At 41.6% G+C, this 107,626-nt stretch overlaps 1 pseudogene; it reads right to left on the minus strand.

Moving 5' to 3' along the window:
• Positions 1 to 51,605: 51,605 nt before the first annotated feature.
• Positions 51,606 to 106,021, minus strand: LOC126474578 (para-nitrobenzyl esterase-like; annotated as a pseudogene).
• Positions 106,022 to 107,626: the final 1,605 nt, after the last annotated feature.

Consider the following 107,626-nt stretch of genomic DNA (forward strand, 5'->3'; position numbering starts at 1 on the left):
TATCGTGGTTAGTCTGCGCTTGACCGCGCGAGAGTTGCGAGCAGCACTCTGTCGGTAGCAGTAGCTCAGTTCAGTTGTGTGTGAGGAGTCGGCGGGCGTCGACACGGCATTCTGGTCAAGATTCATGATGAGGTATATTATTTTTAAATGCGCTCAGCTAATAATGCAAATCAACTGTAACTAATTTGTGCAATAATCGCCCCAATAATAATTTTGATTTCAAAGCAATTTTTTTACAAAAAACCATTTAATTGAACCAATGATTTCCTTCCATTTCCCTTAAAGTAAAGTTTCAGTTATATTTCAAAAAAAAAAGAAATATTATTTGCAATGCATTTCCTCCAAGCCGTGGCCAACAATGAGAGCAGAAATTTGACATGCAGTTTCAATGAGGTAAGAAATTAATTCTGATTTTTGCACAGGGCCAAAGACCAATATTTCGGTTTAATTGAATTTTCATTGTCACTGAAGTTTCATTAGCACTAAATTGTTTTTCATTATTTTCGTGAGAGTTTACACCTTGAGTCAGATTGTGATTCTCATTTTTTATTGTCATTAAATTTCATTGCAGGGAGGTTACGTTTGGGTCCATTTCTATTAAATATTGTCTTTTAAATTTCGGTGGGGAGGTTACAGCATTAATATTGAAATGATGAGGAATTTCATCTCCAAATTATCACATGAAGTAGTTTAACGAAACGTTTAGACTAAGTAACATGAAATCATCAAAAAATAACGAACAATAGGAAAATATTGCAATGTCGTTTCGAAAAAGGCACAGTTATTTTTAGTACGAAGTTACTGTTACTGTTGGTGTTACTTCATTGAACTACATCTCTGGTGAACCAGATGTATTATCTGGCCTGCAAATAGATATGTAGTAATAGAATAACTAGTAAAAATTCCTATGAGGTATGAAATTTCTTTCTGCTATGTGATAGGCGAATTATGTGACAATGAAATGTTTCATCGTTGGAGTAAAGAGTACAGGTACGCTACCAGATCACCTTTTTCTGCAATGCATAGATTTTTAAATTTTATTTCCGGTTTGTCAAATTTGTAGTTGGGATTATTCTTAGATTTACGAACGCATCTTTCCAACATTGATTTTGGTACGTTAAACTCCTTGGACGCTTTTAAAACTCTCACTTCAGAACATGAAACAGCTGAAACTGTCATTTCCATTGACTTAATACCTTATTCCTGTCTATCACTGTTTGTAATATAAGTACCCGCCATCCGGAAAGGCAAGGAAAAAAATATACAGCTGATATTTACTTGCATCAAAAAATGACAGGTCAGAACGGGACACTATCCCATTCTGCGACCATATTATGTAACTGGAACAGTATTGCACAAATGCTGAATAGGGCACTTAGTAGTCATTAGATGCTGACTGAATTTATAATCTGATGACGTTTTACTTTGTGACCTATTCAGCACTTGTGCAGTACAGTGTCAAATATAGTTGTACGTCACTACAGCTCTGTCCAATTTAGAAAACAGCAGTCCCGGTGTGTACCTCAATCACATTTTGCATCGACTTCCCCTACCAGGACCGCCTACAGACAGATATAATTATGTAAATTTATTTTTCAGAGATGACAATTAAAATGTTATTACCGTTTTTAAATTCCATTATTTATGAATTAAGTTTTTTTGCGTTCTGAAACTGTGGTCACGTGATATCTTCAGTATCCTTGTAAAAGCTACTACAACTACTATGTTCCAGCCGCGCGGAGTGGCTGCACGTTTTAGGGCGCCGTCACGGATTACGCGGCCCCTCCCGCAGGAGCTTCGAGTGCTCCCTCGGGCATGGATGTGCGTGATGTCCTTAGCATAAGTTAGTTTAAGTGGTAAGTCTAGGGACAGATGAGATAAAGTGATTAGAACTTGTTTTATGTAATTTTTGGGAACGTACGGTTACCTTAAGTGGACTTGAAAGAACAGAAAGCTACTGGAAATTGATAGTCAATCAGAGTACACTTCACCAACAGAGTGAAAGGTTTATTTGCTGCTGCAGAAAAAAAGTGCATCAGTTACCGTCAGATACTTTAAAAATACGCAGTCATTATAAGCTGACATGACGTCACAGACTGCTGACATTTCTCGTGGTAAGCTCGTAGATCCCCTCTGTTGTTGTTGTGGTCTTCAGTCCTGAGACTGGTTTGATGCAGTTCTCCATGCTACTCTATCCTGTGCAAGGTTCTTCATCTCCCAGTACTTACTGCAACCTACATCCTTCTGAATCTGCTTAATGTATTCATCTCTTGGTCTCCCTCTACGATTTTTACCCTCCACACTGCCCTCCAATGCTAAATTTGTGATCCCCTGATGCCTCAGAACATGTCCTACCAACCGGTCCCTACTTCTTGTCAAGTTGTGCCACAAACTCCTCTTCTCCCCAATTCTATTCAATACCTCCTCATTAGGTATGTGATCTACCCATCTAATCTTCAGCATTCGTCTGAAGCACAACATTTCGAAATCTTCTATTCTCTTCTTGTCTAAACTATTTATCGTTCATGTTTCACTTCCATACATGGCTACACTCCATACAAATACTTTCAGAAACGACTTCCTGACACTTAAATTTATACTCGATGTTAACAAATTTTTCTTCTTCAGAAACGCTTTCCTTGCCATTGCCAGTCTACATTTTATATCCTCTCTACTTCGACCATCATCAGTTATTTTGCTCCCCAAATAGCAAAACTCCTTTACTACTTTAAGTTTCTCATTTCCTTATCTAATTCCCTCAGCATCACCCGACTTAATTCGACTACATTCCATTATCCTCGTTTTGCTTTTGTTGATGTTCATCTTATACCCTCCTTTCAAGACACTGTTCATTCCGTTCAACTGCTCTTCCAAGTCCTTTGCTGTCTCTGACAGAATTACAATGTCATCGGCAAACCTCAAAGTTTTTATTTCTTCTCCATAGGTTTTAATACCTACACCAAATTTTTCTTTTGTTTCCTTTACTGCTTGCTCAATATACAGATTGAATAACATCGGGGAGAGGCTACAACCCTGTCTCACTCCCTTCCCAACCACTGCTTCCCTTTCATGCCCCTCGACTCTTATAACTGCCATCTGGTTTCTGTACAAATTGTAAGTAGCCTTTCGCTCCCTGTATTTTACCCCTGCCACCTTTAGAATTTGAAAGAGAGTATTCCAGTCAACATTGTCAAAAGCTTTCTGTAAGTCTACAAATGCTAGAAACGTAAATTTGCCTTTCCTTAATCTAAGATAAGTCGTAAGGTCAGTATTGCCTCACGTGTTCCAACGGAATCCAAACTGATATTCCCCGAGGTCGGCTTCTACCAGTTTTTCCATTCGTCTGTAAAAAATTCGCGTCAGTATTTTGCAGCTGTGACTTATTAAACTGATAGTTCGGTAATTTTGTCATCTGTCAACACCTGCTTTCTTTGGGATTGTAATTATTATGTTCTTCTTGAAGTCTGAGGGTGTTTCACCTGTCTCATACATCTTGCTCACTTGATGGTAGAGTTTTGTCAGGACTGGCTCTTCCAAGGCTGTCAGTAGTTCTAATGGAATGTTGTCTACTCCTGGGGCCTTGTTTCGACTCAGGTCTTTCAGTGCTCTGTCAAACTCTTCACGCAGTATCGTATCTCCCATTTCATCTTCATCTACATCCTCTCCCATTTCTATAATATTGTCCTCAAGTACATCGCCCTTGTATAGACCCTCTATATACTCCTTCCACCTTTCTGCTTTCCCTTCTTTGCTTAGAACGGGGTTTCCATCTGAGCTCTTGATATTCATACAAGTGGCTCTCTTTTCTCCAAAGGACCCTCTAATTTTGCTGTAGGCAGTATCTATCTTGCCCCTAGTGAGATAAGTCTCTACATCCTTACATTTGTCCTCTAGCCATCCCTGTTTAGCCATTTTGCACTTCCTGTCGATCTCATTTTTGAGACGTTTGTATTTCTTTTTGCCTGTTTGATTTACTGCATTTTTATATTTTCTCCTTTCATCAATTAAATTCAATATTTGTTCTGTTACCCAAGGATTTCTACTAGCCCTCGTCTTTTACCTACTTGATCCTCTGCTGCCTTCACTACTTCATCCCTGAGAGCTACTCATTCTTCTTCTACTGTATTTCTTTCCCCCATTCCTGTCAATTGTTCCCTTATGCTCTCCCTGAAACTCTCTACAACCTCTGGTTCTTTCAGTTTATCCAGGTCCCATCTCCTTAAATTCCCACCTTTTTGCAGTTTCTTCAGTTTTAATCTACCTCTATCATTATCTAATATCTCAATACAGTTGATCGAATAATTCCAGTACAATAAAGTGACCGCGTACTTCATTACTGTTGCGGCTGAGTGGATGCATTGAGAGGGTCAGTTGTGCGTTGTTGTCATATTGTACATAGCCTACGTGAGAGGCGACGCAACGCTAAAAACGTGACGCATGCTGCGACATAACTGAGAGACGATGCTTAAAAACAATAATCATTGACCTTTCCTTCGTGGGGGACCTCAGTCGTATAGAATTTTTTGAAAGAAACTTGCTACAGTTGTTTGTTAATTGTTTATTGACTTTACACAGTCGTGATTTCGGCCTTTGGAGTCATTCTTAAGTGCATGTTGACATGTTAAGATTTGTCTGACCTATCTGTGACATGTCGGCATCGAAAAACATGTTTCTGGTCGTATAGACCAGTTGTCACATAGTCAACAATTAACAGTACAATGCAAAATTAACAGTAAAATGGCGGAAATTTCTTTCAAAAACAAAACAAAAAAAAGACGTTTGTCGAAAGTAAACTCATATTCCTCAAGAATATCAGTCTCAGCATGAAAGTTTCGAGACACGTTAAGCTCAATGTTTCTGAGACGTTTAATTAAGGTTTCAAACTGAGAGAATGAACTCACTACCAGCGTCCTACGTGAGCTTGGCCATGTAATTGTGTTGGTGCAAAATTGGACACAAGAGGTCACTGCGACGTTTGTTTTGTGCAGCAAGTGAAAATTCATGCACCTGGTGACGATTACACAACACTACTCTCATTTCAATTAGTTTTGTAGCTTCGTTTCCACAGTGAAGTTTTGTTCTTGTTAAAACAGATGCAGCCCAAAACTCGATTTTCTGCACTCGCAGGTCGTCGGTATACGACAGCCGTGCGATGTTCTCTTTCCAGAAGTCCATGCGCTCTGCGCCCTTGTCGTGTGTAAGTGTGAAGTTGGCTTGCATCAGCAGGTAACTGCGAGTCGAGTTGTCGTACGGCTCCCAGATCACAGGGTCTGGCGCTGGAGTGGGATACCTGTGGAACAATTAATTTGTCATAGAATATTCAAGGATGTAACACGGTTGTTACATTGACATCTACATTTTGATTGTTTACTATTTTATTGTTTATGTAATTATTAGCAGCTCTTGTGCATGTGACCTGCATCCTTGAAGCTACTAATGGCTATGTTCCACAGTTGTAATTAACATCCAAAGTTCATTAATAAAATGGTTTCTTTTTATAAATCATCACCGAAACGCGACACCACATTACGCTAAAATATTTAATTATTTAAAAAGAAAAAATAGTAAAGAGTCATCTAGAAAAGGAGACAAGAATGAAACTGAAAAAGGCAAGTAACTAACTACAAACAGGTGTTACACTAATAAAAATGTTACAACTCATGGTAAAAAACGGTGAAAAAAATAATGAAATACTACTAGGTGTTAGGTGTTAGGCTCATCTTTGTTATTTCTTTATCTGCACATGATGAAGATCACTGCTCCAACGTTAATCCCTGACTCCGTACCCGAAGCGCTGCAGCACCCACGGCACGCTCCTGTAGACTCAGAAAACCGAGGCCTGCTTGAATCTGTCAGATGTTCACACTTACCTTCAGGTTTTTGACAGGTAGGTTGTTATCCACTACGTATGACTGCGGACATGTCCTTTGGCCGACGCCGCAGACTTTGTTGGCGTGCTCTTTCATTCCTGTGATGCAGTGGTAAGAAGCTGGAACTGCTGGTGTAAGCCCCCTATTGTAAATTAATATATGAAATTTAGCCCAAATTAACCTGCCAATCTATAAAAAATCTACGTACTATGAAAACTGTCTCCATAAACTTTTTTGCAACTTAAATTCGTATGCTAACCTTTAACAAACAGAACCTAATTTGAATAGCACTGTGACTGGTGTGGGTAAAGCTTTTCTTTATATTAAATGCACAACTGAAGTAAAACAGTTATCTTGCCCTAGCCAAAATTTCCACTTACCTCGTGTCTTGACAACATTGTTGCAAATTTCTGGAAAGCACAACAGCAAACAGCAGGCAGGCAGTGGCTAAGCTAGATTTCTATTTTTTCACAAAATTTCCAAACAAAATACAAACTATTGCACACCATACGGTGCAACGTGGTAATGCGTAATGATAAACCTTCTTCAAACAATGGGATGGGGAGAGTAACTATTCCTATAAAATGATATACCAAGATAACGATTTTAGAATGAAATATGTCTTCAAAAAGACAAAGTAAAACTTCACGTAATCTTCACACGCAACATTTGTCCTAACAGTGTTGTGCTTAAGAAAGTGAACAATCGTTTAAATAGGGTACAATGTTAACACAGAATTTCTATAAAATTCAAACAGGTTAATCAGTTGATATGTTAATACTTGCTTCAAGGAAGTGGGTTGGTGTCTTTCTCAGCTCTGAGAACGTCAATCAGCTGACAATAATCATTCCTAGCTGCGCAGTGCTGCAGTCTTACCTCAAACTTCTTCTCTTCAAAAATAACGTTGCTCAAAATTTATATTCTCTGCGCTTTCCAATATATACATCACATTCCCCCTTGCTGTCCTTCACAGTAAATCGTTTTTCATCTAACAGATACAGTCAAGTCAACACAGCACTGCCGAATACGTCCATCATCTACCACTCTTCAGCTAAGCAGGTATCACACAGCGCAAAGACTGTGCCACAACAAGATCAAAATGGCTCTGAGCACTATGGAACTTAACATCTGAGGTCATCAGTCCCCTAGAACTTAGAACTACTTAAACCTAACTAACCTAAGGACATCACACACATCCATGCCCGAGGCAGGATTCGAACCTGCGACCGTAGCGGTCAACCGGTTCCAGACTGACGCGCCTAGAACCGCTGGGCCACACCAGCCGGCCCAACAACAAGATCAAAGATTGTTTAACAGTACCGTAACTTGCTCTTCTCTCTCTCTCTCTGACGTTCACAACGGTAACCTACAAAAATCAAAACGAAGTGCTCGTCAGGGACGTAGGAGTCATGGCCACTCGTACGTCCTGGGAACCTCATGCTATCCCTTGCCAAGAGCTGGGATCACTTATTTGTTTTTTCACTGTGTCCTCCAATACTAGGTCTACAGTGATGAGGTACTGTAGAACACTACCGAGCTTCCTCTCTTAAGAGTGAAGTGAAATGTCGTGTGGAGAGGGCCTCCCGTTGGGTAGACCAGATCGCCTGGTGCAAGTCTTTTGAGGTGAAGCCACTTCGGCGACTTGCGCGTCGATGAGGATGAAATGATGATGATGATGATGAAGAAGACGACCCAGTCCCTGAGCGGAGAAAATCTCCAACCCAGCCGGGAATCGGACCCGGACCCTCCAGCATGTCAAGCTGGCCCGCTATCCACTCAGCTACGGTGGTGGACCCTGTTAAGAGTAAGATACTTCTATAGCTCTGTAATGGAATAAGAGTCTTACGTATGTTATCAAAGAAACTGCGACCCCTTAAACTGCCTTTCTCTTTAGAAATTGTGTATCCATACTATGTGATCAAAAGTGTTCGGAAGTCTGCATGCGATATGGAACTGACCACTAGATGTCACGAGAATCGGACCCGCCATTAGGAAAGGAGGTTGGGAGTATAGTGTCATTAGCAGAGAACCAGTAACATCAGAATGGGTCGGTGGGGAGAGATGCGTGACTTCGATCTTGGGCTGGTTACTGGATCTCACCTGAGTAAGAAATTCATCAGGTGCATTTCAGTCTTTATAAAGCTACCCAGGTCGACTGCTAGCGGTGAGACTGTGAAATGGAAACGCGAAGGAGCAACGACAGCTACACCAAGACCAGACAGGTCTCATATACTGACGAAAAGGGACCATCGAGCACTGTGTAGCGCGGTTGTGAAAAATCGCTTGAAATGAGCATAACGAGTGAGACCTGGGTACCAAAGTGCTACTAGCAGTCCAGCTAACACAATGACTGTCCGCAGGGAGTTGAGAAGAATGAGGTACAAATGTAAAACGCAGCTCCTCATAAGACCCATATTTCCATAGTTGATGCTAAGCAACGCATAAAGTGGTGTAAAGAGCGACACCACTGGAAGGTGGGTGAATGGAAAAGAGTGATTTTGAGCTGTGGTAATGCGATGGAAAGGCTTGATTTTGGCGAATCCTTGGAGAACGTTACCTGTCATCATGTGTAGTGCTAACAGTGAAGTACCGTGTTACAGTGTGGCGGTATTTTTCGTGAATAGGGTGTAGTTCCATTTTTGCGACTAGGAAACCACTAAATGTGGACGGATATACACATAGTTTACAGTGTTATGCACTGCGTACAGTAGAAGAACAATTCAGAGACGATGATTGTATCAACATGACAATGCACCGTGTCATAACGCATCTTCTGTGAAGCAACGGCTCGTGGGCAACAATGTTTCTGAAATAGATTGGCCCGTCCGGAGTCCCGATCTGAACCCAATGGAACATCTATGGAATGAGTTATAACGTTGAATTCGCTCCAGAATCCAACGTCCAACATCATTACGGTTCTTGGTGGAGAACAGGCTACAGCTCCTTTAGTCATTCAGACGCCTCATTGATAGCTGTCACAAAGGCGCAGGGTGGACACTCCCATATTAATGTCCACTACTAAGTGTCCGGATACTTTTGATCAAACTGTGTATGATCGAGGCACCCTATCATGACAAATTCAGGTGTTCCAGTTTCTCCACAAATGCAGCAGTCGTTGCTGCTTGCCATGTTACAGAGTAGTCAACTAATTAGAGAAATTGGCCTATATATGATGGAAAGAATGGTGCTTTTATTACAGCTTGCACTTCAGCCGCTTAGAACTATTCCAGGAAATGGAGGACGTCAACAGGACTGGCGACTGAGGTGTTGTGTAACACGACTAGTATTTCGAGGGAGCAGAGTTCAAGTACTACAGTTTCATAAGTGGTTTGTTTACAGTGCAAATGTTCATTCCGTGACGAGCAAGAATAACGAGGCGGAACTCGAGGCGTATCGAGACATCAGAAGATTGGAAGGCTATAAGTCACTGTAGGTGCCTGTGTGGCACGAAGGTTGTTTCATTACCACCCAGTGGCAGATATTTGGAGACAAGGACAAGGCCGTTCAGAATGTCTTACTGCAGATACAATCTTTACGTCTTGGTAACAGTTATTTGTCAACCATCTGGTAGTGCAACTGTACTTTACCAACAGCAACAGCTCGTGCAAACTCATTACTCATGTCCGTTCACATATTTGCGGAAGTAGGTAATCTGCGGTATCATTATTAGTATTATTTGCTTTTACGGCCTCATTTGACCACTGTAGTCAATGATTTCCTGGTCCTCTTCTTCAGTAAGCGCATGTTTCGTTCTTTCTTAACTGATCAGTATCTTTTCATTCGTTCTGATCTTTCTTGCCTTTCCTCATCTGTAAATACCCTTTCCACTGTGTATAGTTTTTCTACTTTTGGTTTAAATCTTATTTTCTTGTCTTTCAGTTTGTTGAGATTTTCTGTCTTGTTTTGCAGAACATCAAAGGTTATATCTAGTTCTCCCATAACCTCTTTAATTTCCTTGATCCATCCTACTTGTTGCTTCAGATTCCACAGTTTCTGCATAATGCTCCTTGCTAATCTGGTTTCTGGTGTCCTCATTATGGGGCCAAAGAAAGAAATCCTCTTTTTATGCATAGTCTCTGTGATGGGCTCCAGTTCCCTGTATACTACTTCATTCGGCACTATACACCACTGTCCTTCCTTCTGGTATTTTTTATTGATGCATGTTCTGGCTATTCTTCTCTCTACTTTTAATATTTTGTGACTCCAAAAAGAGTCTCGCTTGCGTATGTTATGTCTGGCTGAACCACCGTCTTTTAGTGTTTTAATTTTGTTTGAATTGATAGACATTTCTTATTGTATGCAGACCATTTTAGTTTTTGAACTTTTATCATTTTATTGGTTCTTTCTTGCTAAGCAGGTTTCTCATCCAAGTTGTGTGTTATAATCTCTCCAAGATATTTAAATTGCTTCACTATTTTAATTTTTTCTGATCATCTCGGTCTTTTCGAAAGATATCTGGAGTCCTACTTTTGCGCTATATTTTGCAGGTTCATCATTTGATTTCTAGCTTCTTGACATTATTAGCTACTAATGCCAAGTCATCTGCGAATCCCAAACAATTTAGGTTTATATCATCTTTCTTGGTTCCTATTGTTATGTTTTTAGGATTCTCTTTGTACCATTCTCTCATCGAGTATTCAAGAGCACAGTTGAAGAGCAGTGGTGATAGACCATCTCCTTGTCTTAACCCTGTTTTACTCGTAAATGGCTCAGATAGATCTCCTCATAATTTTACTTTGGACTTGGTATTTTAAAGAGTTAATTTTATCATTTTTATTAATTTGGGATAAAGTTCAAAATTTCTTAATATGTCCATCATAGATCTGTGGATGCAATCATAAGCTTTTTTGAAGTCCACAAAGGTTATGACTAGTTGCTTCTGTCTGCTTTTTTAGGCATCCATTATTAATTTTAATGTGAGGATCTGTTCTGGGCAGCTTCTCCAGGGTCTGAATCCTCCTTGATATTCTCCTAGCTCATTTCAAGTTGATCTTTACAGCGATTGTAGAGAATTCTTGACAATATTTTATATGTGCAGTCCAAAAGGGAACTCCCTCTGTAGTTGTTAGGATTCGATTTTTCTCCTTTCTTGTGTAAGTCGTGTATGATAGTTGAGGTCAAATGTTCTGGTAACTCTTCTCCGATCAAGATTTTAACTATTCATTGATGTAATAATATCTTCACGGGTTCTTCTGCATATTTCCAGAGTTCTGCAAATGTTTGATCTTATCCACTTGCTTTGTAGTTCCTGAGCTCGCTCAAAGCTTTGTAGACTTCCTGAATTGTCGGTGGGTTTATATTTTCTGGTGGAGTTTTCATTGGAGTTTCTGTTCAAATGGTTCAAATTGCTCTGAGAACTATGGGACTTAACATCTTAGGTCATCAGTCCCCAGGAACTTACAACTACTTAAACCTAACTAACCTGAGGACATCACACACATCCATGCCCGAGGCAGGATTCGAACCTGCGACCATAGCAGTCTCGAGGTTCCGGACTGAAGCGCCTAGAACCGCACGGCCACCACGGCCGGCTTGTAGTTTCTGTGTTTATTTCAGGAAACTCATGAGGATCCTCGCAATTTAGTAGTTCGTTAAATGTTTCTGCTAAAATTTCTGAATTTCTTTTATCACTATGGGCCATCTCATTGTTCTTATCTTTTATCATTAGTGTTGGGGCATCATATCTTTGGAGTTGTCTGCTAAATGTTTTGTAGTAGTCCAGTGAGTTTGTTTTCTTACTATTTGTTTCTATCATAAAAAGTATATCTTTTTGACATTGACGTTAAACCCTCCTTAATGTTTTTTGAGTAATCTTTCTTTGTTTTGTGAGTTCCAAGTGAGATTCTTCTGTTTTATGACTGTGATATCTTAACCAAACGTGGTGTCTATCTTCCACAATTTTATCACATTCGTCATTCCACGACTGTTGTTTTTTCCTAGGATTTATTGGGGCTATTTGTTTCAATTGGGGAATTATTTCATCCAGATCATTTGTTATTTTTATATTCCTAGTTTGTTCTTCGTATTATTTGTTATCAATTTACAAGGGTCATAGATTCTCTTCTTTTTTGGGTGGGATTTTTTCTTTCTCAGTGGGGTGAATCTAATTTTTATTTCTATCAAGTAATGATCTGATCTGGTGTCAGTTCCTCTCAGGACTTTCACATTGTAGATTTCCTTGTGGTATTTGTTATCCATGTTCCAACTGCCATTCTCCTTTTGTCCAGTCTGGGTGTTTACAGGTTTTAAGTTTATTTGGCCTTCTCATTAAGTATGTTGATTTTGAGATCATGTCATGGCTTGTACAGAATTCCACCAGTCTCATACCATTCTGGTTTGTTCTTTGTTGTGCTGGCCATTTCCCTATTACATCTCTGTATCTCTTTTCTCTTCCTAATTGGGCATTAAAGTCTCCAATTAAAATTTTGGTGTGATTTTTGTTGATGTTTGTTGCTGTCTCATCCAAAAGCTCCCAGAATCCGTCCACATCTTCTCTGTGGTCTTTTCTATTATTTTTGTCATTAGTTAGGACATGGACATTTATTATTGTGTATGTTCCATTTGCTGCTCTTACAGTTAATGTTGAGAGACTAAGAGACTGTGCTTTGAATTCTGTTATGGAATATATCATTTTAATGTTGACCACGAATCCTGTTCCTAATTGCGGACATTGCTTCATTGTTCTTTTCCCTGGTATTCCCTTGTAAATTCTATATCCTTGTGATTCCATTGGTTTTTGATCAGTGTTTCTCATTTCTTGAAGTCCGGTTATCAGAATCCCCTGTCGATCCATTTCGTCTGTCAAAATTTTGAGTTCACCTAGTTGAATGAGAGAATTTATATTGTGTGTCGCTATGTTACTTATCTGTCCTGTGTTAAGTCTAAGTTTCGGTCTGCTGCCAGTCTTGGATATTTTCAGATTCTCCGACTCATCTAAATTATCTTTTAAGTGACTGCATACCGTATCCGAATGCAGTATTTCTTGGCTGTTACCAGGCGGTGGAATTTTCCTTAAAAGATTTCCTTCCATGGTTAACTGTCAAAGGTGTTCAACCTTTTGTGGAGCAAGCCCCGTGTTACAACTACGGTTGTGAACCGTAGAGTGGCCAAGGTGTACGGGGTTGAAGGATTGACATTTCCTCCATACCCTATAAATGCTATGCTTTTCTCGCCAACACTCCCGTGGCTGATTTCAGTGGTTTCCCACTGGGCGATGTGGTCGCCACATCCATACGCCATCCCTACATCTGCGGTAACATATACAAAATTTCGTAAATTGTTTTATAATATGAAGAGTGCATTAAGGTATGCCAGTTGGACAAGCAGAATTTCCACGTAACGTATCCAAGGAAGGTCTCACGAACATAGCAGCAGGCTGTGCAGTATGCGCAGGATAAAAGTAATCAATGATTTGTAATTACTCGAAGAGTTATCACAATGAAGTGTAGAAATGAAGAAGAAATTTCCAGCATCAGGAAGACATACAAAGCGAGTGTCCGCCGATGTTGAGGAAGATTTCGGTTTTTTAATTACAAGCTATGGAAAACAGGAACAAATTAGCCATGTCGCTGTATAGAGGAAGGTTCAAAGTTTTGACACAGGAGCTCTGTTGTTTGTTTCTTGAAAGGAAAGAAATCTTATTAATAATACACTCAAATGGAGGTCAAAGAAGTTTAACGCTATTTGTCAGTGTTTTTCCAAGATAAGACAGTAACAGTTACTGGCACAATAAAAAATGTAAAGAAAACAGTCAACGCCCCATTGTAGAAAAGTGTTGTCTGCGACAACACAGGTGTTATTTAACGCCACCAGCTGTTATTACAGACGAACAGGCTACACTACGCAACAGTTCCGCCACAGCTCAGAGCGGACGTTGCCACACAAATTATTTAGTGTGTCAGTGCCTACTACAACAGGGTGCAACTGCTGGTTTCGTGCCGCCCGAGTTGCATTCTCGGTAAGAGCAGCTGCATTCCGCTTCGCCGCATCCAGCAGCGCAACAGTTTTACCGGCCAGCAAGCATCCTATCCCACAATACGAATGCTGATCGGGACGCACGACTCAATTGCCCTTCAATTAGTGCTACACAGGCTGAAACCTCCCGCGCCACCAGGGGACACGTTATGAACAACCTGTAACGCTACCGCCCTACTCGGACGTAGGTTAGCTATATAAAGCCTGTACTGTAATAAGTTCACGGGCTTCACCTTATGAACAAGGATTTTAGTACAAAAGTTGACCGCGTGTACCTAATAGAAGCAAGTCGGACTTATACTCAGTCAATAACTACAGTGATGCATCAAGCAAATGTACAGTATAATTATTCTTTCGCATGGACAAGAAGTACACACAGTAGATGCTACCTATAACTAACAATTCGGTCGCCAGCCTACTTAGGCGATTAGTGAGTCTTTCCTTGTACAAGTGGGTGCATGTACAAGCATAGTAACACGTAGTAATGATGCGTTATATGGCAAAGTTTGGAACCCGAAAAATCCACTGAACTAAAGTTTTCTCTTTTTGGTACTAATTTGGACGAGCTACATTTACACAACACCACACAGTAATGATTACTACGAACTGCATTTTGTATGTTGAGCAGACTGAACTCGGGCATAGATTGCCCTAGCGTCGACAATCTTAAAAGTACACACACAATATCACTATGAATAATGGAAAAACTCTAATACATTTAGGATTAATATAGAATTTAGCTTTACTAGTCAAATTTGATCAGTACACATCAAGGTTTGAACGAATGAACAAGAGCAAAAAGGGGGGGGGGGGCCCTGAAACTGTTATAGTCGTTATTCTGAAACTATCTAGTACTGAAGGCAAATTAACACACAAAATTATCAATCTCTGGATAACTACTCTTTTGTCTTACTTCTGAATAATTTAACTGTCATTATTTCTGTCTCAAATTAATTAAATAACATCACTAACTCAATCCAACAAAAACTCTTTTGTTCTTTACCAATATTTGCAACAGCACACAGAACTATAGATTCCTTTATGGCATAGATTAATCTGCTGATAATTTTCATTAACACAAACATTAAACTTTCAGTTTAGGATACTCGGATTGCACAATACGAGGTAAGGATCCTGTCTAGGTCAGTGATCAGGATAAGTCATGGCTAAAGCAATTCTGGTGAAAGTCACGTTATTATTGAACCATTAGAAACAGTTTCGACACTGGTCCACACAGATACACTTCTAAAGATGAAATAAATGTTTGACCTGTGCAGTCGGTGCGGCGGTTGGCGGGCAGCGAGATAGCGGGCAGCACGGCACACATGCAAGCACGGCTAAGGCTCACACAACATCGGCACTTTCCATCTTCTTAGCGTCGTAATCTTTCCAATTTTGTGCCTCAGAATATAGCCACGCCAAGTAGTCGTCGGAATCGGTTCATCCGAGGCTCAATGGAATCCACTTTTCCTGGGTAGCCTCCTCGGTACAGTACGTGTACTTCCGACTGTTGCTCGCCTCCGACTGTCTTACTGTGCCCGTTGAGCCGAACCGCGCCAGTGTGCGTTTTCCCGCTTCGCCTGCCTCCACCTTTTCCCGCTCCCCTACAGGTAGGGTATTCACCACAGGTTTTCTACTACACATATCCTAATGCATTACCTACGTATGGACCAAGTGTATAAATTACAATTTTCACATCTTACAATAGTTTTAACATTAAATACACTTTCCTTTGACTACCACATTATTTGAAATCTAACATAAATAATATTCGTTTCAAAAGTTACTCACAGTTCTTTAACATAACACGAAAAGAATCGAAAAAGAAATTCAACACATTGCTATTATTAATTTATCTAAATTCATAAAGAAAAAAATTCTTATACGTATAATTCTCGTTACACATGCCCCTGTTTCCAGAAAATTTTCTTAAGTCCAAATTTTATGGGAACACTAAATCTTACAATTATACAGTGGTTCTGAATTTTTACTTAATTGTCCAAAAAGATTTACACTACATATTTCCTTTTGCTCACTGTATATAGGTTTACACTTTTTTAATACTTCAAGAATACTGACTTGTCATTTACTCAAGTGCCTTTTGAACAGTCCAACTTCCCATCACAATCTCACTAAAATAGCAATTTACTTATTTTTTCTAAATTTCTCAAAGAAATAATTTAAAATTCTGGAATACAAACATTTAACTACAAAAACAATTTCATATTTTGTGTACACTATAAGAAAATTTATCGCTGCATACTTTGAATAGCAGTCCATTTTCTTACTTACTAAACAAAACACACACACATATATTCAGAAAATTAACTACATATATTTGCTGCCTATTATGTGGATTTGGGCAGTCCTTTTTACTTCATATTGTCACATCTCCTGGATCACATTTACAATTTTCCATCGATTATTTATCTGCCCTCATTGGTATTTGGCAGTACTTCATTTTATAGTTCATACACTGCCCATTTTCATTTTTGACAGTCCCATCTTTTATCTGGCTGATAGCATTTATCCTTTCTTTCAGCCCTTTTCTCCATACATTTTTACAATTACAGTACAATTGGTAATCTGAAACTCACATAACTACATTAGCACACTTTCAAGGGTATACAGACATTTACAAAGATTAGATACATTTAGGATAACTTGGGTTCAGCATAAGATACAGCACATTTACTCGTTCCTAGGTACATAAAGTTTCAGGTCCACAATATTTCTTACACCTAAAGGTCTTTTGGATTTTGGGTACATCAGGTAGTAAGCATTGTCGTGTGGAATATTCTGTATTAGATATGGTCCATTATAAATATATTTAAATTTTGAAATTTCATGGTTTAGTTCACTAGACTTTTCGTGGGTTTTTAAAAGAACATAATCTCCAATTTTAAATTTTGAAACTTTTAAATTTTTATTGTGTCTTTTAGATCTAGATTCAGCTTTTTGCTTTGCCCTTTTTATCACCAATTCTTTCTTTTGATCCAATCCCAAACTTGTACAAGGTGGAAACTCTAGTTTTTTTTCAATTAAACTTTTACTACTTCTGCCTAACAAAATTTCTTCCAGTGGAAATCCTGTAGTTTCATGATGTAATGTGTTCATGACATTCTCAAAATCCAATATAAATCTGCCCCAGGCTCTATGATTGTGACTGCAGTATGTTCTACACAATCTCCCTATTTCTCGCATGTACCTTTCAACCGGGTTGCTAGCAGGATGATAAGCTGAGATATATTTAACCTCCACACCATTTCTCTCCATTCCTTCTTTCCAAATTTTGGATATGAACTGGGGTCCATTGTCAGATAGTATTGCTTTGGGTTTCCCGATGGTCCTAAAGTACTCGACCATCCTATTAAATACAGCTTTTGCTGTTGCTTTTTTCAAGGGGTATAATTTCACAAATTTTGGAAATACTTCCAATATCACCAAAATATACGCACAATTTCCCGAAGTCTTCGGGAGGGGACCATATAAATCTACCGATAATAAGTCTAGGGTGTCTTCAGGCAACGTACTTTGCATTGGTCCCTTACTAGTTTTGTTCGGCACTTTGGCTTTTTGACAGACATCACATGACTTAATTCGTTCCTTTACCTTCTTACTGACACTACCAACAATCACTACTACATTATTCAATTTATCCAAACATTTCTTTGGCCCACTATGCCCCAATGCTAAATGAAAATAATCTATGACCTCGGTATCAAACTGGTGTGGCCAACACACTCTCCATTCCTCAGTGGCTAAATCTTTCCTCCTATATAAAATGCCTTTAAATATTTTGTAATATTTCTTAATTTGAGGATGCTGTCCACTGTCATAATTTACCTTCACTGATTTCCAGGTTGAATCCTCATTCTGATGGTATCTCATATTTTTACATATCTGCTCCATTTTCCTCTTTCCTGAAACCTCTTTCATATACCTTATCTGAAAAGTACCCTCTTCACCATTTTCATTTGGCACTTCACTCATACCATTAGGCAATCGAGATAAAGCATCTGCCACATAATTCTCAGTACCTTTAACATAGTAAATATCGTAATCAAATTGTTGTAGGTACAAAGCCCAACGAGTCAGCCTACCATTAAGTAAACGGCAATCTTTAAGAAAAGTTAAAGCTTTGTGGTCAGTATGTATAATGAGCTTATGGCCCCACAGATAATTTCTAAATTTCTTTAGCCCCCAGATAATGGCTAAAGCTTCCTTTTCCGAAATAGTGTAGTTCATCTCGTATTTTGTTAGAGTTCTACTTGCAAATGCGATAGTCCTGTGTTCGATTTCCTTATCATTACAGATTTCTTGGAAAACTTCTATACCAATTCCATAAGCACTGCTGTCAGTACTCATATGGAAAGGTTCTGATAGTATGGGGTGATGCAAAACATTGTCATTCAAAAGTTCGTTCTTCAATTTTTCAAAATCTCTCATGCACCCTTCAGTCCACACAAAAGCACTATTTTTCTTAAGTAAATTATTCAGATGAGGACTATTAAAAACTTGCCCCATGACGAACTTTCTATAGAACCCACATAAACCTAAAAAGGCTTTCAACTGTTTTCTATTTCTAGGAGCCGGACATCCTGATATTGCACTTAACTTTTCCGGATCCTTGCCAATGCCGTTTGTGGTAATAATGTGCCCCAGAAACTTTATTTCCGATTTCACAAATTCACATTTCTTCCACTTAAGCGTCATGCCCCCTGCTTGTAGAGCAACAAAAACTTTCCGCAACAACTCGCAATGCTCTTGCCATGCTTCTGTAGCAATCAGTAAATCATCTACATAAATGGTTAGCCAGGAACTTAGTTCTCTCCCTAACACAAAGTCCAGTGCCCTAATAAATACTGCCACAGAAGTGCTAAGCCCAAACGGCACTACTTTATACTGATAGCATTTCCCGGCAAATAGAAAAGCGGTATATTTACGGGATTCTTTACTTAATGGGATTTGCCAGTATCCGGCTGTCATATCCAGACTGGTTAAATACTTTACGTTATAAAATTTTTGGAGCATTTCGTCCAGATTTTCAGGTCTGTCTATTTCCTTCTTTACAATTTTGTTCAAAGTTCTAGCGTCGATAACTACTCTCACTCCCCCATCCCTTTTGTTCACTATGATAAGGGGACTATTATACTCGCTGCTACTTCGTTCGATTACCCCCCACTCTATCATTTTATCTATTTCCACTTGAACAGCCTGCCTCTTTGATATGGGTATCGAAAACGGTCTTACGAAGAAAGGTTTATGCTCTATGGTCTCAATCTGGTATTCAAAATTCTTAACTAGGCCAGGTTTGTCCGAAAATACGGGGTGGTTACTATCTAAAATTTCAAGTAATTCTGCTTTCTGTTCAGAAGATATTCCCTCTAAATTTTCCACCATTACCTTAAATTCCTGCCCCTGCTTGTCACTCTCACTTAATATTCTCTGGACATGGTACACCTCGTACTTGCTTGTCAACCCATCATTCCCTTGGTCGATCTCCAACAACAAAGAATCGATTTCTGAATCAAACACTTTCCCACGTTCCTCCAAAATTAATTCCAAATTCCTAAATGTACTATTTATTTTGATCACTCCCTGGCTACAGTCAATAATAACCTTTTCTTTATCCAACCAATCTATCCCCAAAATCATTTCAGTACTCAAGTCTGGCACAACCAAAAAATCGTTTTCAAAGTTTTGTCCTTTTATACTAAATTCAATCAAAATCTGGTTCTTTACCGGCTTGCTAGCCTTACCAGTTGCACCAACAATTTTTACACCTGTCACTGACATAATTACTAGCCCAGGCTTATCACAAATATGTTCGAAAAATGACTGAGAAACTGCACTTATCTGAGACCCAGTATCAAGAAGTACTTGCAATTCCACGTTATAAATTTCAATTGGTATTATAGTTTGTTTAACCGTCGAATGTTTTTCATTACCGTGGTCTTCCTTGAGCAAATCCGGGTCGACAATAACACCGTCCCAAGATATGCTTTTAACATTCATTTCACATATATCTGGCGGTTTCTTGGGTTCCGGAAGTTCAAAGTTATCAATTACCTGAACTCTTTGCGAAATAAACCCTGAGTCGTCTGGTGGTTCTTTCTTTCTTTGTTCTGTTTCAACGTCTGGATTTTGTTTTGATACGTCGTCATCGTTAGGTACAATATCGCAATTAACTGCGTCCCCTTTATTTTCACTGATTTTCTCATATCCTCTTTCAGTAAAAGTATATTCATTTTCCTTTACACCTGAAAATTCATCTTCACTAGAGTCATCACTACACTCTTCCTCAACATCAGATTCACTTAAGCACGCTACTTTTGCACAATAGGGAGCGTTAGTACATTCATTTTCGTCTATATTTATGTATCTTTCATCATCCGAACTATCGTCGGAACCCGACCATTCCGGATCGCTTTCAGGTTCTAACATAAAAGCTTTTCTGAGACAGGCACTAAGTTCTTCCTCTGTATTGTCGTCAGGCTTGGATTTCAATTCAATCTCCTCTTTTGGCAAAACGGCCTCATCATCAGCTTTATTCACATCCACTGTGACTTCATATTCGGTGTAATTCTCGTGGACTTTAATTACTTTCAGGTAATCATCTGCCCCTTCTCCACGGTGCCTCCCGGTAGCGGCTTGTACTATTGGCGGACTGTTAGCAGAAGTTATTTTTTCGTCAATGCTGAGGATTTCATCCTCCAAATCCTTCCTATCATTAACCTTCATCCTATTGGCGGCACGCGTACTTTGCGCGGCGCTATTTATTCTCTCCTCTTCAATTTTGGGCCACGTCACGTTATGGACGTCCCTACTATCTCTCTTTCCACCAACTAATCTCTTCACCTCATACTCCCTTTTAAAATCCTCCCACTCACATTGCTTTAGGCCCTTGTACAGATCATCGATCTGCACACGCCAATCAGTTACTTCTGCTAATTCATCCTCGCCTTTTATCTCATTGCAAACACTGCTAACCGCACCTCTCTGTGTATTCACAGTTTCATTTATTGTTTCCTTTGCCACGGAATTATCACTCGTAAAATTTTCATTAGCTCTGACTGCTACGTTCGTACCTACTGCTGCCGTATTGCTAGCGGCTTCTTTCCGAACAGATGTTCGGCTAGGCTGGGCCGTTGCCCTCTGATGCTCCACTCGCCTGTTAACATGTAGCGCTCCGTGCGGCAGCAATGATTCATTCTGGCTCGCACCTGACGCTTGTTTCGCCACAACACGTTGCGGCGTTCCATGCTCGTCCCTAGCCTGTCTCATTACATTACGGTCGGTCCGGTATCTTTTCTTGAATCGGGGCCAGTATGTATTGTCCGCTTCCGTTTGGCCTACAACGTTCGCGGAAATTAGTTTCCCGCGTCGTTATTGTTTTGCGCGGTATACCCTCTACCGCGACCTGGATTATTTCCTCTGCCTCTTCCTCTGCCTCTTCCTCTTTGTATTACATTGACGCGAAATCCATCGCCGTCGTTTCGTTCGTCATTGTGTCGGTTATTACGGTTACCAAAATTTTGATAATTGGCACGACTTTCGCGCCAATGGTCTTCATCTTCGACCCTTTCTAGAAATGCTTGGAAGCTACGATGATTGCTTCCTACGTACCTCTTGGAATCCTCCGGAAGCTTTTTATATAGCTCCCAGATAATTTCTGAATCTGATCTTCGACCTCTTAAATGCGTCAATTTCCGGTACCAATGCTCGCAGAAATCTTTCAAAGAATTCCTGCTCCGGTTATCATGCTGTTTGGCCATGATAAACTCGCGCCATAAATGGTCCTGCTTTTGTTCAGACCAATATTCTTCCGTAAATCTCTGCCTAAATTCCTCGAACGTCGTTCGTTCGGTATTTAAATTTATTCCCCAGCGCTTAGCATCACCCGCTAAGGCGCTAATTACAACGTTTATCTTTTCCTGATCAGATAAGTGCTCAGGAAATACTCTCTCGCAATTTTTGATAAAATCTAACGGATGCCACCCGTTATGTTTCTTGGCTGGATCGAAGCGTTCCTCGCCTGCTAGCAGCTTCGTAATTGGTGTGTCATTACAGACAACACCAAACCTATCTTTAATTTTGCTTTCCAGATCGAAAATTTTGCCTTGAATTTTCGTAGTATTTTGTTCACAATTTTGAACACATCCGGTTACTTTTTTACTTAAATCCCTTTCAGTGTCTAAAACTACCTTTTTCAATTGTGATATCCCGTGTTGACATTCGTTTACGATCTCAGTTTTGAGACCGAAAACTTTTTCGTCTACCTTAGTTTCAACCAGAGGTTCTACTTTCTCTTGGATGTTGAGAATTTCAACATCGAATCTACTATTAATGTTTCCAATTTCCTCCTGCATAGTATCCATATTTTTGTTAATGGTATCAATTTCAAGTTTCAGAGTATTTACCACAGAACTTAAATTACCCACTTTTTGTTCTACCTGTTCTATTTGTTTACTAATTTTAATTCCCTGTCCTTCGACCTGTGCTTTAATCTGATCACTCTGTGTTTTGAGCTGCTCTGCAACGTGTGTTTTGAGCTGCTCGTTCTGTGTTTTGAGCTGCTCGTCAACGTGTGTTTTAAGCTGCTCATTCTGTGTTGTGAGCTGCTGATCAACATGTGTTTTAAGCTGATCATTCTGTGTTTTGATCTGCTCACTCTGTCCTGAAATTTGTTTGGTTAATTGTTCAAATAAATCGTTAATGCTTAAAATTTTCACACTGTTTTGTTCTACGGAATCGGTGTTTTCCGATCCTACTTCAAAAGTTTCTTTCGGTTCTTTCTTTATCTGTGGAGAATCAAACATGTCAGTGGATTCATTCACATAACCACTATCATCTACAAAGTCAACTTCTACTTCCTGTTTTATTCCTTGCTGTGTCCGAGGCGATCTCAACCTTTCAATCTGTTCATTGACATGTTCGTGGTATTGTATGTACGCCAACTGTCTTTCGCTAACGCCATCTGTTATCTGGCCGCGTAAACTCCGGCTACTGCCAGCCGCATTCTCCATTTCGCTCGGCGCATCTACCCCGTCTACGTTCTTGTCCATACTAAATGCCAACTATACTATTATACTTGACTCACACTGCAGTTTCTTTTACTGAACTTTATTGGTATTCGTGCCACTGAACATCCACTGTTCGGTATTTACATTAATTTGTAACCGACAACAGATGGATGTCCTGTCACCGGGAAGCCACTTGTAACGCTACCGCCCTACTCGGACGTAGGTTAGCTATATAAAGCCTGTACTGTAATAAGTTCACGGGCTTCACCTTATGAACAAGGATTTTAGTACAAAAGTTGACCGCGTGTACCTAATAGAAGCAAGATCGGACTTATACTCAGTCAATAACTACAGTGATGCATCAAGCAAATGTACAGTATAATTATTCTTTCGCATGGACAAGAAGTACACACAGTAGATGCTACCTATAACTAACAATTCGGTCGCCAGCCTACTTAGGCGATTAGTGAGTCTTTCCTTGTACAAGTGGGTGCATGTACAAGCATAGTAACACGTAGTAATGATGCGTTATATGGCAAAGTTTGGAACCCGAAAAATCCACTGAACTAAAGTTTTCTCTTTTTGGTACTAATTTGGACGAGCTACATTTACACAACACCACACAGTAATGATTACTACGAACTGCATTTTGTATGTTGAGCAGACTGAACTCGGGCATAGATTGCCCTAGCGTCGACAATCTTAAAAGTACACACACAATATCACTATGAATAATGGAAAAACTCTAATACATTTAGGATTAATATAGAATTTAGCTTTACTAGTCAAATTTGATCAGTACACATCAAGGTTTGAACGAATGAACAAGAGCAAAAAGGGGGGGGGGGCCCTGAAACTGTTATAGTCGTTATTCTGAAACTATCTAGTACTGAAGGCAAATTAACACACAAAATTATCAATCTCTGGATAACTACTCTTTTGTCTTACTTCTGAATAATTTAACTGTCATTATTTCTGTCTCAAATTAATTAAATAACATCACTAACTCAATCCAACAAAAACTCTTTTGTTCTTTACCAATATTTGCAACAGCACACAGAACTATAGATTCCTTTATGGCATAGATTAATCTGCTGATAATTTTCATTAACACAAACATTAAACTTTCAGTTTAGGATACTCGGATTGCACAATACGAGGTAAGGATCCTGTCTAGGTCAGTGATCAGGATAAGTCATGGCTAAAGCAATTCTGGTGAAAGTCACGTTATTATTGAACCATTAGAAACAGTTTCGACACTGGTCCACACAGATACACTTCTAAAGATGAAATAAATGTTTGACCTGTGCAGTCGGTGCGGCGGTTGGCGGGCAGCGAGATAGCGGGCAGCACGGCACACATGCAAGCACGGCTAAGGCTCACACAACATCGGCACTTTCCATCTTCTTAGCGTCGTAATCTTTCCAATTTTGTGCCTCAGAATATAGCCATGCCAAGTAGTCGTCGGAATCGGTTCATCCGAGGCTCAATGGAATCCACTTTTCCTGGGTAGCCTCCTCGGTACAGTACGTGTACTTCCGACTGTTGCTCGCCTCCGACTGTCTTACTGTGCCCGTTGAGCCGAACCGCGCCAGTGTGCGTTTTCCCGCTTCGCCTGCCTCCACCTTTTCCCGCTCCCCTACAGGTAGGGTATTCACCACAGGTTTTCTACTACACATATCCTAATGCATTACCTACGTATGGACCAAGTGTATAAATTACAATTTTCACATCTTACAATAGTTTTAACATTAAATACACTTTCCTTTGACTACCACATTATTTGAAATCTAACATAAATAATATTCGTTTCAAAAGTTACTCACAGTTCTTTAACATAACACGAAAAGAATCGAAAAAGAAATTCAACACATTGCTATTATTAATTTATCTAAATTCATAAAGAAAAAAATTCTTATACGTATAATTCTCGTTACAAACCGACTCCGACATCGTCATCTGCAATGACATCCTATACGTGGGTTCCACAGGCTTCACCTTCGAAGAGTGTTAACTATCACAAACTGCCACCACGCGACAAAGGCCGCCCAATAACGTGGTTTGTCGCGACTGAAAGTTTTTTCTAGTGATCCGGAATCATTAAAAATGCGAACATCCTGTGTCATCTGGGCGAAAACACAGAGGTAATCGGTGATATCGTCCTGACAGCCAAAGACGAACAAATACGACACCGCTGATGTGGATCTGGTACACTGACTTTCCTGCACTATTGAACAATAACTCAGCGAGGCATTGAATGACCAGCATCCACAACTCGACAAACTTTCACAATGCTGGCGCCGGCTATGAACGAGCTTTGACACTAACCTACCATCCGAAGCAGCTCTGTGGACTCCATGGTTCATCAATGTGCAGACGGACCTGCAACTCGCCATGATAACACACGCCGCTGAACCATTCGAGCAACGACTCCTGCTTGTGGATCGTCAATCATCGCCACGCCATTAACACACAGTGCTCAAACGCCCCGCACTAGGGGTAACAGATGACGGACGAACTCCATGCCGCCCTAGCCGCGCCGAACATCGTCTGCCGGTGCAGGAAGCGCCACACAGCCCCCGGCTCCGGCGCCATGCTCTTTTACAACACAAACGCCTTCACAGCGAGCGGCTGTCATGTCGGAAGACACGGTGTATCAATCTATTGGTTTCATCATGAGTTCGGGAAAGCCGCTCGGGAGTGCCGCGCCCCATGCAGATGTTACCCAAACGCCAGCCACGGGTGGAATTAGACGGTCCGGCCAGTGCTAACGAGCAAACGACGGTCCGGCAGAGCACAGATACAGGCACTCCACTAACGTCGCCACGCGAACATCTCTTCATCCTTTAACTCATCGCTCATATGTACTTTTCATGGATACAGGATCGGACTTTTCAGCTCACTCCCGGTCGGTAGCACGCAGAAGTTCCACCGATGTGACGCCGAGATCCAGGTACGCGGCACGACGTCAATCACAGTTCGCCTGGAAACAAATGATACGTGACAATGGAACTTCTATGTAATTGACATCACAAATCTGGTCCTAGGAATCGATTTCCTACGTGCCAATTAACTTTCACCGGGCGCCTACGAGCCACGCTCACAGGCACGACGTCAATCACAGTTCGCCTGGAAACAAATGATACGTGACAATGGAACTTCTATGTAATTGACATCACAAATCTGGTCCTAGGAATCGATTTCCTACGCGCCAATTAACTTTCACCGGGCGCCTACGAGCCACGCTCACACGTCATACGACGGTATCATGTGGACGGTGTCGTTGCACCCTCGCCACTTCAGGCAAATACCGAGATGGTTCCTTTGAAAGGGTACTCTCCCCCAAATCAACCAACCAGCCAACCTCTCCACCTATGACCCGACGTGAAGCGACCTGCCCATCAAAACATCGTATCTTCGACGACGCCTATGCGGAGACCCTCTAAGACTGCGCTCACACAGTAAACATCACCCTTACGACGCATCAATGAATCCTTTAATGAAGCCAGGAAGAATTCCGCTCACAACTGATAAAATTGTTGTTTATTGAAACACGGCTTTATGCCGCATCATAGGGTGAACAATGTTAAAGGATCATAGGAATACCCATCGCTCCTAGAAAAATGGAAATGAGCGTTTGGCGTCATTAGGCGGGAGACTCCTTACGGGGCAGGTCCGACCGCCTTGGTGCCGGCCACATTACATTCAACGCCACATTGGGCGGCCTGCGAACCGGATGGGGATGAAATAATGATGAAGACAACACAACAGCCAGCCCCTTAGCGGAGAAAATCTCCGACCCAGTCGGGAACCGAACCCGGGCCCGTAGGACAGCAATCCTTTACACTGACCACTCAGCTATCGGGGCGGACATCGCTGCTAGTCAAAAGTTACTATTCAGAGAAAGTCGTCAATGTTATGGCGAGCGAAAGGTAAAGAAGATGCGCCCCAATAATTAAAATTTACCTGCATCAGTATGACAGCAGGGTAGACCAGTGCAGGGCAAGGCAAAAGCGGCTCGCACGAACCACAAAGAGAGACTCCCTAGTCAAAAGTTACTATTCAGAGAAAGTTGTCAATGACATATGCCTTTCAACAGCTGCGGTTGGCAGGAATATAAAATTGTTTGTGAATCTTCGGAGGTCAATCACAAAACCTACGACTCGAGAATTCTTCTCTTAAACGCCGCATTGACACGCGACCACCTGCGGTTGTTATTCATACAGCATTTGGTTACCTCAAACGGGCCGCTGGCCAGCCATAATCACGACAAAGGAACTGTCGCGCCCCCGTCAACACTGCCGCCATGGGACAACAATAAGGCCCAGGTTAGTACAATGCAACGCGCGCTGTTGACAAACAACGCTCCGCAACGCCCACCTCCCACTCCCTAGCACATGCGATCGTTTTTAGAGACGGTGCAATACTCGTTACAGCAGAAGGTCCACCCACGAACCACAAACCACTCAGCCTGTGTCTAGTGGATCTACAGATCGCGAAGAACGCTATTGATGAACTGATGTAAGCGGGAATCGTGCGATCGTCGGACAGACCGTGGGCCTCCAGAATCAAACTTGTAAGGAAGAAAGACGGTACCACGAAGTTATGCATGACTACAGGGTTCATAATTTTAGGACAGTTAGCCGATTCCTAAAATGCATGATTTTACTCGTACAATCACTGGCGCCACGGTGTTTAGTGTCATCGACTGTACCTGCAGATTCCAATGCACGCAGACGACGTTGTGAAAACCGGCATTATTACCCGGTGAAGAGTAGCAGACAAAGGACGAAGTACTTGGATTATGATGGATGTAAGATAGGGTTGTAATCTTTCACTCTTACTGTTCAATCTAAAAAGAACGACACAATGTGTCAGTAGTTCATTTATTGTTCAAATTGTTCAAATGGATCTAAGCACTATGGGACTTAGCATCTGAGGTCATCAGTCCCCTAGACTTAGAACTACTTAAACCTAACTAACCTAAGGGCATCACACACATCCATGCCAGAGGCAGGATTCGAACCTGCGACCGTAGCAGCAGCGCGGTTCCGGACTGAAGCACCTAGAACCGCTCGGCCACGGCGGCCGGCTCATTTATTGTTCTCGGATAGCAGGAGCAGATATGAAGCAGATATGCTTGGTACATAAGACAGCTATCCTCCCTTGTGGTGGCCACACGTCATCGACCGGAACCTTCACGAGCGTGCCTTCCCTCACGCTGCCATGCAGTCAACATCGGGCCACTGTCGCTTCCGAATGCCCCACAAATTTGGATGTTGAACGATTCTACCACCTGGCCAGATGGAGACCAACAATGAGGCCAACTCGAAACTAAGGTGCTGATAACGCTGTCTCGTACTAGTACGTGCCATCTTTGTCTCCTTCGCATTGTTAACTCAACATCTAACACTGTTCACATCCCTTACGTAGCCTATCAGGCCTGATAAAAACGCTGAACTCGAACAACAGAAATGCACTGTGGTGGTCACAGAGGACTGCACCTCTAATCATTTACATACCTGCCGATAGGGTGTTCTCAACAAGAGGAAAGAGCGACTTGAGCTGTACTCTTTTATTGCGTCGCTAATTCTGCTCTATGTGCCTTAAGTCGTTTCTTAAGTGCCTTGAAAGTGGTCTACTTTCTGGTAAAAGTAGCCAAGGAATGGAAAAATGGTTCAAATGGCTCCGAGCACTATGGGACTTAACATCTGAGGTCATGAGTCCCCTAGAACTTAGAACTGCTTAGACCTAACTAACCTAAGGACATCATACACATCCATGTCCGAGGCAGGATTCGAACCCGCGACCGCAGCAGTCGCGCGGATCCGGACTGAAGCGCCTAGAACCGCTTGGTCACCACGGCCAGCCAAGGAATTTAGTAACATTCTAGTCAGTGCGAATTTTTAAAATCTTAGTGAATTATGTACAAGATCTTCGATCATGAAATCTTCAGATTATCCGCATCAGTCTTTAATATGAAATATTAACAACACTTGGAACTTGAGGTAATGGAAAAGGCAGCTAGAGCAATGTAGCATTCACAGTGATTGATGCTGATTATTGTAGATTCTTCCTTTACTTTACGTCTGTGGTCACAAATTTTTGTCATAAGGCTACCGGTTTCGGTCTATAATGACCATCTTCAGAACGTCCTACTGCAGTACATTTTTATAAAACAGATCTGAAGATGGTCAATACAACGGAAATCGGTAGTCTGAGGACAAAAAATTTGTGACCATAGAAGTAAAGTAAAGGAAATTTATTCTACATTCGGGTCACTGTTTTATCCGCGACGATGTCGCAGCTTGTGTCACTCTTATTAGTTCTATAGTTACAGGTAATGGTGATCAGAGATCTACAGTGGGCAAATGTAGGATGATATTCTGAGAATACTGCACGCTCGTGGAGCGACCTTGAGATACACTCCTGGAAATGGAAAAAAGAACACATTGACACCGGTGTGTCAGACCCACCATACTTGCTCCGGACACTGCGAGAGGGCTGTACAAGCAATGATCACATGCACGGCACAGCGGACACACCAGGAACCGCGGTGTTGGCCGTCGAATGGCGCTAGCTGCGCAGCATTTGTGCACCGCCGCCGTCAGTGTCAGCCAGTTTGCCGTGGCATACGGAGCTCCATCGCAGTCTGTAACACTGGTAGCATGCCGCGACAGCGTGGACGTGAACCGTATGTGCAGTTGACGGACTTTGAGCGAGGGCGTATAGTGGGCATGCGGGAGGCCGGGTGGACGTACCGCCGAATTGCTCAACACGTGGGGCGTGAGGTCTCCACAGTACATCGATGTTGTCGCCAGTGGTCGGCGGAAGATGCACGTGCCCGTCGACCTGGGACCGGACCGCAGCAACGCACGGATGCACGCCAAGACCGTAGGATCCTACGCAGTGCCGTAGGGGACCGCACCGCCACTTCCCAGCAAATTAGGGACACTGTTGCTCCTGGGGTATCGGCGAGGACCATTCGCAACCATCTCCATGAAGCTGGGCTACGGTCCCGCACACCGTTAGGCCGTCTTCCGCTCACGCCCCAACATCGTGCAGCCGGCCTCCAGTGGTGTCGCGACAGGCGTGAATGGAGGGACGAATGGAGACGTGTCATCTTCAGCGATGAGAGTCGCTTCTGCCTTGGTGCCAATGATGGTCGTATGCGTGTTTGGCGCCGTGCAGGTGAGCGCCACAATCAGGACTGCATACGACCGAGGCACACAGGGCCAACACCCGGCATCATGGTGTGGGGAGCGATCTCCTACACTGGCCGTACACCACTGGTGACCGTCGAGGGGACACTGAATAGTGCACGGTACATCCAAACCGTCATCGAACCCATCGTTCTACCATTCCTAGACCGGCAAGGGAACTTGCTGTTCCAACAGGACAATGCACGTCCGCATGTATCCCGTGCCACCCAACGTGCTCTAGAAGGTGTAAGTCAACTACCCTGGCCAGCAAGATCTCCGGATCTGTCCCCCATTGAGCATGTTTGGGAGTGGATGAAGCGTCGTCTCACGCGGTCTGCACGTCCAGCACGAACGCTGGTCCAACTGAGGCGCCAGGTGGAAATGGCATGGCAAGCCGTTCCACATGACTACATCCAGCATCTCTACGATCGTCTCCATGGGAGAATAGCAGCCTGCATTGCTGCGAAAGGTGGATATACATTGTACTAGTGCCGACATTGTGCATGCTCTGTTGCCTGTGTCTATGTGCCTGTGGTTCTGTCAGTGTGATCATGTGATGTATCTGACCCCAGGAATGTGTCAATAAAGTTTCCCCTTCCTGGGACAATGAATTCACGGTGTTCTTATTTCAATTTCCAGGAGTGTATATGGTTAGAAACTTCAAACATCACGATACTTGAAACTTCCTGGCAGATTAAAACTTTACAGAAGCTCTCCTGCGAACCTTGCAGAACTAGCACTCCTGAAAGAAAGGATACTGCGGAGACATGGCTTTCAGGAGTACTACTTCTGCAAGGTTCGCAGGAGAGCTTCTGTAAAGTTTGGAAGGTAGGAGACGAGATACTGGCGGAAGTAAAGCTGTGGGGACCGGCCGTGAGTCGTGCTTCGGTAGCTCAGATGGTAGAGCACTTGCCCGCGAAAGGCAAAGGTCCCCAGTTCGAGTCTCGGTCGGGCACACAGTTTTAATCTGGCAGGAAGTTTCATATCAGCGCACACTCCGCTGCAGAGTGAAAATCTCATTCTGATCACGATACTTGTAAAGGGGATGTCGGTTGCAATGTGAGAGGCATCATGCCTTCTTAGGCCATCATTTCGTTAACAGAGAGCTACTGCTTGAATGCTGTAGCCAGCATATTTGCCCGACTTAAATTTCATTGAATATAGCTAGCATATCTTAGATAGAGCCAGTGCAGGCGAGACCGCACATACTCCTCCACTGCCAAGCAGGAAAATATTCGGTAGTATTGGCATTCTTGTCGTTATGTACAAGTCATAAGAGTCAAATAAGAGCCTATTATTATAAGTACAGGGTGCTTATAAATGAATACCGGGGTTTTACAATATTTATTACACTAAACTTACAGTTATAAATGATATGTCAAATGAAAGAGCAACTCAAACAGTTTCACCAAGAACCTTATAAATGTTCAATGTGAGCACCATTTGTCACATTCGTTGAACTTCATTGTACCCAAGATAGGCCGCAAGAGGCTAAATGATAAGCCTTGCTTTGCATGGCCTCCACGTTCACCCTACCTAACGCCATGCGATTTTTTCCTTTGGAGCGTCATCAAGGATCGTGTATACGTGCCTCCGCTACCAGCAGATCTCCCTGAATTAAGAAATCGGATTGAAGCAGCTGTTGCTACAATCACTGAAGACACACTTATTAACGTTTGGGAAGAACTCGGCTACAGATTTGATGTGTGCCGTGTGACAAATGGTGCTCACATTGAACATTTATAAGGTTCTTGGTAAATCTGTTTGATTTGCTCTTTCATTTGACATATCGTTTATAACTGTAAGTTTAATATAATAAATATTATAAAGCGTTAAAACCCCGATATTCATTTATAAACACCCTGTATTATAACCTGGCGAGAACCATCGTGGAAGTAACTTCGGTGAAACTAGGAAAATCACAATAACACTGAATCTCAAACAACTCTCGTGAATATTAATTCCGATCATACGGATTACGAGTACTGTGTCCTGACAATCGTAGAAACTTACTTGCGTAACGACTGCTCAAGAGGCTGCTTTACAAACACTAGATTATACCTTTCTCCTTTGTTAACATTGAAGAGGGACATTAGCAAGTAATCCTGTTCTGAGTTTATGTTAGTTATATAATAAGATCTTGCGAAATGATTATCATAAATTTTCTGACAGACTTTAACACTGTCCTGAACCGCACTTCAGCCTCTCATTGTTAACATTGGCGGGGAAAACTCTCATAAATTAAGCTATACATGCACATCTCAAAGTTTCAGTTTGCCAATATTTCCTTCCTCCATTATTAGTTCCTTTTCCAGGAAGTGAATGGAGCTATAGAAAGAAATTCGAACTATTCCTAGCATACGGAGATAAAGAAAAGAATCGACATGTAATCCTTCAAATTGTAACACTGAACGGCCTCAGTATTTGAAACAATATAGGGCTGATGGATATTTCTTATAATTCCATATCACATTAATATTATTTAAGAAAGATTAGTGTATGTTATTTCTTTATGGTAAGATCAATACTGTAGAATCTGATACTCAACATACCCATCCTTACTGAATTTGGTCCAGTATTGAAGTACCATTCGACGCACTTGCTCCTCCTCTGACGCGGGATCGAAGTTGCACTCAGTGTCCTCCATGTGGAACAGAAAGGGCAGCTCACTGGAATGTTTTACGGTTGAAAGAAAATGGAGACTACCAATTTCAAACTTTCACACTTAATTTCAGATTGGACGGCAAGCGTTGCTCTAAATTACGTTGCCTATGTAAAACATGTTTTGTCGGCCGGAGTGGCCGAGCGGTTCTAGGCGCTACAGTCTGGAACCGCCCGGCCACTACGGTCACAGGTTGGAATCCTGCCTCGGGCATGGATGTGTGTGAGGTCCTTAGGTTAGTTAGGTTTAAGTAGTTCTAAGTTCTAGGGGAGTTGAGTCCCATAGTGCTCAGAGCCATTAAAACATATTTTGGGCAACATTCTTTTCATTTAGTTTAATTACTGGGGTATATTTATCAGACAAACGGCAAAAACAGATGAAATCAACATAATTTTGTGAATAGTGACCAACATAAATAAATTTTGTGTAAGCATGACAAAGTTTAATGTATTCAGGGATTGATTCACTTTCTTAGGTTACCCTTAGGCGATAGTAATTGATTGACGCAACTCAAAATAAAAATAAGCAAAGTACATGTGCAAGTTAGTATATTTACAACCGTGGTGGATATGGAAAATATTGTAAGGTGGTCGTGTCATGTTGATTTTTGTATGTTATCGATTGCCCATCAAAGACAGAGAGCAAGTTACGTTACTGTTAAACAATCTTTGGTCTTGTCGTGGCACAGGCTTGGCTCCGCGCAGTCTAAAACATTCTTAGTTGAAGTGTTGTAGGTAACGAACTTCGTTCATAAGCTTAGAGCTGAGAGAAAGACTACCCCACTTCCCCGACTCATGCAGTAACATTAACTGATTAAACTGTTGATTTTTATAGAAATTCTCTGTTAACATTGCACCCACTTTAAATCATTGTCCACTTTGTTTAGCACGGTATTGTTCAGACGCATGTTATGAGTGAAGATCGCACGAAGTTTTACTCTGTCCATTTGAATACATACGAGTACTTCGTTCTAAAGTAGTTGTCTTGGAATATCATTTCATAGGAATATTTATTCTCCAATCCCACTGTTTAGTATTGCGTATTACCACATTGTACAATGTGGTATGAAACAGTTCGAGAAATCTCTAACAAAGTTGTAAATCCGAGGTAAGTGGAAATTTTGATTAGGGAGAGGTAACTGTTATACTGAAGTTGCACATTTAATATAGAGACAAGTTGTATTCAGACCAGTTACAGTTCAAATTAGGTTGTGTTTATTCGAAAGTTGGCATATGAGTTTAAGTTGGATAACAGTTTGTCGGTAAATACTTTTGCGATATGTAGACTTTTACAGAGTGGGAAATAAATCTGGGTTAAATTTAGTACAGAAACCAATGTAGTAGGGAGGTTACATTTGTCGACCTTTCTGTCAGGTTAGTTCGGTTGTTCTTTTGGTAATACGTAGTCAGACAGTGCTGGAATTCTTGAAACCAAAAATACCACTGTGCTAATTTTACTAATATTGTGCGTCTTTTTTAGGCAATTCATTTAAAATTCTGTGTTCAGTTTGTGAAATTTTGTGTCGTGTGACGATTATTGATTACTTTGTTACACAAACTGTCGGCATAATTGTACAGGTGATGTGTGGATTTTTTCATTGTTGAGTATTTGCATGTTCAATAGTACAATTTTATTTTTATTGGTTTAGTCATTACAGCAATTTTGATTTAGAATACAATATGAAAATTTGTCTTAGCACAAGACAACAGCGATTGTTGCAAAATAAAGATACGATACTGGATGAGATAAACCGCCTTGAGCAATAAGCAAATTCCAGTAGTTTACATGAGATTGCGGCGACTGCACGTATACCCAATTACTAACCAATTTAGCGAACAATAATGAAACAGAACAAACGTTAGGCAATGAACACGCAGCTTCTGGAATGGAGTCAGTCGGGAATAAGTCACCATAGTCTAGCGAAAGCTTACAAAAGTCGCCACAGTCGTGCAAAACTTCACAACTGGAAACTGACACTAGAGAATAAGGTTTTCGTCATCTCTTTTGAACGAACACTACACACATCACCTTCAGTGAACAGTTATATAGAACCACACTGCGCCAGTCCGATAAAACTTTCTATAATCAGTTCATCAGATGCTTAAAGAAACACAAGATGAGAACAGGAAATCACGGGAAGAAAACAGTAAATCACTTAGGGGATAATTAAGAAAATCACAGGAAGAGAATAGGAAACCACTTAGGGAAGAAATTAAAGATGACCTTCAACCAATAATCAGTAGTGCAGCTACTAGTTTACGTGACCTTGAAACAGAACATAAAAACAAATCAGTGTAATGGCAAGGACGAGCTGCTAGCTAAAATGAACATTGTAGTTCCGAGTGCGAAAGTTATACAGATAAAGAATAGGACGAACATCTTAACTTAACGGTAAAAGAAGTTAGCGAACAAATGGAAACTTTGACGTTAAATGCTGAAGAACCAAAAGAACAGATAAGTACAATTAAAGAAAAAGTTGATCACCTGCAACCAATGCAAGAGATTTAAATGATAAAGGCCAGTACAATTTTCAGACACGGTAGAACATCAGGCAATAAATAATAAATTTTAAAGAGAACCAAGAGAAAATCTGTTGGGAAAATAAGCGTTATAGGAGCACCATGAATGAAAATGTTGAACGTACTGAAAACTGAACCGGGAAGACGAAAAATACGAATTTGGCCGTTTGCATTCATATTCAAAAAACTTTGTTGACCATACAATTTTATGGCGTTTGGGTGATTTCCGAAGAGAACAATATAATACATTCAGATATGTCAATGAATCGCCAATTTCGATCACGAACGCTTTTTGACACTACATAAATTCAAAGTTTTCAGGAATTACACAAACGATATTCACCCCCAAGCTTCGACTGATCAGTTCTTATATTCTTTGACGCCAAATTGGCCACTTGAAAAAAAAAATAGAATTTATCTGCGGTTATCCGGAAAATGAAACAGCGGCAAGAATGGGAGAGATCGCCAAAGCGTAAATATTCATCGATCATTTTTATCAGCCTAGTGGTCGTTGGCCACGCAAGATCGAGTAAAACACAGCATTATAATGTTACGAAACTTCGAACAGTCTGACTTCACGAGTGCATCAAAATAAAAGATGGTACGCAGTAACTAGTATACATAAAACCCATACAGTCCGTCAGAGCTAATTTGCATTTGTTTAACAAGGGCTAAACTTTTGAGTCACGTAATTTTGGCCGGGAGGTGCAAAGATGTTTTAGAATTGGACAGTGACAACAGTTTAATGAAAAGACACAATAACAATCACAACAGAAACTATGACATGCAAGACGCGTTTGTACCACGTGAAAACAAAAATTATGGCATCTCGCATAACAAACACAACCACAGAAACAATTACAGATGGGATAACCGACTTTGGCTATAGGGACGCACAATTCTCGCAGTTCAATAATGATTACTGTGATAAAAGTAATTTCCGTAGCTCTGACTATGAACATAATTAGACACATCACAGAAATTACGGTAACGAGAATAGGCCTAACCATAACTACCATAACAAACATAATAAACACATACAGTTCTCTAACCCAGATGTAAATTTTCAGGCATATCAAATCCGCGAAAAGCATGGCATTGCAATTGTGCAAACAGCAACTAACACTGTCACAGTAATCAACACCATTATTCACAGTGGCAAAATTCTGGAAGGGCAAGTCCAGCGCGACAGATAGAAATAGTTGAAGTCAGATCACGAAATACATTAGACAATGAACGGCGAGGAAGCAACACAGGACTAAACAAACAATTCGGACACGCAAGGGCAAGGGACTTCATCATATTTCTAAGAAAAATCCACATATAGAATAATTCTATTTACTAAAGTTGTACCCAGATGATAGGACTAAATGCATCTATTCAAAAATATTTCCTGCGTTACAGCGCACAGCAACATTTAGCGATAAACAATGCTATTGCACCACATGCCAAAGCGACTCCCTCGCGCGGCAGGCAACTTCTGACAACAGTCTGGGGACTATCGTCGCACACCAAAATTTATCACACAACAAATCGAGCGGTCTGCTGCCACGACACGTACACTGAACAAACTGCTATGAACTTCAAAATTTCATCTAGAATCGGAATAAGAATAAATAATTTCTAATAAAATGAACAGTAACAGCATTTTTAAACCAGCTCTGAGAGGAGACTCAGGTTACCAGCAATGTGCTGTTCACTTGAGAAATATTTTTGGCTGTACACTATGATGATAATACAGAGACATAAAAAATTTTCTATCACTTTTGATGGGATATACAGGTTGTTAGGATGGTAATTGAGTTGTCGGGAAAGAAGAGTGATAAGTATTATTATGTAAGAAGTTTTTCAGGATCTATTGCGAGGCAGTGAAGATGTGTTTACTAAAAGGTAATATTTACGATTAAAACTATGAAGTGTCTTTTATGTGGAAATAAGTGGATGAAAACAGAGCAGGGAAGTGTTATTAGATGTGCATATTGAGACGAAGACAATGAATATGATTCATGTTGTAATAGGATGATAAGAAATAAGAACTATGTTGGTGAGGTACCTGAGATGATAACTACGAGATTTATGTGCATACTGTAACAGAATGAGGCAATGATTATGATGATTAATGTAGAAGAAGAGCGAGTAATTTTTGGGGCATAGGGACCATGTCACTTGTTATAGTCAATTTTATGCCATGTGGATGCATTTCGTATTTATAAGCATAAAAGTTTTTGAAAAGATGTGACTGGATGACAATAGTGAATGAAGATAACGTGACTTGAGACAACACAGCTATTTCTTTTGTGTGGAGTTTATGATTATCTGATGCAAATTATTCAACCTTTTTCCTAAACATATAGCAACACAACATCGAACAGTGATATTTTACAGTAATTTGAGAAGTGCATATTTTTGTGTCTCCATTTGTGGATGGATAATGTTCTGAAAACACGTGGCTCAGCACTGATTGCTGCTCTGTACTGTGACACACATTTTTAGCATATGGTACCTCACTGAACTTGTGTTTTGTGTTTGTGGCAGAGTCTGTTTTCGCGTTTATACTTACAATTGAAATTTATTTATTCTAATTCCTATATGGCTACATGAATGTGAAAATTTAACTTCTACTGAATTCTGTATAACTAATCTGCCTTTTTTGTGTAACAGATAAACTTTACATATGTATGAAACGATGTCACCACAATATTTTTCGTCAATCTAGATGTTTGAGAAATTTTAAGTTTTGGAAGTGAAGATGAAATTTAGTCAGGTGCGACATGTAGACAACAAGCAGGGATACTAATGATGATTTTTTCCTTTTTTTCCAACTTTTTTGCCATGTCATAGGATAAGATTCTTTTATAAATTTTTTCTACTAACGTGTGACATTTCAGACTGTCTTGTATATACATTTGATGTAACATAATAACATGCATTGCTTTAGCTTAAGGAATTTTCAGGTTGTATTTTCCGCTTACACTTATGTCATTTATTGAATTTGTTTGTAATGCTTATTATCTGTAGGAATTTTTACTAAAGGATGTGGCGCCATTAGCATAATATTGTGTGCAGTGTAGTACTGCAGGAAACTCTCATAAGTCATTAAAGATGTGTAAGAAGGAAACAAAGAGAAAAGGGTAAGAAAGAGCAGAGAAATGATTACAAAATTGAAATATGAGGAATGGTTAGGTAGGGCAAAGATGACAAATGTTAAGTTAAGGCAATGGAGCTAAATAATACGAACTTATAAAAAATATATGACAGAAAGAAGCAGATAGTTAAAGTAAACAGTGGTATTTGTTGGAAGTTTGATGAAACTATTAGGAAAATGAGTAAGAGGTGTACAAAGTAAACGATCAAATATAGCTAGATAGCACGTTAATTCCAGACCATATTAGGTATAATAATGGACTGACGTTTAACTGATTGCATAAAGTACTTTGGTTAGTCACTAATCCATGTTTATGTGTGACCACTATCCTTATGTGCTTATTTCAAGTATATGATCACTGTGTGTGTGTGTGTGTGTGTGTGTTTGTGACCACTATCCTTATGTGCTTATTTCAAGTATATGATCACTATCCTTATGTCTCTCTTTCTACCTTACTCCCTACACTTTTTTGTATTTTGACAGATTTTATGCATACGTATTTATTCCAATGGATTTATAATTTTCTGTAGCTCATTCTGCACACAAATAATAATTCTTTCTTACCATGCTTATTACTATGCACTATTTCAGATGATGCACTTGTCTGATGCTTCTGTAATTCGTTATTGTAAAACCATGGTGCCATATTTCTTACTCTTTTATAGATGTAGAAATATTATTACTCCTGTCTTAATATAGGTAACTGTATATTCTAAACGTAACAAATTGTAACTGATTGACCAGTGACCACAAATGATTTAGACTTGTCAAGGCAGTAGAAATGTGTCTACTGATTCTATACTGAAATATTCTCTGTCACAAGTTGGCGTATTTCACTGATACAAGCTGCAAATGACTTTCATAAGGAACTCTTCGATGCTACAAGCACATACTACAATATTTTACTGTTTATGCGTGCGTGGGGTTATCAACTGAGAACTGTGCTTAGTCTGACTGCGTCTGCTTCCACATAGCTCCCCACAACACTGACATTATTGCAAACAGCTAAAGAAAGTTTTTTCATTTGTAACAAAGACCCTTCTGCCTACTTTTGTCATACAAATCACTACTGACATATGTGACTGTGCTTCAGAAATGTAGGCCTTATGTTGTACACTAACACACTAACGTACTTCCTGTGTGCTACAAGAATAGTGTAGATCACCAATACTACTTCGATAGAAAACGTGAAATATAAACTTTCAAAATAGCCAGTGCAGAACGATCTCAGACATCATAAAACATGATAAACTACCTCTAGTGATTCTGTTGATTACTTCATTCCCATGTTCCTGAATTTTGTAAATATTTTTACTTATAGTCCTTAACTCATATTCTTGTACCTAAAACATGTTTTGTATGTTTCTATCCATAATGTTTAGAATTCTGTCCTCGTCCCATTCCTATCTGAAATGACCTATGTTCAAAATTCTACTCGGGGAAGGGGGAGGATATGTAATGTAGTCATGTCATTTTAATTTTTATATATTAGCCATGTGCACATCAGAAAGAGAGCAAGTTACGCTACTGTTAAACAATCTTTGGCCTTGTCATGGCACAGTCGTTGCCTCTGTGCAGTCTGATACATTCTTAGTTGAAGTGTGGTAGGTGGTGGACGCATTAGTAATGCTGTGTGAACTTGTGATTGTATCAGTTAGATGAAGAAAAATTGATTGCAAAGAACAGCAACGATGAGTGAGATGTATATATTACAAAGCAAAGGGAATACAAATTTAGAATAATGTTATTATTTTTCGAAGAGAAGAAGCTTGAAGTAAGACTGCAGCACTACGCAGCTAATTTGTCAGAATGATTATTGTGAGCTAGTTAACTTTGTTCATTCGTTCAGAGCTGAGAGAAAGATCACCCCACTTCCCTGAGTCATGCAGTAACACATTAACTGATTAAGCTGCTGATTTTTATAGAAATTCTCTGTTAACATTGCTCCTGCTTTAAATCATTGTTCAGTTTGTTAGGTAAAGTAGCGTTCAGACATATGTTATGTGTGACTATTGCATGAAGTTTTACTCTGTCTGTTTGAATACATAATTTATTCTAAAGTAGTTGTCTTGGAATATCATTTCACAGGAATAGTTACTCTCCCATCCCACTGTTTATCATTGCACATTACCACATTGTATGAAACAGTTTGAGAATAGTTTGGAAATTTTATTTATAAATAGAATGTAGCTTAACTGCTGCCTGCTTGCTGTTTCTTGTTGTGCTTTGGAGAAATCTGGAACAATGTTGTCAAGACATGACGTAAGTGGAAATTTTGATTAGGGTCAGATAATTGTTGTACTTCAGTTGCACATGTAATATAAAGGAAAATTGTATTCAGACCAGTGGCAGCTCAGTTCAAATTAAATTCTGTTTAGTCAAAGATTAGCAAATGAGCTTAACTTGAATAATAATTTGTGAGTACGTAGTTTTGACAATATGTAAACTTTTATAAATTGGGAAGTAAAGGTGAGATAAATTTCATACAGAAACAAATAGTGAGGAGGTAGCAATGTAAAGAACAGTATATCTGCATTTTAAAACAAAGTGAAGCATAGATTCTAACTGCATAGTTACATCAAATTTCCATAAAGCAAGTTGAATCTCATGGCCTCTAGATTTTAAGGTTCACTTAAGTTGCAGAAGGGCGACGTTTCAATATACTGATTGACAACATATTTAGATGTCACTGGCTTCTTTCCACATAGGCCAATGGTGTACATATAATACTAATGGAACTTTGTCACTGGCATAAATTAAACACCATAGAATAACGTAATATAGTCACTGGTAAATAAGGCTTGTTTGAAGCAAGATTGTTTTCACTTCTTCTGTCACTTATTGCCATTTGAAATTTTGAAAGAAAGCTTTGATGTTTTTCTTAAATACAGAGCAGCGAAGATGAAAATAAAATCCAATTCAGGTATGTGGATAAATGCTACGTTGTGTAGCACCTGTGTTGTTTTTCATATTAGAAAAATAATTGAACTACAAGGACTGTAAAAGTTGTTTGGCAGAGTGACACTTTTGTAAAATTTGCGTCATGGGTTTCATGCAAACGTCTCAGAAAATAGTTTGTATTAACTAAGTGTGAATCTATAATGTAAAGGGGCTGCCTAGCAATGACTACTTACGCATTTACACACGCACGACTGTACAAAGCAATAGTATAAGAAACACTGTAGCAAACATTTGAATGGGTTCAAAAATTTCTTCGTTGAACTTTACGGTGATAAGTCATGCGTTATCGTTATTTGGGAAGAAAAGGAACGTGCCTTGTAAAAACTACTGTTCGTAGTTACTGTTACTGATTTTACCAAAGGACTATACGCTCTTATGAGCAAGGATAATTAGGTCAAAGCTTTTCAATAATAACTTGTTCACAGAGTGCAAAACGGTTTTTTCACTTTTAGAATTTTGCATCTAAAAAAAAGCAATGAAGCACTTATCAGTCTTTCCTGATGAGCATTACTACTACAGTAATAAGAAATCTTCACCTTTTGTTCCAGAGGCGTTTGTCGCAGCACTAATTACAAAAGAAATTGATGTCATTTTTATTTCAACCAACTCTAAATGCTTTTTGAGCACTGTATATGGGGTATAAATGCAACAGTAGCTGTAGATTTAGAAGCACGAAAACAGAACTGAATCATTTCTGGGAAGTCATTCCAGAGCAGAGTTGAATTAACTTCACCAGCCACATACTCATTTTTCGCAAAATTTATTGAATAAATTAAATGTTTACTGTAAGGAGGGATTTCGACTGTGAAACATTTTGCTGTACTTCAGTGTATGGTAAGCCAGACTGACGTAAGTACAAAGTTTTATACATGACGCAATGTTTAAAATGTTAACTCCAACAGTAGAGAGCAGAAGTATAAAGTTACATGTAGTTTTCCAACAGCAGTCCACATAAATCAGTCGCCGTTTCGTTTTATGTATGACACACAATAAAAAATAACTATATGACCATAGGTACAAGTATTATCCTACACGCATCTTTAGGATAGCAGTCCACGTAACTCTGTCGAGTTCTCATTCTCGGCGTAACTTCCTAAATCAGCAACTCTCTCGTAATCGGCTAAATTCTTGGAACCATTTCATTTCGTACAACGTTTTTATCTTTTACACAGTACTATTGGCTCATACTTTAAGTGTGTCAATCATTTTGACAAGTCTAACAGGTATACAAATCATATTCAGCCAAAAACGCAGTTCCCTTCTATTGTCCTGCTCTACAATGCACTGTTACTGCTTGAATAATATCGATGGTAAATTCACTTTGACTAAACTCTATCATGTAGAATTGGACGGTCCATTTACATAAACGTGACCACGTGGAAAAACAATGCAGTCGTTCAGAATGAGATTTTCACTCTGCAGCGGAGTGTGCGCTGACATGAAATTTCCTGGCAGATTAAAACTGTGTGCCGGACCGAGACTTGAACTCGGGACCTTTGCCTTTCGCAGGCAAGTGTTCTACCATCTGAGCTATCCAAGCACGACTGACGACTCGTCCTCACAGCTTTAGTTCCGCCAGTTTCAATGCAGTCGTTGTTGTCATGCGAAAACTGAGTGATTTATCGGACGTCCAAAATGGCATGAATACTAGCTTTTCGGGCCAGTGGTGGAAAAATTCCCGATACGGCTGGGTTTGTAAACTGTTCGCATGCCTCCGTCGTTAAAATACACCGTGCATAGCGAAATGGTATTATCCAAAACCGGCTCAAAGGCAACTATGCTGCACCACGAGCCATAAATGACAGGTGTAAACGACGACCGGGCAGATGTTTAAGCGGGAATAGACGTGCAACTATTGAGCAACTGACCACACAGATGAATCAAAGGTGTGCCAACAACATCTCCTCAACGATCGTTCAGCGAACGTAGCTACGTATGGGCCTTCGCAGCAGACGCCTGGATCGTGCACCAATGCTGACTGTTCTTCATTGGCGACAACGAAATTTGCACCCCAATACCGCCTTTGGAAGTCCACTAAATGGCGACACGTGGTCTTTTGAGACGACAACTGGGCACTGGAGTGTACGGCGTGAATCCTCTGAAAGAAGACACCACGCAACAGTCGTCAGAAAGGTCCAGGCCGGAGGAGGGAGCGTTACAGTCTGGAGAATATTGTCCTGGCATTACCTTGTGATCTCGTCATTCTGTAATGTGCAATGGGTCACCACAAGTGTGTGTATATCCTTGGGGACCGTGTCCACCTCTATATGCAGTTCATTTTTCCTTGGCACGATGGCGTCTACCGCAGGACAATGCAACATGTCACACAGCTCGCAGTATACGAGTATGTGATTTGTGGGAAGAGCACCACGACGATTTAACCGTACTCCCGTGGCCACCAAACTCCGGATTAACTCCCAATCGAGAATCAGTGGAATAGCCTCAGTCGGGCTGTTCACGCCAAGGGTTCTCAACCGAGAAACCTAGCGCGGCTGTGAATAACACTGGAGTCGACATGGCTCCACATCCCTGTGGATAACTTCAAGAACCCCATTCGCTCTTCCTGCGCGTTTCGCAGTCGTTGGCGATGCAAATAATAGTTGGTTCAAATGGCTCTGAGAACTATGGGACTTAACATCTGTGGTCATCAGTCCCCTAGAACTTAGAACTACTTAAACCTAACTAACCTAAGGAAATCACACACATCCATTCCCGAGGCAGGATTCGAACCTGCGACCGTAGTGGTCACGCGGTTTCAGACTGAAGCTCCTACAACCGCACGGCCACAAATAATAGTCATTCAGGCTTTTGACAGGGGTCACATGAATGTGATTTGGCAGTGTACAAAAGCTAAAGTACAATATTCTTATATCTTATCTTTTCTCTCTCATTTCAATCTCATATACATGTAAAATAAATCATAAAAATCTCATGTACATGTAAAATAAACACATTATTACACTGTTATGGCTACCAACAGATGGTGTGTTAGTGCTTGTAAATAATTTTGAACAGCCAAGTGGCTCTAGCTACAAACATGTGGCGTACAAATCCGTTTTCCGGGGTACAGCCAAACAAATGATTCGTCCAACCTTATAGGTTTGGAAAGTACAACGAAAAAACGGCTAGAATTTTACAGGTACTACGGTGCCGTTTATTGTGTTGTCACAGCTTATGGACAAAAACATTACTGAACACTTAAAACTCTCAACACAACAAAATAGAATTCACAGTCGAGCAATGATGCAAATTATTGAAACTAATACAAACACTCATTTGGAATGTAAGGGAGGACAACAGTTACTGGTGTTCCAGTCTCTCCAAGCAGCTTGTATCCACTAGGACACAACCATAAAACCTTCCACTCATTGACGCATCTTCTCCTTTATCCGAACCAGAATTTCAGTTACTATCAGTACCTATGTTTATCAGAAATTCAGGAGTCTCTAGTAGGCAAGCAGAGTTGCACGACCGATGGCTTGTTTCAGACGTGTGTGCTGCTGCTGCTGGAGTCCAGTATAATTTTCTCCCACTTTTCTGACCGTACGGCCAAAGTATGAAAGGCTGTACTGAAAAGGTATCTGTTACAGTTCATGCTTTCAGAGATCTGTGCAGACTGCCCTGCTTGAATTTCTGTGCTCTCGCAATAGGAACGTACATATGTGGTGGTAAACGTAAGAGTAAAGTGATTTCATATACAAGTGATTTTAGTGATTTTATTTGCGTGCTGTATTGTTGTATACGATAATAGAGAAAATGTGGACGATTCGTCCTACAAAGATATGTCATATGAAAAGAAAGCATAATGCAACAACATAATGATGTCTGATTATCTGTTTGTTAGTTATTTGTCGGCAGACGTCCTCTTGTTATACCACATGAACATGTGTATGAAAGCCTCACATGGCTCAAACAAGCCTGTGACCACTCACGCGGCTCTTCTGTACACATTCAATATCCCCTGTTAATCCTGTTTGGTACAGGTCTACCTTTACATCTATATCTACATTGATACTACACAAATCACACTTAAGTGCCTGGCAGAGGGTTCATCGAACCACCTTCACAATAATTCTGTTATTCCAATCTCGACAAGAGCGCGGAAAAAACGAACACCTATATGTTTCCCTTATTTTATTATGATGGGTCTGAGCACTATGGGACTTCACTTCTGAGGTCATCAGTCCCCTAGAACTTAGAACTACTTAAACCTAACTAACCTAAGGACACCACACACATCCATGCCCGAGACTGGATTCGAACCTGCGACCGCAGCGGTCGCGCGTTTCCAGACTGTAGCGCCTAGAACCGCTCGGCCTCCCCGGCCGGCTTATTTTGATGATTACACACTTGAGCAATATTCTAGGATGGACTGCATGGGTGATCTTTAGCAATCTCCTTTGTTGACCAATTTCATCATGCACCATTTGTGACGAGCCTTGTATTTTCTGCACCACTCCCTCACAACACCATCACTAATAATACCATTCCAGTACACATGATGCAATCAATGATGAATTTCAGCAGCACTGAGTACTTCTGCTTGCAGGAAGGGAGTTACAGAATACACTTGATAAATGGCAGGAGATGCAATTACACCATTCATTTCAATCACTTGCCACTTACACACTGACTATCAAAACAGAGAGCTGACTGATGCAACATGACCTTAGAAGTCTCTTTCTGAAACCACGCAAGTGCCACTGAGTTACGAGAAATTGTTATTTTTAATAGCCACCCAGATGTTAATTTACGACTATCCCTCATACAAGTTAGTTCAATCGCTCTTAATAGGTAGAAGCCTTCTATCAGAATGTGTGTGTTAGAAAGTTAGAAAGCTAGAGAGTGCTATGATCTGAGATTTACCGACGAGAGCACGAGGCACAGTTGTTGCTCTGTTTACAGATGCTAAGCTAGCATCCCAGTATTCGCCCCTACCTGGCTCTATATATCACGCTGCAGCCTCTTCCCGGCGATGGGAATCCGTTGACTTTTATACGGTCTTGTCTCACTGTATAACGCTGACTAGTTATCCCAAAGAACAGGTATTTTAATGTTACCAAGGCAGTATGGCTGCCACAATTTTGATGTCTGAGAGAAAAGAAAATACTTACCATCTGCTCAGTCAGTCCTTCATCGTGTAGCTGTTCATCAATGTTTCCAATTTTTAAATATATATATTTCGGAAGATTAAGTTTCATTATCTGATACGCTATATATTTGTATCATATATCTTCTCATTTAGTGATTGTATGCATATCGTTGTTTGTTTTAATTGTCTTGCAGTAAATAACTTCGCAGCTATAAGACTAAATTAATTTGATCTTTTAAACGTAAACTAAACCCATACGAATGAATTATCCTTTAAATTCAAGCCTTAATGCGCATTTTATAAAATCGAAATTAATGGTGATGAGACAAAATATTATGACCTTTGGCCGCCCCGAGACTGAATGCTGCCTGTTGGTACTTTGGGTAAGGGGCGCGCGCGGTACAGAAATTACATAAGCAGAGCAGAAACGAATGACGAATCATTGTAGCGACGATACAAATCGAAAATGGGAAGTCGGCTGACCTAAGATGACTTTGACAAGGGCAGATTGTCACGGCCAGGCGCCTGGGATCTATCATCTAGAAAACAGCGAAGGGGATCCGCTATTCATGTGCTGCTGTCGTGGGTATCTATGGCAAATGGTTAGAGAACCGTGAAAGTAGGGAACAACGTGTTGTATGACTATGCCTCATCACAAAACGTGGATTTCGGAGAGTTGTCCGCTCTATAAAGGAGGGTAGGCAGCGATCTGTCACAGATCTGACAACAAGGTAGAAAGATCGTACAGTCAAAGTTCGATGCACACCGTTCAGGTACATTGTTGGACATGTGACTCCGCACCAGATGAACCTTACTTGTTCCATTGTTGACCTAACGACTTCTTCAATTACGATTGTGATGGGCAGCGGATAAACGAAACCGTTAAACAATGGAAATGTGTCACATAGTAGGACGAATCACGTTCCGTGTGATCCCCGGTCGGATACGCCGTCATCCAGGCGAACGGGTGTTTGAAACATGCATCAGTTCACGGTTGCTGGCTGATGGGTTTAGTTTTATGCCATGGGGCCATTGGGAACGTTAATCCGTGTTCCCATGAGATCTATGGTAGTAATCAAATGCACCATGACAGTTAAGAACTACGTGAATATTGTTACCGACCAGCTGTACCGCATCATGCTTGATGTCTTTGCCGACGGCGGTAGCATCTTCCAGCAAGGTAGCTGTCCGTGTCACAAGGCCACAATCATTCTACGGTGGCTTGAGGACCGTGATAGCGGGCTAACGTCGATGTCTTGGTCCCTAAAGCTGCCTGGAGTTCAGTAGAACACATGTGGGACGTTATCGGCCGCCAGCACAGCGTCCATGAACAACCGGCTCGTAATTTACGGGAGTTGCGTGACCTGTGTGTAGAGATTCGGAAACCTACCAAGGGCTTGTCAAATTCACGTCATGCAAAGTCGCTGTTGAACTACGTTCCAAATGTTGACCAGCGCGTTATTAAGCAACTTGTCATAACAGGTTTGGCTTACCGATCTCTTTGTCTGTACAGAAGAACCTCAAGAGACACGTGCTCTTCATATCTGCAACTGCAAGTACAACACGCTCTCTAGCAGTCATCTAACTTTACAGATTTGCTGTTCGACGGTCATGTCCGTACCTAATGCTACTCCATGATTTGGTTGATCTTACTGACAGAAGGTCAGGATGAGGAGGAAAGGGGTAGCTTGTGTCTAAAGTTAAGAGATTGGGTTCCGCCTGATATGCAAACCATAAAGTTTTAATATTATCCACAAATATTTTAATCAGAAAGATTACAAGTGAAAAAAATGTTGGCAGACTGAATTTTCTAGTCAGGAGTTATTCCGTAAAAATGTATTTTACGACGTCGATAAAATACGACAATACTTATGACGGATGAATTATGCTGCAACATATTTGGGTAATAAAAAGATTAAGCGAATTGCGTTATCAGGGGAAACCTAATTCTCATAATTTAGTAGTTTGATGAGGATCGGTTAACAGTCTTCATGCAAATTGTACAACAACGTAGTTACCGTTATATTAATGAATTTTAGGCGTGGAACGTCTGTATGCAACAGCCAATACGTGTTTTGCCAACCTTAAAATCACTAATTTACTGCCAGGCAACAAATAGCGAAGGGGAGGAGGAAACGTTATGAAATTTCAAAAATTATGCTCGGTGCATAACAAGCCTACGGCTGTCCTCTCTTGTAATGGCTACACGTTGTCTTCCGGAACCTTGACGGGTATGCCTCAAATCATGTTCCTATGCAGTCTAACATCCGGCCACTCTCACATCCGAATGATCCACAAATCTGGATATTGCATGATTCGACCAGTCGTCTAAACAGAGGACCCATTCAATCTCTGCCACGTTCTGACAGTCTCATATAAAGAAACGCCATTTCTGTCTCCTTCGAAGTGTTCGCTGAAAATGACGCCGTCCACGTCCCTTATGTACACTACCAGGCGTGGTAATAATAGAAACTTGAACATTACTAATGGACTATGGTGGTCATTCTACTTGTCACACAGAATAGGGACTCTAGAACTATTTACGTAGCCGCCGACATGAAGTTACTTTCAAATCCGACCATGTCTTCTGCGTGCATCATTTTTTTTGTTTGTTTGTAAGGCAGTGTCTAATATAACTAGAAACAGAGGATTCACAGATAAACAACATTGAAGGAATTTTGCGCTTATGGCTGTCAAATTTTGCCATCAAAATTCCAAAGTTTCTCATTCTCAAGCAGCAATGGCAATGCATATTTTGTTGTATTCAGGAGTGGTAACCATCATGTTTCATAATCAAATAATTCAGAATATACCCGTCGTCGTTTCTGAATTAACACTGACCACTTTTGGACGATTACTGATAGTACTGATGTATCACAAACAGTACTGTTGAGAAAGTATATTTCTCTTGACTTTCGGCAGATCTGTCCTCATCGAATTTTCCGAAAGGAAAAATGTAATAAATATCCACCATTCACAATAATTGTTACATTAAGACGTAATTGTGCACAAAAGTGTTTCAGAAGTGAAAAGTATTTGAGAAAGGTACAACTAGAACTATCTCAGAATTCTGTCAATACTGTACAGGTAATCGCTTATCTCTCATGGTTCAAGCCAGAAAAATAAATAAAGGCGCAAGGAAGATTTGTCATTGAAACACAGAGAAAACAGAAGTATTTCGTTATTCACTACGTTTCAGAAGGGACTATGTTCAACTTCCTTTCAGTTAAAAAATAACCATTTCCGGTCGAGGAGTTGCCGTGAAGGAAAGCGCGGCGAGAGCCACGGAGCGGCCCGCGAACGACATCTCAAAACCGATTGTTGCTTCTCTCGAGAGCGAAAAAATTGTTACTGAGTCGAGCGTGAGTTTCCATTTTGGGCGCCACGGGTATCGCCAGTCGTATGGCCTACAAAAACGGTGACTGTTACATTGCCTAAAACGGCTGAAACGTTGAGCATGGAAGTTATGTGTTTTATATCAGTTTTCGTCAGCGAAAATATGAGTGGATTATTATGAAAAGTGCTCCTTCCGTATTCGCGTCTCGTGTCGTCGAAGTAACCTTCTCCCGCACACCTACAGCTACAGAATCAACAAACGTGGATTTGATCATCGTTCAGTCGATTTCTGAGAGTGACCTATAAACAGCGTGTAATTAAAATTCACGACTGGGGATGCTTTCCTTCGTATATCAGATCGGGAGATCAACAGCTAGGCGTGTCGTAGAACGGTTTCGCGCCCACTCGTGAAAGTGATTGCTACCATCTTGAGGAAGAACAAGCGTTGATTACAAGAAACTGTGTCGACTATCAAAAGCTTAACTAAGTGAATTCCAAATAATCGAGGTGCTGGCAAACGAACCTTGTGAGTGATCTGCAATGCAAGCAGTCGTCTGTGAGTGAAGTGTTATCTCAGTTTGATTATGTTGCTTATCAAAACAGTTGTGAACAGTGTAGTACAAACTTACATGTTTAGTGGTAGAATATACCTGGGTTTTTACCAGACATTTGTCGTTCACATTACATGTCTGCTACCCCAACCTGCTGTTAATTATATCCAGTAATCACAGGACTCGATTGCAGTTTGTTCAAATGGTTCAAATGGCTTTGAGCACTATGAGGCTTAACATCTGAGGTCGTACCGAGCGAGGTGGCGCAGTGGCTAGCACCCTGGACTCGCATTCGGGAGGACGACGGTTCAATCCCGTGTCCGGCCATCCTGATTTAGGTTTTCCGTGATTTCCCTAAATCGCTCCAGGCAAATGCCGGGATGGTTCCTTCGAAAGGGCACGGCCGACTTCCTTTCCTAATCCGATGCGACCGATGACCTCGCTGTCTGGTCTCCTCCCCCAAAACAACCCAACCCATCTGAGGTCATCAGTCCCCGAGACTTAGAACTACTTAAACCTAACTAACCTAAGGACATCACACACATCCATGCCCGAGGCAGGATAGCGGTCGCACGGTTCCAGACTGAAGCGCCTAGAACCGCTCGATCACACCGGCCGGCAATTGCAGTTTGTGGGTGCAGCAAAGAGAAGATCAGGGGAAACAGATACGTGCAATCTAGGCACACGGTCGTTAAATATTCCGACCCACTTTCCGGTATGGTTAGATGTAAGTGACCCCAGTATTACTAAAATACTTTTATCCACTTCTCATTCCGTACCCCCCCCCCTTTTCCCCCCGCAAGTCACTTAGAATTCACATGGCAGTATTACACTTATAAGCTGATTTACATTTAAACGTCAACGCTTACTTTTTGTCTTACTTTTTATTTAATTATAGACACTTTTGATGGTCATCCGTCCATCGGATGGTCACCTTAAACTCGGCTATTCCTTTGCTGCTAGTCGGGAGAAGGAAGCTGTGTCAGCTCTGAGTTTCACCTTCTGCTTCTATCATCTTACAACAGAAACAAAACATTTCGCTCTACGAACACTCATTACAACCATCCACAATGAAGAGCCACACTCATGGTATACGGCTCACACTCCGCAATGATTTGTGCCGATGCGAGCAAAGTGGCAATCCTTTCATATTAGACAGTTGAAGTACCCTTTGGGATGTTTCAGCCAACAATGCAACACCACTGTTTACTTATTTATTATTTATTTACAAGTTGTAATTGTTCCAGTTTCATACATTGGTCCTGTGTTAAACGTTGCGCTTAGAGTAGATATTCGCGTAAGGTATCAGCGGCACATTTTCTTCCCAGAAGTCCATGCGTTACGCATCCTTGCCATGCGAAAGTGTGAAGGTGGCCTGCATGAGCATATAGCTGCGACTGGAGTTGTTGTAGGGCTCCCAGACCACCGGATCAGCTTCTGGAGTGGGGTTTCTGTAAAAAAGACATGAAATTTTTATGATCAGTACCGATGATAAGGCATACAGATGGACTGTAAATCGATAGCCATAGTCTACGTTTTAAAATGAAGCGTTGTGGCTTCAGTGTCGATTGTAATTAAATTCGGAAACTAATAAATACACATGTTCGGATATGTAAATAAAATAAGGTATAAAGAGTATTTAGTTTTCGCCATTTAAATGGTATCAGCTCATGAAAATGTGTGCAGTTGACGTCCCCACGTCCTCCATCACTATGGAAGCTAGGTATGCATCTCACCATGTGTACATCCAAATATACCCGCCTTCAGTTATTTCCGAAACATCCTCTACAACTGCTACACTATTTATCTGCTTTTCACAGCCAATTGCGGATTCCTCGTTTGGTGGAACTGAAAGAACTACTGTTTTGAAACTTTATCATACAGGAGGAATTACATTCGTATAGTAAAGCTTAAACAAGATAACCCGAATGCTGGCGTAATTTGAGACTTTCATTCGTAACATTTGCTGACTATATTCGTGTATTCATTTTCGTATTTGAAAAAACCTCCTCGCTGACCGAACTTAAAACGACATCCATTCGAGAGAAAATCTGCTAAGATTTGTCCATAAATTATTCACGCCTCTTAGTATGATACAACAGACGTTTAAGTGAGAAGGCTACATGACTTCGAAACAAATTCTGGAATTGTTCCAGAACTTCGTTCTTTATTTCTACACTCCTGGAAATTGAAATAAGAACACCGTGAATTCATTGTCCCAGGAAGGGGAAACTTTATTGACACATTCCTGGGGTCAGATACATCACATGACCACACTGACAAAACCACAGGCACATAGACACAGGCAACAGAGCATGCACAATGTCGGCACTAGTACAGTGTATATCCACCTTTCGCAGCAATGCAGGCTGCTATTCTCCCATGGAGACGATCGTAGAGATGCTGGATGTAGTCCTGTGGAACGGCTTGCCATGCCATTTCCACCTGGCGCCTCAGTTGGTCCAGCGTTCGTGCTGGACGTGCAGACCGCGTGAGACGACGCTTCATCCAGTCCCAAACATGCTCAATGGGGGACAGATCCGGAGATCTTGCTGGCCAGGGTAGTTGACTTACACCTTCTAGAGCACGTTGGGTGGCACGGGATACATGCGGACGTGCATTGTCCTGTTGGAACAGCAAGTTCCCTTGCCGGTCTAGGAATGGTAGAACGATGGGTTCGATGACGGTTTGGATGTACCGTGCACTATTCAGTGTCCCCTCGACGATCACCAGTGGTGTACGGCCAGTGTAGGAGATCGCTCCCCACACCATGATGCCGGGTGTTGGCCCTGTGTGCCTCGGTCGTATGCAGTCCTGATTGTGGCGCTCACCTGCACGGCGCCAAACACGCATACGACCATCATTGGCACCAAGGCAGAAGCGACTCTCATCGCTGAAGACGACACGTCTCCATTCGTCCCTCCATTCACGCCTGTCGCGACACCACTGGAGTTGGGCTGCACGATGTTGGAGCGTGAGCGGAAGACGGCCTAACGGTGTGCGGGACCGTAGCCCAGCTTCATGGAGACGGTTGCGAATGGTCCTCGCCGATACCCCAGGAGCAACAGTGTCCCTAATTTGCTGGGAAGTGGCGGTGCGGTCCCCTACGGCACTGCGTAGGATCCTACGGTCTTGGCGTGCATCCGTGCGTCGCTGCCGTCCGGTCCCAGGTCGACGGGCACGTGCACCTTCCGCCGACCACTGGCGACAACATCGATGTACTGTGGAGACCTCACGCCCCACGTGTTGAGCAATTCGGCGGTACGTCCACCCGGCCTCCCGCATGCCCACTATACGCCCTCGCTCAAAGTCCGTCAACTGCACATACGGTTCACGTCCACGCTGTCGCGGCATGCTACCAGTGTTAAAGACTGCGATGGAGCTCCGTATGCCACGGCAAACTGGCTGACACTGACGGCGGCGGTGCACAAATGCTGCGCAGCTAGCGTCATTCGACGGCCAACATCGCGGTTCCTGGTGTGTCCGCTGTGCCGTGCGTGTGATCATTGCTTGTACAGCCCTCTCGCAGTGTCCGGAGCAAGTATGGTGGGTCTGACACACCGGTGTCAATGTGTTCTTTTTTCCATTTCCAGGAGTGTATCATTCATTACCATCCCGAAAACTAACCTGAAAAGTATATTTTGAGTAACTGCCTTAATGCATAAGTACAGTCGCTGATATGTACAACCGGTAAACCAGTAAACTATATTTTCCCCTTTAGAGGCTGTGAGGGCGACCGGACACAAGTATGAAATTTTAAAACATCAGTCTTAGATAACACGTTATTTCTTTTTTTGTTTCCTTTCTAACACTATCCTTTTTATTCTTACTTTGTTTATTGTTTAAGCATCAACAGTAAACCTAGGTTTCGTCAAAGGGTTCTGTGTTGTGTGCCGATCGATTATATAAGCAAGGATTGGCTCAAATGGTTCAAATGGCTCTGAGCACTATGGGACTTAACATCTGTGGTCATCAGTATCCTAGAACTTAGAACTACTTAAACCTAACTAACCTAAGGACATCACACACATCCATGCCCGAGGCAGGATTCGGACCTGCGACCGTAGCGGTCGCGCGGTTCCAGACTGTAGCGCCTAGAACCGATCGGCCACTCCGGCCGGCTATAAGCAAGGATTACCCTGCCTCATTCATGATTCACCTTATCCACCGCGGGTCCTATTCATTGGGCTCTCTAGGTACGAATATACTGCATTTTATGTATCGATGACGATGCCTGACAAAGGTGCAATTATTTCATAAATAAAGATTACTTACCCATACTTGACGAAGTTAGTGTAGCATCGTAGTAAATTTCTGCGCACTTTGTCTTCGTCAGAGTTGGGATCCATTTTATACACCGTGTCCTTTCTTAAGAAAAGGAAAGGCAAATCACTAGAGTGCGGGGCACATGCAACAATAAAGGAGTTAAATTCTTTACAGTTGTAAAGTGAGTACTAGAAATAAATTTTTAAAATAGTCATGGGCTTCGGATCCCATTGATGCTTGTAAAATGTATTTACTCAAACTGAGGTAGATATTTTAGGTCTAAAACTTTTCTTTCGCAGTTTCTTCTCAAAGTTCGAGGCAACATTGTGAAAAACTTACACAAAATTTACAATTCGAGTATTGTCCACTGCTGACAACCATTTTCTCTCATTTTCGGGCAGAATACGAATCCAGTGATGGAAGAACTGGGTTTCGTTTGAGGAGATCCATGAATCGATCCAATACTGGTCAGCAAGGCCGTGTGCCATTGATCGAAAAAGGTGGTAGTCAGAGGCTGCTGGAGAATATGGCGGGCGAAGTAGGACTTCCCATTTCTACGTTTCCACGTATGCTGTGACGGCTTTTGAGACATGAGATCGGGCATTGCCATACTTTAAAATCATATTTTCATGTCTGTCGCTGTGTTGTGGCCGTTCGTCCTTCAGGGTTCGGCTCAAACGCATCAGTTGCTTTCGATAACTATCCCCTGCGATTGTTTCCTTCGGTTTCAGTAGTTTCGAAAACCCTCCTCTCTTCCACAGCCATGGCAATCTTCGACGTCAAAATCACCGTTGCTGAAGCACTGAAACCATTCTTTGCACGTTATTTCACTAAAAGGTGCTTCACCGTAAGTCTTACACAGCACTTTATGAGCCTCAGCAGCGGATTTCTTTATGTTAAATTACAAAATTAAAACTTCCGACAAATCAGAATTGGACTCGTAAGTTGACATATTCAATCGAGAATAACTTTATGAAACAATAAAAAATTGACTAATATTTTGATGGTGTTATGTTTAAAAATGCCTAAGCTTTTTGTATGGCACTTAGGACCTACCAACTACGCCACTACTTTCTGCCACTCCCATTTATTGCAAAACGGCGGAAGCAACGTTGTAGACCTAATACGTAGAAAAAAAGTGGAGCAGAGTTGAGCGTTGTCTTTTTTTTCAGTCTGCGGATTTAAAGTTGTTCTCAGGCCCACTAAACTTTGAAAACAAAGCGTCCGTAAGGAATAAATATTAGTTCTCTACCTATACAGATTATTAAGAAAAGAGTATTCTATATTCTGAGAGGAAACAGAATGGACCAAAAGGTTGCGTTGCTAAATCTGGTTGCTCTGTAATGGAAGTGCAGAAATGAGACCACATAAATGAACATTCTGCAAATCTACAGATTCCAGTAAATTGAATTCCTTTAAAATACTTAGTCTTGTCTTCAGACACGCTGTCAAAACATTGTAACCTAGGACGGAAGTTTTCTCCCAGCTCATGAGACATTAAATTAATCTTATTGCTACCAGAGATGAGCGGCCGTGCTCTTTTCTTTTCTTCGTTAGTTGCTGAACGGCTTCCTTACTTCCATTACAGGCATCAGTCAATGACACATTTTTCATACCAGCATTTTCACAAAATTACAGAAACCTTAGTGCTCTATATAAGATTCTGATGGAATCGCAATTTGGTTTTTCAAAGAGAACTCGGGCATTGGCCGCTTACGTAGCTTGCGTTTATTGCGAATCTCACGGCTAGCGCAAAGTCCAAAAGAATTTTCATCAGAGACAAGGGCATCGTCAAGATACCACAAGGAAGGGTGACAGGGCCGCTATTATTTTCTGTGTCATAAATGACCTGGCCGACAGGGTGGGGAGCAACCTGCGATTGTTTGCTGATGATGCTATGATGTACAGGAAGATGTAGAAGTTGAGTGACAGTGGAAGTATCCAAGATACCTTACACAAAATTTCTGCTTGGATTGATGGACGGCAACTAGCTCTAAATGCAGAAAAATGAAGTCAAAGCGAATGTGTAGCGGAAACAAACCCATAAATTTCGAGTAAAGTATTAGTAGTGTACTGCTTGACACATTCACGCCGTTTAAATAGCTGTGCATAACGTTGCAAATCTATATGAAGTGAAACGGGCACGTGAGGATTGTGGTAGGGATGGGGAATGGTCGATTTCGGTTCATTGGGAGAATTTTGGGAAAGTGTGGCTCATACAACATCCAGGACGCTAGCGCGATCTATTCTTGAGCACTGCTCTAGTGTTTGGAATCCGCACCAGGTCGGATTACAGGAAGACATCGAAGTAATTCAGAGACGGGCTGCTAAATTTATTACCAGGAGGTTCGATCAACACAACTATTACGGAGATGCTTCGGGAACTCAAATGCTAAGCCCTGCAGGAAAGGCGATCTGATTTTCGAGGAACGCTACTGAGGAAATTTAGAGAACTGGCATCTGAAGATGACTACAGAACGATTCTACTGCCGACAACAGACATGTCGCCTACGGACCACGAAGGTAAGAGACGAGAAATTAGGACTTATTCGGAGGCATATTGAAAGACGTGCATCTACCTTGCACTTCTTTCACTTGTTTACGATTTACGATATTGTAGTCCAATTATTATCATTACTAATACGGCAATAGCATGCCTGCTATTCTGCTGATTTTTTCGGTACGACAGCGTAAAGAAACTGGACAGAGGATTGGAGCGAGGTATTTCTATTTTTCCATATTCAGCAGTCTCCATCAGCTAGCCATGTTGGCTTTCCTTTTCCCGCCCTGACCTTTTAGCTTGGAAACATGGGCCGGTAGTTTGAATGGCTTGGAGAAACCAAACTAGTCCCTCTTATTCTTCTAAGTAGTAGTACCAACCTAAAACTCAGTTTCTCCTGGACGTTTGGCTCTGTAAAGAGGCCTCCCTGACGGCTCCCTGACTAAATTCTATCTAGCTCAAATGGTTCAAATGGCTCTGAGTACTATGAGACTTAACTTCAGAGGTCATCAGTCCCCTAGAACTTAGAACTACTTAAACCTAACTAACTGAGGGACATCACACACATCCATGACCGAGGCAGGATTCGAACCTGCGACCGTAGCGGTCGCGCGTTTCCATACTGTAGCGCCTAGAACCGTTCGGCCACTCTAGCGGGCTTCTATCCAGTCACGAGTCATTCCGCCAAGTCAGAAATGTCTACTTGAACGACAGCTAGTTCGGCGACGGATCCGTGCCCCCTGGTTGGCCGGCGAAAACTGCGCCAATTTCCACCCCCACGAGGCCCTGCTCCGCTGGGGCCACGGCCGGTAGGCGGTTAGCCGGTTAGCAGTCGTGAAGAGCCGATGGCGAGATCCAGAAGAAGACGGTTGCAAGCTGGAAAGCATGCGTTCTCTTGCTAGGTGCAGAAGTGGAGTAAGTCGCGAATACATATTAAAGCGTTAGGTGACCTTTAATTTCGGGAGGGTTTGCGCTTCACTGCTTTTATTTCTTGCTCATTTCGCCATTTTGTTTTGGGACTTGGCATCAGAGCCTGGTCGGTTGCAGTATGCAGAATATACGTGAGACTCTCAGTCACCACGTTCGGTATAATTCAATAATTCAACCTCCTTTGTAACCACTTCGCCTTCAGCGAATGTCTTTCCGTTACCTATACTCCGTGATGTTAGTGAACATTTCATAACGGCCTTTTGTGTGTTAGGTTTTTCCTTCTTTGTCGCCCACGTGTGAACACGTGGCGAGAAGTACTGCACACGATATCTAAATTGAACCAGAAGTCGCATGGCCCGCGTTTCTTGTTATTCGTAGTCGTAAATCAAGGTGATGCAGAACGAGTTTTATGAATTTTAATAGTTTACGGACGGGAGGCCGCTTTAATAACGTGCATCCACAAGTAGTTCCTAGTTGGCCTTTCCAATATATTCGTGTATTAGCTATTGGATCCCGTCTCTTACCTTTCACTAAATAGAGTAAATTAATTTCTGAATGGTCAGCTCCCACCTTTCCTTGTCCATTTCTAACGCTAGTATTGTGAGTGACTGCTGAATTTAGGCCGTTTCCCCCTATGCCCCCCAGTTTTGTATTAACGTCAATAGGTAACAAAATATGTATAATCAATAATTATACTTCGTTTGTACAAGTGTAATTTCGATTTATAATAAATTGTTGGGCTTTTAATCCAACTTTCGACGAAAAGTGTTAACCCCATTTATAGAAATGTCAAGGAAATGCTTGCATTGCAGAGCCCCTACTGAAAATTCTCCTCTTAAGATGATAAAATTAATTGTAAATCCAATGAGTAGTTTTTGTTTGATCGTGGTGGATATTTTTTATGCAATCATATAGACGATCCATACGCCAGGCCCTAATCCTTTATTATGCGCCGACCACTCTTGTACGTGGTGATCAGTATGAAATTCATCAACAGTCCTCCCTTCTAGATAAGGGAAAGTCACACTGATAGGGCAATTGTGAGCAAAATCCACGTGAAAGGGGAGGCCTTGCTTCTCGATCCCATTTAATGCGCAAGGCACCTCTTTTAATATAAACATTATTCCCTCACTCTGTTTTCTCGTGGAACAGAAAAAGAAACAACTAGTTCCATCAGGAACAGTGCGGTGGCTTGCGGGGTATGTATGTAGACGTAAATGTAGATGTAGATGTAGATTTAGACGTAGTCATTGATAGTGGTGCTACATTAGGAGACTGTTGAAAAATAACTGTTCGAAGGCCATGCAGTCCAGAATCTGTTTGCTAGCGAGGCAAAATCGTCGTGAGGATTGAGGCAGTTATCCCACCGACGCATCAGGTTGAAGGTAACCCTTTGATAAAACACCACGTCGCGTGATGAAGTCCGCAACTGTGTGCCGCACACCCTCGTCTGACATGAATCGTCGAAGCTTGAAGGCTTTTTTTTGGGGACCGAAGGGGTGATAATCACAAGGTGTCAGATCAGGTCCAAAGAGCAGGTGCTCGTTTGTCTCGCAGTTGAGTTGGCGTAACTTCTGTTGCCACCTTAGATTGGCCGACGTCTTGTGTAGAACGCCAACCATCAGGGAACTTGTTGCACCATTCCAATCAGTATTTTTCGACGGACTTGCTGTCCGATAAATATTCGTCATTCTCTTATAGATGTCTACCGGTGTTCGTCCTCCGTCAGCCAAGAAAAGAATATCAGCACGTTGATCCTGTTTGGGCGCATTTGCTAATGTTGTTGTTGTTGTTGTTGTGGTCTTCAGTCCTGAGACTGGTTTGATGCAGATCTCCATGCTACTCTATCCTGTGCAAGTTTTTTCATCTGCCAGTACTTACTGCAACCTACATCCTTCTGAATCTGCTTAGTGTGTTCATCTCTTGGTCCCCCTCTACGATTTTCACCCTCCACGCTGCCTGTAATGCTAAATTTGTGATCACTTGATGCCTTAGAACATGCCCTACCAACCGGTCCCTTCTTCTTGTCAAGTTGTGCCACAAACTCCTCTTCTCCCCAATTCTATTCAATACCTCCTCATTAGTTATGTGATCTACCCATCTAATCTTCAGCATTCTTCTGTAGCACCACATTTCGAAAGCTTCTATTCTCTTCTTGTCCAAACTATTTATCGTCCATGTTTCACTTCCATACATGGCTACACTCCATACAAATACTTTCAGAAATGACTTCCTGACACTTAAATCTATACTCGATGTTAACAAATATCTCTTCTTCAGAAACGCTTTCAACTTAGTACTACAACGTATTTCAACTTAGTACAAGCACTCGCAAGTATTTCAACTTATTGCTACACGTGGTTTCACTGTGACCGTTGGTCACTTCCGAAGATTACTACGATCCCCTTAATATTACCTGCCTGACGTTTAATTCTCCCCACAAAAGTTCCTGAAATAGAGAAATTATTATTCCAAACTACTCTTAAGTATTGCACATGCATACCATGTCTCCACTCTTTTGTCTTTACTGAGCACACCTAAGACAGGTCTTACCAACACAAGATCCAGCGCCAGAGTTCTGAAACATGGCCGTTCTTCAGGTCATCTCGCACCTCCGCCGGGGTGGGGGAGCATCATGCTACCATATTGGTCAGCCACATTTCAGGTGCTCAAAGCTCAGGTAAATTTCACCTCTTTAGTTCCACCAAAGGTGACCAAAAGACCGTCTCAAAGCTGATCATATATTGCACATTCACTATCTGCAGTTAGCAGACGACCATACATTCATTCATTTCACAGATCTCACCAAATTGGATGTAGGGATTTATTTTGTGGGAGTGCACATGTGATCAGTTAAATAAATAAATTGTCCTTCTTTCCTACACTGGTATCCGGCTTCGGTGTATTAAATGAAATTGAGTTATTATCACAAAAAATATGTTGTTCTGACAAGAATAACGAAGAATGTTGTACCTATTTTCAATGTCGGGTGGTACTGTACCCTTTCACTGTAATATTTACGATAGTGCCTGATGACAGTTTCTGATTTTGTTACTAATCATTTTTTAACGGCATATTGTATTATTCTTTTTACTTACCACATTCTGAAGAGTTGACGCAGTCTACGTGGTAGTCAAACTCGTAGTAGAAAACCGGAAGATCAGTGATTTCAGTGACTTTCCTGACGAGAGCGTCTGTTGTCGCAAACATAACCTTGTCGTTGTTGAACTGTTTAATTAAAACAAAATAGCTATTAAAATCATTTACATATCTAATAAATTATGATGTGTTTTCACCGTGCCAAATGCAGCTTGCTGTTGATCTGTTGTAAGAGAAGTTTGAACTTGTGGCATTATTAACTAACCAAAATAACTGAGCAAGTTCCTGCACTGATTGTAGCAGTGCAGTAAAAATCAAATCTTCTTTATGCTAATTTTCATTTCACTGGAAACATAAGCGAATAGGTTTTCCTTTCAATATCATTCAAATTCAGGAACAACCGGCCTATTAGACACTTGAGACTCCTCAAACCTTATGTAATGTATGGGCCGCTCACCTGGTAGATCTGCAACCCCTTTCACTTCTGTGGTATGCAAATGGCAAAGAGTTACTTCAACTTATGGCAGAACTACACACATCAAAAAAAGTTTTGCATCACCTCTGTTCAGAGAGTTCTGGAATCTGTACAGAAAATTGGAATAGAGATCAACATAGACGACATTTCCGCCCTTTTTATAGCGCATCAAAACCACACATCGCATGTTTTACCACCATACAGCGAGACCTTCAGAGGTGGTAGTCCAGACTGCTGGACACACCGGTACCTCTAGTACCCAGTAGCACGTCCTCTTGTATTGATGCATGCCTTTATTCGTCGTGGCATACTACCCACAAGTTCATCAAGGCACTGTTGGTCCACATTGTACAACTACTCAACGGTGATTCGGCGTAGATTCCTCAGAATGGGCCGGCAGCTGTGGCCGAACGGTTTCTAGGCGCTTCAGTCCGGAACCGCGCTGCTACTACTGTCGCAGTTTCGAGTCCTGCCTCGGGCATGGATGTGTGTGATGTCCTTAGGTTAGTTAGGTTTAAGTAGTTCTAAGTCTAGGGGCTGATGTCCTCAGATGTTAAGTCCCATAGTGCTTAGAGCCATCTGAACCATTCTGAACCCCAGAAATGTTGGTCGTAAACAGCCCTTTTCAATATATCCCAGGATGTTTGATAGGATTCATATTTAGAGAACATGCTGGCCACTCTAGTCGAGCGATGTCGTTATCCTGAAGAGAGTCAGTCACAAGATGTGCACGATGGGGGCGCGAATTGTCGTCCATGAAGACGAATGCCTCGCTAATATGCTGCCGATATGGTTGGACTGTCGGTCGGAGGATGGTATTCACGTATCGTACAGCCGTTACGGCACCTTATATGAGCACCAGCGGCGTACTTCGGCTACACATAATGCTATCCCAAAACAGCACCTTGCTGCATTCGCTGGACAGTGTGTCTGAGGTGTTCAGCCTGACCGGGTTGCCTCCAAACACTTCTTCGACTATTGTCTAGTTGACGGCATATGCAACACTCATCGGTGAAGAGTACGTGATGCCAATCCTGAGCGGTCCATTCGGAATGTTGCTGGGCCCATCTGTACCTCGTTGCATGGTGTCGTGCTTGCAAAGATGGACCTCGCTGTGGACGTCGGGAGTGAAGTTGCACATCATGCAGCCTATTGCACACAGTTTGAGTCTAACGACACGGCGTCCTGTGTCTGCACGAAAAGAATTATTCAACATGGTGGCGTTGCTGTCAGGATTCCTCCGACCCAAAATCCATTTGTAGCGGTCATCCACTGCAGTAGTAGCCCTTGGGCGGCCTGAGCGAGGCATGTCATCGACAGTTCTTGTCTCTCTGTATCTCCTCCATGTCCGAACAACATCGCTTTGGTTCACTCCGAGACGCCTGGACACTTCCCTAGTTGAGAGGCCTTCCTGGCACAAAGTAACAATGCGGACGCGATCGAACCGCGGTATTGACCGTCTAGGCATGGTTGAACTACAGACAACACGAGCCGTGTACCTCCTTCCTGGTGGGATGAGTGGAACTGTCGGACCTCCTCCGTCTCATAGGCGCTGCTCATGCATGGTTGTTTACATCTTTGGGCGGGTTTGGTGACATCTCTGACCAGTCAAAGGGACTGTGTCTGAGATACAATATCCAAAGTCTATCTTCAGGAATTCTGGGAACTGGGGTGATGAAAAACTTTTATTGATGTTTTTACAGTCGTGCACCCACACTAGGCCAGCAGGCGACAGCATGAGAGCCGCTAGAGATTGCCAACCCCATCGTCCTCTCTGTTCCTGTGGGCCACGTGATCTCAAATAGTTCCTTTAGTATTTTTACGTAGTTTAGGCTTTTAGGGCGGTGCAACTTTGCTCCAAGCCAGTCTTCCGTTGACATCTGCTACTGGCAGCACTGCACCCACAGTTCTTCACCTAGAGCCTCATTAAGAATCTTCGCCACATACAACACTGTGCCACTCGCCAGCCCGGCCGACTGTGGGAGCCACCAGCGTTTGTCACCAACATCACAAGTTCTTGGCCCATGCATCATAGACAACAACTTGATATCGGCCGTCGAACTTCGCTACGCTATTTTGGTCTACTTATAGATGAATATTAAACACTGACATTTTCATCATTACGGCCTAAGTTTGGACTTGTGTAAATTCATTGCTAATCGCCAAGTTTCACAAACGATAAAGGTGAGTAACTTCCGTCCGATGGAGAAGTATATTGGTGTATGTACACTCGAGACAAGGAAACTGGTATACCTGCCTGATATCGTGTAGCGACCCTACGAGCACACAGAAGTGCTGCAACACGACGTGGCACAGGCACGACTAATGTCTGAAGTATTGCTGAAGGAAATTGACACCATGAATCTTGTAGGGCTGTCCATAAATCCGTGAGAGTTCGATGAGGTGGAAATCTCTTCTGAACAGCACGTTGCAAGACATCCCAGATATGCTCAATATGTCTCATGTCTGGGGAGTGTGCTGGCCAGTGGAAGTGTTTAAACCCAGAAGAGTTTTCCTGGAGCCACTCTGTAGCAATTTTCAACGCGTGGAGTGTCGCATTGTCCTGCTGAAATTGCCCAAATCCTTCGGAATGCACGATGGACATAAATGGATGCAGGTGATCAGACAGGATGCTTATGTACGTGTCACCTGTCAGAGTCGTACCTAGACGTATAAAGGGTCCCAATCGCTCCAACTGCACATGCCCAACACCGTTACAGAGTCTCCACCAGCTGACATGCAGGGTCCATGGATTCATGAGGTTGGCTCCATACCCATACACGTCCATCCGCTCGATACATTTTAAACTAGAATCGTCCGACTAGGCACATGTTTATAGTCATCAACAATCTAATGTCGGTGTTGACAGGCTCAGGCGAGGTGTAAGGCTTTGTGTCGTGCACTCATCAAGGGGTGGGCCTTCGGCGCCGAAAGCCCATATCAATGATGTTTCGTTGAATGGTTCGCACACTGACACTTGTTGATGTCTCAGCACTGGAATCTGCTGATGTTTGCCGTAGGGTTGCACTTCTGTCATTTTGAGCGATTCTCTTCTGTCGTCATTGGTCCCGTTCTTGCAGGATCTCTCTCCGGCCGCAGCGATGTCGTAGATTTGATGTTTTATCGGGTTCCTGGTATTAATGGTCCACTCGTAAAATGGTCGTACTGGAAAATCCACACTTCATCGCTACTTCGCAGACGTTGTGTCCCATCGCTCGTGCACCGACCATAATACCACCTTCAAATCACTTAAATCTTGATAACCTGCCATTGTAGCAGCAGTAACCGATCTAACAAATGGGCCAGACACTTGTCTTATATAGACATTGCCGACTGCTGCGCCGTATTCTGCTTGTTTACATATCTCTGTACTTGAATACAGTTTCTTTGGCGCTGCAGTTTTTAACTTTGTTGTGGTCTCATTTCTGTGTCTCTATTGGCTCAAATTTAACATCCTAATTTCAATTGGCGATATGGATATTCGGATCTCTATGCCTCCATTGATTCCAGAGCTTAGTCCCAGAACAAGTGGAGACAAGATATTTTTCTGAGAACTTTCACTCGCATTCCTTGTCCCACGTTGACAGTGTGTGTTTGCGTGACATTTCTATGTCACGTAGACCTTGACAGAGATATTTCTGAGTCAAAATGTCTATTTCCGAGTTTTTCGTTGTCAACGGGGAAGAGACGCCTCAAGTCATATCTTTGCTCTCCAACATATAGCAGATGCAGATACGCCTTATTAAACAGCTTTGCGGCATTCTGTGATTCCAAAGGTCTTCAGCCATTGTCCCAGATGCTTCCCCAGCGTCAGCCACAACCGGACACATCCAGCACAGCTTCCTGTTTTTGGAAAGGCGTCAGAATCCTTGGCCAGCGTCATCATGACTTCGGGCGACCGCAGCTGCCGTTCCCAATGTTTCTCCAGGGTTCAACTACCACTGGACTGCACTACAGTAGTTTGCTTTACAGCGCCTGTACCTTCATCCACAACTGCCCTCATATATAGCTCTTCCAAAGTCTCTTAACAGCAGACCTGTATGTTTTAGCCGATTCTCTTCCTCCTAGTCTAACCTATGTCTTACTCACACCTGAAATGTCGGATCAAGGCGTTTGTGTCTCATCTCAGCACAAGTTTTTTTGACTGCACTCGTGTTCCTACTTTTTCGGCGCTTCTGCAGCCAACTATGCCATCTGGGCACAATACCCTTCAATCTTAAGTGCTTCTGCATTCACTTCTCCCCTCCAAGTACACTCTTCTGCTTTCTGGGCATATAAATTTTACATCTCAAGTGCTACCGCAACCACCTCTACTCTCCCAGCACCGTCATTTTCCGTTTGCTGTGCTTCCACATTCTCGTAGATTCTCCAGACCAAGATTTTAACTTTTGTCCCTCACTCACTGCCGCCCCCTGCTATCCGAAATTTTCCTTTACAAGCGCTCTCGTCCTCTTATCTGCCCTCGGGGTGCAATTTGTCCACATCCCTTTCAGAGCACTTTCGCACCAGTTACAGCCATCTGTGTCCTGTATGTCTGCGTTTGGTTTCCTTACGGATTCACTTCAGAGGACTCGATTCTTGCCTGCTGCATCTTTTGCCAGCCACTAAAGGTCCGCCATGGCCAGTCTCGCACTTGGGCCGGGATCCTAGCATAAGGAACGGCCGTTGGACGTCTAGAATGTTTCCAACACTAAACGCCAGCTGTAATCACCCTTCTTTTGGGTCGGCCATTGGAGTAGTGACTCTGCACACTAGATCCACATCACTCCAGCTAGATCAGCCTAATGCATCCCATTGACCATGATGCCTCCTTGCCAGAGCATTTTCATGATTTTGTTCCAGACTGTCATTGATACCACAGGATTGCGCCTTCCAGTTTCAATTGATGTCGCCCACAGCCTCCTGATTCACTAGATCTATGGGCGGGCACATAACTCCCGAGTCTTAGAGATGAGCACCATCCTCTCATCTTTCACAGGGGGTAGGGATGTGGTGCATGGACCGCTCGCCCGGCAGACCTGCAACTCCTTTTATGCAAGCTGCCTAACCTAGAAGGGGTTACATCTGTAGATGACAGAATTACAATTACGCACGCTGACTAGGCCAGCAGGCGGCAGCGCGAGCCCTGTTGGAGGTCACCAGCCCCATGAACCTGTTTACTTCCGCAGATCGTGTAATCGTAAGTAGTTCCTGTCACAACCATCAACAGGATTTGGCCTCTACATTAGACCAGGAACTTAACATCGGCCATCGATCTTCACTACTTCATTTTGATCTACTTGTGAGTACATACTTAACTTTGACTCTTTCGGCCTTCAGCCGCGGTTCGGATTTGAATAATGTAAGTGCTAATCTCAAAATTTCACAAACTGTAGTAGTAATTAACTTTATCCAAAGGAGGACTATTAGGTTCATGTACTTTTCAATAAAACTGTTCAACATTGTTTACCTGGGCTGCGTTCACACTGCACCTCAACCGCCATAAGACACATGACTTTATTATCAAATATTTTCCTAGAAGTCAACAGCAAACTGTAATTGCCCATATAAATCATCAGTCCACGAGAGGGTGACATATCTACAGAAATTTGTATTCACAGCACTTTTAGAGTAAGTATAAACATACGAGATATTAAAAAGTCATCCACTCACAACTCTATAAATATATATGCTGTGACTGACACGAATCTGTAAACCGAATAATTATTTTTCCGTCAAAAGGTGTAATCATGGAAATATGCGCATCATGGTTTGGAGTACTTTATTTATATGATATACCGGAAGTGGAATTCAGTCTAATAAAAACTTGTATACGAGCATAATCAGACCGTAGCCCCTACATTATAGTATGAAAAGAAGCTTGAGTAATACAGAAGGACTCAACAATCATTAGTAAAAACAGCCACAGCCAGTGCACTTTTAATTTTAAGTAATTCTGATAATGGTATTGATTGTAAAGATATAGTTACATATGTGCATCTAATGTTATACAAATAACATACTTTATGTTTGGAGTACACGCCTGTTGCTACTGTCAGCGGAGCCAATTTAAGTATTAGATATATACATGAACATAAACATTTGATCCAATATAAAAGGAAATTAAAATATTATTTGTTGACCTTAGTAGGAACTGTAAATTCTATTGTACGTATATGTGTTCGCAACATCTTGTTATAATTTTTGCCAAAACGTCAATTTCTATGTACGAACTCTTTTTCTTGTGGGGGTATGAGCTTACTACAACTGTATTACTGGTAAGGTGATGATTGTGCTGGGATTGTAAGATAGTGCCCTAAAGTTCTCATCGAGAGCGTCAGTTGCACACGACCGCTGCACAAGGAAGAAAGTGAAAAAGTCCAAATGGTTCAAATGGCTCTAAACACTAAGGGACTTAACATCTGAGGTCATCAGTCCCCTAGACTTAGAACTACTTAAACCTAGCTAACCTAAAGACATCACACACAACCATGCCCGATGCAGGATTCGAACCTGCGACCGTAGCAGCAGCGCGGTTCCAGACTGAAGCGCCTACAACCGCTCGGCCACAGGGGCCGCCTGAAAAAGTCCAGCTATATAGTAAAATAGCATAATAACATGTAGCATCGAAATGAAATTGAAGCACCCGAGATAAGTTCTGAATCAGCGAATGTGAACAGTCAGCCGAAAGGATGACGCAAGGCTTACTGTTGTGGTTACCATAAAAAGACTGAAGATATGAGTGTTCTGGTTAAAAAAATGCTAAAATTTCGCTTAGTATGTACTAAATAACTGCACAGATGGATGCTGTATGTTTAGGGCGGACGGTGGTCACACGAGTGGCTCATGCAGAGGGTTACAGCAGTTGTTGATTCTGCACTGCGAGAAGAATCAACGGATTGTATTATTAATATTTCTGACTGTTTATTGTGAAGATGGGGCTAGACATGATTAAATGTACTGACAAACAGAATTATCAGTAAGAACACTATTGCAAGTAGATCTCATTCTTACATAGGCAGTTAAAAGTGCTAGTGAACTATTTCTGTGAACTATTTCTGTTCTTCGATTAATATAACTTTGACGTTTCAGCGAGCCGAGTGTAGGAGCCAGCCGCCGCCAATCAAGTCATTTCTCGTACACCACGTACTTGCTGCGTTGCCTGTTTCGTAAGCAAATGCAGAGCCATGTAAAGCGCGGCTGGCTAACCGGCTAGTAACATTTCCCCCGCCACTGAACAGGTCAACGTCTGGTTGACATCATCTGGAAGGGAATTAACTAGGAGATGGCTGAGTGAATGAATCGGTTGTGTTTAGTTAAGAAACCAAGGCGACATTCATACGAAGCTCTTCATGGTAAGCCGGCCGATGTGGCCGTGCGGTTCTAGGCGCTTCAGTCTGGAACCGCGTGACCGCTACGGTCGCAGGTTCGAATCCTGCCTCGGGAATGGATGTGTGTGATGTCCTTAGGTTAGTTAGGTTTAAGTAGTTCTAAGTTCTAGGGGACTGATGATCACAGAAGTTAAGTCCCATAGTGCTCAGAGCCATTCTTCATGGTAAACACAGTAAGTTAAATCGATGTAGCTAGAGATGGGGACTGAGTCCGAGGTTTCTTAGCTGTTTTTCTTCTTTGTGAACGATATTGAAAGTGCTTTGAAGTTTATAAGGTGAGGGAAATCAGCGAAAGACTTGCATTATTCAATAAGAAATGTCTGCCATACTAGGGAACGTCAAGATGCACTCACATTAAAATGGGCTCCGGATTATCTGTAGAGATGATCCCGTCTCTGAAGTAGAATTCCCTTAGTTTGGCAGCTGCCTCCTGTTGTTGTTCCACAGTTGGCAGATGTAAAGTTGGTCCCACTGCTTCAACGAACCTGTTGTTCAGAGCGCTGATTGTGTCTGGACTGGCTAATATTCCTGAACCTGTGAACAAAAATACCATTACTCATTAGATGTCATAACAGTGGCACTGGTAACCGACGTCTGCATTTTATTGTATATTAAAGTCAGTGTCATAGTATTTAACAAGATACCAAGATTTAACGTATGAAAAATTTATTATTGATCGTCGGAGCATGATACAAAAGAGAGAAAAACATTGGTTTCATTCTTTTAAGGAACGTATTTTCACATATTTTCGTAAATTACAGTATTAATAGGATTATAAATAATGTTTCCGATGTACAATAGAAGTGAATTGAACATTTCACCCATTGTGAACTTCCGTGTCATTTTGAAACATATATGATGAAGCCAAAGGCAGGTAGCCCACAATAATTTCCACCGAGAAATTACAGCCTGCGTTTCCCACATATCATCACAGCAAATGACTGAAATTAATAGAGAAAAGGAAGCTTCGAGATACAGGACAAGTTCTGCACAGCGTTAGTCGTCGAAAATGGTCTACAGAATTAATTAATAGCGACATAGCGATAAATCTATACGTGACGCCGTGTCACAGTGCGTTCATTGATGTAGTACTACACTGCAAATCTGTGTAGTTAACAGCTCTGTTACTACTCATTACAGTCTGTATTTCCGGCCAGATGGCAACATTGTCGTGTTTCAGTTTGAGGACGAGACAGACGGAAAAACAAATCCGATAAACTTCGGAATTGTTTTGAGTAGAGCGCTGTTATACACTGATTGAGTGAAAATCACTCTAATGTGTGTTAAGTTGTAACAAACAGAGAAATAATGTCAGGACTTGGTTTCTTCTGTTGCTACTTGCATCTCACATGCCACTATCGATATTCCTGCTGTGAATTTCTACTACGAAATCACGATCTTCGCTTTCGTTACGATGGAACTGTATGCTGTCTCGACTGCCAGTCGCAATAATAACTTTTACTTTCGGTAGCTGTCATCTGACATTACTGTACTTTTCTTTTCATCGTCTCTATAAGAAACTTGTTGTCCAGTTAATGTCACACGCTTTTCCTCCGTGCCTTAGATTTTGCATCTAAGCTTACGACGGCAGGACGATAAAATTGTATTTTGAAAGCCCTATAATATAAGCGTTAGTGGTATTCAGAATATTCGGTTAAAGTTCTTCCGTATCCCAGTTTGGGTGATATAGACGCTTTGAGGACGCTTATAACATTATTCGTAGAAAATAATGTTATTGGACACACAACAAGTGGTAGAACACTTTATTAAAACTTGTCAGCTACTGGTGTCTGGCAATACACTTACTTTGCCAGATAGATTAATTTTGGATTGTGTGGGCGTGTGTCTTATACAAGTATATACAAGTAAATGGCTGGACTGCTGTACTTAGTTTGATCGTGAAAGTTCATGTTTGCAGCTATGTACTGTCATCTTTGAAAATGAGTTTGTAAATTGAGCTTTCATTAAAATCATCTTCTATTCCAATGAAGCAGTTGTCATCCTGTTTTCTTTCTCTGCAGAAGTTACTGACTTTCCACAGACCCCTGTGTGGCATCCTAAGCTTCATATTTTACAAGTACTCGTCTTATCATACCATAGAATCTTGGAAGCATACTCCAACTATTTTTCTGTTGTTACTCTCTCTAGTCTTCTTATGATCATCTCGTAACCACCTTAACAGCAATCCATCACAGTATTTTGTGATGCTGACATACCTCGAAGACACGTGGGACAACAAATAAGTAAGGTGTAAACTGATTATCAGTAAGTAATGGTTAAAGGCAAAATACTAACTTTAGTGTTTTTTCTGTAGTATCACGGAGAAGAAAACCACAATATAATATCAAATACATATGAAATATTTGAAATTTTGTTTTGCTTCGGTACGAAAAAGTTCTATACTGCTATAAAAAATAAGGATGTCTATTTAACTTTGTGATTATCGCAAAGCTGTAGCATAAATTTTCTAAAGCTGTTGAAGAATTGTTATTTCATGAATGATATGTAAATGTAATATATGATCATTGGTTCTTGTTAGGGGTACATGACATGTATCCGTATATCTGTAACATATTTGTAACAATACGAGATCCAGGAGAAAACCAATAATAAATTACCGTTGGTCAAGAAAACTCACATGGCGTTACGAATGCGGAGATGACAGCAACGGAGCGTTTAGAACGAGCGAAAGTTCGTTGCAGATATGTCGATAACTGCCATGTGTGCGGTGCACTGCTTCATAGCCCAAAGTGGTTGACTTTGACAGAAACGGAAATGTTATTCTCCCACAATAAATTTTGAGCCAGTTAAAAATATTTATGAGCAACTTCCGCGATGCAGCTAATACACTATGGCACCAGTCACAACAATCTGCCGTTTACCTTTTCCTATAGACAATGTGTAACTTTCAGCTACTACTGTAAAAGATTATGGCCAGTGGATTTGCTAGTTTGTATCAGTATAATAGTCCAATGAGTGAAAGGTTGTCTTTACCCCCAGGCATACAACCTGCGATAGGATTCCACGTTTAAACTCATTGTGCCTGACTGAAGGAAGTTAAATTACTAAAATACATTTTATCTAAGCCGTAACCATGTTGCTTAGTATTCAATATACTTAAAGCAGATAATGACACGCGTAGATGTGATTTGAAAAATACTAATGTAACGTAGTAAAGACATATAAAAATGATAGCTCTCTCAATGGTGACATGAAACGAAATGTACTGAAAACATCGCAGTTTAAAACCCATAGGACGAAGATCCCTAAATTAATCCACTCCCTAAATGCAGGCATTCAAACGTCGTGTTTTGCTGTAATTATTTATATGTGTAAATTGTCTGTTTCTTCCTATTCTGAAAGCAGCATTGCATCTGCGTTGCTTTGTCTTTTAATATAATACGGTAGTCAAGAACTGTTAGTAGGTAAAGTTCTTACATATATGTACTTGGTAATTAACAGTGTAGTGTAAATTTGTGTGAAAATTGCGTTGTGAGCCACGGTACTAGAGATTATTATGATTACTTTACTTCTACACACAAGCGGAAATATGTCTTTCCCAAATTGATACTAAGTTTCCATTTATTGATGTGTATTGTAATTGTGATAGATGGTGAGAAATTTCTCTAGTTTGTGCATTCAAGATCATAGCACTGATGACGATCCTTGCGCTAGTGAAGAGTAAGGCACATGGTGATCCAAAACTCCGTTAACATTTGAAAATTCAATACTGCACGGAATAACGTAGTTAGAGGGGCAGAAATCGACACAAATGCTTGAAATTAAGCGAGGTTTTATTGAAATGGAAAAGTGCATGGAATTACCAACAGATTGCGTTTCATATGATTCAAAATCAATAATTAGCATAAAAAATGATTTTACCAAAGACGGTGTTCTTTACAACAAAGGCTCAGCATCTCGGCTGTCAAGGGACGATGTTGTGAACAGCATGGAATCCCACAATTTATTAGTATTATCGCAGTTCCCCGATCTCAGAGATATGTTCTTTAATTTATTTACGATACGATCCTGTTTTATAACAAATGATAGTACCCTTGTTCACAGTACGAGCAGCCCTTAGCGGCTCGCCATCTCACAACTGTTCATGACGTCGACTTTCCGGCTCAGATCTTTTTTAATATATGACTTGTAAGTACTGCATCTTTTCCAGTCAGTACAAACTTTAATTTTATTAATATACTATATACCTAATATGTTTTAGAACAGTTAGTCTAATTCTGAAGACGATGCTCATAGTAGCGTCGAAACCAAGTCAATTTTGACTTAATACTTGTGACCAAGAGCTTATTTGTTCCAATGTAACAAATGATAGTTCTAAAGACTGTCTTGTACTCGCTGTCTTAATGAAACGATGTAATATAAGATGACGTCTTACTACGACTGTTTAACTACCTTGAATTATTTAAATCTGAAAATTTGCTTTGTTCGCTTGTAATATTTAATTTTCTGCTTGCTTCTCATCTAACGATTTTTAACGGTTTTCAGCAAATATTTGTTATTGGTCGTATTAATACCATGATGAAAAGAACAGGCCGCCGTTGCCGCAGCCCTAAGTGCTCGCTGCACGTTCTAGAAAACGAACCTGTCATTATTTAATTACATGACAATGAAGTACAATGACGATTTGTGTCATCTCACTGCAAAGTTAATTCTGACGGACAAAACTGAGTAATCATATGTACACGGTCACGCATCGTGGTCTTCAAGACAACTCTACAACCAAGGCTTCGCCGATTTTCGTCGTTCATCTCATCATTTTAATCGCCCTGTCTCTCTTCTAATTTTTATATTCACCACAGCAAATATTACGAGTTTACGAAACGGGAAGAGGGATTGTAAGCACTGTAAAGCATATCAGTAGGTATGGTGAGAAGCTAGAGTCAGATGTTTTTCTTTTAACATCCCAAATGAGGCCGGATGATCGCGGTAGACTTGCGACTTCAGGTAACCCCACAACCAATAAACAGACGGACTGAAGTTTGGGACCTAGGAGGCCAAGTATGGCGGAAGTGACGGCTCAGCACGCGATCCTCACCAAACGACGTTCGGCCTGAGATCTTTCACAAGTGTAGCAATCTACATGCAAGTCGTACCTCCCGGCAGGTGTTTATCATCCGGGATGATGCTATTCCGTAAGGTATCGACATACCTCGCACCCTCATGCGGCGTCACTAACGTGTTGCTGTCCAGTGTCATTTGTTGTTCAGTTTTTGCACTGGTGTCTCTATCTAGGTTATTTCGTAAATTAGAGCAGTTTCAGATGTTAACGGACTTTTGGGGTCAGCCTGTACGTCTGATAACCGGGTGGGCGGACGTCTGTTTGTTTTCCAGTTAATATGAAATCGTGTTGTGATATAATACTATCGAACTCTCCGTTCTTTTCATAACTCTCAGATCGATAGCAACCACTTGATCTGTTTCTAATCTAGTTCTTCAGATACATGGCCTTCTGGTCACCATAATCTAAATTTTCATGTAATTTTCGAGTAATTTTTCTGGTGAAACGTAAAATACACTTTTGGTGACTATCGATCCCCCATCGATCATTTTACTTTGATTTGCTTTATCTGTTTTATTCGTGTGATTTAAGTTTTCGTATTTGATAGGTCTCTTAGAAATTGCTCCCTGCATTACTAATGTATATTGAAAGTGAGAACCGCCTCTTATTCGAAGTGAGATAACAGGCTTTGTGGGGCATGGATTCCATCGACGAATCCTGCATACACTGACATGAGAGCACTTCTGAACTTACTTCTTGACACTTTCCTGAAAATCAGTCTGAAGTAAAAGAAGTATCATAGCTGATATACGTCTATGTAGATAACTTGTTTTATCCAAACGACAATGTTCCAATATAAATGCTTCGATAACTTAAGAACCAGCCTGCACATTCTTCGTGATTTTAATTTTGATGTATTTCGCAATGATTTTCGTTTTATGCGTTTTTATCCCTTCTGTCTCCACATCACCACAGTTCAATCACCATAAACATTATTTCGATCCGCTGAATCGTGTGCAAAACTGGTCTTCAGTGTCACTGGGAACTGCAGAAACATTAAATTGATTCACAATGTCTGTCGTCAGTCTGACATAGGTTTTGTTTGATACCTTAGTAATGATGTAACAAGCCACCATAATAAAGGAGATTGCATCCTATGAAAGTGGGCCCCTGTGGTGAACAGTTCTAGTGCGTTGAGTTAGTTGCTTCATTGATTCTGATAATTCGATTTTAGTAAATAGTATAGTGGCAACACAGACTACGCTAGGTGAAAGTGGTGCATGATGTCTTTTTGTTCTGAACAATAATAAACAAACAATACTCAAAGTGTTTGCTAGTTATTTAGTAAGTTCAGATCCTCTCAAACATAAAACGGATACGTGAGGCTGCAACCTTAGAGAAGCAAACGATCTCATAGTAAGTACACTGCCCTGTCACATTAATGCAACCACCTGTCAAAAGCCTTAATAACCACCTTTCATAGCGCGGACGGCTGCAAGACATGCAGGAAGAGTCATCGAGGTTCAGGGATGTGGAGTCATGTCGACACTACTGCCTTAGCCAGCTGCACTTGGTTTCTGGGATGAGGATCCATGGCGCGAACAGCCCGACTGACGTGATTCCATAGATTCTCGATTGGGTTTAAATCCGGGTAGTCTGGTGGCCAAAGGAATCCGGTAAACTCGTCTTGATGCTTTCCGAACAAACATGTACACTGCGAGCATATGTGACACGTTGCATTGTCGTACTGGTACATGCCATCATGCCAAGGAAAAACAAACTGCATATAGGAGTCGGCACGGTCCCCAAGGATAAATGCATACTTGTGTTGGCCCATTTTGCTTCCCATAATTACGAGATCCCCCCCCATGAACCATGGACCTTGCCGTTGGTGGGGATGCTTGCGTGCCTCAGCGATACAGATAGCCGTACCGTAGGTGCAACCACAACGGAGGGGTATCTATTGAGAGGACAGACAAACGTGTGGTTCCTGAAGAGGGGCAGCAGCCTTTTCAGAAGTTGCAAGGGCAACAGTCTGGATGATTGACTGATCTGGCCTTGTAACACTAACCAGAAGGGCCTTGCTATGCTGGTACTCCGAACGGCTGAAAGCAAGGGGAAACTACGGCCGTAATTTTTCCCGAGGGCATGCAGCTTTACTGTATGGTTAGAAATAAAAAATTTGAGGTTCGCCGATGACATTGTAATTTTGTCAGAGACAGCAAAGGACTTGGAAGAGCAGTTGAACGGAATGGATAGTGTCTTGAAAGGAGGATATAAGATGAACATCAACAAAAGCAAAACGAGAATAATTGAATGTAGTCGAATTAAGTCGGGTGATGCTGACGGAATTAGATTAGGAAATGAGACACTTAAAGTAGTAAAGGTGTTTTGCTATTTGTGGAGCAAAATAACTGATGATGGTCGAAGTAGAGAGGAAATAAAATGTAGACTGGCAATGGCAAGGAAACCGTTTCTGAAGAAGAGAAATTTGTTAACATCGAGTATAGATTTAAGTGTCAGGAAGTCATTTCTGAAAGTATTTGTATGGAGTGTAGCCATTTATGGAAGTGAAACATGGACGATAAATAGTTTGGACAAGAAGAGAATAGAAGCTTTTGAAATGTGGTGCTACAGAAGAATGCTGAAGATTAAATGGGTAGATCACATAACTAATGAGGAAGTATTGAATAGGATTGGGGAGAAGAGAAGTTTGTGGCACAACTTGACTAGAAGAAGGGATCGGTTGGTAGGACATGTTCTGAGGCATCAAGGGATCACAAATTTAGTATTGGAGGGCAGCGTGGAGGGTAAAAATCGTAGAGGGAGACCAAGAGATGAATACACTAAGCAGATTCAGAAGGATGTAGGTTGCGGTAGGTATTGGGAGATGAAGAAGCTTGCACAGGATAGAGTAGCATGGACAGCTGCATCAAACCAGTCTCAGTACTGAAGACCACAACAACAACAACAACAATTACGAGATCACCGAGGGGACACCACGAAAACATTCCCCAGACCATAACGCTCCCTCCTGCGGCCTAGACTCTTTTGATGCTTGTATCAAGGTGTTTGCTCTCAGACATTTCGCGCCGTACACACTAACGGCCATCTGTCCTATGAAGCATAAAACGTGAAGCATATCACCACTCAGAGGACGTCCAGTCGCATTATTGGAGTGCAAATTCCAGCCTTCGTCACCAACGCACAGCAGTCAGCATGGTTGCATGAACCAGGTGCCTTCTGTCAAGGCCCTGAGGAGACACTGTTGGTAACCACTTGGTTCTCCTGGTCGGACAGTTTCTCAACAGTTGCACGTATATTCGCCCGTACATATCTCGGTAACCATCTTTCACCCCGTCATCTACGGGCTATGGTACACAACAGTTGCCTCGGTGCCAATTTTGGATAGGGCTATTTTGCCATGCATGGTGTACTTTAACCATGGCGGGCCGTGAACAGTTTAGAAACTTAACTGTTTCACAAATGCTTCCACCCTTCGTCCGGAAGCCAATGATCATGCCCTTTCGGACAACAAATAAATTGCTCAGTTTTCCTATTTCCGTGTCCACCCAGTGTGTCTTATATACTCTCCACTGCTAGTGCTGCTACCTGGCGTCTGTGAGTGGTTATTGCACGTTGACGTAGACCATAGGTGGTGGTCACATTTACGTGACTGTGCCGTATATATAGACGGCAGTTGCGGATTTGAGAATCTGGTGATGGAAATTAAAGTGTGCTCTTAATTTCAGTATGCGGAAGTGTGGAATAATTTAGGAATTACAGAAGAAAGTACGTAGTTTTTTTGTTAAAAATTAAAATATGCCAGCAAATTTTGTGTGTAGTAGTACATGTAAAATTCACAGGTACGCGCTCTCTCGAATAAGTTGCGAGACTGAACTTATTCCTGGCGTATAAGCGCTGGAAGCAAGGTGGTAGCTTGAACTAACAACTGCAAACAAAAGATGTACATTCGACCAGACAGGTGCGACCAGGCAGTATTACGTGGTGGTCATGCGGCCTTAGTGTTCCAACATCGTTGCGTCACAGACTGATGACCATAGCTGTTAAGTCCCATAGTGCTCAGAGCCATTTGAACGATTTTTTTGTTGCGTCACAAATAGCAATGGGACATCTCTCAATAAAGTGTTCAAGACATTGTTCAAAACGTTCTGAGGAAGAGGAAAGTGTGTGCAAAGTTTGTACCGCACACCTTGCCTCCTGAACAAATGCAACGACGTGTGGACGCCTGCCGTGTCTTTACTGAAATGCGAAACACGGATACCTCATTTCTGGGAAAAATCATCACTGGTGACGACACTTCGTGTTATCATTACGAACTTACCACGAAATGAATGCAGAAATTCCACGAAGGGTCGTCACTTTGGAGACATATCCGACATTCAAGCGAATGGGAAGCGTGTGCTGAACAACATCCCAAAGAAGGACTTTTCTGATGGTTTCACACGCTCGTATGACCTTCTGTGTACTGAATATCAAGTGGGGGAAAAACTATATAGGACATATAAGGCTTAAAAAACCAATTTAAATTATCTCACTTTTGTTATTAATCCAGTCTCAAAACATTCTGGACTGATGGGGAATACTGTAAGTTTTAACAAAATCTACATGTATTCTTCTGTGATTCTTTTATATTTTGGCATTTATCTCTTTTGAAAAATGGCAATAGATCATGACTTATTAATATATTCTTTTTAGAAACACATAATTGGATACATGAAGCTCAAGTCCTGATTTTTCTACAGGAATTATCGTAGCAGACAATCTTAACAGGGAAACTGCTGCCATATGTATAGTTTTGTGACGTAGTATACACATTGCATAGCCACATTGTATCACGGTTTTAAGTAATTATTTTAAAGCAGTTGTCAAGAGCGACTGATATTCCTGCGAGTGACATATATTGATGAAAGTGGAGAGTGTTGAGGTTATATAGATAGTATATTTGGAGAAAAAATGTATGTAGTTTTCCTTTGAAACAGTGAGATGCTAGACATTAATTTTGAATGCTTGTTGGAGACTAGTTCCATAAACAGACACTGGACCAGAACCCATGCCTTCCTCTGAAAACTGATAACTCGTGGTGTCATAAAATATGATACCTTGGTAAGTGTTAAAAGGTCTGAAAAATTTAGGTTCTCTAGGTACATGGATGATACTCACAAAAATGCTCAAATGGTTGATAATTTGACTATAGCATCAACCGACAACTTCAAGGATGCAAAAAATCAAGAATGTCATAGCGTTGTGGGATTTTTTTTTTTTTCATTTATGGCGACAGCCTCTTAATGAAAAGCTTTTCTTTCATCGCCGGTTGGAGGCCTGCTAATCTATATTCCTTCTTTAATTTATTTGAGAAGATGCGGACGATTTCATTCCCCATCCTTTCTCTATTAAGGCTTCTGCTCCGTTTCTAATAAACTCGGCGCCATCAGGACATTACATTCCAACGATATGCGAAATGAGTAGCATAATGCAATTCACCTTTATAAAAACTTGATACTAACCCATCTCACCAGATGTGACTCCAGTGAAGATCGGAACTTGGAGGAACCGACCGTCAATGAGCCTCTGTATTGGAGACTCTGAGATCAGTGCGCCCTCCAGGTCTGGCTCGATGTGGGGCCACCACACGTTGTACGAAAACAGCTGCTTCTCCTGGAATCGAACACAACAGCATCCAACTTGTTACCTTATATTAAACAACTATTGTGTATGTTACATGCAACATTTCGAAATAAACAAAAAAATTGTGAAAGAACAAAATTTCTGGTCCTTATCCAAGAGATGGCGGATCTCGATACTATCAGAAAGGAAACTGAGGCAATAAATAAGTCTGAGTTATAAGGATTCATTTACTCACAATCGAATACCCTGTAGGATGGTAAAGATTTGGAAGCTGCACATTAGCGGCACTATTAGTTACTTGCGTAAAATTTTTGCAGCTACAAGTATTGCCCATCAATGGCGAGATCTATAAAATTCAGAAGGAATACCAAAGACTTACACCGTTTTATCCGTCTCTTCCAAAATTTTCGAAAGGACAATAAACAATGTGGTAGCTGTGTACATCTCTGCCCACAATTTCTCGGCAGGTTTGCAGTTCAGTTTTAGGAATAGTTCTTGAGTTGACTATCTCATCTTGCACGAGGCTTTGGAGGGTACTGATAAAAACTGCGGTATGTGTGTATCTTCCGTAATTTAACCGTCTTGTTAAGCTTGTGCTATTGAATAAAGGCATTATGGAATTACGGGTAGGTCATTAAATTGATTTGTGTTTTGTATGAGTAGTAGCTTGTCTTTTTCTCTCCTGTCTTCCTCTTGCTGGTCAAATAGTGACGATGAAAATATTCCACCACCCATCATGCCACCTCCGAGTCGAGATTGGCTATATAGGGTGAGGTTTTTTAATCTTGAGACAACGAAATATCTCAAAAACGGATTAAAAATGCCAAAATACGTCTACAGCATATTTAAAAATGTTATCCTGCAATACCAATATCAATAGCCCCCCCTCAAGTCCCAACCCTAGGGGATGCGGATAGGGGAATGGGGGGAGGACTGGGGGGGGGGGGAGGGGAGTTTTGAAGTTTTAAATACGAACATCCCATTTTTATTGCAGTTGCGGATTCTACGGGAAAAAATATGAGGCTTTTGTAGGAACGACTTCTTTCGTTGCACGATAGGCGGCGCTGTAAATGACAAGAAACAAAACTCAGTTCAGAAACGGTATTATTTCGAGAAAAAAAAGGTTGCACCAAGAAAACAAAACCAGTCACGTTCAGTAATTGGGTAAAAACTTTATTTGAGGTGTGCCCTCTCACCAAAGGAGTGCTTGTAAGAATTATTTAATTGTAAGTGCTGAAAAACGTCGCGACCCACTTCGATGCACTTATGTATCCGCACGTGGAATGATGCCACAGCTGGGTAGTGTTTCAGATGTAATCTTCTGACATGCATTGGTGATATGCTGAATCATGTTATCGTGCGTTGTTGGCACTTCATTCTTAACTTACCCCTCTTCAAATAACCCTACAAACAAAATCACGAAGAACTGGCGATCTCGCAACGCAAGACACTGGACCGCCTCTTCCAGTCACGTTTCACAGGCACTGATGTTCAACTTGGCGTAGCAAATGTCGTTATTCCACGTTCTAATAGCACTTTTTATGTCGATTAATAGCACCGTGGTTCGTGACGGTCGACTCGACAGAGAACAATACCAGAGCAAATAAATTGGGGTCTCTCTGTGTTTACTGAAGCGAAAACTGGCAAAAAGTCCCTCGTTTCTGGAAATCATTGCCACGAAGTTACTGATGGAGGGAAATATGAAACGGATGATATTTTCTACGTTTCAAAATTCGGCAAACAGTAGTCTAATTCGCGATTCACGTATTAATTGCCAAGTGATAATGTGTAGGTTGTGACTCACTGAAGATAGTATTGCAGTTTCATTATTTTCTCGAGCAACTGTTCTTCGGCAATTCTTTTTCGTGATTAAGCGGTTCCCTGGATGGTCTCCATAAATGGTATTAGGCTCTCTGACCTCGATAGCCTCCTTACTTTTTTGATGGTTATTTTGATAGTACGCTAGTTTCATCGACATTCATAAGTCTTCCATACTCTTTAAATGGTCAGCAACCGTGGTCTCAACTTTCTTCATCGATAGGCAACAACCCACGCATTTTGGCGACATATAGTACGTGGGTCCAAAAAATTTAGAGAATGGTTTGATGAAAAATGAAGAAAAGTTAAGGCTGTAGTTTTAATGCTTCGGTTACACTACATAGTCTTCCCCCACTTGAGTAAAACGCTCAGAACAGTCATACAACTATGCCAAACTGTCAAAAGGTCCTTGCTTGGGATGTTGTTGAACTCGCACCTCACATTGACTTGAATGTCAGTTACGTCGTCAGAGCGTTGAACCTTCATGTGAATTTCCGCATTTCAGTATAGCCGCGGCGGGAGTCCACGCGTCACTGTTTTCGTCAGGGAGTCAATGTGTGCGGTTCAAATTTTGTAGGCGCTTTCCTCCAAAACGTTCTGGACGTTATCTTGAACATCTGATTTAGAGATGCTTCTCCATTGCTATCACTGACACAACAACGTTGACACACTACGGCCGCACGCCCACTACTTAACACAGCCTGCTCACAACTGACTGGTCGACTGCACATCCGTTGTTTACAGTTGTTAGTTCAGCCTGCCACCGTAGTTACTGCGCTGACGTCGCTTATACGCCAGAAATAAAATCAGTCTCGGAAATTTTTGGGCAGGTGGTGTATGCTTAAAACTCGGCCTAATTCTCTTAAGTAAGCTACACCGGAGCCGCAACTGAGTTCACTCACTTCATCGTTGATCGATGACCTCTTTCATGGTGCCCAAAAGGGCTCTCAATTTGCCGTCACTATAAATGACTACCTTTTAGTCCATTCTTAATATGAGGCCCTGCCGTTAAGTAACACATTTAAGCAATAAGACGAACACAGTTACATTGGTTCATTCGTCTGTGTTGCTACTTGGATTCCTCCTGATGAAGTATACTGTTTTATTCGTATTATAGCATGTAATAACGTTCATAGGTGTACCAGCTCTGGTTTCCTAGTGACTGTCACTGATCTGACGTGTCTTTGTGACCAATGATTTCTGTTCGATAATTCTTTGGCGTGCACAATGATGTGACGGTTCGTATGTGGAGGTGCCCTGAATATTTTGTGACTTATTGTACCAGCTGTCGTCCTGTACTCTACATCGTGCAGGATCGATAGTGCGCTATTCGCTTCCACTGCAATTATAAATGACGTTTTTGAAGTGCGTTATTGAAGTTTTTGTAAAAGTTAGCCGGCCGGAGTGGCCGAGCGGTTAAAGGCGCTACAGTCTGGTACCGCACGACCGCTACGGTCGCAGGTTCGAATCCTGCCTAGGGCATGGATGTGTGTGATGTCCTTAGGTTAGTTAGGTTTAAGTAGTTCTAAGTTCTAGGGGACTTATGACCACAGCAGTTGAGTCCCATAGTGCTCAGAGCCATTTGAACCATTTTTTTGTAAAAGTTAATATGTTCTACTTCTCCACTTGCCCACACTGAAAGTTTCATTGGACATGAAAGCCAAAACTGTGAGTGAAGTGGAGCAAAGCCGTGGTCTACGTTTTCGAAGGTTTCCACAAACGTATCTGTGCTACGGGTGACAGTGGGGATCCCAATCTTTGCTGCCAAACTGCTCATGAAATTTTATCCGCGATTTAAAATACGGCAGGTTTACACAATGTAATCCGTCGCCATGTCACAGATACACCAAGGTAGGTTTTCTTGTAGATGCAAAGTTATTTTCACGATTAGTGAACAAAGGTTTTATATCAACGTTTACTATTATTTCTGTTGTAATAGTCTTGAAATCTATACAAAATGGACCGAGTTGTTGTCATTTACTTTGTGGCATCTATAAGAGTTCCATATTTCTATCAGCCCGTTGCTTGGCGTCGAGATATGTGAGTGAATTGGTATCACTGGTTATTCTTATAGCGGACTTAATTCCTTGCAGGTCGTGAGATTGTCGTAAATTATCGAGGACCAGGAGCTTTAGGTATGAGTCACTTGACCGCGTCGGGATTTAATCTAGTTTGAGCAGATCTTAGGCTCCAGTTAGTGTCTTGGCTATGGAAATGGGGGTTTGGCGTCATTGGCCGCGAGGCCCCTTGCGGGGCAGATTCGGCCGCCTTGGTGCAGGTCTTATTACATTCAACGCCACATTGAGCGACCTGCGCGCCGGATGGGGATGAAATGATGATGAAGACAACACCCAGTCTCTGAGCGGAGAAAATCTCCGGCCCAGCCGGGAATCGAACCCGGGTCCGTGAGACGGCAATCCGTCACGTTGACCACTGAGATATCGGGGCGGACAGTGCCTTGGCTATGGGGTCATCCATCAGGACCTTGACATTGGTTCTTCAACAGGTGCCGAAAAGACAGATATGTCGGATAAGTTGACGGGGTCACCGCTGACACTTGCTATGGAAGCCCACGTTAAGAGATTCTGACTGTTCTGCCCATGTCTTGCAAATTCTAGATTTTTGGTTTCCGTTTGTGATGTAACGATGAACGATAGTTTGAAAGGATAGACTATAAGAAACCAATGGAATTTAGAAGAAATAACGCATGATGATTAAACATACCCATCTATGGACCATCAGAAAGTTTTTGGGATGTTTTTGGGATGTTACTGCTTAAAGTGCTACAATGAGAGGTTTAGGAAATCAAATCTTCAACGTACTGAACTGTCTGAGTAATCATCGAATGAGAACTTACATACTGTTGTTCATGAGTAGTGATGATCAGTATTATTACGAAATTTCCGTAGATGCATAGCTGCTATGTCTGACATTTGCATGCAGATTGTGATATAACTATTTCGTTTTCCCTTTGTATAATAAAAAAGGACAAAAAACAGCAAGTTTCGCACCTCATCTGACATAACAAGCGAGCTGTCCACCAGTAGATCTGTAGCGTTGACAGAGCGCAGGAAGTCCACCAGCTATTGCGAATCATTTGTCTCCAAACCGAGTACTGCGCCAAGGCTGAAGGCGTTCTGACGGGCCAGCTCCAGAGAACCTGGCAGTTCGATGAAGTTCCCACTCTGGATGATAATTCTTGAGAAGAGATCTGCCAAAATGTTGCTGTCTTGTACAAAAGTAAATGATAACGGGAATTCTCGCACCCTTGCAAATATTTTTATGAAGTCGTGTTTGTAAATCGATATTAGTAAATAAGAAATGCACATTTACATGATTTTTGTTCATCAATAACTATTCAAATTCACCTCGTAATGCTGATCAGTAAACTCCAAGACTAAGTTTATTAATTAGTATTTAGATTTTCTAAATTTTCATCGAATCAAGTGAATGATAAGCCTACATGTGAAATGCAGAAAGCAGTAGAATAATTCACCACAGAAAATAATAATTATTGCATGAAAGATTTCTCTTTCGAAAAACAGCGATTAGAGCAACTATAAAAATCTCTGAAAAGACAACAAAACCTCGTATTGACACCATGAATGCGTTTCAGTGACAATCATAGAAAAGAGAAAAGTGACAATTTCAATTATACCAGAGAAATAATCGAAGGAAATTTGCTTTAGCTGAAAGATTTTAAAAAACGGAAAACGCGCTCTAGAAAAAAAAAATTACAATAAAATTTTTCGATCCTAAGACACAAAAAATCATTATAGCATATAGTGACACCAGCATGTCTCTGTGTAACTGGATTTTTAATGTTGAATTATTAATTATAAAAATGAGAAGATCTCTAGCATATTTCTGCCAACAGACTCTTTGCCAGTTTGAGATGGTTCCTGGTGACTGCTGCTCTGCCCGTGTCGGCTTCCTATACAAGCTGACTGTTACCCCCTCCACCACGCCACTCCTGTCCCTGCTAGTGCAGCAGCCACGGTGTGTGGCGGCGGTGGGAGGGGTAAAGGCACCCGTCTACGAACTGCGTTCTCCATTGTCCACGCTTTCATCGTCAGGTGCGGACTTCACTGTAGGGGAACACTTCGCTTTTTCTCGACTCAGTACAGGGTTCCACGCCTTATTCTGTTGTAGGCCGCTGTCGATATTAATTAGATCGTCTTGGATTCTTATTTCAATGGCGTTTTTGATCACGTTGTCCCAGAAGGAGGAGGATTACCTTGTTTTGTTGTAGTCTACAGTTCGGCCAGTTTTTGTTCTGTAATCAGCCACCAGTGACTTGGTGGTAATTCATTGCGGTGTCTATGTTCATTGCACCTTGTTTCTACCCTGACTGCTTCTGGAATTGCGTGATCAAATAGGCGATTGAAATTACGGTCCAATGTAATCTAATGAACAAAGACAGTGGCCTACAATTGAATGAAACGTAGACCTGTGCTGGGGCGTGAAAAAGCAAAAGAACACTGGAGACTACAGTTCGCAGCGGGGCGCCGTAAACCCAGCACTGACACTATCTAGCGCGGTAGATGTACAGAAGCGGAGTGGTTGAGAGGATAACGGCTAACACATATAGGACGCCGACACGGGCAGGGCAGCGGCTATCAGGAACCAGCTGAATGTGGCAACGAGTCTGTTTACCGGAATATCGTGGAGAACTTACGTGGAGACCTGGATGGACACCCGAGAATTCTACAAGTTAAAAATACGCTCCGAGAACATCAGATCGCAAATGAGAAGAGTTATCAAGGAATTTTGAGATCCTGGAAGTAGTGTAGGAACTTACTAAGAAATGATAAATGTATCTCAAGCTCAAAATAGGTACAAGAAAAAAGCAGACTGATCTTTTTTTTTTTTGCTTTTATACAGGATGGGTCGATGACACTATGAAAACATATTTTTATGTTTTTATGGGAAAACACAAAAAGCAATAAATGGATATGACAAATTAGTAGAGACTTGTAACTCTTCAGGCTTTCCCGGCGAGATCTTGACATGTGGAATGGCTCAAATGGCTCCGAGCACTATGGGACTTAACAGCTGTGGTCATCAGTCCCCTAGAACTCAGAACTACTTAAACCTAACTAACCTAAGGACATCACACACATCCATGCCCGAGGCAGGATTCGAACCTGCGACCATAGCAGTCGCGCGGTTCCGACATGTGGAATAATTGGGTCTACTGCCGGATGTTTGTGTCGCTCTGGCACAATATTTCGGCCACGTAACTCGTTGCCTTCTTCAGGTGCTACTTTAGACTGCCGTATTGGGGGATCTTGTCCAGTATTTATGCTCAGAGGGCGCTGGGTGCTCTCTCTGCCGTCCGCGCCCGCCTGGCGCTGCCTGTAATGTGTTGTCTCTTCGCCGGTGCTCCCTCGGACATCCGCGCCCGACTTGGTCGCCATCTGTGGCAGCTGTCTGAGGCCCGTCCTGTGTCGGGAGTTCCTTTCGCAGTCCGCGCCCACCTGGTGCTGCTCCTGATCTTCGCCCTCTGTTCGACTATGCATGTGAAGTCTGGGGCGTTGCTGCCAAGACACATATTCAGCGACTGCAGTCGCTACAAAATAAAATATTACGCAGGGTCTACCATGTACACTGCCAATTTCCACATCAGTACCTCCATGAGGCCGCCGAAGAGTTAGAAGTCCTCGAAAGACATAAAAAGATCGCAAGACACTTTTACGAGAATACACAGACGTTCACCAATCATCTCATCAGGGACCTAGGAGGACCACCACGACCACGAGAACGACACAGACGACTGTTACAATGCTGGACCGATAAAGCACTGCGACCTTAAGAAGCCAACGCAATGAAGTAAGAAGAAACCAAACTAAATTAAGTTCCTAACCCTGCCCACGCCCTTTCCGTAAATCACACAAAAATAAAGATAACAAATTTCCCCACAAACCTTAAGATGAAGGCAATGCCTAAAGGTAAATCCTTCGAAAATAGCTGTCACCAGCCTTCAGAAGTGGAAGTAGGTTTTGGCCCTTCCCTGGTGCTCCCACGGACGTCCACACCCGGCTCGTCCACTGGACAAGATCCTCCAATACGAGAGTCTCAGGTAGCACCTGAAGAAGGCAACGAGTTACGTGGCCGAAATATTGTGCCAGAGCGACACAAACATCCGGCAGTAGACACGATTATTCCACATAGTAGAGACTTATAAATGTGAAATATGGAAGAAGTAGAAGCATATGAAAATAACTGTTTCAGAATTAGAGGGTCCTTCTTGAAGGATAACAAGGTGGAAACAATAAGAGAACAGTAGAGAAGTATCCTGAAAAAAGAAAGACAAATAACAGAAAGAAAACAACATTGGAGGGAAAGAAAACAATAAATGGAGAAGATATTGAAATTTGTAGCTGTAATGACACAAAAGGTCGGTGCTTCCATCAATGGGTTCAATCTGGTGTCGTTTGCGATTAGCACTAACCCTGACCCCGAGACTGCTGGGAAGCGACTGATTTTTAACTCGCTTGTTTCCACACGCAGTGATGAAACTGCTAATATACAATTTATTGAGAATTTGTAAAACGGGAGGGCAAAAGCCGGTGTGCACCAACCTGTGGACAGTGGGGAGACGAGGTGGAAAGACACAGACACACCGCCGGCGCTCTGGCCCCACAGAGTGATGAGTCAGGGTCGCCACCGAAGCTGGTGATGTTCTGCTTCGCCCAGGTGAGCGCCAGGTGCTGATCCTTGAGACCCGCATTGCCGGGAACGACGGCGTCGCCAGTAGTGAGAAAGCCTGCAACAAACAACGCGTCTCACATTGAAAACATTTCACAGGCACTGGTAAGGTTTCATTATTTATATTCCGTAGTAAGCAACAAAGTTTCAGTTGCTTCTACTGCGCAACTTCCGTATTCACCATCCTTGTTACTGAACTCTTCGTGAGAGACGACATTATCTAATTACAGCATGTCAGTGATAGGGCAGATGTGTGCTGGTGGTATCATGATGTTGACAATGAAAACTAACGGAACTTGTTACGAGCGCATATGACAATAATAGTAAATTAGGATGTGAGATGGGTGAAATAGGTTACCCAAAACAAAAATGAATTTGTTTCTTTTATGTAGGTTAAAAGAAACTGACACCTCGGGATTCTGAAAGGAAACGATCAAACATATGTGGAAAAACGAATGGCGTGGGTATTCGTATTTTCTGCAGTTGGCCGCTATCTTGAGTGTGTCCACCGGAAGTCGAAGACAAGCTGGACACGAGGACTTGAGAATGTTCCACTTCAGAGTAGCGGCGTAATAAGCCCAGTGAGCTCTCACACAATGGCAGGTAGACAGTTATACGACTTCTTATCTGTTACTGAAATTGATGATCGTGATCGCGGGAAATTAATGTAGAATCTTGCTAAAAAAAACACACTCGTGAATCAAAAGAGAATTACGCTCTTATTATTTGTCAGTTATGCATGAAAATCCTACCTTCCACTAACTTACGATAATTTCTATATAATATTATAGCCTTAAATGTTGATTAACTGACAACATCACAGGTAAAGTCACTCACAGGCCTTGACGAAGTAATCTTCAGCATTTTTCTTCAAACCAAATTTTAAAAGATTCTATGTCTTGTTCTACTGTTTGTCATCCAACTTTCGATTCCGTTACATTCAGCAAAACATGTATATCTTATGTCAACATATTTCTGTCTTTTAGAAAAGATTTTCTTGTTACTGCAAGGCCAACTTTTATATCTCTTTACTTCCAATACCGTCAATTATTTTGTTGCCCAAATAGTAGAACTGGTCTAGTAATTTTATAACCTCTTTTTTCCTCATCTATTTCTTCCAGAAACATCTGACTTAACTGGACTACAATCCACTAGTTTTATTTTATGTTTACTGATCCTGATCTCATAACCTGTTTTCAAAACACTATCAATTTTGTTGAACTTATCTTCCAAATTATTTTCTGTCTCATGCAGAATTACAAAGTCTTCGGAAGATTTTAAAGTACCGGGTGATCAAAAAGTCAGTATAAGTTTGAAAACATGATAAACCACGGAATAATGTAGATAGAGAGGTAAAAATTGACACACATGCTTGGAATGACATGGGGTTTTATTAGAACAAAAAAAAAGTTCTCAAAATGTCCGACAGATCGCGCTAGACAGCAAAACTGCTACCGTGACGGGTGAGAGGTACGCCTATATGTTACAGAATCGCATCATCCCCAGCCTGGCTGATAAACAAACACCTGCTGGAACGTACGATGATTATGCAGAATGGCGCTCCAACCCATATTGCTAGACGCTTGAGAGATCTCTTGCGCGCATCGTTTGGTGATAATCGTGTGCTCAGCCGCCACTTTCGTCATGCTTGGCCTCCCAGTTCCCCAGACCTCAGTCGGTGCGGTTATTGGCTTTGGGGTTACCTGAAGTCGCAAGTGTATAGTGACCGACCGACATCTCTAGTGATGCTGAAAGAAAACACTCGACGCCAATGCATCACCATAACACCGGACATGCTTTACAGTTCTGTTCACAACATTATTCCTCGACTACAGATATTGTTGAGGAATGATGGTGGACATATTGAGCATTTCCTGTAAAGAATATCATCTTTGCTTTGTCTTACTTTGTTATGCTGATTATTGATATTCTGATCTGATGAAGCGCCATCTGTCGGACATTTTTTGAACTTTTGTATTTTTTTGGTTGTAATAAAACCCCATGTCATTCCAAACATGTTTGTCAATTTGTACCTCTCTATCTACATTATTCCGTGATTTATTCAGTTTTCAAATTTATACTGACTTTTTGATCACCCTGTATTTGTTTCTTCTTTCTGAGAATCAATTCACTTCTCAATATTTGTTTGATTTAGTTTGCTACTTACTATGTGTGTAGATTCAATACCATATAGGATGGACGAGAACCTTGTCTCACTCCTTTGGCAGCTACTTTCCTGTCTTTCATATCCTTCGAGTCTCATTACATCCCTGACAATTTGAGAACTTCAAAGAGTGAATTCTAGTCAACACTGTCAAAGTATCATTCTAAATTACAAATGTCATAAATGTGTGATTGTTTTTCTGCAGTTTACTTTCTAAAACAAATTGTAAAGTGAGCACTGACCTATGTGTTCCTACATTTCTTAGGAACTCAGACTAATCTTCACAGGTGTGAAATCTGAATAGACATCATGTTTCAGTTATAGAGGCATGGTTACCAACTTTCTTTTATGTGACACAATTCCTTGTTTGTTTTGCAGTTTTTTTCCCGTCAGTGTACGTTTAAAAATGAAACGCTGCTTTAGGTTCACATGTTGCTTAATTTCTCAAGATATACACGCTATTTACAACCAAGTTCCAGTTTATGAGAAACAAGTATTCGTCTAGTAAACAAGATCACAGGTACGCTGCTGCACTGTCACGACCCCCTCTCCCTTTCCTTATCCAGTTCTGAGTGATCCACTGTAGTGTACTGTTCGCTCTTCTTTTTAAAAGTTGTTGCGCGATGTGTAACGAAGAGAGCCGAAAACGTCGTCAAACTACAAAAGAAGGGAGAGAAACCTGCATCGGCTTGTTTCGAAAAGGAAAATATCTTCAAGAAATCGTAGAGATCATTGACAGAAATACTAGTACAGTGAGGACTATTATATACAGGTATAATCAGAACGTATCGTATGAAAGCCAATCACGGAGCGGTCATCCTGCAGATCTGTCCAATATGAAAAAAAACATCTACTTAGAGATGTCAAGAAAAATCAAAAAGTAACTGCTGAAAAACTCGCGATTATAATTAAAACGCATATAGGAAAACCTGCTTCAGCACAGACTATAAGAAATGTGCTTTATGAATCTGTATATGGAGGCCAGACAACCTGTACTAAAACACACAAATGCACAGAAGAAAGCGGGTTCCATTTGCAAGAGAACATTGATCGATGAGTCTGAATTCTGGAAAAAGGTTGTGTTTACTGACGAAAGACGATCTGGACTCTTTAAACCAAATGAGCGAGTAACAATGGAGAAAAAGACTTGTGTACGTGGAGGAGGTTAAGTACTTGTCTGGAGCTACGAGAGTGCAGAAGGTTTGGGGGATTTTTGTTTTTATTGACGGAATTACATGAGTCAACGTTAACATAAACATCCTAAAAATCACATATATCCCGAAGTGTGAATAGTAAGGTCCTTTCTGAGAATTGTATTTTCACACAGGATAATCGTTCACAACTTACAGCTGCGGATGCAAGGCTGTGGCTGTTGTACAGCGCTCCCGGCTGGATGCCGACACGACAGCAGTCCCCAGAAATTCATCCAATAAATAATTTGTGGCATGCACTCGACAAAAACATGAATACAAATGATCTAAACAACGCTCTTCTTTTGAACAATGGCGTAAAATTACCGTGCAAGCAACATAATCTCTGGTGAAATCCATCCCAATGTGGATGCAAGACTATAAAGAGGGTGTACCAAGAACTAATCACAACATTCCATGTTTAGGGTGTCATTTTCAGTATTGCGGACGAATACTTCTTTTGCATCCTAAACTGCCTATCTTTTGAATGTTTGTTCTCAACAGATAAGTAAGATTCTCAGCCACCTGTGTAATAGCTCTCTGGAACAGGGCATTTTCCCTGATAGACTGAAATATGCTATTGTTATACCTTTGCATAAAAAGGGGGATAGATCTGATGTCAACAATTACCGTCCAATCTCCCTTCTAACAGCTTTATCCAAAATTTTTGAGAAAGTAATGTATTCAAGAGTAGCTTCACATATCTGTAAAAATGAAGTACTAACAAAATGTCAGTTTGGTTTCCAGAAAGGTTTTTCAACAGAAAATGCCATATATGCTTTCACCAATCAAATTTTGAATGATCTGAATAACCGAACACCACCCATTGGGATTTTTTGTGTTCTCTCAAAGGCTTTTGATTGTGTAAATCATGAAATTCTGCTAGACAAGCTCAAGTATTGTGGCATGAGTGGGACAGTGCACAAATGGTTTAATTTGTACCTAACTGGAAGAGTGCAGAAAGTTGAAATAAGTAGTTCTCGTAACATGCAAAGATCAGCACATTCCTCAAACTGGGGAACTATCAAGAATGGGGTTCCACAAGGGTCAGTCTTGGGTCCTTTGTTGTTCTTATTATATATTAATGACTTGCCATTCTATATTCATGAAGAGGCAAAGTTAATTCTCTTTGCTGATGATACAAGTATAGTAATCACACCTGAGAAACAAGAATTAACTGATGAAATTGTCAATACTGTCTTTCAGAAAATTACTAAGTGGTTCCTTGTAAACGGACTCTCACTGAATTTTGATAAGACACAGTACATACAGTTCCGTACAGTGAATGGTATGACGCCATTAATAAATATAGACCTTAATCAGAAGCATATAGCTAAGGTAGAATATTCCAAATTTTTAGGTATGTCCATTGATGAGAGATTAAATTGGAAGAAACACATTGATGATCTGCTGAAACGTTTGAGTTCAGCTACTTATGCAATAAGGGTCATTGCAAATTTTGGTGATAAACATCTTAGTAAATTAGCTTACTACGCCTATTTTCACTCATTGCTTTCATATGGCATCATATTTTGGGGTAATTCATCACTGAGGAATAAAGTATTTATTGCACAAAAGCGTGTAATCAGAATAATAGCTGGAGTCCACCAAAGATCATCCTGCAGACATTTATTTAAGGATCTAGGGATATTCACAGTAGCTTCTCAGTATATATACTATCTTATGAAATTTGTTATTAACAACCAAACCCAATTCAAAAGTAATAGCAGTGTGCATAACTACAATACTAGGAAAAAGGACGATCTTCACTATTCAAGATTAAATCTAACTTTGGCACAGAAAGGGGTGAATTATACTGGCACTAAAGTCTTTGGTCACTTACCAAATAATATCAAAAGTCTGACAGATAACCAACAAGTATTTAAGAAGAAATTAAAAGAATTTCTGAATGACAACTCCTTCTACTCCATAGAGGAATTTTTAGATATAAATTAAGAAAAAAAAAGAAAAAAAACCAAAACAAAAATATAAAAAAATAAAAAAATAAAGAAAAAATAAAGAAAAAAACACAAAAAATAAAGTTGTTATATTAACTTAAGTACGTTGTTAAATTAACCTAATTATGTCATGTATTGGAAAATTCGACTCGTTCCACATCATTACGAAATATCGTATTCATGAACTAGTATTAATCTAATCTAATCTAATCTAGGAATCTGTGTTTCACTGATTAACAACACGTCAGTGTCCCTGCCGTGCTTCGCTTTGACAATTCCCCACAATCTATACACCCTTAAACATAAACGCACGTATTAGATGAATACGTAATGGGGTACGTGTACATACCAAGCTGAGCCAACCGGTAGTTGATGGTGACGAGGATGACGCCGTAGGAGATGAGGAAGTCGGGCCCGTGTTCCGTGTCGGAGCCGCTGTTGTAGTAGAAGCCCCCGCCGTGCACCCAGAAGAGCACGGGTAGGTTGGCGCCCTGCTCTGGGACGCCCGGCACGTACACGTTCAGGTAGAGGCAGTCCTCGGTGCCGCTGTCGTCGGGCTGTATGCAGTCGCTGCCGTACTCCGTGGCGTCGCGTACCCCTTCCCAGCCACCGGCTGGCTGGGGATCCTGCGAATGCGTCAGGAGTCTTTCTTAAGGAGTGCACTGGGGTCGATCCATACTAGAATGTTACCTTTTTACATGGACATTCCTGAACATGTAAGGTACATACACTGATCAGCTAGAACGTTATGACCACCTACCCAATAGCCGTACTGGCACGAATAACAGTGGCGACGAGTCGAGGTTTGGAAGCAATGAGATCTTTGTAGGTTGCTGGAGGAGGTGGCACCACATGTGGACACACAAGTCACCTAATTCCAGAGACGGGGCTACGAGCTCTGACACCACGTTAGTCACATTCCATATATGTTCGGTCGGGTTTAGGTGTAGCAAGTAAGGGTGTGACCACATCAAATGGAATTCACCACCGTTTCTCGAAACACTCCACCACACTCTTGGCCTTGTGACATGGTGCACTATCTTACTGAAAAAGCCAGTTGCATCGGGAGACATGATCGTAATGAAGCGGTGTACGTGATCTGCAGCTAGTGTACGGTACTAGTTGGCCGTCATGGTGCCTTGCACGAGCACCACTGGACTCATGCATCACGTGAATGTTCCCCAGAGTATAACGGAGCCGCCGCCAGCTTGTCTCCATCCGGCTATACAGGCGTCAAGGAGCTGTTACCCTGGAGGACGACGGATTCGCGCCCTGCCATCGGCATGATGAAAAAGGTATTAGGATTCATCAGACCATGCAACGCTCTGACACTCCACCAACGTCCTGTCCCGATGCTCACTCTGCCCATTTCAGTTGTAGTTGTCAATGACGTGGTATTGACATGGGCACATGGATGGGACATCGTTAGGAGTGTTCGGTGCACTGTGTGTTCAGACACACTTGTTCTCTGCCCAGCGTTACAGTCTGATGTTAGTTCCACCACAGTTCACTGCCTGTCCTGTTTTACAAGTCTGCGCAGCAAACGTCATCCAACAACTATAGTGAGGAGTGGCCGACCTACCCGACAACGCCGGGATGTCGTTTCTCCTTGAAGACACTCACCATAGCTCTCCTCGAACACACGGCAAGTCAAGTAGTTTCCGAAATGCTTGTGCTGAGCCTCCGGGCCATCACCATCTGCCCTCGGTCAACCTCAGATAGATCACGGAAAACGGAAACTTGTGGTAAGTTCCTATGGGGCCAAACTTCTTAAACTAATCTACGCTAAGAACAACACACAGACACACCCATTCCCCAGGAAGGACTCGAACCTCCGGCGGGGGGAGCCGCGCGATCCGTGGCAAGGCGCTTAAGACCGCACGGCTACACATCGCGCCGTTCACGGACAGCACGCTCACTAATACTACATGCACCGTGCGTGTGTCTGACTAGCAGTCATTCCTAAGGCATCCACACGGAACATTTGTAAATAAACCTTGATTACCAAACATTTCTGTAAGTTACAAGGGTCACTCCCAAAGGAATGCACACTATTTTTTTCAATCCATCTTTTATTCTACATGTTTGAAAGTTTTACAGTGTGTAGATACATTCTTTAGGAACAATATTTTCATTTCTCCACACAATTTCCATTTCTCTCAACTGCCTTACGCCATCTTGGAACCAGCGCCTGCATACCTGTTGGAGTCACTGTTTGGCAGCGTGCACAAGGGAGTCATCAACTTCAAACGTTGTTCCACGAAGTGAGACTTTCAGTTTACCAAAGAGATGATAGTCACATGAGGTCAGGTCAAGGGCTGTAAGGCGGGAGCTTCAGTGTTCTCCAACCGAGTTTTGTGATCTCTTCCACGGTTTTTTGACTGACATGTGACTGTGCATTGTCGTGCAACAGCAAAACATCCTGCTTTTGCCGATGTGGTCGAACACAGCTCAGTCGAGCTTGAAGTTTCTTCAGTGTCGTCACATTTGCATCAGAATTTATGGTGGTTCCACTTGGCATGATGTCCACAAGCAAGAGTCCTTCGGAATCGAAAACCACCGTAGCCATAACTTTTCCAGCAGAAGGTGTGGTTTTGAATTTTTTTTTCTTGGGTGAATCTGCATGATGGCACTCCACTGATTGTCTCTTCGTCTCTGGTGAAAAATGATGGAGCCATGTCTCATCACCTGTCGCAATTCTTCCAAGAACTTCATCTCCAACATTCTCGTACTGTTCCAAAAGTTCGGTGCATACCGTTTTTCTAGTTTATTTGTCAGTCACTGTCAACATCCTGGGAACCCACCTGGCACAAACCTTTTTTAACGCCAACACTTACAGTATTCTGCAGACACTTCGTTCCCCTGTCCCAACGTAACGTGACAATTCGTTTGCTGTGAAGCGTCTGTCAGCAGTCACAAATTCGTTAACTCTCTGCACATTGTCTGGAGTGTGTGCAGTACGAGGCCTGCCGCTGCGAGGTCAATCCTCAATATTGCCGTGCCCGCTTGTCCACCTACTAACTGTACTGCGATCGACAGCATCATCTCCATACACCTTTTTCAACCTCTTGTGGATGTTTCTCACTGTCTCGTTTTCATAGTACAGAAATTCTATGACAGCACGTTGCTTCTGACGAACGTCAAGTGTAGCAGCCACCTTGAAGACATGATGTGACGGCGCCACTCACGGGAACAGATTGAACTAAGTTTGGAAACAAGCTGGAAGGATGTATCTACACACTGTAAAACTTTCACACATGCAGAATGAAAACTGTAACAGTTTTTTTACAAAAATAGTGTGCTCTTCTTTTGGAGTGACCCTCGTATATACTTTTTCACAGTTAAAGGCCACTCTTGTATAACTAATTTATAAACACCCTGGTATATCTAACAGAAAGGCTGCTACATGTCAACTGTTAACTGACAGGAGAAACTTGAGCAGTGTCGTATAAGGTCTCACAAATAGGTATCACTCAGAGGTGGATATACTTGCAAGTACCCTGTGCCATTTCACTCATAGCGGTTTTGCAGATTATTGTGTAGCAATTAAAAGGATGCTGTAGCAACGGAACAGCTTCACCAGACTCACCGCGAAGCGCAGCTCCCCGACTGGCGGCTCGGCGTACGGTATCCCACGGAAGGCGGTGTAGGTCGTGTTGTAGACGCTCTGGACGACGGTCCCCAGCAGCGTGCCCTGCTGCACGGTGACCTGCACGTCCTGGGCCTGCGGAAACAAAGTCACAAGGTGAAGCGTTCCCCAGCGAACATCAGTTTAGCGTAGTACAGGTTAGCTAACAGCGGGTCCTCAGTTCCACTATTGGCAAAGCATCTCGAATGATTGTGGAGTAGACGGTATTTTTACAGAGTCATCTGAGCACCTTATATTAGTTGCGTACGTATCAGACTGTTACACCTGAAGGAAGAAAGAGATTAAACAAACGCAAAGAACTGTAATAAGGTACTAATAAATCGTCAGCAATGACCTATGGGCGTGCCAGTAGGAAACCAAGCGCAGAAGAATAAATTAAGTGCAAAGAACATCAAACAACAAGCAGCATAAATCCTGCATTACACATTAACTACAAAGATGAAGGAGACCTGTGGGAAAAACTATGACCGAAATAATCATATCGGAGTTGACTGTTTCTTGACAATACGAAGAAAGACAGGCAAAAAAGGATAATCTACATAAACGATTTAGGAAATAATCTCAGCAGTCCGCTTAGATTGCTTGGATACGATGCTTGTCATTTACCGTCTAGTAAAGTCATCAGAAGGTCAAAATCAATTGGAGAATGACTTACACGCGACACCTGTATGGTGTGAAAAGTGGCAATTGCCTCTCATTAGGCAGAAGCTTGAAGACATCTATACGAGTACAAAAAGAAATCCGTTAAATTTCCTTTACACGACAACTCACACAAACTTAAGGTTGGAAATCCGACTAAATGCTTAGGAATTACAATTACGAACAACGTACGTTGGAACGATCACATAGGTAATGTTGTGTAAGGCAAGCCAAAGAACACACTTTATTGGCAAAACGCTATTGAAGATGCAAAAAGCCTACTCTACGCTTCGTCTTCTGGTGGGGTATTTTTGTGGTTTATGGGGCCTTGGCGGATAGAAATGACGGGGAACATCGAAAAAGTACAAAGAAGGGCAGCTCGTTTTGTATTATCGCCAAACAGGAGGGACACTGTCAAGGACATAAGTAAACTGGGATGGCAGTTATTAAAACGAAGGCGTTTTTTGTTGCAACAAGATATTTTCATGAAATTTCAGTCACTAACTTTCTCTTCTGAATATGACAATATTTTACTGTCACCAATCCACATAGGGAGACATCATCATTACAATAAAATAAGGGATATCAGAGTGGAACGGTAGAGAAACAGTCTGACGGTCGTACGAAGTACGCTCTGCCATGTACTTAGGTATGAGTTGCAGAATAGTCATTAAGATGCAGATGTAAATGTAAAACATTTAGAGTAAATACTACTGTGTGGAAAGGACTTCCTAAAACAATATGACAACACGCTTACCTTCAAAATTCCTGCCATTGTTCAGTGCCATTATCAAACCGAAAGAGGCGATACTCAATGAGCCATTGCTTTCGCACTGTGTAATTTCCACTATGTGGCTTCCAGTGTATATTCATAAAGAATTTTTAGCATGTTATAATGTTTACTTTTTTAATCCGTTTTTGTAGGCGTCCGACTTTCAGTACCTGTAGGGGAACGGGAAATATTTACCGAAATCAGTACATTCACTGAACAATAAAAATAACACTACAAAAACAAAATACGCTAGATAGAAAGTTAAAATTCTTCAGTACGGCAGTGAAAATTGGTTAGTAATGAAACAAGGCTGAAGATGAATTCAAATTTCACACATGAAATTTCTGAGAAAGGTCAGAGAAGTTACATTAAGGTATCAGATTCGAAACGAATCATACATTGATATCTATAAATATTCGGCATAGATGACAAAATCACAGAGATTTTGAGGAAATAATAAATGCTTCAACAAAGAAAGTATAATTGAAGATGCTCGAAATAAGTACAATGATATAAATCAACGGACAGAAGAAACATCGGTAGACCCTTAAAAAAACGGCAACAACTGGAAGACATATATAGGCCGAGCGCAAATTGTGTGTAAATTCTGACAGAGAGACAAAGTTGACGACGATTTATATTGATAAAATGTTGTACTTTGAAAATGTTATGAAATTCTACTGCAGCGTTAAAATGTTTTCGTAGTTTTTCTTTAACCTCCTTATCTGAGATGGTCTTACCTTGGCATAGGCAACGAGCTGAAGAAGTAGGACGGAGTTCCATGCTGTCTCCGTTCCCGTCAAAAGAGCGATAGAATTCTGCCGTACACTGACAGCTACGAAACAACTGAGATCACGTCAAGCCGAGTGCGGCATGGAGAGCAGCGGAAGTTCTTAAGTACCCTCGACTGGTTTTAATGAAGTTGCACTATGGCTAGCTATGTTAATCAACTGATTTTTCCACGCCTTATGGATAACATCTGTTAAAGATGTGTTGATGAGATAGACTGGCGCCTCAAAGTCCTCCACCGTATCAGAGTAATTGCGATACAGAAATAAAGATTAAACTTACTGCAAGATGTGATCAACAGTTGAAATGAGACGAGTTTTTCGTATGCTAAACGGTTTTATATGTCGAGAGCTAAAAATGTAGATGTGAAAGGTCACAACTGTGCTGTTTTGTTGGTGTTTGTCGATAAACATAAAGTGTAACATTTATCGTGTACGGTATTCAATTGCTTTCACATCACCCTTGTGTTGTTGTTCTTATGGTTTTCATGCTACTCTATGCTGTGCAAGTCTCTTCATCTGCTTGCAGTATTCATCTCTTGATGCCCCTCTACAATTTTAATCCCCTCCCTCCCCCCGCATCAAATGGCTCTGAGCACTATGGGACTTAACTTCTAAGGTCATCAGTCCGCTGGAAGTACGTAAACCTAACTAACCTAAGGGCATCACACACATCCATGCCCGAGGCAGGTTTCGAACCTGCGACCGCAGCGGTCGCGCGGTTACAGACTGTAGCGCCTAGAACCGCTCGGTCACCCCGTCCAGCCCCCTCGCATCCCCTTTACGCCTCAGAATGTGTCCTATCAACTGATCCCTTCTTCTAGCCGGGCTGTGCCACAAATATCTTTTCTTCGCAATTCTTGTCATCAGTTACGGGATCTACCCACCTAATCTTCAACATTCTTCCGTAGCTTCACTTTTCAAAACCTTCTATTTTCATCTTGCCTAAACTGTTTATCATCCGTGTTTCACAATACATGACTACAATCCAGAAAAATTCTTTCAGAAAAGACTTCCTAACACTTAAATCTTTATTCGATGTTCACAGACGTCTTTTCTCTAGAAACGCTTTTCTGGCCATTGCCATTCGACATTTTGTATACTCTCTGCTTAGGCCGCCATCAGTTATTCTTCTGCCTAGTTAACAAAACTTATCTGTTATTTTAAGTGTCCTAATCTAATTCCCTTAGCATCATCTCATTTCATTAGACTACATTCCATATCCTTGTTTTGTTTTTGTTGAAGGTCACCTTATATCCTCCTTTTAAGACACTATCCATTCCCTTCGTCTGCGCTTCCAAGTTATTTGCTACCTCTGACAGAATTACCACGTCATCGGCAAAACTAAATGATTTTATTTATTCTCTCTGAACCTTTAACTCCTACTCCAAATTTTTCTTTGATTTCCTTTACTGCTTGCTTAACGTACAGATTGAATAACATCGGGGGTAGGCTACAGCTCTCCCTCACTCCTGTTTCAACCACTGCTTCCCTTTCGTGTCCCTCGACTCTTATAACTGCTGCCTGGTTTCTGTACAAGTTATAAATAGCACGAAGCTCCCTGTATGTTACTCCTGCTACCTTCTGAATTTCTACATTTTCAAAAGTTTTCTCTATATCTACAAATGCTATAAACGAACGTTTGCCTTTCCTTAACCTATCTTCTAGGATAAGTGGTAAGGTCAGTATTGCCTCACGTGTTCCTTTTACATTTCTCCGAAATCCATACTAATCTTCCCAAGATCAGCTTCTACCAGATTTTCCGTTCTTCTGTAAAGAATTCTTGTTAGTATTTTTCACCCGTGACTTATTAAACTTATAGTTTGGTAAGGAAAACATAGGTACAAAGAAGGTAGCTGCGAAGAAACCATGGGTAACAGAAGAAATACTTCAGTTGATTGATGAAAGGAGGAAGTACAAACATGTTCCGGGAAAATCAGGAATACAGAAATACAAGTCGCTGAGGAATGAAATAAATAGGAAGTGCAGGGAAGCTAAGACGAAAAATGGCTGCAGGAAAAATGTGAAGACATCGAAAAAGATATGATTGTCGGAAGGACAAACTCAGCATACAGGAAAGTCAAAACAACCTTTGGTGACATTAAAAGCAACGGTGGTAACATTAAGAGTGCGACGCGAATTCCACTGTTAAATGCAGAGGAGAGAGCAGATAGGTGGAAAGAATGCATTGAAAGCCTCTATGAGGGTGAAGATTTGTCTGATGTGATAGAAGAAGAAACAGGAGTCGAATTAGAAGAGATAGGGGATCCAGTATTAGAATCGGAATTTAAAAGAGCTTTGGAGGACTTACGGTCAAATAAGGCAGAAGGGATAGATAACATTCCATCAGAATTTCTAAAATAATTGGGGGAAGTGGCAACAAAACGACTATTCACGTTGGTGTGTAGAATATATGAGTCTGGCGATATACCATCTGACTTTCGGAAAAGCATCATCCACACAATTCCGAAGACGGCAAGAGCTGACAAGTGCGAGAATTATCGCACAATCAGCTTAACAGCTCATGCATCGAAGCTGCTTACAAGAATAATATACAGAAGAATGGAAAAGAAAATTGAGAATGCGCTAGGTGACGATCAGTTTCGCTTTAGGAAAAGTAAAGGGACGAGAGAGGCAATTCTGACGTTACGGCTAATAATGGAAGCAAGGCTAAAGAAAGGCGTTCGACAATATAAAATGGTGCAAGCTGTTCGAGATTCTAAAAAAAGTAGGGGTAAGCTATAGGGAGAGACGGGTCATATACAATATGTACAACAACCAAGAGGGAATAATAAGAGTGGACGATCAAGAACGAAGTGCTCGTATTAAGAAGGGTGTATGACAAGGCTGTAGCCTTTCGCCCCTACTCTTCAATCTGTACGTCGAGGAAGCAATGATGGAAATAAAAGAAAGGTTCAGGAGTGGAATTAAAATACAAGATGAAAGGATATCAATGATACGATTCGCTGATGACATTGCTATCCTGAATGAAAGTGAAGAAGAATTAAATGATCTGCTGAACGGAATGAACAGTTTAATGAGTACACAGTATGGTTTGAGAGTAAATCGGAGAAAGACGAAGGTAATGAGAAGTAGTAGAAATGAGAACAGCGAGAAACTTAACATCACGATTGATGGTCACGAAGTCAATGAAGTTATGGAATTCTGCTACCTAGGCAGTAAAATAACCAATGACGGACGGAGCAAGGAGGACATCAAAAGCAGACTCGCTATGGCAAAAAAGGCATTTCTGGTCAAGAGAAGTCTACTAATATCAAATACCGGCCTTAATTTCAGGAAGAAATTTCTGAGGATGTACGTCTGGAGTACAGCATTGTATGGTAGTGAAACATGGACTACGGGCAAACCGGAACAGAAGAGAATCGAAGCATTTGAGATGTGGTGCTATAGACGAATGTTGAAAATTAGGTGGACTGATAAGGTAAGGAATCAGTAGGTTCTACGCAGAATCTGAGAGGAAATGAATATGTGGAAAACACTGATAAGTAGAAGGGACAGGATGATAGGACATCTGCTAAGACGTGAGGGAATGACTTCCATGGTACTAGAGGGAGCTGTAGAGAGCAAAAAGGGTGCTATAGACGAATGTTGAAAATTAGGTGGACTGATAAGGTAAGGAATCAGTAGGTCCTACGCAGAATCGGAGAGGAAATGAATATGTGGAAAACACTGATAAGTAGAAGGGACAGGATGATAGGACATCTGCTAAGACATGAGGGAATGACTTCCATGGTAATAGAGGGAGCTGTAGAGGGCAAAAACTGTAGAGGAAGACAGAGATTGGAATACGTCAAGCAAATAATGGAGGACGTAGGTTGCAAGTGCTGCTCTGAGATGAAGATGTTAGCACAGGAAAGGAATTCGTGGCGGGCCGCATCACGCATCAAACCAGTCAGTAGACTGACGACCAAATATAAAAAAAAGAAGAAAAAAAAGTTTGCTAATATTCCCACTTGGCAGCACCTGCTTTCTTTGGAATTGGAATTATTACATTCTTTTTGAAGCCTGAAGGTGTTTCGCGTCCCTCACACATCTTGCACACCAGATGGAAGAGCTTATGACTGGCTCTCCCAAGGCTAGGTCTGACGGAATATTGTCTACTGTAGGGGCCTTGTTTCTATTTAGGTCGTTCAGTACTCTGCCAAATTCTTCTCGTAGTATAGTATCTTCCATCTCATCTTCATCTACATCCTCTTCCGTTTCTATAATGATGCCTTCATCTTCCTCTATATACTCCTTCCATCTTTCAGCTTTCCCTTGTTTTACTAGGACTGGTTTTCCGTCTGAGCTCTTGATATTCATGCAATTGCTTCTCTTTCCTCCAAAGGCCCCTTTAATTTTCCTGTAGGTGGGATCTATCGTTCCCGTGGCGAAATACGCTTCTAAATCTTTTATATTTGTCCTCTAGCCATTCCTGCTTAGCAGTTTTGCACTTCGTGTCAATCTCATTTTTTAGACGTTTGTATTCCCTTTCGCCTGCATCCTTTGCTGCATTTTTATATTTTCTCCTGTCATCAGTTACATGCGTGTGGTATCCAGTGATTTCTACTAGTCCTCGTCTTTTTATCTGTTTGATCCTCTGCTGTCTTCGCTATTAAATCTCTCAAAGCTACCCCTTTGTCTTCTATTGATTGCTTTCCCAGCTCCTAATCAATCAAGTGTGGTCAGGAACCATATCTGCCCACGCATATCTCACACGATTTAAAATCTGGTTCCGAAATCTCTGTCTATTATACACAAATCAAAAAAAGTTTAGCATCACCCCGGTTTTCAGGACTTCTGAAGATAGACACTGACTGTGGATATGTATTACAGACACAGTTCCTTTGACTGTTCAGAGTTGTCACTAAACCCGCCCAAAGATGTAAACAAGAATGTGTGAGCAGAGCGTATTAGACGGAGGGGGTCCGACAGCCGATCAGTTCCAATCATTTCACCAGGGAGGAGGTACACGGCTCTTGTTGTCTGTAGTCCAGCCATACCTAGACAGTCAATACCACTGTTCAATCGCGTCAACATTGTTACTTTGTGCCAGGAAGGGCTCTCAACAATTGAAGTGTCCAGGCGTCTCGGAGTGAGCCAACGCGATGTTGTTCGGACATGGAGGAGATACAGAGAGACAGGAAATGTCATGACATGTCTCGCTCAAGCCACCCAAGGGCTACTACTGCAGTGGATGACCGCTACCTATGGATTATGGCTCGAAGGAACCCTGACAGCAACGCCACCATGTTGGATAATGCTTTTCATGCAGCCATAGGACGTCGTTTTGCGACTTAACCTGTGCGCAATAGGGTGCATGATGCGTAGCTTCATTCTCGACGTCCATGGTGAGGTCCATCTTTGCAACCAGGACACCATGCAGCGCGGTACAGACGTGTGTGGGGCCGACGTACGACGCTGGTGGTCATGGAAGGCGCCGTAACGGCCGTTCGATCCGTGAATGCCATCCTGCGGCCTATAGTGCAATCATATCGGCAGCACATTGGCGAGGCATTCGTCTTCATGTACGAGGATTCGCTCCTCCATCGTGCACACTTGTGAATGACTTCCTTCGGGGTAACGAAATCTCTCGACTAGAGTGGCCAGCATGTTCTCTAGACAAGAACTCTAAGGGACATGCCTGGGACAGATTGAAAAGGGCTGTTTATGGAGGGCACTCTGAGTAATCCACGCCGAATCGCCGTTGAGAATCTGGACCTACCGTGCCTTGATGAACTTGTGGATAGTATGACACGACGAATACAGTCATGCATCGATGCAAGAGGACGTGCTATTGGGTATTAAAGGTACCGGTGTGTACAGCAATCTGGACCACCACCTCTGAAGGTCTCGCTGTATGGTAGTACAACATGCAATATGTGGTTTTCATGAGCAATAAAAGGGGTAGAAATGATGTTTATGTTGATATCTATTCCTATTTTCTGTACAGGTTCCGGAACTCTCGGAACCGAGGAGATGAAAAACTTTTTTTGATGTGTGTATAATCAGTCTGGTGCCTTCCGTTGTCTCCAGGTCTCCCTCAAGTGTACAACCTCCTTTTATGATTTTTAAAAGGGGGTGTTAGCCATGATGAAATTACGTTGTGGGCAAAATTCTACCAGACCCCTTCCTCTTTTATTCCTTTCCACAGCCCCATTCGCTTACGATTATTTTTCTCCCCCTTTTTCAGTTCCCAATCACAATTAAATGTTTGTCTCCCGTAACTATCTGAATAATTGCTTTTGCCTCATTATATATTTCTTCAATCTCTTTACGATCTGCAGAGCTAGTTGGCGTATAAATTTGTACTACTGTGATGGTTGCTGGCTTCGTGGCTATCTATATTTTATTTGACCTCTGAACAGATACCCCTCCTTTGTGACTTCAGGGAAGGTGGACATCATCCTTACCGCTAAATAAAAATTGAAATTTTTATTTTACCACCGCTTTAGGTAAACAAAATCACACTCATTGCCGACATTTATGATTTATTAGAAATTGGCAAGATAGAAAGAACAGATGACATTACAGAACCAGTTAGTAGATTCAGTGAAAAATGTTTTTCGCAGGAACAGACATCTCATAAATGAACAAGAATCACCATAAAGCAAGTAACTCTTTGAAATACGAACTTTCCTTCGCATGTAATTTTACCTCCAGCAGCTGAACGCAGCAATGACATCTTGACTGCGAAATTTTGCCCTGTAGATCGCTTATGTACCACGAGAGCGTAGTGAAAACTAATGCCTCCGAAATTTTATTCTGTGCTCAATATCGGTTCATGCATATTAGGGGAAGGTAGGGTAAGTGACAACTCTAAGGCAAATCGAATTTTCGGCAAACCATGGATACTTTTAGAAGCCTGTCGCTGACATATTACGAACCTACGTATTATAACGTTCCACACTGAATATTTATAAGCAAAAAAAAAAAGTTGAGTGAGATCTATATGTATTCTTCTGGAGCCTTACGTGGTGTCCACGTTTCCCAACGTAACCGGATAAAGTGGCGAGAGGCGACATACATACTCCGAAAGTGGACAGCAAGTATCTATTAACTGGAGTAGCGCTGCCGGCTTGTCGTCTTGCATTAAGCGTACACACTTTGCTGTACTTGCCCTGAACTGTCAACCATTTCATCCACGTTATAAATATGATAAGCAGGATGAAATTGCTTTTCTTGTAATGATTTAAGAATGTTGACTTTGTTAAAAGCTTGTCCTCTGCTCACTGAGGTAAGGTTCCTAATTAGGCTGCTACATTCACCTGCCATCTGCGACTGTCTCTTACAAAAGATGCGATATTTTCTTCCACGCTACCAATTGGACCGCTAATCTCCACAAATCGTTCACTGCAAATCCATAAAATCGCTCTTCCACTTCTAAAACGAAATCAGGAGTTTCTTGTTCTTGTATCATATTTAACACACTCTGTAAGCATCCCATAATGTTATTACCACCCACTGTATCTATGTTTTATCCTAGCACTTTTCTTTTTAGCCTATTACATGGAGCATGAAGTTGCTTTGCTGCAGTCTGGGACGCCAAGGTGTTCGGTTTTTTACCGAACAGATCGGCATTTCAGCCCCCTGTTCAGTGTTCGGCGTCGAAGTATGAGGGGTTTGGTATTTTTAGAATTCAATTCATATCCCTAGTTTAGACAGTCTATACGAAGAGGTCCGTATACTAAAATAAAAAAAACCACTTTGGAACAAACACGAAGTCAAGCTTCTACGTCCACAGACTCTTTTCTTGCAAAATCTTTTTAATCGGAAAAGAAACGTCCTGCATAAAAAAATTATCAAAAGGGAAGTGGTTCCTTGCAGCAATGCCTACGCGGAAAGAGTCCTGAGTGATTGAATCATTCATGGTCTGCCGTTAGAAACAAACAGAGCGTCAATATGATAAAAGCAGAATTACACATTCGTTGTAATTTGTGTGTGCAACACGTAAGGACCTTTACAAAAAATCGATGGAACCTTTAACTAACAATAAATTTTTTAATTTTTTTAAGTGTCGTGTTCACCCTCAGATAAGCAAGTCCTTCCGCCAGGTAGTGTTCCGTAATGTTGTCAATTTCATCTGGAAACCCTAGCTGCAGTAGAATAAGTCATTATAGCATTCTATACCGCGTCAATCACATTTTCTGCCACTTCAGGGTCGCACGATTGTAGCTTTGATCTCTGGACATATTTTCTAATTTTCTAGGCATCTTGTTGTCCTACTTTCTGTAATAATACCAAGCGGCTTTAGCAGACCGTTTAGACGCTGATTTTAGTATTAGGCCAT

Source organism: Schistocerca serialis, chromosome 4, assembly GCF_023864345.2.
Source record: "Schistocerca serialis cubense isolate TAMUIC-IGC-003099 chromosome 4, iqSchSeri2.2, whole genome shotgun sequence".
NCBI classification, from domain to species: domain Eukaryota; kingdom Metazoa; phylum Arthropoda; class Insecta; order Orthoptera; family Acrididae; genus Schistocerca; species Schistocerca serialis.